Below are 144179 nucleotides of genomic sequence, written 5' to 3' on the forward strand. Positions count from 1 at the left end.
TATATCCATCCTGCCCTGCCTTTCTAAAGTCTTGGAAAGCCAAGTTAATAAACAGATCACTGACCATTTCGAATCCCACCGTACCTTCTCCGCTGTGCAATCCTGTTTCCGAGCTGGTCACGGGTGCACCTCAGCCACGCTCAAGGTACTAAACGATATCATAACCGCCATCGATAAAAGACAGTACTGTGCAGCCGTCTTCATTGACCTGGCCAAGGCTTTCGACTCTGTCAATCACCATATTCTTATTGGCAGACTCAATAGCCTTGGTTTCTCAAATGACTGCCTCGCCTGGTTCACCAACTACTTCGCAGATAGAGTTCAGTGTGTAAAATCGGAGGGCCTGTTGTCTGGACCTCTGGCAGTCTATATGGGGGTACCACAGGGTTCAATTCTCGGGCCGACTCTTTTCTCTGTATATATCAACGATGTCGCTCTTGCTGCGGGTGATTCCCTGATCCACCTCTACGCAGACGACACCATTCTGTATACATCTAGCCCTTCTTTGGAGACTGTGCTAACATACCTCCAAACGAGATTCAATGCCATACAACACTTCTTCTGTGGCCTCCAACTGCTCTTAAACGCTAGCAAAACCAAATGCATGCTCTTCAACTGATTGCTGCCCGCACCCGCCCGCCTGACTAGCATCACTACTCTGGACGATTCTGACCTAGAATACGTGGACAACTACAAATACCTAGGTGTCTGGCTAGACTGTAAACTCTCCTTCCAGACTCATATCAAACATCTCCAATCCAAAATGAAATCTATAATCGGCTTAGGTAGCACGTCCGGTGAACAGGTCAGGGTTCCATAGCCGCAGGCAGATCAGTTCAAAACTGGAGCAGCAGCACGGCCAGGTGGACTGGGGACAGCAAGGAGTCATCAAGCCAGGTAGTCCTGAGGCATGGTCCTAGGGCTCAGGTCCTCCGAGAGAGAGAAAGAAAGAAAGAAAGAAAGAGAGAAAGAAAGAGAGAATTAGAGCAAGCATACTTAAAATCACACAGGACACCGGATAAGACAGGAGAAATACTCCAGATATAACAGACCGACCCTAGCCCCCCAACACATAAACTACTGCAGCATAAATACTGGAGAGAGACAGGAGGGGTCAGGAGACACTACAATATCATTTGTTTTATATTATGAAATGTTTGAAAACTGGCCTCAGGCTATTGAGGGATCTGATTTGGATTAAACCTCATAGCAAGGCAGTTTTATGATATGGAGATTTCATGCTGGTCTCTCTTAAAATAACACTGTCTTTGTCAGGAGGAAAACCAAACATGGAGGAATCAAAGATGTCTAAACCAGCAAGACGACGCCTCTGCTCCCAGATTGGAAAGAGTTTTACCAAGTTAGGAAGCCTGAAAAAACATGAGAGGACACACAAAGAACCGAAGCCACAAAATTGCGCCCAGTGTGGAAAGAGTTTTAGCCACTTAGGAAATTTGAAAGCTCATGAGCGAACACACACAAGGGCGAGGCCTTTCCATTGCTCCCAGTGTGGAAAGAGTTTTAAGCGGTTAGACACCCTCAAAACTCACAAGAAAATACACACAGGGGAGAAGCCATACCATTGCGCCCAGTGTGGAAAGCGTTTTATCCGGTCAGGAAGCCTGAAGGAACACATGAGACTGCACACGGGGGAGAAGCCTTACTACTGCTCACATTGTGGAAAGAGTTTTAACCATTTAGTTAGCATGAAAAGACATGAGAGGATACACACAGGAGCGAAGCCACACCCTTGCTCTCAGTGTGGGAAGAGTTTTAAGCGCTTAGACACCTTCAAAGCTCATCAGCGCATACACACGGGAGACGCCATACCATTGCGCCCAGTGTGGAAATAGTTTTGGCCTTTTAGAAAGCCTGAGAGTTCATGAGCGAATACACACAGGGGAGAAGCCATACCGCTGCTCCCAGTGTTCAAAGTGTTTTACCCATTTAGGAAGCCTGTAAGAACACATGAGACTGCGCACAGAGGAGAAGCCTTAAAAATGTTCAGACTGTGGGAAAACATATTACTCATCACAGTCACTTAAACGTCATGTGAGAATCCACACAGGAGAGAATACTTATCCTACTGTGTGAACTCATATTTCACATCACATTGACTTAAAATTAATTAGAAAACAGTCACAGTGCTCCCATGTCTTATATTGTTGACTGATAATGTATTTACCTGTTTTACCATATGAAATTGAATTGTACAAAGTATACTTAATCATATCTGTATGTTTTTATTAGAAAACATGATTTGAATATGGAGTATGTCAGTTTGCATATAGAGTAGATCAGATTCCATGTGTTTAAATGGTCCTTTTAAAACTCTGACTCTGTGTTTATCTGGGTGTGTCATTCCTCCAGCACTACAGATAATACAGTGATATTTGGATGTGATGCATTTGTTCCATTGTTTACATTTGCATTTTTGGCCCACTGATGATTTAATGAAATGAGAATATTCAGACTGTAATGGGAAATGTTAATTGTATGTGTGTCCACATAACTGAGTATGTGACTAACCTTGTGAAACTGTCCTATTATAATCTCCTGTTCTTGGGACCATCATTATGTGTTGCAAACCAGCTGCACCTGCGTCCTTGTATGAATAACTGTGTAACTCTGTAATGTATTACTTCTACATTTTTATTCTCTCTGAGCTCAGAAATAAAGAATCTTGGTTTGACTTGGACTCCAGCAGATACTTATTTTATAATATCCACCTCAACTCTCCCACGGATTGCTGTTTATTATTGTCTCAATGAAGAGTTCCTCGTTCTGGCAACCTAAATCCAATGACTTACGTCTGTGCCCAGTGGTTTGAATAAGTAGCAGGTGTTGGATCAATATCCACCTTAGTATCTAAGTTTCCGTGCAATTTGCCACAGATTTTCAGACAGACTTATTGCGGATAAAAGGCTTTGGGTGATGACGTGGTGCACAAATAATTAACTGTTGCTTTTAAATTCCCATATACCGAATAAAAAATACAAGTTAAATGTTTCCATCACATTTTCAACTCTACTGATGGTTTTTAAAAGCTGTTGGGTTTTATAGACAACGTGAACATGGCACGTGCACTGTAGCTAGCAGCTCACATATACAGTGCGGGTAGACAACATACATGATGAGACTAATATGGATAAGAGACATATTTTATTCATCAAATAGCAACCAAGCATCAATCATCATGTCACCAGAATAAGCCCCTCAAAATGTATTGAAAAGGAGCATCAAGCTCATCACATGCAGTTTCACCACCCTGTGAAGTTCATAACTTATTTCATCTGTAGCCTAATAAACTGCATGGTTTCCCAAGTCGTAGAGGGAGGACCACACAACATATCATCACGTGACTCCAAGTTAACTAAGATGTGATGGTTATTATATAAATATTTGCTCATAAAGGAGTTTCCACAGCCATTTCTCGCTTAGACATTTTTACTGACACAAAAAGACCCCACCATGTCAAAGAGACTAACAAATTGTCTGTTAGCATTTATCAAATTGTACAGGCATATCCTGTTTCCATCAGCCTGGTCATTACTTTTGAAATGGTTGGATTAATATCCACCTTCATGATATGGATGAAGTCTGATTTGGAATGTCTGAATAGTTCTATCTTGCTTCGTAGTATACCCCTCTGATAATCCTGAAATTTCCATTCCTAACTAGAACATTTTCCGACAAGATAGAACTGCCAAAGGGGGCGGAGTTGCAATCTACTGCAGAGATAGCCTACAGAGTTCTGTCGAACTATCCAGGTCTGTGCCCAAACAGTTCGAGCTTCTACTTTTAAAAATCCACCTTTCCAGAAACAAGTCTCTCACCGTTTCCGCTTGCTATAGACCCCCTTCAGCCGTGCCCTGGACACCATATGGAATTGATTTCCCCCCATCTATATTCAGAGTTAGCACTGTTAGGTGACCTAAACTGGGACCAGCTTAACACCCCAGCCGTCCTACAATCTAAGCTTGATGCCCTCAATCTCACACAAATCATCAAGGAAACCACCAGGTACAACTCTAAATCCGTAGCAATGGGCACCCTCGTAGATATCATCCTCACCAACTTGCCCTCTAAATACGCCTCTGCTGTCTTCAACCAGGATCTCAGCCATCACTGCCTCATTGCCTACGTGTGGTCAAATGACCACCCCTCATCACTGTCAAACTCTCCCTAAAACACATCAGTGAGCAGGCCTTTCTAATCGACCTGGCCCGGGTATCCTGGAAGGATAATGACCTCATCCCGTCAGTAGAGGTGAACTGGTTGCTTTTTTAAAGTAATTTCCTCACCATCTTAAATAAGCATGCCACTTCAAAAATTTTTTTAACTAAGAACAGATATAGCCCTTGGTTCACCCCAGACTTGACTGCCCTTGACCAGCACAAAAACATCCTGTGGCGTTCTGCATTAGCATCAAATAGCCCCCGCGATATGCAACTTTTCAGGAAAGTCAGGAACCAATATACACTGCTCAAAAAAATAAAGGGAACACTTAAACAACACAATGTAACTCCAAGTCAATCACTCTTCTGTGAAATCAAACTGTCCACTTAGGAAGCAACACTGATTGACAATAAATTTCACATGCTGTTGTGCAAATGGAATAGACAAAAGGTGGAAATTATAGGCAATTAGCAAGACACCCCCCAAAACAGGAGTGATTCTGCAGGTGGTGACCACAGACCACTTCTCAGTTCCTATGCTTCCCGGCTGATGTTTTGGTCACTTTTGAATGCTGGCGGTGCTCTCACTCTAGTGGTAGCATGAGACGGAGTCTACAACCCACACAAGTGGCTCAGGTAGTGCAGTTCATCCAGGATGGCACATCAATGCGAACTGTGGCAAAAAGGTTTGCTGTGTCTGTCAGCGTAGTGTCCAGAGCATGCAGGCGCTACCAGGAGACAGGCCAGTACATCAGGAGACGTGGAGGAGGCCGTAGGAGGGCAACAACCCAGCAGCAGGACCGGTACCTCCGCCTTAGTGCAAGGAGGTGCACTGCCAGAGCCCTGCAAAATGACCTCCAGCAGGCCACAAATGTGCATGTGTCTGCTCAAACGGTCAGAAACAGACTCCATGAGGGTGGTATGAGGGCCCGACGTCCACAGGTGGGGGTTGTGCTTACAGCCCAACACCGTGCAGGACGTTTGGCATTTGCCAGAGAACACCAAGATTGGCAAATTCGCCACTGGCGCCCTGTGCTCTTCACAGATGAAAGCAGGTTCACACTGAGCACATGAGCACATGTGACAGACGTGACAGAGTCTGGAGACGCCGTGGAGAACGTTCTGCTGCCTGCAACATCCTCCAGCATGACCGGTTTGGCGATGGGTCAGTCATGGTGTGGGGTGGCATTTCTTTGTGGGGCCGCACAGCCCTCCATGTGCTCGCCAGAGGTAGCCTGACTGCCATTAGGTACCGAGATGAGATCCTCAGACCCCTTGTGAGACCATTTGCTGACATGCACATTTGTGGCCTGCTGGAGGTCATTTTGCAGGGCTCTGGCAGTGCACCTCCTTGCACTAAGGCGGAGGTACCGGTCCTGCTGCTGGGTTGTTGCCCTCCTACGGCCTCCTCCACGTCTCCTGATGTACTGGCCTGTCTCCTGGTAGCGCCTGCATGCTCTGGACACTACGCTGACAGACACAGCAAACCTTTTTGCCACAGTTCGCATTGATGTGCCATCCTGGATGAACTGCACTACCTGAGCCACTTGTGTGGGTTGTAGACTCCGTCTCATGCTACCACTAGAGTGAGAGCACCGCCAGCATTCAAAAGTGACCAAAACATCAGCCGGGAAGCATAGGAACTGAGAAGTGGTCTGTGGTCACCACCTGCAGAATCACTCCTGTTTTGGGGGGTGTCTTGCTAATTGCCTATAATTTCCACCTTGTGTCTATTCCATTTGCTCAACAGCATGTGAAATTTATTGTCGATCAGTGTTGCTTCCTAAGTGGACAGTTTGATTTCACAGAAGTGTGATTGACTTGGAGTTACATTGTGTTGTTTAAGTGTTCCCTTTATTATTTTGAGCAGTGTATATACAGTGGGGCAAAAAGGTATTTAGTCAGCCACCAATTGTGCAAGTTCTCCCACTTAAAAAGATGAGAGAGGCATGTAATTTTCATCATAGGTACACTTCAACTATGACAGACAAAATGAGGGGGAAAAAATCCAGAAAATCACATTGATCTTTAATGAATTTATTTGCAAATTATGGTGGAACATAAGTAAGTTCTACTACACCTGTTGTATTCAACATTTCACGGTCTACTGCACTTGTTGTATTCATGTGACAAATAACATTTGATTTGAACTAAATATGGAGTATGTCAGTTTCAATGTTACTGTCTTTGATTAAATTAGATGTTTCAAACTCAGGCGCTGTGTGTGTGTGTGTGTGTGTGTGTGTGTGTGTGTGTGTGTGTGTGTGTGTGTGTGTGTGTGTGTGTGTGTGTGTGTGTGTGTGTGTGTGTGTGTGTGTGTGTGTGTGTGTGTGTGTGTGTGTGTGTGTGTGTGTGTGTGTTTATCTCCATCCTTCCTTGATCATTCCTTGTGGTCCTGTAGCTCAGTTGGTAAAGTATAGTGCTTGTTATTAAAACCAGGGTAGTGGGTTTGATTCCTGGGACCACCCATATGTAAAGTGTTTGCACACATGACTGCAAATTGCTTTGGATAAAAGTGTCTGTTAAATGGCAGATATACACCTTCCTAATGTGGAGTACACCTTCCCCTTTTTCCCTCAGAACAGACTCAATTCATTGAGTTATGGACTCTTCAAGGTGTCGAAAGCGTTCCACAGGGATGCTGGCCCATGTTGACTCCAATGCTTCCCACAATTGTGTCAAGTTGTCTCGATGTCCTTTGGGTGCAGTGGAGGCTCCTCAGAGGAGGAAGGGGAGCACAATCCTCCTGAGTGATTTTCAGAAAAATAAAAATGGTTAAACATTTTAAAAGTTTTCTTTTTTAGATATAACTCTACTAAATATAATGTAATCACCAGATAATTGATTAAAACATACTACTTTGCATCTTCCTCTGGGTACATTGACTTCAATACAAAACCCAGGAGGCTCATGGTTCTCAAGCCCTTCCATAGACTTACACAGTAATTATGACAACTTCCGGAGAACGTCCTCCAACCTATCAGAGCTCTTGCAACATGAACTGACATGATGTCCAACCAATGAAAGGATCAGAGAATGAATCTAGTACTGAAAGCATAAGCTACAGCTAGCTAGCACTGCAGTGCATAACATGTGGTGAGTAGTTGACTCAAAGAGAGAGAGAGACAATAGTTTAACAGTTTTGAACAAATTAGGAGAAGCGAGAGAAAGAGAGACTTCGTCATTTATTTTCCACTTTCAATTTCACTTACTTAGCTAGCAAATGCAGCGAGCAAGTTTAGCCTACTTAAACACCCTGCTCAAACAGCTAGCTGGCTATGACTTTCCAAAACAACACGGGAACTCTTCCAAGTCAAGGTAAGCTTTTGGTTTTACAAATGTATTGCCACCGGGGTCCACCAATGTAAATACTAAACTGCTTACTGACTCTACACTGTAACGTTACTGCATGATTGTAGCAGGTTTACTAACATGTTAGTTATATTAGCTATGTTGACTATGATGTTACTTTAGCTAATATGGTGGCAATGATGTAGGCTGTGTGTAGCAGTTATGGTATGGTTTGACTTGGAAAGGTTTTTTCACCTGGTCACATACAGCTGATGTGTTGTGCATTGAAGTCCAGAAGCAAAGGGAAAAGGTGAGAGGAGGAGAGAAGGAATACAACGTGGCTGTTATGAAAGTGAACTGTGTTTATGCCTGATCAGGGGTGTATTCATTCCGCCGATTCTGTTGACAAACGTTTCATAAACGGAACAAAACCAAGATAAACATACCTGAATTTGTCCAATAGAATATTTTGTTTGAAACTGTTGGACTACTGATTAAACCCATTTTAGCTAGATGTAGGCAATAGTGTGCAAGGCAGTATTGAATGTGTCAATATATTTTTCCGATTTTTCTCTCGACCTATGTTGTAAACTTTCATTCATAGGCAGGTTGTAGCAACCTCATGATGGTTATAGTGAAAATGTAAGTATCATGTAGTAGCCTAAACCTATCGCTGTTACATTGAACAGGGTGAATGGAATATGAATGACAGTCATCTAATATGCTGTAATAGAAATAAGGCAATGAATAAACAAATCGTCCTGCCTCATCTTAAACGGCACTGTTTGGGTGGTGGACCATTCTTGGTACACATGGGAAACTGTTGAGCTGAAAACCCCAGCAGCGTTGCAGTTCTTGACCCAAACCCAACTACCATCCTAATACCATACTCGTTCAAAGACCCTTATAAAATGTTGTCTTCCCCATTCACTCTCTGAATGGCACGCATACACAATCCGTGTCTCATTTGTCTCAAGGCTTAAAAATCCTTATTTAACCTGTCTCCCCCCCTTTCATCCACACTGATTGAAGTGGATTTAACTAGTGACATCAATAAGGGATCATAGCTTTAGCCTGGATTCACCTGGTCAGTCTATGTCATGGAAGGAGCAGGTGTTCTTAATGTTTTGTAGACTCAGTGTATAGCACTACAGATAATCAAGTGCTATTTGCATGTGATGCATTTGCTCTGTTGTTTACAGGATGGTTTGTATCTTACACTGATTGAAGTGGATAGCATGATCACATCTAGATTAAAACAAATGTAAAAAATTAACAGAGTAAATGTGTATTAACACACTACCTATTCATATAAGTATTTAATCATCATCTGTATATTCATAGTAAGCTTCTACGTCTGTGTACAGAAAATAATTACTTGTAAGAGAAAATATATCAGTTTATTGTTAAATTATTGTTAAATTATTATGACGTTCTTTCCAATACAAAAAGTGTAAAAACTATTGTTTCCAAACTGCGTTACCCACTTAAGTCAGCATATGGCGGATGTACGTCTTTCAGGTGATGCTTCTTGCGTGACGTATAATTTACTGGACGGGACGCTTCTTCAGGAACAACAACACGGCTACTCTTTCAACCACCTCGGTAGCTTGCTAGCCAACATAAAACAGAAAGATTGACGCTTTAGACCATGTTAATGTAAATTTGCTAATCTAAGTGTTTAAAACACATTTCAGTTGACGTATCAACTGGTTAACTTGAACTTAATTTGCTTGTTCAATTTGCATACTTGTTAAATATTGATATTGAGTCTAGCACTAGGCTAGTCGCTAATGCTAGCTAGCTAGCTAACATCCCCGATCATGAGTTCACTAAACTACTCATCCACTGTTAAAGAAGAGGATGCCTGCTGTACGGAGAAAGAAGCTTTGGGACTGAACATTGTCGTGAAAGAAGAAGAAGAGGAGGAGGATATTACAGTGAAAGGAGAGAAAGAACCTTTCAGAATGAAAAAGGAGGAAGAAGAGGCTGTTATAGGAAAAGAAGAGAAAGCACCTTTTAGAGAGGAAGAAGAGGCTATCTCAATAAAGGTGAAGGAGGAAGACGTTTTGGGAGTGAAAGAGGAGGAGACAGAATATCAGATTAACACCAGTGAGTACTGTCTTAAACACAGAGTCACACACTATCCAGTTGTTGAACTAATGTGGGGTTTTTAAGGGGCATTCTACTGAAGTTCTACACTTGAATATGTTGTTCAGTACTGTAGGAATTGTTAAAGGGTCAATCTGCCATTGGTACATATATTTTGGGGTCTTTTAAATGAGATTTATTGAATTCTCCATGTGGTCTATATTAAAGTTCACCTCATCTAATACAACAGACATTTAATATGCAATATTGGAGCATAATTTCTACTTAAAATATCAAAGGGACACAAAATGCACTCATTTCATGGAACAACCCTTTAACGTTTGCGTTTTAGGCCCAGTTTAGAGATATTAATGACTCTTGTAAGACCCTATGATTTTAATAGACAGTCGTAAGTTTACCATCTGTTTGATGTTCTCGTTCACACAGGAGAGAGACATGACTATCCTGGATCCTCTGGGGAGCCTCAACAACATCCTGATGCTGACGAGGCAGAGAAGAGTCTCTCCAGATCAGAACACCAGATGGTACAGCTTGGTCTGGTCTAGCATACAGCTTGCTCTATCGGGGGCTGGGTTTCTGTAAAGCACTTTATGACAACAGTGACATCAGCATCCATAATGATATGTGTTTGTGTCCCCTCTTTATGGTTACCAGGACAACGCTAGCCCTTCCTCCCTCCCGGAGTCCCTGTATCATGCCTCTCCCGGTTGCTCCTTACTGCTGGGTATGAAGAGGTTGTCTGTGCTGCTGGTGGACTGCAGGAAAACATTGGGGCTGAGTGGAACTGTGAGAGGAGGAGAAGAGAAGAAAGGATCAGATTTGACTCATCAAAGTAAGTTTTGTAGTTTAGTTTGAACAAATACAATAGATCTGTCCACTGGTATCTGTTACCAGGACAACCAGCAGAGATCTGTTAGTTTTGGGGCGGCAGGTAGCCTGGTGGTTAGAGCGTTATGCCAGTAACCGAAAGGTTGCTAGATCGAATCCCCGAGCTGACAAGGTAAAAATCTGTCATTCTGCCCCTGAACAAGGCAGTTAACCCACTTTTCCTAGGCCGTCATTGAAAATAAGAATTTGTTCTTAACTGACTCGCCTAGTTAAATAAAGGTTAAATAAAAAGTAACATTGAAAATAGTTGACATGAAGATAGACTGGTGGATATGGATGTTATGAATATCATAACACTGAAAAAGGTTTCTGCCAATGAAAAGAGAGAAACCAATAGACCATATAAAACCTTGATGAAAGTTAGCTTTGGAGAGAAAGTTTCAAGATGATCCGATGTAAGGTGCTTGTTTTACATAAACATTTTCTCAAAACATTATGGATGTTACATTGTCTGTCCGAGTCAACCGCCCCTTTCTTTACAAGACTCTAGAACACACAAACTAAACTCCAGACACTTCAATGTGGTCTGTAATGCTTCATTAACATCTGATCTACACAACTTGTTAAAAATGGCATATTAAACAAATATATTTTTAAACAAGCTCCGTACTCCTTTTCTAAAAGCCACGAAATATGATTGAATGAAAAGCTTTTTTTGTGAGACTCTCTGTAATGGACAAAATTAATTCCATCTCCTACTTTAACAGGTCAAATAAAGCCTGAACTCCAATTTATAGACCTTACAAAACAGGTTTAGTTTGGAAAAGACTAACTTTATTTGTTCATATGTGACTGACGTCAGTGTGCTGCTAACAGTTTAGCTTCTTCCACTGTCCCCATACTTGGCTCAAACTAGTGATCCTCTGCTTCTCAACACATGTGACCGCTCTCCTTGACGATGAACCGATTGAAGATATACAAAAGGTACCAGTTGGATAGCTCCATCTGTGACGTTTCAAGCTCGCTGTGGAGTGAGTTTACGGCACGTTCTCACCTCCGTTACACATGTTCAGGTTGACTTTCCCACGGAGTCGACCATAAATGAACGCTGCCCCACCATCACACAATTACAGTTGTTGTTTACACAACCCAAAAACGGTCAATTACAAATCTGGATCTGGATCAAGTGGGAATAATTATTTTTGCGAACATTTCACTTTGTCATTATATGGGTAGTTTGCTGAGGATTTTTATTTATCACACAATTACTATTGTTGTTTACGCAACCCAAAAAATAAAACCCTTTTGGTCCTAGACTTGGCGCTCCGGTACGCTTGCCGTGCGGTAGCAGAGAGAACAGTCCAGGGTGGCTGGAATCTCTCTTTTTTTTTCAAGACCTTCCTGTTAAGCTGTTAAGAAGCCTTTTGGAACTAGACTTGGCGCTCCGGTACCGCTTGCTGTTCTATCCATGACTAGGGTGGCTGGAGACAATTTTTAGGGCATTCCTCTGACACCGCCTGGTATAGAGGTCCTGGGTGCCAGGAAGCTTGGCCCCAGTGATGTACTGGGCCGTATGCACTATCCTCTGTAATGCCTTGCGGTTGGAGGCCGAGAAGTTGCCAAACCAGGCGGTGATGCAACCCGTCAGGATGCTCTCGATGGTGCAGCTGTTGAACCCTTTTAGGATCTGAGGACCAATGCCAAATCTTTTCAGTCTTCTGACGGGGGAATAGGTTTTGTCGTGCCCTTTTCACAACTGTTTTAGAGTGTCTGGAACACGATAGGTTGTTGGTGATTGTGGACACCAAGGAACTTGAAGCTCTCAACCTGCTCCACTGCAGCCCCCGTCAGTGAGAATGGGGGTCCTCCTTTTCCTGTAGTCTACAATCATCTCCTTTGTCCTGATCACGTTGAGAGGTTGTTGTCCTGGCTCACAGGGCCAGTTCTCTGACCTCCTCCCTATAGGCTGTCTCGTCGTTGTCGGTGATCAGGCCTACCACTGTTGTCATCGGAACACTTGATGATGTTGTTGGAGTCGTTGCTGGCCATGCAGTCATGAGTGAAAAGGGAGTACAGGAGGGGACTGAGCACTTACCCCTGAGGGGCCCCTGTGTTGAGGATCAGCGTGGCTGATGTTGTTACCTACCCTTACCACCTGGGTGCGGCCCGTCAGGAAGTCCAGGATCCAGTTGCAGAGGGAGATGTTTAGTCCCAGGATCCTTAGCTTAGTGATGAGCTTTGAGGGCACTATGGTGTTGAACGGGTAGCTGTAGTCAATGAATAGCATTCTCACATAGGTGTTATTTTTGTCCAGGTGGGAAAGGGGTGTGTGGAGTACAATAGAGATAGCATCTTCTGTGGATCTGTTAGGGCGGTATGTCAATTGGAGTGGGTCTAGGGTTTCTGGGATAATGGTGTTGTGATCCATGACCAGCCTTTCAAAGCACTTTATGGCTACAGACGTGAGTGCTACGGGTCCGTTGTCATTTAGGCAGGTTACCTTAGTGTTCTTGGACACAGGGACTATGGTAGTCTGCTTGAAACATGTTGATATTACAGACTCGGTCAGGGACAGGTTGAAAATGTCAGTGAAGACACTTGCCAGTTGGTCAGTGCATGCTCGGATTACACGTCCTGGTTATCCGTCTTGCCCTGCGTCCTTGAGAATGTTGACCTGTTTAAAGGTCTTACTCACATCAGCTGCGGCGAGCGTGATCACAGTCGTCCGGAACAGCTGATGCTCTCATGCATGCTTCAGTGTTACTTGCCTTGAAGCGAGCATAGAAGTAATCTAGCTCGTCTGGTAGGCTCGTGTCGCTGGGCAGCTCGCGGCTGTGCTTCCCTTTGTAGTCTGTAATAGTTTGCAAGCGTCGGAGCCGGTGTAGTACGATTAGATCTTAGTCCTGTATTGAAGCTTTGCCTGTTTGATGGTTCGTCGGAGGTCATAGCAGCATCTCTTATAAGCTTCCGGGTTAGAATATTGCTCCGTGAATGCAGCAGCTATACCATTTAGCTCAGTGCGGATGTTGCCTGTAATCCATGGCTTCTGGTTGGAGTATGTACGTACCATGACTGTGGGGGACGATGTCATCGATGCACTTATTGATGAAGCCAGTGACTGATGGGGTATACTCCTCAATGCCATCGGAAGAATCCCGTAATATATTCCAGTCTGTGCTGCAAAACAGTCCTGTAGTTTAGCATCTGCTTCATCTGACCACTTTCTTATTAACCGAGTCACTGGTGCTTCCTGCTTTAGTTTTTGCTTGTAAGCAGGAATCAGGAGGATATAATTATGGTCAGATTTGCCTTATGGTGGGCGAAGGAAAGCTTTGTATGCGTCTCTGTGTGTGGAGTATCTATCATGCCGAAAAAGCTTAAAACCCGCCAGCTGTATGTTATTCATGTCGTCGTTCAGCCACGACTCTGTGAAACATAAGATATTACAGTTTTTAATGTCCCGTTGGTAAAACGATCGTAGTTCGTCTATTTAATTATCGATTGATTGTACGTTGGCTAATAGGACCGATTGTAAAGGTAGATTGCCCTCTCGGCGACAGATCCTTATAAGGCACCCGGACCTTCGTCGTCAATACCTCCGTCTCTTTCTCCTACGATGGACGAGAATGAGGGCCTTGTTAGGCATCTGAAATAAATCCTTCCCATCCGACTCATTGAAGAAAAAGTGTTCCTCCAGTAACTCCAGTGTGTAATCGCTGTCCTGATATCTAGAAGCTCTTTTCGGTCATAAGACACGGTGGCAGAAACATTATGTACAAAATAAATTACAAAAAACATACACAATAGCGCAATTGGTTACGGGATCGTAAAACGTCAGCCATTTCCTTCAGCACCATTCTTCATATGATCTATTACATCATAAAGCACTTTTCAACCCATATGATCTATTACATCATAAAACACTACGCAACCCGTATGATCTATTACATCATAAAACACTACTCAACCCGTATGATCTATTACATCATAAAACACTACTCAAACCATATGATCTATTACATCATAAAACACTACTCAACCCATATGATCTATTACATCATAAAACACCACTCAACCCATATGATCTATTACATCATAAAACACTACTCAACCCGTATGATCTATTACATCATAAAACACTACTCAACCCGTATGATCTATTACATCATAAAAGTCTAATGAAACGTATACAAATATGTCATAGTGAATTCATGACGTGAATGAACAAGCCTTTTCATACTTTATAATATGGCTATATATAGACTGAACAAAATATAAACGCAACAATTTCAACGATTTACAGTTCATATAAGGAAATCAATCAATGTCAATGAATTCATTAGACCTTAATTTATGGACTTCACATGTCTGGGCAGGGGGGCAGCTATGGGTGGGCTCTACCCGGTGGGGAGCCAGGCCCAGCCAATTAGAATTAATTTTTCCCGACAAAAGGACTTTATTACAGAGAGACATACTACTCGGTTTCATCAGCTGTCTAGGTTGCTGTTCTCAGTTTCCCTCAAGTGAAGAAGCCTGATGTGGAGGTCCTGGGCGGGCGCGAATATACGTGATCTGCGTGAGGCCGGTTGGAAGTACTGGCAAATGTTCTAAAACGACGTTGGAGGAAGCTTATGGTAGAGGAATTTACAGTACCAGTCAAAGGAGAGAGAGAGAGAGAGACAGAGAGAGAGAGAGAGAGAGAGGGGAGAGACAGAGAGGTAGAGGTAGAGAGGTAGAGGTAGAGAGAGAGAGAGAGAGGTAGAGAGAGAGAGAGAGAGGTAGAGAGATAGAGAGAGGCAGAGAGAGAGGTAGAGGTAGAGAGAGAGAGGTAGAGGTAGAGAGAGAGAGGTAGAGGTAGAGAGAGAGAGGTAGAGGTAGAGAGAGAGAGAGAGAGGTAGAGAGATAGAGAGAGGCAGAGAGAGAGGTAGAGAGAGAGAGAGAGAGAGAGAGAGAGAGGTAGAGAGACAGAGAGGTAGAGATAGAGAGACAGAGAGAGAGACAGAGACAGAAAGAGACAGAGATAGAGAGACAGAGAGGTAGAGAGACAGAGAGGTAGAGAGGTAGAGGTAGAGAGACAGAGAGACAGAGAGAGACAGAGAGACAGAGAGACAGAGAGAGAGACAGAGACAGAGATAGAGAGACAGAGATAGAGAGGTAGAGGAAGAGAGACAGAGAGAGAGACAGAGACAGAGACAGAGATAGAGACAGAGAGAGACAGAGATAGAGAGACAGAGATAGAGAGACATAGATAGAGAGACAGAGATAGAGAGACATAGATAGAGAGACAGAGAGGTAGAGAGACAGAGACAGAGAGAGAGATACAGTACCAGTCAAAGGTTTGGACACACCTACTCATTCCAGGTGTTTTCTTTGTTTTTACTATGTTCTACATGTTATATACTGTAATAATAGTGAAGACATCAACTATGAAATAACACATAAGGAATCATGTAGTGACCAAAAGAGTGTTAAACAAATCAAAGTATATTTTATATTTGAGATTCTTCAAATTAGCCACCCTTTGCCCTGACGACAGCTTTGTACACTCTTGGCATTCTCTCAACCAGCTTCATGAGGTAGTCACCTGGAATGCATTTAAATTGACAGGTGTGCCTTGTTAAAAGTTTGTGGAATTTCCTTTCCTTCGTGCGTTTGAGGCAATCAGTTGTGTTGTGACAAGGTAGGGGGGGTATACAGAAGATGGTCCTATTTGGTAAAAGATCTAGTCCATATTATGGCAAGAACAGCTCAAATAAGCAAAGAGAAACGACAGTCCATCATTACTTGAAGACATGAAGGTCAGTCAATACAGAAAATTTCAAGAACTTTGAAAGTTTCTTCAAGTGCAGTCGCATTAAAACATCAAGTGCTATGATGAAACTGGCTCTCATGAGGACCACCACAGGAATGGAAGACCCAGAGTTACTTCTGCTGCAGAGGATACGTTCATTAGAGTTACCTGCCTCAGAAATTGCAGCCCAAATAAATGCTTCACAGAGTTCAATTAAGAGACACATCTCAACATCAACTGTTCAGCGGAGACTGCATGAATCAGGCCTTCATGGTAAAATTGCTGCAAAGAAAACCACTGCTAAATGACATAAATAAGAACAGACTTGCTTGGGCCAAGAAACAAGAACAATGGACATTAGACCGGTGGATATCTGTCCTTTGGTCTGAAGAGTCCAAATTTGCAATCTTTGGTTTCAAACGCGGAGTAGGTGAATGGATGATCTCCGTATGTGTGATGGTGTGCGGGTGCTTTGCTGTTGACTATGTCAGTGATTGATTTAGAAGGCACACTTAACCAGGTTGGCTACCACAGCATTCTGCAGCGATACGCCATTCCATCTGGTTTGGGCTTAGTGGGTCTTTCATTTGTTTTTCAACAGGACAATGACACAAAATGCCTCCAGGCTGTGTAAGGGCTATTTGACCAAGAAGGAGAGTGATGGAGTGCTGCATCAGATAACCTGGCCTCCACAATCGCCCGACCTCAACCAAATTGAGATGGTTTGGGATGAGTTTGACCGCAGAGTGAAGGAAAAGTAGCCAACAAGTTCTCAGCATATGTGTGAACTCCTTCAAGACTGGTTGGAAAAGCATTCCATGTGAAGCTGGTTGAGAGAATGCCAAGAGTGTGCAAAGCTGTCATCAATGCGAAGGGGGGACGAATCTAATATATGTTTTGATTTGTTAAACACTTTTGGTTACTACATGATTCCTTATGTTTATTCATAGTTATGATGTCTTTACTGTTATTCTACAATGTAAAAATGTTTAAAAGTAATGAAAAACCCTTGAGTAGGTGAGTCCAACATTTTGACTGGTTCTGTACATTAAATTCCATGGCAACAGCTCCAGTGGACATTTGTGTGGGACAAAACTGCACTGTCCCACAAAAATGCCACAGATGTCTCAGAGGGAGCGGGCAATTGGTATGCTGACTGCAGGAATGTCCACTGGAGCTGTTGCCATGGAATTTAATGTACAACACCAGTCAAAATGTTGGACTCACCTACTCAAGGGTTTTTCATTTTTCACTTTTATTGTCCCCTCCACAAGGTGCACTTGTGTAATGATAATGCTGTTTAATCAGCTTCTTGATATGCCACACCTGTCAGGTGGATGGATTATCTTGGCAAAGAATACATGTTCAGTAACAGGGATGTAAAATGTGTGCCCAATTTTGAGAGAAATAAGCTTTTTGTGCTCATGGAAAAATTCTGCAATCTTTTATTTCAGCCCATGAAACATGGGACCAACACTTTACATGTTGCGTTTATATTTTTGTTCAGTGTAATATAATATAGTTAATATCAGTTTTAGAAACATATGATGATGTCATATGGAATTCATGACATGTGAATGAACAAGCCTTTTCAGACTCTATGATATGGCTGTATAGATAGTAACTATATATATATCTATCTATCAGCTTTAGGAACATCTACCCAAAATATTTCACCTTATTTTTTACTTTACCCAAAATATGACATCAGCGATAGTCAAAATGTTGAAAATCTGTGAACGTCTAAATAAGAAATTGGTCCATTTAAACAGCATGTGTCAAACCCTTTCAACAACGGGGAGATGTTACTGATGTGCTTTGTGTCTTCGACGTAAAAACAAGTTTTAGACTTCCACACAAAATTACTTATTTACTTATTTTATGTTTAAGAAAGTGCGTAGGTCGCATTCTGTATCATACAGCTATAAAAGTTATATATTTAGAACCACCTGCTCGATTGGAATCCAGCGATGTCTGTGTTTTGAGTGTCCTAGAACTGTTTAGTTTTTTGTGTTCTGACTTGTAAAACAGAATGAATAAAACAAGTAATGTAAACATATTATCAGTAATTACCAGGAAGCTCTACAACATTTTTTTTTTAAATGACACCAAGATTGTTCAAATTGGCCTCAGAATATTGAGGGATCTGATTAGGATTTACCCTCGTAGCAAGGCCGTTTTGTCATGTGGAGGTTTCGTTCAGGTCTCTCTTTAAATGAACACTCTGTCTTTGGCAGGAGAAAGACCAGACTCAGAGGAACCAGAGCCAGTGAAGTCCAAACCAGCAAGACAACACCTCTGCTCCCAGTGTGGAAAGAGTTTTAACCAGAAAGAGCACCTGAAAAAACATGAGAGAATACACACAGGGGAGAAGCCTTACCACTGCTCCCAGTGTGGAAAGAGTTTTAGCCAGAAAAGCAACCTGAAAAAACATGAGAGCATACACACAGGGGAGAAGCCTTTCCAATGCTCCCAGTGTGGAAAGAGTTCTGCTCACTTATGTAAACTGAAAACACACCAGAGAATACACACAGGGGAGAAGCCTTACCATTGCTCCCATTGTGGAAAGAGTTTTGCCCACTTATGTAACCTGAAAACACATGAGAGATTACACACAGGTGAGAAGCCTTACCCTTGCTCCCAGTGTGGAAAGCGTTTTGCCCACTCATGTAACCTGAAAACACATGAGATATTACACACAGGGGAGAAGCCTTACCCCTGCTCCCAGTGTGGAAAGAGTTTTGCCCACTTATGTAAACTGAAAACACATCAGAGAATACACACAGGCGAGAAGCCTTACCACTGCTCCCAGTGTGGAAGGAGTTTTACCCACTTATGTAACCTGAAAAGACATGAAAGATTACACACATAGTCTAAACAGTAGAACATAGGATATATGTAGTCAGAACAGTAGAACATGGGACAGATGTAGGCTGAACAGAAGGACCTAGGACAGATGTAGGATTTGTTTGACAATATATATTATATCATACCATACATGCTCTCATTTTGAGAGAGAAAAGTCCTTGGTCCTAGGGGGAAGATCAGCTTTAATATTGAACGTACATTGTAGCTTCCATCAATGTAATTGTCTGCATCATTTCCAATCCCCCATATATGTTTTAGTGTATATATATATAATATGTGTGTGTATATGTATGTAAATACTGAACAAAAATATAAACACAAAATGCAACAAAGTCAAAGATTTGACTGAGTCACAGTTCATATAAGCAAAAAAGTCAATGTAAATAAATTCATTGGACCCTAATCTATGGATTTCACATGACTGGGAATACAGATATGCATATGTTGGTCAATGACACCATGAAAAGGTAGGGGCATGATCAGAAAACCAATCAGTATCTGATGTGACAACAATTTGCCTATAGTTGATTGTGGCCTGTGGAATGTTGTCCCACCCCTGGGTAAAATTATCTGTGATAGTCATTAGTAAAGGGCACATCGTTAAAGACCAGAATTATATATTTTTTTGTGTTCTATATCCTGTCAATCATTTATTCCTTCATAAACAGAAAACATGTGTACCTAAACACAATACCTAAACACGTGTGCAAGGGCCCATCTAGGTTCACAACCTCTTGACCATTGTGGTGGAATTATTGTGATCAAAAGGAGAGACCTTTACATTTCTTCATAACAAGTAAACTTTATTATTTAATTACTGCAGTAATGGATCTGGTCGGTCATCACCCCTGGAGGTGATCACTGAGAACTCAACCAGCTGGTCGGTCATCACCCCTGGAGGTGATCACTGAGAACTCAACCTGCTGGTTTGAGCCACAGCATTTTATATCACCCCTGGAGGTGATCACTGAGAAAAACCAGCTGGTCAGAGCCACAGCATTTTATATCACCCCTGGAGGTGATCACTGAGAACAACCTGCTGGTCAGAGCCACAGCATTTTATATCACCCCTGGAGGTGATCACTGAGAACTCAACCAGCTGGTCAGAGCCACAGCATTTTATAGCAAAGTCCATCCTCCTTCAGTCTACATGACAAACACCAGATGTATGGAATGGGTCACAAGGTTAAGACTAGTATGAAAGATATTTATAATTCACAGCAGACAGTATCTATTGTAACAACTGTTCTCATTGTGTAAAAACCAGTGTGTGCCCCCCCCCCCCCCCCCCCCCAACTGTATACTGGATCCATCTCCCCCTGGTACCCAAACTCCATACTGGAGCCATCTCCCCCTGGTACCCCAACTCCATACTGGATCCATCTCCCCCTGGTACCCAAACTCCATACTGGAGCCATCTCCCCCTGGTACCCCAACTCCATACTGGAGCCATCTCCCCCTGGTACCCAAACTCCATACTGGAGCCATCTCCCCCTGGTACCCCAACTCCATACTGGAGCCATCTCCCCCTGTTAACCCAAATCCATACTGGAGCCATCTCCCCTTGGTACCGCAACTCCATACTGGAGTCATCTCCCCCTGGTACCCCAACTCCATTCTGGAGCCATCTCCCCCTCATACCCCAACTCCATACTGCAGCCATCTCCCCCTGGTACCCCAACTGTATACTGGAGCCATCTCCCCCTGGTACCCAAACTCCATACTGGAGCCATCTCCCCCTGGTACCCCAACTCCATACTGGAGCCATCTCCCCCTCGTACCCCAACTCCATACTGGAGCCATCTCCCCCTGGTACCCCAACTGTATACTGGAGCCATCTCCCCCTGGTACCCCAACTCCACACTGGAACGATCTCCCCCTGGTACCCCAACTCCGTACTGGAGCCATCTCCCCTGGTACCCCAACTCCATACTGGAGCCAGCTCCCCCTGGTACCCCAACTCCATACTGGAACCATCTCCCCTGGTACCCCAACTCCACACTGGAGCCAGCTCCCCTGGTACCCCAACTCCATACTGGAGCCATCTCCCCTGGTACTCCATATTGGAGCCACCCCCCCTTGTACCCCAACTCCATACTGGAGCCATCTCCCCTGGTACCCCAACTCCATACTGGAGCCATCTCCCCTGGTACCCCAACTCCATACTGGAGCCATCTCCCCTGGTACCCCAACTCCATACTGGAGCAATCTCCCCTGGTACTCCATATTGGAGCCACCCCCCCCTTGTACCCCAACTCCATACTGGAGCCATCTCCCCTGGTACCCCAACTCCATACTGGAGCCACCCCCCCCTTGTACCCCAACTCCATACTGGAGCCATCTCCCCTGGTACCCCAACTCCATTCTGGAGCCATCTCCCCCTGGTACCCCAAATCCATACTGGAGCCATCTCCCCCTGGTACCCCAACTCCATACTGGAGCCATCTCCCCTGGCCCCCCCCAACTCCATACTGGAGCCATCTCCCCCTGGTACCCCAACTCCATACTGGAGCCATCTCCCCTGGTCCCCCCAACTCCATTCTGGAGCCATCTCCCCTGGTACCCCAACTCCATATTGGAGCCATCTCCCCCTGGTACCCCAACTCCATACTGGAGCCATCTCCCCCTGGTACCCCAACTCCATACTGGAGCCATCTCCCCCTGGTACCCCAACTCCATACTGGAGCCATCTCCCCCTGGTACCCCAACTCCATACTGGAGCCATCTCCCCTGGTACCCAAACTCCATTCTGGAGCCAGCTCCCCCTGGTACCCCAACTCCATACTGGAGGCATCTCCCCCTTGTACCCCAACTCCATTCTGGAGCCATCTCCCCCTGGTACCCCAACTCCATTCTGGAGCCAGCTCCCCCTGGTACCCCAACTCCATTCTGGAGCCATCTCCCCCTGGTACCCCAAATCCATACTGCAGCCATCTCCCCCTGGTACCCCAACTCCGTACTGGAGCCATCTCCCCTGGTACCCCAACTCCATACTGGAGCCAGCTCCCCCTGGTACCCCAACTCCATACTGGAACCATCTCCCCTGGTACCCCAACTCCATACTGGAGCCATCTCCCCCTGGTACCCCAACTCCACACTGGAGCCATCTCCCCCTGGTACCCCAACTCCATACTGGAGCCATCTCCCCCTGGTACCCCAACTCCATACTGGAGCCATCTCCCCCTGGTACCCCAACTCCATACTGGAGCCATCTCCCCCTGGTACCCCAACTCCACACTGGAGCCAGCTCCCCTGGTACCCCAACTCCATACTGGAGCCATCTCCCCTGGTACTCCATATTGGAGCCACCCCCCCCTTGTACCCCAACTCCATACTGGAGCCATCTCCCCTGGTACCCCAACTCCATACTGGAGCCATCTCCCCTGGTACCCCAACTCCATACTGGAGCCATCTCCCCTGGTACCCCAACTCCATACTGGAGCAATCTCCCCTGGTACTCCATATTGGAGCCACCCCCCCCCCCCCCCTTGTACCCCAACTCCATACTGGAGCCATCTCCCCTGGTACCCCAACTCCATACTGGAGCCACCCCCCCCCTTGTACCCCAACTCCATACTGGAGCCATCTCCCCTGGTACCCCAAATCCATACTGGAGCCATCTCCCCCTGGTACCCCAACTCCATACTGGAGCCATCTCCCCTGGCCCCCCCAACTCCATACTGGAGCCATCTCCCCCTGGTACCCCAACTCCATACTGGAGCCATCTCCCCTGGCCCCCCCCAACTCCATACTGGAGCCATCTCCCCTGGCCCCCCCAACTCCATTCTGGAGCCATCTCCCCTGGTACCCCAACTCCATATTGGAGCCATCTCCCCCTGGTACCCCAACTCCATACTGGAGCCATCTCCCCCTGGTACCCCAACTCCATACTGGAGCCATCTCCCCCTGGTACCCCAACTCCATACTGGAGCCATCTCCCCTGGTACCCCAACTCCATACTGGAGCCAGCTCCCCCTGGTACCCCAACTCCATACTGGAGGCATCTCCCCCTTGTACCCCAACTCCATTCTGGAGCCATCTCCCCCTGGTACCCCAACTCCATTCTGGAGCCAGCTCCCCCTGGTACCCCAACTCCATTCTGGAGCCATCTCCCCTGGTACCCCAAATCCATACTGCAGCCATCTCCCCCTGGTACCCCAACTCCGTACTGGAGCCATCTCCCCTGGTACCCCAACTCCATACTGGAGCCAGCTCCCCCTGGTACCCCAACTCCATACTGGAACCATCTCCCCTGGTACCCCAACTCCATACTGGAGCCATCTCCCCCTGGTACCCCAACTCCACACTGGAGCCATCTCCCCCTGGTACCCCAACTCCATACTGGAGCCATCTCCCCCTGGTACCCCAACTCCATACTGGAGCCATCTCCCCCTGGTACCCCAACTCCACACTGGAGCCAGCTCCCCTGGTACCCCAACTCCATACTGGAGCCATCTCCCCTGGTACTCCATATTGGAGCCACCCCCCCTTGTACCCCAACTCCATACTGGAGCCATCTCCCCTGGTACCCCAACTCCATACTGGAGCCATCTCCCCTGGTACCCCAACTCCATACTGGAGCCATCTCCCCTGGTACCCCAACTCCATTCTGGAGCCATCTCCCCCTGGTACCCCAAATCCATACTGGAGCCATCTCCCCCTGGTACCCCAACTCCATACTGGAGCCATCTCCCCTGGTACCCCAACTCCATACTGGAGCCATCTCCCCTGGTACCCCAACTCCATACTGGAGCCATCTCCCCTGGTACCCCAACTCCATACTGGAGCAATCTCCCCTGGTACTCCATATTGGAGCCACCCCCCCCCCTTGTACCCCAACTCCATACTAGAGCCATCTCCCCTGGTACCCCAACTCCATACTGGAGCCACCCCCCCCCTTGTACCCCAACTCCATACTGGAGCCATCTCCCCTGGTACCCCAAATCCATACTGGAGCCATCTCCCCCTGGTACCCCAACTCCATACTGGAGCCATCTCCCCCTGGTACCCCAACTCCATACTGGAGCCATCTCCCCTGGCCCCCCCCAACTCCATACTGGAGCCATCTCCCCCTGGTACCCCAACTCCATACTGGAGCCATCTCCCCTGGCCCCCCCAACTCCATTCTGGAGCCATCTCCCCTGGTACCCCAACTCCATATTGGAGCCATCTCCCCCTGGTACCCCAACTCCATACTGGAGCCATCTCCCCCTGGTACCCCAACTCCATACTGGAGCCATCTCCCCCTGGTACCCCAACTCCATACTGGAGCCATCTCCCCTGGTACCCCAACTCCATACTGGAGCCAGCTCCCCCTGGTACCCCAACTCCATACTGGAGGCATCTCCCCCTTGTACCCCAACTCCATTCTGGAGCCATCTCCCCCTGGTACCCCAACTCCATTCTGGAGCCAACTCCCCCTGGTACCCCAACTCCATTCTGGAGCCATCTCCCCTGGTACCCCAAATCCATACTGCAGCCATCTCCCCCTGGTACCCCAACTCCATACTGGAGCCATCTCCCCCTGGTACCCCAAATCCATACTGCAGCCATCTCCCCCTGGTACCCCAACTCCATACTGGAGCCATCTCCCCTGGTACTCCATATTGGAGCCACCCCCCCCCCCCCCTTGTACCCCAACTCCATACTGGAGCCATCTCCCCTGGTACCCCAACTCCACACTGGAGCCATCTCCCCTGGTACTCCATATTGGAGCCACCCCCCCCTTGTACCCCAACTCCATACTGGAGCCATCTCCCCTGGTACCCCAACTCCATACTGGAGCCATCTCCCCTGGTACCCCAACTCCATACTGGAGCCATCTCCCCTGGTACCCCAACTCCATACTGGAGCAATCTCCCCTGGTACTCCATATTGGAGCCACCCCCCCCCCCCCCCTTGTACCCCAACTCCATACTGGAGCCATCTCCCCTGGTACCCCAACTCCATACTGGAGCCACCCCCCCCCTTGTACCCCAACTCCATACTGGAGCCATCTCCCCTGGTACCCCAAATCCATACTGGAGCCATCTCCCCCTGGTACCCCAACTCCATACTGGAGCCATCTCCCCTGGCCCCCCCAACTCCATACTGGAGCCATCTCCCCCTGGTACCCCAACTCCATACTGGAGCCATCTCCCCTGGCCCCCCCCAACTCCATACTGGAGCCATCTCCCCTGGCCCCCCCAACTCCATTCTGGAGCCATCTCCCCTGGTACCCCAACTCCATATTGGAGCCATCTCCCCCTGGTACCCCAACTCCATACTGGAGCCATCTCCCCCTGGTACCCCAACTCCATACTGGAGCCATCTCCCCCTGGTACCCCAACTCCATACTGGAGCCATCTCCCCTGGTACCCCAACTCCATACTGGAGCCAGCTCCCCCTGGTACCCCAACTCCATACTGGAGGCATCTCCCCCTTGTACCCCAACTCCATTCTGGAGCCATCTCCCCCTGGTACCCCAACTCCATTCTGGAGCCAGCTCCCCCTGGTACCCCAACTCCATTCTGGAGCCATCTCCCCTGGTACCCCAAATCCATACTGCAGCCATCTCCCCCTGGTACCCCAACTCCGTACTGGAGCCATCTCCCCTGGTACCCCAACTCCATACTGGAGCCAGCTCCCCCTGGTACCCCAACTCCATACTGGAACCATCTCCCCTGGTACCCCAACTCCATACTGGAGCCATCTCCCCCTGGTACCCCAACTCCACACTGGAGCCATCTCCCCCTGGTACCCCAACTCCATACTGGAGCCATCTCCCCCTGGTACCCCAACTCCATACTGGAGCCATCTCCCCCTGGTACCCCAACTCCACACTGGAGCCAGCTCCCCTGGTACCCCAACTCCATACTGGAGCCATCTCCCCTGGTACTCCATATTGGAGCCACCCCCCCTTGTACCCCAACTCCATACTGGAGCCATCTCCCCTGGTACCCCAACTCCATACTGGAGCCATCTCCCCTGGTACCCCAACTCCATACTGGAGCCATCTCCCCTGGTACCCCAACTCCATTCTGGAGCCATCTCCCCCTGGTACCCCAAATCCATACTGGAGCCATCTCCCCCTGGTACCCCAACTCCATACTGGAGCCATCTCCCCTGGTACCCCAACTCCATACTGGAGCCATCTCCCCTGGTACCCCAACTCCATACTGGAGCCATCTCCCCTGGTACCCCAACTCCATACTGGAGCAATCTCCCCTGGTACTCCATATTGGAGCCACCCCCCCCCCTTGTACCCCAACTCCATACTAGAGCCATCTCCCCTGGTACCCCAACTCCATACTGGAGCCACCCCCCCCCTTGTACCCCAACTCCATACTGGAGCCATCTCCCCTGGTACCCCAAATCCATACTGGAGCCATCTCCCCCTGGTACCCCAACTCCATACTGGAGCCATCTCCCCCTGGTACCCCAACTCCATACTGGAGCCATCTCCCCTGGCCCCCCCCAACTCCATACTGGAGCCATCTCCCCCTGGTACCCCAACTCCATACTGGAGCCATCTCCCCTGGCCCCCCCAACTCCATTCTGGAGCCATCTCCCCTGGTACCCCAACTCCATATTGGAGCCATCTCCCCCTGGTACCCCAACTCCATACTGGAGCCATCTCCCCCTGGTACCCCAACTCCATACTGGAGCCATCTCCCCCTGGTACCCCAACTCCATACTGGAGCCATCTCCCCTGGTACCCCAACTCCATACTGGAGCCAGCTCCCCCTGGTACCCCAACTCCATACTGGAGGCATCTCCCCCTTGTACCCCAACTCCATTCTGGAGCCATCTCCCCCTGGTACCCCAACTCCATTCTGGAGCCAACTCCCCCTGGTACCCCAACTCCATTCTGGAGCCATCTCCCCTGGTACCCCAAATCCATACTGCAGCCATCTCCCCCTGGTACCCCAACTCCATACTGGAGCCATCTCCCCCTGGTACCCCAAATCCATACTGCAGCCATCTCCCCCTGGTACCCCAACTCCATACTGGAGCCATCTCCCCTGGTACTCCATATTGGAGCCACCCCCCCCCCCCCCCTTGTACCCCAACTCCATACTGGAGCCATCTCCCCTGGTACCCCAACTCCACACTGGAGCCATCTCCCCTGGTACTCCATATTGGAGCCACCCCCCCCTTGTACCCCAACTCCATACTGGAGCCATCTCCCCTGGTACCCCAACTCCATACTGGAGCCATCTCCCCTGGTACCCCAACTCCATACTGGAGCCTTCTCCCCCTCGTACCCCAACTCCATACTGGAGCCATCTCCCCTTGGTACCCCAACTCCATACTGGAGCCATCTCCCCTGGTACCCCAACTCCATACTGGAGCCATCTCCCCTGGTACTCCATATTGGAGCCACCCCCCCCTTGTACCCCAACTCCATACTGGAGCCATCTCCCCTGGTACCCCAACTCCATACTGGAGCCATCTCCCCCTCGTACCCCAACTCCATACTGGAGCCATCTCCCCTGGTACTCCATATTGGAGCCACCCCTCCCCCTTGTACCCCAACTCCATACTGGAGCCATCTCCCCTGGTACCCCAACTCCATACTGGAGCCACCCCCCCCTTGTACCCCAACTCCATACTGGAGCCATCTCCCCTGGTACCCCAACTCCATTCTGGAGCCATCTCCCCCTGGTACCCCAACTCCATACTGGAGCCATCTCCCCTGGTACCCCAACTCCATACTGGAGCCATCTCCCCTGGTACCCCAACTCCATTCTGGAGCCATCTCCCCCTGGTACCCCAACTCCATTCTGGAGCCATCTCCCCCTGGTACCCCAACTCCATACTGGAGCCATCTCCCCCTGGTACCCCAACTCCATACTGGAGCCATCTCCCCCTCGTACCCCAACTCCATACTGGAACCATCTCCCCCTGGTACCCCAACTCCATACTGGAGCCATCTCCCCCTGGTACCCCAACTGTATACTGGAGCCAGCTCCCCCTGGTACCCCAACTCCATACTGGAGCCATCTCCCCCTGGTACCCCAACTCCATACTGGAGCCATCTCCCCCTGGTACCCCAACTCCATACTGGAGCCTTCTCCCCCTGGTACCCCAACTTCATACTGGAGGCATCTCCCCCTTGTACCCCAACTCCATTCTGGAGCCATCTCCCCCTGGTACCCCAACTCCATTCTGGAGCCAGCTCCCCCTGGTACCCCAACTCCATTCTGGAGCCATCTCCCCCTGGTACCCCAAATCCATACTGCAACCATCTCCCCCTCGTACCCCAACTCCGTACTGGAGCCATCTCCCCTGGTACCCCAACTCCATACTGGAGCCAGCTCCCCCTGGTACCCCAACTCCATACTGGAACCATCTCCCCTGGTACCCCAACTCCACACTGGAGCCATCTCCCCCTGGTACCCCAACTCCACACTGGAGCCATCTCCCCCTGGTACCCCAACTCCATACTGGAGCCATCTCCCCCTGGTACCCCAACTCCATACTGGAGCCATCTCCCCCTGGTACCCCAACTCCACACTGGAGCCAGCTCCCCTGGTACCCCAACTCCATACTGGAGCCATCTCCCCTGGTACTCCATATTGGAGCCACCCCCCCCCTTGTACCCCAACTCCATACTGGAGCCATCTCCCCTGGTACCCCAACTCCATACTGGAGCCATCTCCCCTGGTACCCCAACTCCATACTGGAGCCATCTCCCCTGGTACCCCAACTCCATACTGGAGCAATCTCCCCTGGTACTCCATATTGGAGCCCCCCCCCCCCCTTGTACCCCAATTCCATACTGGAGCCATCTCCCCTGGTACCCAAACTCCATACTGGAGCCACCCCCCCCTTGTACCCCAACTCCATACTGGAGCCATCTCCCCTGGTACCCCAAATCCATACTGGAGCCATCTCCCCCTGGTACCCCAACTCCATACTGGAGCCATCTCCCCTGGCCCCCCCCAACTCCATACTGGAGCCATCTCCCCCTGGTACCCCAACTCCATACTGGAGCCATCTCCCCTGGCCCCCCCCAACTCCATACGGGAGCCATCTCCCCCTGGTACCCCAACTCCATACTGGAGCCATCTCCCCTGGCCCCCCCCAACTCCATACTGGAGCCATCTCCCCCTGGTACCCCAACTCCATACTGGAGCCATCTCCCCTGGCCCCCCCAACTCCATACTGGAGCCATCTCCCCTGGTACCCCAACTCCATATTGGAGCCATCTCCCCCTGGTACCCCAACTCCATACTGGAGCCATCTCCCCCTGGTACCCCAACTCCATACTGGAGCCATCTCCCCCTGGTACCCCAACTCCATACTGGAGCCATCTCCCCTGGTACCCCAACTCCATACTGGAGCCATCTCCCCTGGTACCCCAACTCCATACTGGAGCAATCTCCCCTGGTACTCCATATTGGAGCCACCCCCCCCCCCCCTTGTACCCCAACTCCATACTGGAGCCATCTCCCCTGGTACCCCAACTCCATACTGGAGCCACCCCCCCCCTTGTACCCCAACTCCATACTGGAGCCATCTCCCCTGGTACCCCAAATCCATACTGGAGCCATCTCCCCCTGGTACCCCAACTCCATACTGGAGCCATCTCCCCTGGCCCCCCCAACTCCATACTGGAGCCATCTCCCCCTGGTACCCCAACTCCATACTGGAGCCATCTCCCCTGGCCCCCCCCAACTCCATACTGGAGCCATCTCCCCCTGGTACCCCAACTCCATACTGGAGCCATCTCCCCTGGCCCCCCCAACTCCATTCTGGAGCCATCTCCCCTGGTACCCCAACTCCATATTGGAGCCATCTCCCCCTGGTACCCCAACTCCATACTGGAGCCATCTCCCCCTGGTACCCCAACTCCATACTGGAGCCATCTCCCCCTGGTACCCCAACTCCATACTGGAGCCATCTCCCCTGGTACCCCAACTCCATACTGGAGCCAGCTCCCCCTGGTACCCCAACTCCATACTGGAGGCATCTCCCCCTTGTACCCCAACTCCATTCTGGAGCCATCTCCCCCTGGTACCCCAACTCCATTCTGGAGCCAGCTCCCCCTGGTACCCCAACTCCATTCTGGAGCCATCTCCCCTGGTACCCCAAATCCATACTGCAGCCATCTCCCCCTGGTACCCCAACTCCATACTGGAGCCATCTCCCCCTGGTACCCCAAATCCATACTGCAGCCATCTCCCCCTGGTACCCCAACTCCATACTGGAGCCATCTCCCCCTGGTACCCCAAATCCATACTGCAGCCATCTCCCCCTGGTACCCCAACTGTATACTGGAGCCATCTCCCCCTGGTACCCCAACTCCACACTGGAACCATCTCCCCCTGGTACCCCAACTCCGTACTGGAGCCATCTCCCCTGGTACCCCAACTCCATACTGGAGCCAGCTCCCCCTGGTACCCCAACTCCATACTGGAACCATCTCCCCTGGTACCCCAACTCCATACTGGAGCCATCTCCCCCTGGTACCCCAACTCCACACTGGAGCCATCTCCCCCTGGTACCCCAACTCCATACTGGAGCCATCTCCCCCTGGTACCCCAACTCCATACTGGAGCCATCTCCCCCTGGTACCCCAACTCCACACTGGAGCCAGCTCCCCTGGTACCCCAACTCCATACTGGAGCCATCTCACCTGGTACTCCATATTGGAGCCACCCCCCCTTGTACCCCAACTCCATACTGGAGCCATCTCCCCTGGTACCCCAACTCCATACTGGAGCCATCTCCCCTGGTACCCCAACTCCATACTGGAGCCATCTCCCCTGGTACCCCAACTCCATTCTGGAGCCATCTCCCCCTGGTACCCCAAATCCATACTGGAGCCATCTCCCCCTGGTACCCCAACTCCATACTGGAGCCATCTCCCCTGGTACCCCAACTCCATACTGGAGCCATCTCCCCTGGTACCCCAACTCCATACTGGAGCCATCTCCCCTGGTACCCCAACTCCGTACTGGAGCAATCTCCCCTGGTACTCCATATTGGAGCCACCCCCCCCCCCTTGTACCCCAACTCCATACTAGAGCCATCTCCCCTGGTACCCCAACTCCATACTGGAGCCACCCCCCCCTTGTACCCCAACTCCATACTGGAGCCATCTCCCCTGGTACCCCAAATCCATACTGGAGCCATCTCCCCCTGGTACCCCAACTCCATACTGGAGCCATCTCCCCTGGCCCCCCCCAACTCCATACTGGAGCCATCTCCCCCTGGTACCCCAACTCCATACTGGAGCCATCTCCCCTGGCCCCCCCCAACTCCATACTGGAGCCATCTCCCCCTGGTACCCCAACTCCATACTGGAGCCATCTCCCCTGGCCCCCCCAACTCCATTCTGGAGCCATCTCCCCTGGTACCCCAACTCCATATTGGAGCCATCTCCCCCTGGTACCCCAACTCCATACTGGAGCCATCTCCCCCTGGTACCCCAACTCCATACTGGAGCCATCTCCCCCTGGTACCCCAACTCCATACTGGAGCCATCTCCCCTGGTACCCCAACTCCATACTGGAGCCAGCTCCCCCTGGTACCCCAACTCCATACTGGAGGCATCTCCCCCTTGTACCCCAATTCCATTCTGGAGCCATCTCCCCCTGGTACCCCAACTCCATTCTGGAGCCAACTCCCCCTGGTACCCCAACTCCATTCTGGAGCCATCTCCCCTGGTACCCCAAATCCATACTGCAGCCATCTCCCCCTGGTACCCCAACTCCATACTGGAGCCATCTCCCCCTGGTACCCCAAATCCATACTGCAGCCATCTCCCCCTGGTACCCCAACTCCATACTGGAGCCATCTCCCCTGGTACTCCATATTGGAGCCACCCCCCCCCCCCCCCTTGTACCCCAACTCCATACTGGAGCCATCTCCCCTGGTACCCCAACTCCACACTGGAGCCATCTCCCCTGGTACTCCATATTGGAGCCACCCCCCCCTTGTACCCCAACTCCATACTGGAGCCATCTCCCCTGGTACCCCAACTCCATACTGGAGCCATCTCCCCTGGTACCCCAACTCCATACTGGAGCCTTCTCCCCCTCGTACCCCAACTCCATACTGGAGCCATCTCCCCTTGGTACCCCAACTCCATACTGGAGCCATCTCCCCTGGTACCCCAACTCCATACTGGAGCCATCTCCCCTGGTACTCCATATTGGAGCCACCCCCCCCTTGTACCCCAACTCCATACTGGAGCCATCTCCCCTGGTACCCCAACTCCATACTGGAGCCATCTCCCCCTCGTACCCCAACTCCATACTGGAGCCATCTCCCCTGGTACTCCATATTGGAGCCACCCCTCCCCCTTGTACCCCAACTCCATACTGGAGCCATCTCCCCTGGTACCCCAACTCCATACTGGAGCCACCCCCCCCTTGTACCCCAACTCCATACTGGAGCCATCTCCCCTGGTACCCCAACTCCATTCTGGAGCCATCTCCCCCTGGTACCCCAACTCCATACTGGAGCCATCTCCCCTGGTACCCCAACTCCATACTGGAGCCATCTCCCCTGGTACCCCAACTCCACACTGGAGCCATCTCCCCTGGTACCCCAACTCCATTCTGGAGCCATCTCCCCCTGGTACCCCAACTCCATTCTGGAGCCATCTCCCCCTGGTACCCCAACTCCATACTGGAGCCATCTCCCCCTGGTACCCCAACTTCATACTGGAGCCATCTCCCCCTCGTACCCCAACTCCATACTGGAACCATCTCCCCCTGGTACCCCAACTCCATACTGGAGCCATCTCCCCCTGGTACCCCAACTCCATACTGGAGCCAGCTCCCCCTGGTACCCCAACTCCATACTGGAGCCATCTCCCCCTGGTACCCCAACTCCATACTGGAGCCATCTCCCCCTGGTACCCCAACTCCATACTGGAGCCTTCTCCCCCTGGTACCCCAACTTCATACTGGAGGCATCTCCCCCTTGTACCCCAACTCCATTCTGGAGCCATCTCCCCCTGGTACCCCAACTCCATTCTGGAGCCAGCTCCCCCTGGTACCCCAACTCCATTCTGGAGCCATCTCCCCCTGGTACCCCAAATCCATACTGCAACCATCTCCCCCTCGTACCCCAACTCCGTACTGGAGCCATCTCCCCTGGTACCCCAACTCCATACTGGAGCCAGCTCCCCCTGGTACCCCAACTCCATACTTGAACCATCTCCCCTGGTACCCCAACTCCACACTGGAGCCATCTCCCCCTGGTACCCCAACTCCACACTGGAGCCATCTCCCCCTGGTACCCCAACTCCATACTGGAGCCATCTCCCCCTGGTACCCCAACTCCATACTGGAGCCATCTCCCCCTGGTACCCCAACTCCACACTGGAGCCAGCTCCCCTGGTACCCCAACTCCATACTGGAGCCATCTCCCCTGGTACTCCATATTGGAGCCACCCCCCCCCTTGTACCCCAACTCCATACTGGAGCCATCTCCCCTGGTACCCCAACTCCATACTGGAGCCATCTCCCCTGGTACCCCAACTCCATACTGGAGCCATCTCCCCTGGTACCCCAACTCCATACTGGAGCAATCTCCCCTGGTACTCCATATTGGAGCCCCCCCCCCCCTTGTACCCCAATTCCATACTGGAGCCATCTCCCCTGGTACCCCAACTCCATACTGGAGCCATCTCCCCTGGTACCCCAACTCCATTCTGGAGCCATCTCCCCCTGGTACCCCAACTCCATTCTGGAGCCATCTCCCCCTGGTACCCCAACTCCATACTGGAGCCATCTCCCCCTGGTACCCCAACTTCATACTGGAGCCATCTCCCCCTCGTACCCCAACTCCATACTGGAACCATCTCCCCCTGGTACCCCAACTCCATACTGGAGCCATCTCCCCCTGGTACCCCAACTGTATACTGGAGCCAGCTCCCCCTGGTACCCCAACTCCATACTGGAGCCATCTCCCCCTGGTACCCCAACTCCATACTGGAGCCATCTCCCCCTGGTACCCCAACTCCATACTGGAGCCTTCTCCCCCTGGTACCCCAACTTCATACTGGAGGCATCTCCCCCTTGTACCCCAACTCCATTCTGGAGCCATCTCCCCCTGGTACCCCAACTCCATTCTGGAGCCAGCTCCCCCTGGTACCCCAACTCCATTCTGGAGCCATCTCCCCCTGGTACCCCAAATCCATACTGCAACCATCTCCCCCTCGTACCCCAACTCCGTACTGGAGCCATCTCCCCTGGTACCCCAACTCCATACTGGAGCCAGCTCCCCCTGGTACCCCAACTCCATACTTGAACCATCTCCCCTGGTACCCCAACTCCACACTGGAGCCATCTCCCCCTGGTACCCCAACTCCACACTGGAGCCATCTCCCCCTGGTACCCCAACTCCATACTGGAGCCATCTCCCCCTGGTACCCCAACTCCATACTGGAGCCATCTCCCCCTGGTACCCCAACTCCACACTGGAGCCAGCTCCCCTGGTACCCCAACTCCATACTGGAGCCATCTCCCCTGGTACTCCATATTGGAGCCACCCCCCCCCTTGTACCCCAACTCCATACTGGAGCCATCTCCCCTGGTACCCCAACTCCATACTGGAGCCATCTCCCCTGGTACCCCAACTCCATACTGGAGCCATCTCCCCTGGTACCCCAACTCCATACTGGAGCAATCTCCCCTGGTACTCCATATTGGAGCCCCCCCCCCCCTTGTACCCCAATTCCATACTGGAGCCATCTCCCCTGGTACCCCAACTCCATACTGGAGCCACCCCCCCCTTGTACCCCAACTCCATACTGGAGCCATCTCCCCTGGTACCCCAAATCCATACTGGAGCCATCTCCCCCTGGTACCCCAACTCCATACTGGAGCCATCTCCCCTGGCCCCCCCCAACTCCATACGGGAGCCATCTCCCCCTGGTACCCCAACTCCATACTGGAGCCATCTCCCCTGGCCCCCCCCCAACTCCATACTGGAGCCATCTCCCCCTGTTACCCCAACTCCATACTGGAGCCATCTCCCCTGGCCCCCCCAACTCCATACTGGAGCCATCTCCCCTGGTACCCCAACTCCATATTGGAGCCATCTCCCCCTGGTACCCCAACTCCATACTGGAGCCATCTCCCCCTGGTACCCCAACTCCATTCTGGAGCCATCTCCCCCTGGTACCCCAACTCCATACTGGAGCCATCTCCCCTGGTACCCCAACTCCATACTGGAGCCAGCTCCCCCTGGTACCCCAACTCCATACTGGAGGCATCTCCCTCTTGTACCCCAACTCCATTCTGGAGCCATCTCCCCCTGGTACCCCAACTCCATTCTGGAGCCAGCTCCCCCTGGTACCCCAACTCCATTCTGGAGCCATCTCCCCTGGTACCCCAAATCCATACTGCAGCCATCTCCCCCTGGTACCCCAACTCCATACTGGAGCCATCTCCCCCTGGTACCCCAAATCCATACTGCAGCCATCTCCCCCTGGTACCCCAACTCCATACTGGAGCCATCTCCCCTGGTACTCCATATTGGAGCCACCCCCCCCCCCCCCTTGTACCCCAACTCCATACTGGAGCCATCTCCCCTGGTACCCCAACTCCACACTGGAGCCATCTCCCCTGGTACTCCATATTGGAGCCACCCCCCCCTTGTACCCCACCTCCATACTGGAGCCATCTCCCCTGGTACCCCAACTCCATACTGGAGCCATCTCCCCTGGTACCCCAACTCCATACTGGAGCCTTCTCCCCCTCGTACCCCAACTCCATACTGGAGCCATCTCCCCTTGGTACCCCAACTCCATACTGGAGCCATCTCCCCTGGTACCCCAACTCCATACTGGAGCCATCTCCCCCTCGTACCCCAACTCCATACTGGAGCCATCTCCCCTGGTACTCCATATTGGAGCCACCCCCCCTTGTACCCCAACTCCATACTGGAGCCATCTCCCCTGGTACCCCAACTCCATACTGGAGCCATCTCCCCTGGTACCCCAACTCCATACTGGAGCCATCTCCCCTGGTACCCCAACTCCATTCTGGAGCCATCTCCCCCTGGTACCCCAAATCCATACTGGAGCCATCTCCCCCTGGTACCCCAACTCCATACTGGAGCCATCTCCCCTGGTACCCCAACTCCATACTGGAGCCATCTCCCCTGGTACCCCAACTCCATACTGGAGCCATCTCCCCTGGTACCCCAACTCCATACTGGAGCAATCTCCCCTGGTACTCCATATTGGAGCCAGCCCCCCCCTTGTACCCCAACTCCATACTAGAGCCATCTCCCCTGGTACCCCAACTCCATACTGGAGCCACCCCCCCCTTGTACCCCAACTCCATACTGGAGCCATCTCCCCTGGTACCCCCAAATCCATACTGGAGCCATCTCCCCCTGGTACCCCAACTCCATACTGGAGCCATCTCCCCTGGCCCCCCCCAACTCCATACTGGAGCCATCTCCCCCTGGTACCCCAACTCCATACTGGAGCCATCTCCCCTGGCCCCCCCCAACTCCATACTGGAGCCATCTCCCCCTGGTACCCCAACTCCATACTGGAGCCATCTCCCCTGGCCCCCCCAACTCCATTCTGGAGCCATCTCCCCTGGTACCCCAACTCCATATTGGAGCCATCTCCCCCTGGTACCCCAACTCCATACTGGAGCCATCTCCCCCTGGTACCCCAACTCCATACTGGAGCCATCTCCCCCTGGTACCCCAACTCCATACTGGAGCCATCTCCCCTGGTACCCCAACTCCATACTGGAGCCAGCTCCCCCTGGTACCCCAACTCCATACTGGAGGCATCTCCCCCTTGTACCCCAACTCCATTCTGGAGCCATCTCCCCCTGGTACCCCAACTCCATTCTGGAGCCAACTCCCCCTGGTACCCCAACTCCATTCTGGAGCCATCTCCCCTCGTACCCCAAATCCATACTGCAGCCATCTCCCCCTGGTACCCCAACTCCATACTGGAGCCATCTCCCCCTGGTACCCCAAATCCATACTGCAGCCATCTCCCCCTGGTACCCCAACTCCATACTGGAGCCATCTCCCCTGGTACTCCATATTGGAGCCACCCCCCCCCCCCCTTGTACCCCAACTCCATACTGGAGCCATCTCCCCTGGTACCCCAACTCCACACTGGAGCCATCTCCCCTGGTACTCCATATTGGAGCCACCCCCCCCTTGTACCCCAACTCCATACTGGAGCCATCTCCCCTGGTACCCCAACTCCATACTGGAGCCATCTCCCCTGGTACCCCAACTCCATACTGGAGCCTTCTCCCCCTCGTACCCCAACTCCATACTGGAGCCATCTCCCCTTGGTACCCCAACTCCATACTGGAGCCATCTCCCCTGGTACCCCAACTCCATACTGGAGCCATCTCCCCTGGTACTCCATATTGGAGCCACCCCCCCCTTGTACCCCAACTCCATACTGGAGCCATCTCCCCTGGTACCCCAACTCCATACTGGAGCCATCTCCCCCTCATACCCCAACTCCATACTGGAGCCATCTCCCCTGGTACTCCATATTGGAGCCACCCCTCCCCCTTGTACCCCAACTCCATACTGGAGCCATCTCCCCTGGTACCCCAACTCCATACTGGAGCCACCCCCCCCTTGTACCCCAACTCCATACTGGAGCCATCTCCCCTGGTACCCCAACTCCATTCTGGAGCCATCTCCCCCTGGTACCCCAACTCCATACTGGAGCCATCTCCCCTGGTACCCCAACTCCATACTGGAGCCATCTCCCCTGGTACCCCAACTCCATTCTGGAGCCATCTCCCCCTGGTACCCCAACTCCATTCTGGAGCCATCTCCCCCTGGTACCCCAACTCCATACTGGAGCCATCTCCCCCTGGTACCCCAACTCCATACTGGAGCCCTCTCCCCCTCGTACCCCAACTCCATACTGGAACCATCTCCCCCTGGTACCCCAACTCCATACTGGAGCCATCTCCCCCTGGTACCCCAACTGTATACTGGAGCCAGCTCCCCCTGGTACCCCAACTCCATACTGGAGCCATCTCCCCCTGGTACCCCAACTCCATACTGGAGCCATCTCCCCCTGGTACCCCAACTCCATACTGGAGCCTTCTCCCCCTGGTACCCCAACTTCATACTGGAGGCATCTCCCCCTTGTACCCCAACTCCATTCTGGAGCCATCTCCCCCTGGTACCCCAACTCCATTCTGGAGCCAGCTCCCCCTGGTACCCCAACTCCATTCTGGAGCCATCTCCCCCTGGTACCCCAAATCCATACTGCAACCATCTCCCCCTCGTACCCCAACTCCGTACTGGAGCCATCTCCCCTGGTACCCCAACTCCATACTGGAGCCAGCTCCCCCTGGTACCCCAACTCCATACTGGAACCATCTCCCCTGGTACCCCAACTCCACACTGGAGCCATCTCCCCCTGGTACCCCAACTCCACACTGGAGCCATCTCCCCCTGGTACCCCAACTCCATACTGGAGCCATCTCCCCCTGGTACCCCAACTCCATACTGGAGCCATCTCCCCCTGGTACCCCAACTCCACACTGGAGCCAGCTCCCCTGGTACCCCAACTCCATACTGGAGCCATCTCCCCTGGTACTCCATATTGGAGCCACCCCCCCCCCCTTGTACCCCAACTCCATACTGGAGCCATCTCCCCTGGTACCCCAACTCCATACTGGAGCCATCTCCCCTGGTACCCCAACTCCATACTGGAGCCATCTCCCCTGGTACCCCAACTCCATACTGGAGCAATCTCCCCTGGTACTCCATATTGGAGCCCCCCCCCCCCTTGTACCCCAATTCCATACTGGAGCCATCTCCCCTGGTACCCCAACTCCATACTGGAGCCACCCCCCCCTTGTACCCCAACTCCATACTGGAGCCATCTCCCCTGGTACCCCAAATCCATACTGGAGCCATCTCCCCCTGGTACCCCAACTCCATACTGGAGCCATCTCCCCTGGCCCCCCCCAACTCCATACTGGAGCCATCTCCCCCTGGTACCCCAACTCCATACTGGAGCCATCTCCCCTGGCCCCCCCCAACTCCATACGGGAGCCATCTCCCCCTGGTACCCCAACTCCATACTGGAGCCATCTCCCCTGGCCCCCCCCAACTCCATACTGGAGCCATCTCCCCCTGGTACCCCAACTCCATACTGGAGCCATCTCCCCTGGCCCCCCCAACTCCATACTGGAGCCATCTCCCCTGGTACCCCAACTCCATATTGGAGCCATCTCCCCCTGGTACCCCAACTCCATACTGGAGCCATCTCCCCCTGGTACCCCAACTCCATACTGGAGCCATCTCCCCCTGGTACCCCAACTCCATACTGGAGCCATCTCCCCTGGTACCCCAACTCCATACTGGAGCCAGCTCCCCCTGGTACCCCAACTCCATACTGGAGGCATCTCCCTCTTGTACCCCAACTCCATTCTGGAGCCATCTCCCCCTGGTACCCCAACTCCATTCTGGAGCCAGCTCCCCCTGGTACCCCAACTCCATTCTGGAGCCATCTCCCCTGGTACCCCAAATCCATACTGCAGCCATCTCCCCCTGGTACCCCAACTCCATACTGGAGCCATCTCCCCCTGGTACCCCAAATCCATACTGCAGCCATCTCCCCCTGGTACCCCAACTCCATACTGGAGCCATCTCCCCTGGTACTCCATATTGGAGCCACCCCCCCCCCCCCCCCTTGTACCCCAACTCCATACTGGAGCCATCTCCCCTGGTACCCCAACTCCACACTGGAGCCATCTCCCCTGGTACTCCATATTGGAGCCACCCCCCCCTTGTACCCCACCTCCATACTGGAGCCATCTCCCCTGGTACCCCAACTCCATACTGGAGCCTTCTCCCCCTCGTACCCCAACTCCATACTGGAGCCATCTCCCCTTGGTACCCCAACTCCATACTGGAGCCATCTCCCCTGGTACCCCAACTCCATACTGGAGCCATCTCCCCCTCGTACCCCAACTCCATACTGGAGCCATCTCCCCTGGTACTCCATATTGGAGCCACCCCCCCCCCCCCCCCTTGTACCCCAACTCCATACTGGAGCCATCTCCCCTGGTACCCCAACTCCATACTGGAGCCACCCCCCCCTTGTACCCCAACTCCATACTGGAGCCATCTCCCCTGGTACCCCAACTCCATTCTGGAGCCATCTCCCCCTGGTACCCCAACTCCATACTGGAGCCATCTCCCCTGGTACCCCAACTCCATACTGGAGCCATCTCCCCTGGTACCCCAACTCCATTCTGGAGCCATCTCCCCCTGGTACCCCAACTCCATTCTGGAGCCATCTCCCCCTGGTACCCCAACTCCATACTGGAGCCATCTCCCCCTGGTACCCCAACTCCATACTGGAGCCATCTCCCCCTCGTACCCCAACTCCATACTGGAACCATCTCCCCCTGGTACCCCAACTCCATACTGGAGCCATCTCCCCCTGGTACCCCAACTGTATACTGGAGCCAGCTCCCCCTGGTACCCCAACTCCATACTGGAGCCATCTCCCCCTGGTACCCCAACTCCATACTGGAGCCATCTCCCCCTGGTACCCCAACTCCATACTGGAGCCTTCTCCCCCTGGTACCCCAACTCCATACTGGAGCCATCTCCCCCTGGTACCCCAACTCCATACTGGAGCCATCTCCCCCTGGTACCCCAACTCCATACTGGAGCCCTCTCCCCCTGGTACCCCAACTCCATACTGGAGCCATCTCCCCCTGGTACCCCAGTATAGAAACATTAACTAATGCTCTGGAATGCGGTATCCCCAAAGACATTGTAGATCTTCTAGAGGTCCATCAATACAAATTATACCACCACCCAAAAGGACACTTTAGAGACTGGAAGGGTAAAGGGGCATGTGCTCTACACAGGTAGAGTCCTATCTGTCCATGTTCCCTTTTGCAAAGTGGGCACTGCTTCATGTGGCAACACCACCACTCACCTAAATATCCCATATGCCACTGAGTGAGAGAAGTTTTCATTGTTTTGGGGCACCATTATGTAGGGTGTTATTATGTGTTGTTAGAGATGAGCCTTGTTCAATTTAGCTCGGAATATGCCACCATTGTCAATCTGTCACCTAATCCTACCTAATGGGCAGGTCAGCCCTGGAGGAAAGTATTGGCTGTAAGAAGTAAGAGAAAACATAACATCTGGTTGTTTTTAAATTACTTCTTATGACATTGTTTGCCAGAATAAACGTAGAAATGGAGATTCCAATCTGCGTTACCCACTCCAGTCAGCAGAGGGCGAAGTGAGTTTTTCAGGTGATGCTCTTGCGTGACGTATAATCTAGTGGACGGACATGAATCCTCTTCCACAGCGACAAAAGGCTACTGATTTAACCAACGCAGTGGTTTGCTAGCAAACATAAAAGAGAGTCATTGAAGCGTTTTAGACCAATCTTGTGTATGTTACTCTTCGTGTTTTGAACATACTGTACCCAGGGTCGTTACAATACTTTTGTTGACCTATCTACTAGCTCATTTCAACGTAATTTGCTAGTGAAATTAGCGAATGTGTTAAATTGATACAGCGTTAGGCTAATCTCCCGGGAACATGAGCTCACTTAGCAAGACGGAGAAAGAAGCTCTGGTGAAATTAGAGAAAGAAGCTTTCAGAATGAAAAAGGAGGAAGAGGAGGCTGATATCACAGTGAAATGGGAATATGGGAAAGAGGTTGTGGAAGAGGAGGAGGTAGAAGCTTTCAGAATCAAAAAGGAGCACGATGCCATAACATTGAAAGAAGAGGAAGAACCTTTTGGAGTAAAAGAGGAAGAGGAGGCTATCTCAATTAAAGAGGAGGAGGAAGACGTTTTGGGATTAAAAAAGGAGGAGGAGACTGAAGATCTGATTACCACCAGTGAGTACTGTCTTAAAAACAGAGGCACAAAATATGCAATTGTTGATCTGAAGTTCTACACGTGAATATGTTCAGTACTGTAGTAATTGTTTCTGGGTCAATCTGCCATTGGTACATATATTCTGGGAACTTGTAATTAGATGTATTGAATTCTCCATGTGGTCTTTATTAAAGTGCACTTTATCTAATATAACAGGCTTTTAAAATTCAATACTTGTGCATCATTTTTACTTAAAATATCAAACGGTACATAAAAGGAACCATAAACAATATTTTATAAAATCATGATGAAAGTGGTCATTTTAGGCCCTTTTTAGACATTCGTGCCTCTTGTAAGACCCTGTGATTGTAGTAGAAGATCATAAGTTGACTGTCTGTCTGATGTTGTTGTTCACACAGGAGAGAGACATGACTATTGTGGATCCTCTGGGGAGCCTCAACAACATCCTGATGCTGACGAGTCAGAGACGAGTCTCTCCAGATCAGAACACCAGATGGTACAGCTTGGTTTGTTCTAGCATACAGCTTGCTCTATCGGGGTCTGGGTTTCTGTAAAGCACTTTATGACAACAGTGACATCAGCATCCATAATGTTATGTGTCTATGTCCCCTCTTTATGGTTACCAGGACAACGCTAGCCCTTCCTCCCTCCCGGAGTCCCCGTGTCGTGCCTCTCCCGGTAGCACCTTACTGCTGGGTATGAAGAGGTTGTCTGTGCTGCTGGTGGACTGCAGGAAAACAACGGGGCTGAGTGGAACTGTGAGAGGAGGAGAAGAGAAGAAAGGATCAGATTTGACTCATCAAAGTAAGTGCTGTAGTTTAGTTTGAACAAATAAAATAGATCTGCCCACTGGTATCTGTTACCAGGACAACCAGCAGAGTTCTGTTAGTTGACATGAAGCTAGACTGAGAGAAACCCATTGACCATATTAAACCTTGATGAAAGTTCGCTCTAGAGATGTATGTTTTACATAAACTCTTCCTTAAAACATTATGGATGTTACATTGTCTGTCCCAGTCAACCCCCCCTTTCTTTACCAGACTCTAGAACACACAAACTAAACTCCAGACACTTCAATGTGGTCTTTATTGCTTCATTAACATCTGATATACGGAACTTGTTAAGAATGGCAAATATATATTTATAACAAGCTTTGTAAACCATTTCTAAAAGCTATGGAATATGATTAAATGAAAAGCATTTTTTTGTGTGACTTGTTCTTCGTCTCTGTAATGGACAAAATTAATTCAATTCCCTACTTTAACAGGTCAAATGAAGCCTGAACTCCAACATATAGACCGTAAAGAATGTTTTTTTAATTTGGAAATGACTAACTTTATTTGTTAATGTGTAACTGACGTCAGTGTGGTGGCAACAGTTTAGCTTCCTCGAGTGTACCTGTCCCCATACCCTCCACTGTCCCTGGATGTCTCTATCTTCCTCGAGTGTACCTGTCCCCATACCCTCCACTGTCCCTGGATGTCTCTATCTTCCTCGAGTGTACCTGTCCCCATACCCTCCACTGTCCCTGGATGTCTCTATCTTCCTTGAGTGTACCTGTCCCCATACCCTCCACTGTCCCTGGATGTCTCTATCTTCCTCGAGTGTACCTGTCCCCATACCCTCCACTGTCCCTGGATGTCTCTATCTTCCTCGAGTGTACCTGTCCCCATACCCTCCACTGTCCCTGGATGTCTCTATCTTCCTCGAGTGTACCTGTCCCCATACCCTCCACTGTCCCTGGATGTCTCTATCTTCCTCGAGTGTACCTGTCCCCATACCCTCCACTGTCCCTGGATGTCTCTATCTTCCTCGAGTGTACCTGTCCCCATACCCTCCACTGTCCCTGGATGTCTCTATCTTCCTCGAGTGTACCTGTCCCCATACCCTCCACTGTCCCTGGATGTCTCTATCTTCCTCGAGTGTACCTGTCCCCATACCCTCCACTGTCCCTGGATGTCTCTATCTTCCTCGAGTGTACCTGTCCCCATACCCTCCACTGTCCCTGGATGTCTCTATCTTCCTCGAGTGTACCTGTCCCCATACCCTCCACTGTCCCTGGATGTCTCTATCTTCCTCGAGTGTACCTGTCCCCATACCCTCCACTGTCCCTGGATGTCTCTATCTTCCTCGAGTGTACCTGTCCCCATACCCTCCACTGTCCCTGGATGTCTCTATCTTCCTCGAGTGTACCTGTCCCCATACCCTCCACTGTCCCTGGATGTCTCTATCTGTGACGTTTCAAGCCTAACATTCTCTGTTTCACGGAAACATGGCTCACTCGTTAACAGAGTCGGTACAGCCACCTGGTTTCTTCTCGCATCGCGCCGACAGAAACAAACATCTCTCTGGTAAGAAGAAGGGAGGGGGTGTATGCCTTATGATTAACGAGACGTGGTGTGATCATAACAACATACAGGAACTCAAGTCCTTTTGTTCACCTGACCTAGAATTCCTGACAATTAAATGCCAACCGAGAGAATTCTCTTCGATTATAATCACAGTCGTGGCCAAAAGTAGTTAGTGTCTCTATAACAGTAGTTAGTGTCTCTATAACAGTAGTTAGTGTCTCTATAACAGTAGTTAGTGTCTCTATAACAGTAGTTAGTGTCTCTATAACAGTAGTTAGTGTCTATATAACAGTAGTTAGTGTCTATCCATGGGGAGGGGGAAAATATATAAAAAAATTATAATTGACAGTAGTGGCAAAAAGTTTTGAGAATGACACAAATATTAATTTCCACAGTTTGCTGCTTCAGTGTCTTTTAGATATTTTTGTCAGATGTTACTATGGAATACTGAAGTATAATTACAAGCATTTCATAAGTGTCAAAGGCTTTTATTGACAATTACATGAAGTTGATGCAAAGAGTCAATATTTGCAGTGTTTACCCTTCTTTTTCAAGACCTCTGCAATCCGCCCTGGAATGCTGTCAATTAACTTCTGGGCCACATCCTGACTGATGGCAGACCATTCTTGCATAATCAATGCTTGGAGTTTGTCAGAATTTGTGGGTTTTTGTTTGTCCGCCCACCTCTTGAGGATTGACCACAAGTTCTCAATGGGATTAAGGTCTGGGGAGTTTCCTGGCCAACGACCCAAAATATCGATGTTTTATTCCCCGAGCCACTTAGTTTTCACTTTTGCCTTATGGCAAGCTGCTCCATCATGCTGGAAAAGGCATTGTTCGTCACCAAACTGTTCCTGGATGGCTGGGAGAAGTTGCTCTCAGAGGGTGTGTTGGTGCCATTCTTTATTCATGGCTGTGTTCTGAGGAAAAATTGTGAGTGAGCCCACTCCCTTGGCTTAGAAGCAACCCCACACATGAATGGTCTCAGGATGCTTTACTGTTGGCATGACACAGGACTGATGGTAGCGCTCACCTTATCTTCTCCGGACAAGCTTTTTTCCGGATGCCCCAAACAATCGTAAAGGGGATTCATCAGAGAAAATGACTTTACCCCAGTCCTCAGCACTCCAATCCCTGTACCTTTTGCAGAATATCAGTCGGTCCCTGATGTTTTTCCTGGAGAGAAGGGGCTTCTTTGCTGCCCTTCTTGACACCAGGCCATCCTCCAAAAGTCTTTGCCTCACTGTGCGTGCAGATGCACTCACACCTGCCTGCTGCCATTCCTGAGCAAGCTCTGTACTGGTCGTGCCCCGATCCCGCAGCTGAATGAACTTTAGGAGACGTTCCTGGCGCTTGCTGGACTTTCTTGGTCGCCCTGAAGCCTTCTTTACAACAATTGAACCGCTCTCCTTGAAGTTCTTGATGATCCGATAAATGGTTGCTGATCTTACTGGCAACAATATCCTTGCCTGTGAAGCCCTTTTTGTGCAACGCAATGATGACGACACGTGTTTCCTTGCAGGTAACCAGGGTTGACAGAGGAATAACATTGATTCCAAGCACCGCCTTCCTTTTGAAGCTTCCAGCCTGTTATTTGAACTCAATCAGCATGACAGAGGGATCTCCAGCCTTGTCCTCGTCAACACTCACACCTGTGTTAACCTCTCTAGGGTAGGTGGGACGGCCGCCAACCAGTGAAATTGCAGAGCGCGAAATTCAAAAATACTAAATTCAAATATTTAACATTCTTGAAAATATATGTGTTATACATCAAAATAAAGCTTCATTTCTTGTTAATCCAGCCACCGTGTCAAATTTCAAAAAGGCTTTACGGCAAAAGTAAACCATGCGATTTTTTTGAGGACAGCGCCCCGCATACAAACACATGAAAATCATATTTCAACCAGGCAGGTGCACCACAAAAGTCAGAAATAGCTATATAATTAATGCCTTACCTTTGAAGATCTTCTTCTGTTGGCACTCCAAAATGTCCCATAATCATCACAAATGGTCCTTTTGTTCGATAATGTCCTTTATGTCCCAAAAATGTCCATTTATTTGGCGCGTTTGATTCAGAAATACACCGGTTTCAACTCGCCCAACATGCCTACAAAGTATCTAATAAGTTACCTGTAAACTTGGTCCAAACATTTCAAACAACGTTCCTAATCCAACCTCAGGTACCCTAAAAAGTAAATAATCGATCAAATTTAAGACGGAATAAACTGTTTCTAATACCGGATAAAAACACTGTGAAGCGCGTTCCAGTTCACGCGCACCAAAACAGTAGAGTTCATCTGGAGTGACACTTACAATCAATAGCACTACTTCTTCATTTCTCAAAAGAAAAACATCGAACAATTTCTAAAGACTGTTGACATCTAGTGGAAGCCATAGGAACTGCAACCAGGTTCCTAAAGAAAAGGGAGTCTCATAGAAAATCATTGGAAAATCCTATGACCTCAATTTTTCCCCCCTTGATGGTTTGTCCTCTGGGTTTCGCCTGCCAAATCAGTTCTGTTATACTCAGACATTATTTTAACAGTTTTAGAAACTTTAGAGTGTTTTCTATCCAAATCATATTATATGCATATCAAATTATATTATATGCAATCAAATTATATGCATATCCTAGCTTTTGGACATGAGGAACAGGTAGTTTACTTTGGGCACGCTTTTCATCTGGATGTCAAAATACTGCCCCCTACCCAAGAGAGGTTAACGAGAGAATCACTGACATGATGTCAGCTGGTCCTTTTGTGGCAGGGCTGAAATGTAGTGGGAATGTTTTTTGGGGATTCAGTTAATTTGCATGGCAAAGAGGGACTTTGCAATTAATTGCAATTCATCTGATCACTCGTCATAACGTTCTGGAGTATATGCAAATTGCCATCATACAAACTGAGTCAGCAGACTTTGTGAAAATTTGTATTTGTGTCATTGTCAAAAATTTTGGCCACGACTGTATATCCCCCCCCCCAAGCAGACAACTCGACGGCCCTGAAAGAACTTAATTGGACTATGTAAACCACATATCCTGAGGCTGCATTTATTGTATCTGTGGATTTTAACAAGGCTAATCTGAAAACAAGGCTCCCTGGGCTGGCAAAATTCTGGATCATTGTTACTCTAACTTCCGCGACGCATACAGAGCCCTCCTTTCGGCAAATCTGACCACGACTCCATTTTGTTGCTCCCAGCCTATACACAGAAACTAAAACAGGAAATGCCCGTGCTCATGTCTGTTCAACGCCAGTCTGACCTATCTGATTCCATGCTTCAAGATTGCTTCGATCTCGTGGACTGGGATATGTTCCGGATAGCGTCAAACAACAACATTGATGTATATGCTGATTCGGTGAGCGAGTTTATTAGCAAGTGCATCGGTGGTGTTATACCCACGGCGACTATTAAAACCCCAACCAGAAACCGTGGATTGATGGCAGCGTTCTCGCAAAACTGAAAGCGCGAACCACTGCTTTTAAATCAGGGCAAGGAGACCGGAAACATGACCGAATACAAACAGTGTAGCTATTCCCTCCGCAAGGCAATCAAACAAGCTAAGCGTCAGTTTAGAGACAAAGTAGAGTCGCAATTCAAAGGCTGAGACACGAGAGGTATGTGGCAGGGTCTACAGTCAATCACGGACTACAAAAAGAAATCCAGCCCCGTCGCGGGCCCCGATGTCTTGCTCCCAGACAAACGAAACAACTTCTTTGCTCGCTTTGAGGACAATACAGTGCCACCGACAGTGCCCGCTACCAAAACCTGCGGGCTCTCCTTCACCGCAGGCAACGTGAGTAAAACATTTAAACGTGTTAACCCTCGCAAGGCTGCCGGCCCAGACGGCATCCCTATCTGCGTCCTCAGAGCATGCGCAGACCAGCTGGCTGGTGTGTTTACGAACATATTCAATCTCTCCCTATCCCAGTCTGCTGTTCCTACATGCTTCAAGAGGGCCACCATTGCTCCTGTTCCCAAGAAAGCTAAGGTAACTGAGCTAAACTATTATCGCCCCGTAGCACTCACTTCCGTCATCATGAAGTGCTTTGAGAGACTAGTCAAGGATCACCTCCACCCTACCTGACACCCTAGACCCACTCCAATTTGCTTACCGCCCAAATAGGTCCACAGACGACGCAATCGCAATCACACTGCCCTATCCCATCTGGACAAGAGGAGTACCTATGTAAAAATGCTGTTCATCGACTACAGCATTTAACACCATAGTACCCTCCAAACTCGTCAACTGGGTACTGGACTTTCTGACGGGACGCCCCCAAGTGGTGAGGGTAGGAAACAACATCTCCACCCCCGCTGATCTTCAACACTGGGGCCTCACAAGGGTGCGTTCTCCAGCCCTCTCCTGTACTCCCTGTTCACCCATGACTGCGTGGCCATGCACGCCTCCAACTCAAACATCAAATTTGCAGATGACACTACAGTGGTAGGCTTGATTACCAACAACGGTGAGGTCCCTCGGAGTGTGGTGTCAGGAAAATGACCTCACTCAACGTCAACAAAACAAAGGAGATGATCGTGGACTTCAGGAAACAGCAGAGGGAGCACCCCCCTATCCACATCGACGGGACAGTAGTGGAGAAGGTGGAAAGTTTCTCTGCATACACATCACGGACAAACTGAAATGGTCCACCCACACAAACAGCGTGGTGAAGAAGGCGCAGCAGCGCCTCTTCAACCTCAGGAGGCTGAAGAAATTTGGCTTGTCACCAAAAAGATCATCAAGGACAACAACCCCCCGAGCCACATCTCATATGTATATACTGTACTCTATACCATCTACTGCATCTTGCCTATGCCGTTTGGCCATCGCTCATCCATATATTTATATGTACATATTCTTATTCATTCCTTTACACTTGTGTGTAAAAGGTAGTTGTTGTGAAATTGTTAGATATTACTGCATGGTCGGAACTAGAAGCACAAGCATTTCGCTACACTCGCATTAACATCTGCTAACCATGTGTATGTTACCAATTATATTTGATTTGATTTGATAGCTGTGGAGTGCGCTTACGGCACGTTCTCACCTCCGTTACACATGTTCAGGTTGACTTTCCCACGGAATCGACCGCATACACTACCAGTCAAAAGTCAGGACACAACTACTCATTCAAGGGTTTTTATTTATTTTTACTATTTTCTACATTGTTGAATAATAGTGAAGACATCAAATCTATGAAATAACACATATGGAATCAGGTAGTAACCAAAAAAGGGTTAAACAAATCAAAATATATTTTATGTTTGAAATTCTTCAAAGTAGCCACCGTTTGCCTTTCACACGCTTGGCATTCTCTCAACCAGCTTCAAGAGGTAGTCACCTGGAATGCTTTTCAATTAACAGATGTGCCTTATTAAAGTTAATTTGTGGAATTTCTTTCTTAATGTGTTTGAGCTAATCAATTGTGACAAGGAAGGGGGGTATACAGAAGATAGCCCTATTTGGTAAAATACCAAGTCCATTATATGTCAAGAACAGCTTAAATAAGCAAAGAGTAACAATTGTCCATCATTACTTTAAGACACGAAGGTCAGTCAACCCGGAAAATTTCAAGAACTTCAAGTTACTTCAAATGCAGTCGCAAAAACCATCAAGCGCTATGATGGAACTGGCTCTCATGAGGACCTCCACAGGAAAGGAAGACCCAGAGTTACCTCTGCTGCAAAGGATAAGTTCATTAGAGTTACCAGCCTCAGAAATTGCAACCCAAATAAATGCTTCACAAAGTTCAAGTAACAGACACATCTCAACGTTCTCTGTTCAGAGGAGACTGTGTGAATCAGGCCTTCGTGGTTGAATTGCTGGTAAGGAAACCACTACTAAAGGACACCAATAATAATAAGAGACTTGCTTGGGCCAAGAAACACGAGCAATGAACCTTAGACCGGTGGAAATCTGTCTTTTCGCCTGATGAATCCAAATTTTACATTTTTGGTTCCAAACACAGTGTGTTTGCGAGATGCGAGTAGGTGAACGGATGGTCTCCGCAAGTGTGGTTCCCACCGTGAAGTATGGAGGTGCGATGGTGTGGGGGGTGCTTTCCTGGTGACACTGTCAGTGATTTTATTTAGAATTCAATGGACACTTAATCAGGCTACGTTCTGCAGCGATACGCCAATCCTTTCTGGTTGGTGCTTAGTGGGACTATCATTTGTTTTTCAACAGGACAATGACCCAAAACACACCTCCAGGCTGTGTAAAGGCTATTTGACCAAGGAGAGTGATTGACTGCTGCATCAGATGACCTGGCCTCCACAATCACCGGACCTCAACCCAATTGAGATGGTTTGGGATGAGTTGGACTGCGGAGTGAAGGAAAAGCAACCAACAAGTGCTCAGCATATGTGGGAACTACTTCAAGACTGTTGAAAAGCTAATTGACAGAATGCCAAGAGTGTGCAAAGGGTGGCTACTTTGGCAAAGTGTGGCTACTTTGAAGAATCTCAAATATAAAATATATTTACTGAACAGAAATGTAAATGCATCCTTCCGAGTGGCACAGCGTCTAAGGCACTGCATTGTGCATTAATACAGATTCTGGTTTGATACCCAGCTCTGTCAGAGCCGTCCACGACCAGGAGAGCCAATTGGCCCAGTGTCATCCGGGTTGGAGGAGGGTTTGGCCTGTCAGGATGTCCTTGTCCCGTCGCGCTCTAGCGACTCCTATGGCGGACTGGGCACATGCACGCTGACACGGTCACCAGGTGTAAGGTGTTTCCTCCAACACAAAAGTGCGGCTGGCTTATGGGTTAATTGTGCATCGTGTCAAGAAGCTGTGCGGTTGTGTTTCGGAGGACGCATGGCTCTTGACGGTCGCCTCTCCCGAGTCCGTACGGGAGTTGCAGCGATGAGACAAGACTGTAACCATCAATTGATGAAAAAGGGGGTAAAAAATATAAATATAATAATCCTTTTTTTTTTTTTTTTTTTCTGCCCCAAATATTTTCACATTCTTTTTACTTTACCCAAAATATCATGCCATTAGTGATTTAGTCAAATGTAAAAATGTATGAACATCTAAATCAACATTGTGTCGAACCCATGGGGAGATGTTACAGATGTGCTTTGTGTCTGTGTCCAATGTAAAAAAATATATAATAATAATACTTTTTGACAATTACTTATTTACTTATTTTAGGTTTCAGGAAGTGTGTAGGTCACATTCTGTATCATACAGCTATGTATATCTTACAACTATGAAGGTTATATATTTACAACCACCTGCTGATAGGAATACAGCGATGTCTGTGTTTTGAGTGTCCTAGAACTGTCTAGTTTTTTGTTTTCTGACTTATAAAACAGAATAAGTAATGTAACTGTATTACCAGGAAGCTTTACAACATCATTTGTTTAAAAATCACACCAAGATTGTTTAAATTATGAAATGTTTGAAAACTGGCCTCAGGTTGAGGGATCTGATTTGAATTAAACCTCATAGCAAGGCAGTTTTATCATGTGGAGATTTCATTCTGTTCTCGCTTTAAATAAACACTGTCTTTGGCAGGAGGAAAACCAAACTTGGAGGAACCAGAGATGTCCAAACCAGCAAGAAGACACCTCTGCTCTCAGATTGGAAAGAGTTTTGCCAAGTTAGGAAGCCTGAAAAGACACGAGAGAAATCTCACAGGGGAGAAGCCTTACCACTGCTCCCAGTGTGGAAAGAGTTTTATCCAGTTAGCAAGCCTGAAAGCTCATGACCGAATACACACAGGGGAGAAGCCTTACCACTGCTCCCATTGTGGAAAGTGTTTTAGGCAGCAAGGAAGCCTGAAAGTTCATGACCGAATACACACAGGTGAAAAGCCTTACAACTGCTCCCATTGTGGAAAGAGTTTTAACAGATTAGGAGGCCTAATAGCTCATGAGCGAATACACACGGGGGAGAAGCCATACCGTTGCGCCCAGTGTGGAAAGAGTTTTGGCTCATTGGGAAACCTGCAATCTCATGCACGATTACACACAGGGGAGAAGCCATACCATTGCCCCCAGTGTGGAAAGAGTTTTCGAATGTTAGGAAACCTGCAATCTCATGTGCGAATACACACTGGGGAGAAGCCATACCATTGCGCCCAGTGTGGAAAGAGTTTTAGCATGTTAGGAAACATGAAAGCTCATGAGCAAATACACACAGGGGATAAGCCTTACCACTGCTCCCAGTGTGGAACTAGGTTTACCAGGTTAGGAAGCCTGAAAAGACATGTGGACACACACATTTCCATTGCGCCCTGTGTGGAATGAGTTTTAACCATTTAGGAAACCTAATTAGAAATGAGAGAATACACACAGGGGAGAAGCCTTTCTATTGCGCCTAGTGTGGAAAGAGTTTTTGCTCGTTAGGAAACATGTTCTAAATACACCCCTGGGAGAAATGATCTAAATACACCCCTGGGAGAAATGATCTAAATACACCCCTGGGAGAAATGATCTAAATACACCCCTGGGAGAAATGATCTAAATACACCCCTGGGAGAAACAAATGTCACTTAAAAGGGATGTGAGAATCCACAGAAAAATAACTTCTCCTGCTGTGTAAACTGATATTTCACATCACATTGACTTTAAATTCATCAGAGAACTTACACAGTGTTCCCATTGTCTTATATTGTTGACTGAGAATGTGTTTACTTGTTTATACCATATGAAATTGAATTGTACAAAGTATACTAAAACATATATTTGAATGTGTTTATTAGAAAACATGAAGTGAATTTTGGAGTATTTCAGTTTGAATATAGAGTAGATTAGATTCCATGTGTTTAAATGGTCCTTGTTTAAACTCTGACATTGTGTGTGTTTATCTGGGTGTGTCATTCCTCCAGCACTATAGATAATCAGAATAAGACCTTCAAAATGTATTGGAAAGGAGCATCAAGCTCATCACATGCAGTTTCACCACCCTGTGAAGTTCATAACTTATTTCATCTGTAGCCTAATAAACTACATGGGTTCCCAAGTCGTAGAGTGAGGACCACACAACATATCATCATGTGACTCCAAGTTAACTAAGATGTGATGGTTATTATATAAATATTTGTGGATAAAGGAGATTCCACCTCCATTTCTCGCTTAGACATTTTTACTGACACAAAAAGACCCCACCATGTCAAATGAACTAACAAATTGTCTGTCGGCATTTATAAAATTGTGGAATGAAGATCAGACAGTGAAGAGACTCCAGGGACAGTGATGAAGGCTGTAGGAATGAAGATCAGACAGTGAAGAGACTCCAGGGGCGGTGATGAAGGCTGTGGGAATGAAGATCAGACAGTATACAGCCTCCACTCCCCTGTCTGTGGTCAGGTGGGGGAGTGGGCGATCCAGCATGCGGGGAACAGGCTCCTTTCTACTGCCATTCTGGTGTCTGAATACCTACCAACAAAGACTACAACTGCTTCACACAATGGGAGTGGCTACCATTGACCTCCACACTTTCTTTCATAACCAGGAAACCCATGTTTAACCAGCAGTGTTCCCACTATGGAAGAAGGAGCAGGAAGCTGTCATCCAGTCTCTCAGAAAACCATGTTGAGCCATCATTGTTCTTATATTGTCCATGTTGAAGTTATTCAGGTGCATAATACATTGACTCTGTACTGGTACCTCCTGTATATAGCCTCCACATTGACTCTGTACTGGTACCCCCTGTATATAGCCTCCACATTGACTCTGTACTGGTACCTCCTGTATATAGCCTCCACATTGACTCTGTACTGGTACCCCCTGTATATAGCCTCCACATTGACTCTGTACTGGTACCTCCTGTATATAGCCTCCACATTAACTCTGTACCTGTACCCCCTGTATACAGCCTCCACATTGACTCTGTACTGGTAACCCCTGTATATAGCCTCCACATTAACTCTGTACTGGTACCTCCTGTATATAGCCTCCACATTGACTCTGTACTGGTACCCCCTGTATATAGCCTCCACATTGACTCTGTACTGGTACCTCCTGTATATAGCCTCCACATTAACTCTGTACTGGTACCCCCTGTATATAGCCTCCACATTGACTCTGTACTGGTACCCCCTGTATATAGCCTCCACATTGACTCTGTACTGGTACCCCCTGTATATAGCCTCCTTATTGACTCTGTACCGCTACCCCCTGTATATAGCCTCCACATTGACTCTGTACTGGTACACCCTGTATATAGCCTCCACATTGACTCTGTACTGGTACACCCTGTATATAGCCTCCACATTGACTCTGTACCGCTACCCCCTGTATATAGCCTCCACATTGACTCTGTACTGGTACACCCTGTATATAGCCTCCACATTGACTCTGTACTGGTACCCCCTGTATATAGCCTCCACATTGACTCTGTACTGGTACCCCCTGTATATAGCCTCCACATTGACACTGTACTGGTACCTCCTGTATAAAGCCTCCACATTGACTCTGTACCGCTACCCCCTGTATATAGCCTCCACATTGACTCTGTACTGGTACCCCCTGTATATTGCCTCCACATTGACTCTGTACTGGTACCCCATGTATATTGCCTCCACATTGACTCTGTACCGGTACCCCCTGTATATAGCCTCCACATTGACTCTGTACTGGTACCCCCTGTATATAGTCTCCACATTGACTCTGTACCGGTACCCCCTGTATATAGCCTCCACATTGACTCTGTACCGGTACCCCCTGTATATAGCCTCCACATTGACTCTGTACTGGTACCCCCTGCATACAGCCTCCACATTGACTCTGTACTGGTACCCCCTGTATATAGCCTCCACATTGACACTGTACTGGTACCTCCTGTATATAGCCTCCACATTGACTCTGTACAGGTACCCCCTGTATATAGCCTCCACATTGACTCTGTACTGGTACCCCCTGTATATAGCCTCCACATTGACTCTGTACTGGTACCCCCTGTATATAGCCTCCACATTGACTCTGTACCGGTACCCCCTGTATAAAGCCTCCACATTAACTCTGTACTGGTACCCCCTGTATATAGCCTCGTTATTGTTATTTTATTGTTACTGTTTTTTCTTTAGTTTATTTAGTAAATATTTTCTTAACCAACAATGTAGTTAAGAAAATAAGAGTTAAGTGCTTGTCAGTAAACATTTCACTGTCAGGTCACCTATTGTATTCAGCGCATGTGACATAACATTTGATTATGAATATGGAGTATGTCAGTTTCAATGTTACGTCTTTGATTAAATTAGATGTTTCAAACTCAGGCGCTGTGTGTGTGTGTGTGTGTGTGTGTGTGTGTGTGTGTGTGTGTGTGTGTGTGTGTGTGTGTGTGTGTGTTTATCTCCGTCATTCCTTGATCATTCCTTGTGGTCCTGTAGCTCAGTTGGTAAAGTATGGTGCTTGTAAAATCAGGGTTGTGGGTTTGATTCCTGGGACCATCCATATGTAAAGTGTTATCATAACTGCAAATCACTTTGGATAAAAGTGTCTGCTAAATGGCACATATTCTCGTCCGGAACAGCTGATGCCCTCATGCATGCCTCAGTGTTGATTGCTTCGAAGCAGGCATAGAAGTAATCTAGCTCGTCTGGTAGGCTCGTGTCACTGGGCAGCTCGCGGCTGTGCTTCCCTTTGTAGTCTGTAGTAGTTTGCAGGCCCTGCCACATCCGACGGGCTTCGGAGCCGGTGTAGTACGATTAGATCTTAGTCCTGTATTGGCGCTTTTCCTGTTTGATGGTTCGTCTGAGGCCATAGCAGGATATCTTATTAGCTTCCGGGTTATTAAGAGTCCCGCACCTTGAAAGCGGCAGCTCTACCCTTTAGCTCAGTGCGGATGTTGCCTGTAATCCATAGCTTCTGGTTGCGGTGTGTACGTGCAGTCACTGTGGGGGCGACGTCCTCAATGCACTTATTGATAAAGCCAGTGACTGATGTGGTGTACTCCTCAATGCCATCGGAAGAATCCTGGAACATATTCCAGTCTTTGCTAGCAAAAGAGTCCTGGCATTACACATCTGGCTAAAAGACTACTGTAGCTCTGCTGGAGTCACTTTTATTGATAACTTTGACACCTTCTGGAAACAGTGTCACGTTCCTGACCTATTTCTGTTAGTTTGTTATATGTGTTAGTTGGTCAGGACGTGAGTTTGGGTGGGCATTCTATGTTTTCTGTTTCTATGTTGGTTTTTGGGTTGCCTGGTATGGCTCTTAATTAAAGGCAGGTGTTTGGCGTTCCTCTAATTAAGAGTCATATTTAGGTAGGCGTTGTCACAGTGTTCGTTGTGGGTGATTGTCTTCCGTGTCTGTGTCTGTACACCACGCGGGACTGTTTACGGTTTGTTCGGTTTGTGTAGCCTATGTTCCTATTCGTGCGTTTTTCTTGTTTTATGTAAGTACGTCGTCTAGGTCTGTCTACACCGTTTGTTGTTTTTGTTAGTTTAGTCAAGTTCGTGTTTTCGTTAATAAATATGTCATTTCACTACGCTGCGCCTTGGTTCCCTCAATACTCCTCCTCTTCAGATGAAGAGGAGGAGGACTGCCGTTACAGAATCACCCACCAAAAATCCAGAACCAAGCAGCGGAATTTCGAGCAACGGGAGAGTATACAGGACTTGTGGAGTTGGGAGCAAGTATTTAACGGAGAAGGACCATGGGCTAAAGTGAATCACCGTCCATGGGAACAGCTGGAGGCAGTTCGGAGAGCGGAGGAAAAGAGAGAGAGGAACCGGAGTTATGAGGGGACGCGTCTTGCACGGAAGCCCAAAAAGCCCGTGAGTAACACCCAAAAATTTCTTGGGGGGGGGGCTAAGAGGTAGTGGGCCAAGGGCAGGTAGGAGACCTGCGCCCACTTCCCAGGCTTACCGTGGAGAGCGGGAGTACGGGCAGGCGCCGTGTTACGCAGTAGAGCGCACGGTGTCTCCTGTACGAGTGCATAGCCCAGTGCGGGTTATTCCACCTCCCCGCACTGGTAGGGCTAGATTGGGCATTGAGCCAGGTGTCATGAGGCCGGCTCAACGCGTCTGGTCTCCAGTGCGTCTCCTCGGGCCGGCATACATGGCACCTGCCTTACGCATGGTTTCCCCGGTTCGCCTACATAGCCCGGTTCCCTTCTCCGGTTGCCTCTGCTCTCCTCAGTGCCTCCAGTGCCGGTACCACGCACCAGGTATAGAGTAGGCTTTGAGAGTCCAATGTGCCCTGTCCCTGCTCCCCGCACTAGCACGAAGGTGCGTGTCCTTAGCCCGGTGCCTCCAGTTCCGGCACCACGCACCAGGTCTACAGTGCGCCTTATCCGGCCAGAGCCATCCGTCTCCCCAGCGCCATCTGAGCCATCCGTCTCCCCAGCGCCATCTGAGCCATCCGTCTCCCCAGCGCCGTCTGAGCCATCCGTCTGCAATGAGCCTGCAAAGCCGCCCGTCTGCCATGAGCCTGCAAAGCCGCCCGTCTGCCATGAGCCTACAGAGCCGTCCGCCAGACAGAAGCCGCTAGAGCCGCCCGCCAGACAGGAGCCGCTAGAGCCGTCCGTCAGACAGGATCTGCCAGAGCCGCCAACCAGACAGGATCTGCCAGAGCCGCCAACCAGACAGGATCTGCCAGAGCCGCCAACCAGACAGGATCTGCCAGAGCCGCCAGCCAGACAGGATCTGCCAGAGCCACCAGCGAGCCATGAGCAGCCAGAGCCGTCAGAGAGCCATGAGCGTCGAGAGCCGTCAGCCTGCCATGAGCGTCGAGAGCCGTCAGCCAGCCATGAGCGTCGAGAGCCGTCAGCCAGCCATGAGCGTCGAGAGCCGTCAGCCAGCCATGAGCGTCGAGAGCCGTCAGCCAGCCATGAGCGTCGAGAGCCGTCAGCCAGCCATAAGCGTCGAGAGCCGTCAGCCTGCCATGAGCGTCCAGATTCGTCAGTCAGCCATGAGCTGCCCTTCAGCCAGAAACGGCTATATACCCAGAACTGCCCCTCAGTCCAGAGCTGTCTCTCTGTCCGGAGCTGCCCTTCAGTCCGGAGTTGCCCCTCTATCCTGATCTCCCTCTCTATCTTGAGCTACCTCTATTTTCTGATCTATCCCTCTGTCTGGTGCTATCCCTCTGTCTTGATTTATCTCTCTGTCCCGGTGCTGTCCCTGTCATTGATGTTACTAAGAGGATTTTGTGGGGGTAAATTGAGGGTGGACATTTTTAGGGGGAGAGGGAGGCTAGGATTGATTATGGTGGGGTGGGGACCTCGCCCGGAGCCTGAGCCACCCCCGTGGTCAGATGCCCACCCAGACCCTCCCCTAGACTTTGTGCTGGTGCGCCCGGAGTTCGCACCTTATGGGGGGGGTTATGTCACGTTCCTGACCTATTTCTGTTAGTTTGTTATGTGTTAGTTGGTCAGGACGTGAGTTTGGGTGGGCATTCTATGTTTTCTGTTTCTATGTTGGTTTTTGGGTTGCCTGGTATGGCTCTTAATTAGAGGCAGGTGTTTGGCGTTCCTCTAATTAAGAGTCATATTTAGGTAGGCGTTGTCACAGTGTTCGTTGTGGGTGATTGTCTTCCGTGTCTGTGTCTGTTCACCACGCGGGACTGTTAACGGTTTGTTCGGTTTGTGTAGTCTATGTTTCCTATTCGTGCGTTCTTCTTGTTTTATGTAAGTTCGTCGTTTAGGTCTGTCTACACCGTTTGTTGTTTTTGTTAGTTTAGTCAAGTTCGTGTTTTCGTTAATAAATATGTCATTTCACTACGCTGCACCTTGGTTCCCTCAATACTCCTCCTCTTCAGATGAAGAGGAGGAGGACTGCCGTTACAAACAGAAGATACTCTACATGAATGACGGAGTCCATCTAAATCATCTTGGTTCCTGGACTCTGTCCACACATTTCAAGGCTGTGTTGAAACAATGACTGGTAAATGATCCAGGACCAGCTCAGTTAATCCCTTCCATTGTGACAATGACTGGTAAATGATCCAGGACCAGCTCAGTTAATCCCTTCCATTGTGACAATGACTGGTAAATGATCCAAGATCAGCTCAGTTAATCCCTACCATTGTGACAATGACTGGTAACTGATCCAAGATCAGCTCAGGTAATCCCTACCATTGTGATAATGAGTTGTCGTAATGCTGCATCAATTGTACATGATCTTAGGGGCGTTGGCAAACACAATGTAAGTCATTTCATTTATGTACCCCTAATTGCACCGAATAATCTGTTTATCCTACAGCTACTGCATGAGCCTATAACCCAGAGTTACACTGTTGTCAGTGTGCAATAGTAGGAAGACCACTTTATGAAGCTCACCCTGTAGTATCAGCTCCAGTGTAAATAACATGAGTAAGTCTACCTCTGTTAATAAACATTAAAAACCTTTGGTGATACAGTGGTAGCAATACATGGTTATAACATCTACCGAAAAGACAGAAATGCCAACAGAGGCAGTGTCTATATTCAGAACCACATTCCTGTAAAGCTTAGAGACGATCTCATGTTAAATACTGTTGAAGTTATATGGCTACAGGTTCATCTGCCTCACCTGAAGCCCATTCTTGTGGGAAGCTGCTATAGACCACCATGGGCTAACAGTCAGTATCTGGATAATATGTGTGAAATGCTTGATAATGTATGTGATATCAACAGAGAAGTATATTTTCTGGGTGATTTAAATATTGACTGGCTTTCATCAAGCTGACCACTTTCAACCTGGATCAGGTTATCAATCAGGTTATCAATCAGGTTATCAATCAACCTACCAGGGTAGTTACAAACAGCACAGGAATTATATCATCAACATGTATTGATCACATCTTTACTAACGCTGCAGAAATGTGTTTTAAAACAGTATCCAGATCCATCAGATGTAGTGATCACAATATAGTAGCCATGTTTAGGAAAACCACAGTTCCAAAGGCTGGGCCTAATATTGTGTATAAGAGGTTATACAATAAGTTTTGTAGTGATTCATATGTTGCTGATGTAAATAATATTTTTTGGTCCGTGGTGTGTAATGAGAACAACCAGATGCTGCCCTTGATACATTTATGAAACAACTTATTCCAGTTACTAATAAGCATGCAGCCATTAAGAAAATGGCTGTAAAAACTGTTAAATCCCCTTGGATTGATGAGGAATTGAAAAATTGTATGTTTGAGAGGGATGAGGCAAAAGGTTTGGCAATTAAGTCTGGCAGCAACAACTGATTGGCAAACGTACTGCAAATTAAGAAATCATGTGACTAAACTAAAGAAAAAGAAACTACACTAGGAAACAAAGATAAATTATATAAAGAATGATAGTAAAAAGCTTTGGGGCAACTTAAATGACATTTTGGGGATAAAAGCCAACTCGGCTCCTTCATTTCTTGAATCAGATGGCTCATTGAATCAGATGGCTCATTGAATCAGACGGCTCATTGAATCAGATGGGTCATTGATTCAGATGGCTCATTGAATCAGATGGCTCATTGAATCAGACGGCTCATTGAATCAGATGGCTCATTGAATCAGATGGCTCATTGAATCAGATGGCTCATTGAATCAGACGGCTCATTGAATCAGACGGCTCATTGAATCAGACGGCTCATTGAATCAGACGGCTCATTGAATCAGATGGCTCATTGAATCAGACGGCTCATTGAATCAGACGGCTCATTCATCACAAAACCCACTGATATTGCCAACTACTTTAATTATTTTTTCATTGGCAAGATTAGCAAACTTAGGCATGACATGCCAGCAACAAACGCTGACACTACACATCCAAGTATATTGGACCAAATTATGAAAGACAAGCATTGTAATTTTGAATCTGTAAAGTGTGGAAGAGGTGAAACAATTGTTGTCTATCAACAATGACAAGTCACCGGGGTCTGACAACATGGAGGGACCAAATTATGAAAGACAAGCATTGTCATTTAGAATTCCGTAAAGTCAGTGTGGAAGAGGTGAAAAAATTATTGTTGTCTATCAACAATGACAAGCCACCGGGGTCTGACAATCTAGATGGAAAATTACTGAGGATAATAGCGGCCGATATTGCCACTCCTATTTGCCTTTTTCTTTAATTTAAGCCTGCTAGAGAGCGTGTCCCCTCAGGCCCTCAGGCCTGGAGGGAAGCTAAAGTCATTCCACTACCCAAGAATAGTAAAGCCCCCTTTACTGGCTGAAATAGCCCACCAATCAGCCTTGTGTTTGACCAGATACAATGCTATTTTACGGTAAACAAATTGACAACAGAGTTTCAGCACGCATATAGGGAAGGACACTTAACAAGTACAGCACTTACACAAATGACTGATGATTGGCTGAGAGAAATTGATGATGAAACGTTTTTTGGGGCTGTCTTGTTAGACTAGAGTGCAGCTTGACAGTATCGATCATAGTCCGCTGCTGGAAAAAGGTATGAGTTATGGCTTTACACCCTCTGCTATAATGTGGATAAAGAGTTACTTGTCTAACAGAACACAGAGGGTGTTCTAGAATGGAAGCCTATCAAATATAATCAAGTTAGAATCAGGAATTCCTCAGGGTAGCTGTTTAGGCTTTTTTTCAATCGTTACAAACGACATGCCACTGACTTTGGGTAAAGCCAGTGTGTCTATGTATGCGGATGACTCAACACTGTACACATCAGCTACTACAGCAACTGAAATGACTGCAACACTCAACAAAGAGCAGCAGTTAGGTTCAGAATGGGTGGCAAGGAATAAGTTAGCCCTAAATATTTCTAAAACTAAAAGCATTGTATTTGGACAAAACACTCACTAAACCCTAAACCTCAACTAAATTGTGTAATAAATAATGTGGAAATTGAGCAAGTTGAGATGACTAAACTCTTGGAGTAACACTAGATTGTAAACTGTCATGTTCAAAACATATTGATGCAGTAGTAGCTAAGATGGGGAGAAGTCTGTCTATAATAAAGTGATGCTCTGCCTTAACAACACTATCAACAAGGCAGGTCCTACAGGCCTTGTCGCACCTTGACACTGTTCAGTCGTGTGGTCAGGTGCCACAAAAAAGGGCTCAGGAAAATTGCAATTGTCTCAGAACAGGGCAGCACGGCTGGCCCTTAGATGTACACAGAGAGCTAATATTAATAATATGCATGTCAATTTCTCCTGGCTCAAAGTGGAGGAGAGATAGACCTCATCACTACTTGTATTTGTGAAAGGTATTGACATGTTAGAATGCACCGAGCTGTCTGTCTAGCTACTGACACACAGCTTGGACACTCATGCATACCCCACAAGACATGCCACCAGAGGTCTCTTCACAGTCCCCAAGTCCAGAACAGACTATGGGAGGTGCACAGTACTACATAGAGCCATGACTACATGGAACTCTATTCCACATCAAGTAACTGATGCAATCTGTAAAATCAGATGAAACAACTGATTAAGAAAACACCTTATGGAACAGTGGGAACTGTGAAGCAACACAAACATTGGCACAGACACGCACACACACACACACACACACACACACACACACACACACACACACACACACACACACACACACACACACACACACACACACACACACACACACACACACACACACACACACACACACACACACAATAACATACACACTATACACACACATGTATTTAGTACTGTGGTAGTGGTAGGGTAGGGGCGTAGTAGGGGCCTGAGGGCACACAGTAATGTTGTGAAATCTGTGAATGTATTGTAATATTTTTTAAATTGAATAAACTGCCTTAATTTTGCTGGACCCCAGGAAGAGTAGCTTCTGCTTTGGCAGCAACTAATGGGGATCCATAATAAATACAAAGCAAATATACATTGTAAACAGACTGTGTATATTTATATTCCAGACTCTGACATGGGTCGTTCTACTATTTCTATATTTCTAAATCCTTAAAATAAATTGTGGGGATTTGCGTGGATTGTTTTGTGTTGTTAAATATTACTGCACTGTTTCTCCACATTCGCGATAACATCAGAGAAATATGTGTATGTGATCAATAACATTTCATTTGATTTGATCTGGTCAGAGGTGTGCAGACAACAGATGGTGTTTATGGTGCAGAGGACTGTGGACTCAGTGGAGGACATCCCAGCCACTTGGCAGTGTTGACACTCCTACTTCCTATCTGACTGGTAGTAGGACTTCACTGCTACTTCCTATCTGACTGGTAATAGGACTTCACTCCTACTTCCTATCTGACTGGTAATAGGACTTCACTGCTATTTCATAGTTTTGATGTCTTCATCTATTATTCTACAATGTAGAAAATAGTAAAAATAAAGAAAAACCCTTGAATGAGTAGGTGTGTCCAAACTTTTGATTGGTTCTGTATCCTTATGCTACTATCACATAACATAATGTCAGTGTATGTATCCTTAGATGCTGTGGGAATGTGTTATATTGTGTACATGTTCCCCCTGTAGATAATTAAGATACTGAGTTGGTGTTTTATGCTGGGTTTCTGTATAGACATTAAGCTGTATTTTAAAAACATATTGATGAGTTAGTTAATTAAGATGCTGAGGTGGGGTTTTAGGCTGGGTTTCTGTATAGACATTAAGCTGTCTTTTAAAAACATATTGATGAGTTAGTTCATTAAGATGCTGAGGTGGTGTTTTAGGCTGGGTTTCTGTATAGACATTAAGCTGTATTTTAAAAAAACATATTGATGAGTTAGTTAATTAAGATGCTGAGTATGAAAAGGGTCTTCTATAGAAATAGGTCAGGCCTCTTGCTTAATAGTACAAAGCAGATCATTCAATCGATGTTCTTACTGGTCCTAGACTGTGGTGACATCATCTATATGAATGCAGCTGCCACTTCATTAAAGCCATTAGATGCATTTGACCACAATGCACTTTGTTTTATTATGGGTACAGGTTCAGTGCACATCCCTGCATTCTCCATCAGGAAGTAGGCTGACCCTCTTTGTGGTCACGTAGGTCCATTCATTGCTCTCTTTGCATTTATAAAGCTCTTTGACAGTAACTCCCTCTGTAGCTAACATCTACAATAACCATTAGAGGTAAGAGTTGGTGTTATCAGACACAGTCTCAGGGATGGCTAGCTCTGGGAATTCCTTTGGTCTGTACAGAGTTAGGTAAATCAGCTCTTTGCCCCTTACTTGTGGAATAATCTCCAAACTTCTCTAAACATTTGTTTTGGTGACTCTGGGTTAATTCAGACTTCTGAATGAGGACTGGTTACAACTTACTTACAAAACCTTTAAAGGAGTTCATGAAACCATTCAGTCATGGATGTATGTAAACATATTTACCAGGTATTGCTTGTTACAGAAGACTACTGTTGTATATTAAATAGCCATTCATCACTGTTACACCTCCTTGATGTGATGCTTGTCCATGTGTGAATAGTGGTTTCCAAAAAGTTATTACCACCCTAAACCAGAATGATAAATTACCTTTAGAACAGAATAAAACATTAATGTCCATCCAGGATGGAAATGTTTGGCATCACCTGCTTGATCCACGTTTCTGTAAAAGCAGATTAAATTACTTCTCCTAAAGTCCTCTTCAAATGTAGCCCTTGTCCCTAAGTCGTCCAGTTTGTTATTTAATGACAGCACATTTGACAGGGTGACCACCCGGAGCGGGTGAGTTCTTCCCCGCCTCCGTAATTTGTTCCTGATAACACCTCTTGAGCCTCGCTTCTTCTTAGTTAACCTTTTTTTTTTGTAGAACAACCATCAGGCAAGGCAATGCTGTTTTGGAGAGTGTGAGCTTTTATCTCGGAAAGAGAGCAGAAACTCACGGGAGTAGGTGATGGTGGTTGATTTACTCACTGAATCCATACAACTTCCGGTAGTGATTGTAACATTTCTGCATATTACAGCGATTAGGATTAAGGTCATCACACATGCCACGAACAATACACTTTTCAACTTGCGACGGACTTAGATTTAGACTACACGAAACAGAATTGAACATATAACTATAATAATATAATAAGCAAACAAACACTTCACGCAGGTGAGCTCAGGGACTGGCGACAGTGCGACGCCCCCAACACGTTCTTTCTCATTTTCTTTTGTACCACTATTACTTTGGGGTTCTAATCCCCCTCTGTCAACATCCGCACTGTGAACACATCTGTAACATTCATGAACCTTCACTATCTTCATCCCTAAACTAGCAACAATAACTATTGTCTATTGTTACTCTCAATGACCTTCCTGGCCATATGAAAGCCTAGCTAAATACAATGTTGGTGTCAGTTTTCATGTCTTTTATTATGCAAACATTTGTTTATTAGTTTATATTTCTCATTAAGAATAATGTTGTTTTAATTCTATATGGGTCACGCCTGGTTTTGGTCATGTGTTCTCTTATGGATCAATTATTTTAATTAGAATATAGCAATGATGCTCTTTCCTCAATCACTTACAGAGTATTCAGACTTTACAGCCGTATTCTAAAATGTATTAAATGAAACAATTTCCTCAGCAATCTACACACAATAGCCCATAATGACATCACAATACCCCATAATGACAAAGTGAAAACAGGCTTTTTATAAATTTTAGCAAATGTATTAAAAACAAAAAACAGAAATACTTTATTTACATAAGTATTCAGACCCTTTGCTATATGAGACTCGACATTGAGCTCAGGTGCATCCTGTTTCCATTGATCATCCTTGAGCTGTTTCTACAACTAGATTGGAGTCCACCTGTGGTAAATTCAATTGAATGGACATGATTTGGATAGGCACACACCTGTCTATATAAGGTCCCACAGTTGACAGTGCATGTCAGAGCAAAAACCAAGCCATGAGGTCGAAGGAATTGTCCGTAGAGCAAGTTTTTCCTTGGTTTCCAATTTGTCCCTGCTTTTCTATCTCTCAAAATCACACTTTTAGTAGAAAAACAACAAGATTGGATGTTCTAAGTCCACAACAATACTTAAACCTCATCAGGAGACCACTTTTGAAGTCTGAGGAAAATCTGAAAATTGTATTTTGGGATGTAGATACCTCATTCATGTGGCACCAGCAAGAGCCTTGCTTGGTTGGTGGTGTCTCTGTAGCACACATGTGATTGCAGAGTTTGCTGAACAAATCACAACAGGATTTATGCAAATAGTCATGATATCATTCTGCCAGGTAGGCATAGACTACTTTGTAGTTAACGTTTAATTGACAATGTTTTTGGGAAAGTTTTTCCATCAACCAGAAGATGTTTTTTTCAATCTGCGTTACCCACTCCAGTCAATAGATGGCGATGTGAGTTTTTCAGGTGATGCTTCTTGCGTGACGTATAATCTAGTGGCCAGGACATGAGGCCTCTTCAACAGCGACAGAAGGCTACTGATTCAACCAACGTGGTGTTGTGCTAGCAAACATAAAACCGATGCATTGAAGCGTTTTAGACCAATCATTTGTATATTACTCTTAGTGTTTTGAACATACTTCTGTTTACCTATCTACTAGCTCATTTCAACGTAATTTGCTAGTGAGATTAGCGAATGTTTTAAGTTGATACAGCATTAGGCTATTCGCCCGGAACATGAGCTCACTTAGCAAGACGGAGAAAGAAGCTCTGGTGAAATTAGAGGAAGAAACTTTCAGAATGAAAATGGAGAAAGATCCCATACCATTGAAAGAAGATACTGTAGTGAAAAAAGAGGAAGAACATTTTGGAGTGCAAGAGGAAGAGGAGGCTATCTCATTTAAAGAGGAGAAGAAAGACGTTTTGGGAGTGAAAAAGGAGGAGGAGACTGAAGATCCGATTACCACCAGTGAGTACTGTCTTAAAAACAGGGGCACAAACTATGCAGTTGTTGAACTAATGTGGGGTTTTAAAGGGGCATTATACTGAAGTTAAACACTTGAATATGTTGTTCATTACTGTACCAATCTGCCATTGGTACATATATATTTGTGGGACTTTTCAATTAGATGAATTGAATTCTCCACGTGGTCTATATTAAAGTGCACTAAATCTAATATAACAGGCTTTTAAAATATAATATTGGAGCATAATTTCTACATAACATTTTAAAGTCACCCATTTCATTGAACGATCCGTTTACATTCACAACACAAACAATATTTCAGTTTTTATTTATTTATTTCACCTTTATTTAACCAGGTAGGCTAGTTAAGAACAAGTTCTCATTTACAACTGCGACCTGGCCAAGATAAAGCATAGCAGTGTGAACAGTCAACAACAGAGTTACACATGGAGTAAACAATAAACAAGTTGATAACACAGTAGGGGGGGGGGATCATGATTAATGTGGCCATTTTAGGTCCTTTTTAGACATATTCCTGCCTCTTGTAAGACTCTGTGATTGTAGTAGAATATCTTAAGTTTACCATTTGTTTGATGTTCTCATTCACACAGGAGAGAGACATGACTATCCTGGATCCTCTGGGGAGCCTCAACAACATCCTGATGCTGACGAGTCAGAGAAGAGTCTCTCCAGATCAGAACACCAGATGGTACAGCTTGGTCTGGTCTAACATACAGCTTGCTCTATTGGGGTCTGGGCTGGGTTTCTGTAAAGCACTTTATGACAACAGTGGCAGCAGTGTAACGGATGTGAAATGGCTATCTAGTTAGCGGGTACGCGCTAATAGCGTTTCAATCAGTTACGTCACTTGCTCTGAAACCTAGAAATAGTGGTTCCCCTTGCTCTGCAAGGGCCGCGGCTTTTGTGGAGCGATGGGTAACGACGCTTCGTGGGTGACTGTTGTTGATGTGTGCAGAGGGTCCCTGGTTCGCGCCCGGGGCGAGGGGACGGCGTAAAGTTATACTGTTACATCAGCATCCATAATGATATGTGTCTGTTTCCCCTCTTTATGATTACCAGGACAACGCTAGCCCTTCCTCCCTCCTGGAGTCCCCGTGTCGTGCCTCTCCCGGTAGCACCTTACTGCTGGGTATGAAGAGGTTGTCTGTGCTGCTGGTGGACTGCAGGAAAACAATGGGGCTGGGTGGAACTGTGAGAGGAGGAGAAGAGAAGAAAGGATCACATTTGACTCGTCAAAGTAAGTGCTGTAGTTTAGTTGTAACAAATAAAATAGATCTGCCCACTGGTATCTGTTCCCGGTAGGGCTGTCCCTGACTAATACAAATACAGCTTTGCACACTGTTGGCATTCTCTCAACCAGCTTCATCTGGAATGCTTTTCTAACAGTCTTGAAGGAGGTCTTGTTGAGCATGATGATGAGCACTTGTTGGCTGCTTTTCCTTCACTCTGCGGTCCAACTCATCTCAAACCATCTCAATTGGGTTGAGGACGGGTGATGGAGTGCTGGTCTCCAGACCATGTTGTCTGATGCAGCACTCCATCACTCTCCTTTTTGGTCAAATAGCCTTTACACAGCCTGGAGTTGTGTTGGGTCATTGTCCTGTTGAAAAACAAACAATAGTCCCACTAAGTGCAAACCAGATGGGATGGCGTATCACTGCAGAATGCTGCGGTAGCCATGCTGGTTAAGTGTGTCTTGATTTCTAAATAAATCACTGACAGTGTCACCGGGAAAGCACCCACACACCATCACACCACCTCCTCCATGCCTCACGGTGGGATTCACACATGCAGAGATCATCCGTTCACTCTGTATCTCACAAAGACACGGCGGTTAGAACCTAAAATCTGAAATTTGGACTCATCAGACCAAAGGACAAATTTCCGCCGGTCTAATGTCCACTGCTCGTGTTTCTTTCCCCAAGCAAGTCTCTTGTTCTTATTGGTGTCCTTAAGTAGTGGTTTAATTGCAGCAATTCGACCATGAAGGCCTGATTTACGGTCTCCTCTGAACAGTTGATGTTGAGAGATGTGTCTGTTACTTGAACTGTGAAGAATGTATTTTGTGCTGCGATCTGAGGAATAAATATCTCTGGGAAGAAGGGCAGTGCTTGATGATAAACTACTCAGGGTGTGATTGTGATAACATACATTTGATTGTATTCATCGCGCTGCTAAAACACTCGACCACTGCGACTCCAACTTCCTTGTTGCCTACAGGGCTTTCCTCCCTTTGTCAAATCTGATCCCATCTGGACAAGAGGAATACCTATGTAAGAATGCTGTTCTTTTGACTACAGCTCAGCAGTTACCACCATGGTACCCTCAACTCCTCATTAAGCTCAAGGCCCTGGGTCTGAACCTCGCCCTGTGCAACTGGAATTTGGACTTCCTGACGGGCCGCCCCCGGTTGGTTAAGGTAGGAAACAACACCTCCGCTTCGCTGTTCCTCTACGTGGGTTCCCCTCAGGGGTGCGTACTCAGTCCCCTCCTGTACTCACTGTTCACTCATGACTGCACGGCCAGGCATGACTCCAACACCATCATTAAGTTTGCCGATGACACAACAGTGGTAGGCCTGATCACCGACGAGACAGCCTATAGGGAGGAGGTCAGAGACCTGGTCGTGTGTTGCCAGGACAACAACCTCTCCCTCAACGTGATCAAAACAAAGGAGATGATTGTGGACTACAGGAAAAGGACAGCGTGTACCCCCATTCTCATCGACGGGGCTGTAGTGCAGCAGGTTGAGAGCTTCAAGTTCCTTGGCGTCCACATCACCAACAAACTAACATGGTCCAAGCACACCAAGACAGTCGTGAAGAGGGCATGACAAAACCTATTCCCCCTCAGGAGACTGAAAAGATATGGCATGGGTCCCCAGATCCTCAAAATGTTCTACAGCTGCACCATCGAGAGCATCCTGCAACAATTTCAATGATTTACAGTTCATTTAAGGAAATCAGTCAATGTAAATAAATTAATTAGGCCCTAATCTATGGACTTCACATTACTAGGCAGGGGCCCAGCCATCCACCCACTGGGGAGCCAGGCCCAGCCAATGACGCTGTCCGAGTGGCTGGTCTAAGACAATGTGGAGGCCCTGGACTGGCGTGGTTATACGTGGTCAGCGGTTGTGAGGCCAGTTGGATGTACTGCCAAATTCTCAAAAACGACATTATAGGTGGCTTATAGTAGAGATATAAAGATTTAAATTTCTGGTAACAGCTCCAGTGGATATTCCTGCATAGCAATTGCACACTCCTTTGAGACATCTGTGGCAGTGTGTTGTGTATAAAACTGCACATTTTAGTGGCCTTTTATTGTCCCCAGCACAAGGTGCACCTGTGTAATGTTTAATCAGATTCTTGACATGCCACACCTGTCAGGTGGATGGATTATCTTGGCAAAGGGCTATGAAATAAGCCTTTGTGCGAATGGAAAAAGTTAAATGGTATATCTTACAACAATGAAGGCTATATATATTTAGAACCACCTGCTGGATAAGAATCCATCGACGTCTGTGTCACGTGTGTTCTAGAACTGTCTTGTTTGTATTCTGACTTCTAAAACATAATTAATAAGTAAGTAAATGTATTACCAGGAAGCTCTACAACATTTGTTTTAAAATCACCAAGATTGTTTTAAATGATTAAATGTTTGAAAACTGGCCTCAGGTTATTTAGGGATCTGATTTTGGTTTAAACCTCATATCACGTCAGTTTTATCATGTGGAGATTTAATTCTGTTCTCTCTTTAAATAAACACTGTCTTTGGCAGGAGGAAAACCAGACTCAGAGGAACCAGATACATCCAAACTAGCAAGACGACACCTCTGCTCCCAGATTGGAACGAGTTTTACCAAGTTAGGAAGCCTGAAAAGACACGATGGGACACAACCAGGAGATCGGGAAAGTGACACAGAATTACTACAGGACGAAGACGAGTCATTGAGCGAACTTAGCTTTGACTCCCAGACGGAAGATATGTTTTTACACGGCGAGGACATCGTTTTGGACTGGTAAGTTCTTCTCATGATAATGCCGTTGTTTGAAATTAATCATATCAAATATTATCCATTAGAGATTTATTTTATTTGCAATATATATAAAAAATATAATCAGTAATTAAATACTACATTCCGGCCATTGTTGTGGGCCGCCCTCCCCTCACCAGCCTCCAATGGCTATTTATATAACAATGCAATGGAGTGAATGGAACAGCAAACACAATCCCCTCACCACAGTGACCTCACCACAGTGACCGTGTTCCCTCTACTCCACACAGTCACCTCACCACAGTGACCGTGTTCCCTCTACTCCACACAGTCACCTCACCACAGTGACTGTGTTCCCTCTACTCCACACAGTCACCTCACCACAGTGACTGTGTTCCCTCTACTCCACACAGTCACCTCACCACAGTGACCGTGTTCCCTCTACTCCACACAGTCACCTCACCACAGTGACCGTGTTCCCTCTACTCCACACAGTCACCTCACCACAGTGACTGTGTTCCCTCTACTCCACACAGTCACCTCACCACAGTGACTGTGTTCCCTCTACTCCACACAGTCACCTCACCACAGTGACTGTATTCCCTCTACTCCACACAGTCACCTCACCACAGTGACTGTGTTCCCTCTACTCCACACAGTCACCTCACCACAGTTACCATGCTATATTGACTGTGTGGTGTAGAGGGAACACGGTCACTGTGGTGAGGTGACTGTGTGGTGTAGAGGGAACACGGTCACTGTGGTGAGGTGACTGTGGTGAGGGGATTGTGTTTGCTGTTCCATTCACTCCATTCCATTGTTATATAAATAACAGGAGGCTGGTGAGGGGAGGGCGGCCCACAACAATGGCCGGAATGGAGTAGAATGGAACAGCACCAAACAGACCATGTTGCTTGATACCATTCCACTCGCCCCACCCCGGCCACCACTATGAGCCGTTCTCCCCTGACCAGCCTTATTCACCATTGATAAACACACACTTCACCGTCGTGATTATGTTCCCTCTACTCTATATAATAGACATCTGTTTATTTTACGTGTCGATACAGGGCTCATCTGTAGAAGTATTCTTACTGATTGTTTTTTCTTACACAGTGCCGGGGACTCGGATGAACAATGGGAACCCACAATGTCAAGGTGTCCATCCCCCACTAATTCAGATGCTGAAGCTGGTTCATCCAGCAGGACCCCTGCTGTCTCGGGCTCCACACCTTCCCCTGCCCGGCCATCTAGAGGTGTGAAGAGGCCAGCCCAGAAGCGGAGGAGGGCCAGTGAACCAGCGGCAACTACCACCGAGGCAGAGGACCGTTGGCACACTGTGCTAGAAGATGATGTGGAGCCACTTCCACCAACATTTAGACCGAAAAGGCAGCCAGGACCTCAGCTGGACATGACTGCAAATTACAGCCCCCTTCATCTTTTCCAGATGTTTTTCTCCTTGTCAGTTCTTGATTCGCTGGTGTCTAACACCAACAAGTATGGGGCTAAGAAACAAGGAGGCAAGAAAGATGCATGGAAGCCCGTTTCCGTCCAAGACCTGTACTGTTACATCTCACTGGTCATCTACATGGGGCTGGTGAAGTTGAAAACCCTGAAGAGCTACTGGAAAACATCACCTCTCTACCTACTGCCTTTCCCCACCACTGTCATGTCTTGTAAAAGGTTTCTGACTATCTCACGGGCGCTTCATATCAGTGACCCACAAGTTGACGAAGACAATGACAAGAAGAGAGGCACAGCAAGCTTTGATAGGCTCTGCAAAATCAAACCTCTCTACCCCAGCATGGTTGAAGCTTGCAAGGCCCATTTTCAGCCCAACCAGAACGTGTCCATAGATGAGAGGATGGAAGCCTCAAAGGATAGAATTGGCTTCAAGCAACGTATGTATAACACGCTGTGTGGGTACAAACTCTTTGTTCTGGCCGATTCTGTGTGTGCCTACACTTGGAATTTGTTTGTTTATGAGCAGGAAAGCAGTGTTGCGACCGGTAAGGGACTCGGTTATGATTCCGTTATGGAGTTGTTGGATTTTCAACTGCTGGGGACGGGCTACAAACTGTTTGTGGACAAGTTTTACACAAGCCCTACCCTTTTCACAGACCTGGGGAAGCTGAATGTGTGGGCTTGTGGCACCATCTGTACCAAAAGAGTGGGTTTTCCCAAAACAAAAGTAAACGACATGCCAAAGAGGGCTGATAGGGGTACCATGCGATGGATTCGTAAAGATGACCTGCTCTTTGTAAAGTGGATGGATACCAGAGAGGTGGTCATGTGCTCCAGTATCCACAAATCATACAGTGGCAATCACGTCGGCAGGCGTGTGAAGAACGCTAATGGGGCATGGACCACAAAAAATGTCCCCATTCCTGCTGCTGTGAAAGATTACAACAAGAGCATGGGAGGTGTGGACCTGTCAGACGCTCTGATAGGCTACAACAATGTTCTCCACAAGACAATGAAATGGTACAGGACATTGTTCTATCACTTCATCGACATTGCTGTGGTGAATGCATTCGTCCTTCATGAGGAAATGGCTAAGAGCTCTGGACAGACCCCCATGACACAGCTAGCCTTCAGAGAGCTGCTCATCCAGGAGCTTGCTGGCTACAGCAAGTCCACTGCATCACATTCTGTCCCTTCTACTCCTGCCACCTGTAGTGTTCACATGCCCAGATTCCTTTCTGCAGGCATGAATGTGCCTCGGGGCAAAAAGGGCACAGTAGGGAGGCGTCGTTGTGTTCTGTGTCACAGGAAAGGCCCTGTCACCTGCACCACTTGTTCTGTTACCCTCTGCTTTACACCAGAAAGAGACTGCTATGGGCCTTGGCATCAGCAGCACGATATTGTGTAGAGGACTGAGGGTCTTCCAAATACTGGCATTCTAAAGTCTGTAATTAATTATAATTTTTTTCATAATTTTCTCCCCTTTGGTTTTTTTTGGGGGGGGGGGGGGTGTGTTAGCATAGCATTTTTGTATCTTGTATATAGTTATTTGCTTGAAAATGTATCATTTTACCAATTCGGCCACTTGGGTACATTTGGGCAACTTGTGTGGGACACCTGGGTGACTTCATGCCAAATGCCATGTAGCTCGCTCATTCCTGAAGTTATCAGTCTAAAACTTTACACACACACACTGCTGCCATCTAGTGGCCAACATATAAATTGCACCTGGGCTGGAATAATACATGATGGCCTTTCTCTTGCATTTAAAAGATGATGGTACAAAAAAAGTACTTTTTTTCTTTGTATTATCCTTTACCAGATCTAATGTGTTATGTATTCTCCAGCATTCCTTTCTTTGGGTATGGGTATTTGGGTATGTCAATAAAGGTGAAAATGGGAAAAAATGGGTGGATCCAACATTCATGAACCTTCCTGGCCAAATGGAAGCCAAGCTAAATACAATGTTGGCGTCAGTTTTGATGTCTTTGGTTTTGCAAACATTTTTGTTTATTAGATTATATTTCTCATTAAGAATAATGTTGTTTTAATTCTATATAGGTCATGTGTTGTCTTATTGGTCAATTATTTGAATTAGAATATAGCAACTATGCTGTCTCAATCACTTACAGTGCCTTTGGAAAGTGTTCAGACCCATTTGACTTTTTCCACATGTTGTTATGTTACAGCCATATTCTGAAATTGACTAAATAAAACAATGTCTTCAGCAATCTACACATAATACCCCATAATGACATCATAATACCCCATAATGACAAAGCGAAAACAGGCTTTTTTGAATTTTTTTGACATTTATTAAAAACAAATATCACATTTACATAAGTATTCAGACCCTTTGCCATGTGACTCAAATTTGAGCTCAGGTGCATCCTGTTTCCATTGATCATCTTTGAGATGTTTCTACAACTTGATTGGAGTTCACCTGTGGTAAATTCAATTGATTGGACATGATTTGGAAAGACACACACCTGTCTATATAAGGTCCAACAGTTGACAGTGCATGTCAGAGCAAAAACCAAGCTGTGAGGTGGAAGGAATTGTCCGTAGAGCTTCTAGACAGGATTGTGTTGAGGCACAGATCTGGGTAAGGGTAAATTTCTGCAGCATTGAAGGCCCCTGATTTAGCCCCCTGCAGTAAAAGGTTATTCATGGAGTAAAATTATCTGTTTAAGTCATTAGTAAAGGGCACATTGTTAAAGAATACAATTCTATTTTTTTTTTGTGGTCAATATCCTGTCAATCATTTATTCCTTCATAAACAGAAAACGTGTACCTAAACACAACATGTGTGCAAAGGCCCCTCTAGGTTCACAACCTCTTGACCATTAAATCTGAACAGCTGACAGCTATTTTTAAAAGGGTAAAAGTGATCTGTTTAGGTCGTCAGTAAAGGAAGCATAGTTAAAGAGTACAATGAACCTTTCAAAGAGGATGGGGTGAGGCCTCTGGGGATTTTGGGGGGGGGGGGTTGACTGAGACATCCCTCGGACACTCTTTTAAGGGGGATAAAATGTATCTGTTTAGGTCTTGAGTAAAGGGGACATCTTAAATATTACAATGACCCTTTCAAAGACTGAGACATCCCCCGGACATCCATCCTATAACTATTTTTAAAATAGTAAAAATGATATGTTTAGGTCTGTGTAAAACATATGTTTTGAAAGACACTTGGGGGTCCAGGTTGTTAGTTATTTTGTGTACATATAGTTCCCCTGTGTGCAAGAGCCCCCCCCCTAGATTCACAACTTCTTGACGTTTAACATTCCCAGCTAAGGGGAGAGACAGAGGGAGAGAGAGAGATTTAATTCATTGAAGGTAAATTACATTTTCTTTCAAACATTTTCTTTTATTCAAAAACTTCAGTCCAGACATTTAAACATACATATCACAATTATTAAAGTGTATTATGTCATATGAAATACTAAATTGTCGCTGATGTTTTTTTACTAAAGACCTTTAAATAGATGTTATTATTACACGTAGCAACACCACATGACAACAACATGGTAGCAACACAACATGGTACAAACATTATTGGGCACAGACAAGAGCACAAAGGCAAGAAGGTAGAGACAGCAATACATCACACGACGCAGCCACAACTGTCAGTAAGAGTGTCCATGATCGACTGAGTCTATGAATACAGAGATGGAGATAAAACTGTCCAGTTTGAGTGCTTCGTTTGCAGCTCGTTCCAGTCGCTAGCTGCATCGAACTGAAAAGAGGAGCTACTCAGGGATGTGTGTGCTTTGGTGACCTTCAGCAGAATGTGACTGGCAGAACGGCTGTTGTATGTGGAGGATGAGGGCTGCAGTAGATATCTCAGATAGAGGGGAGGGAGGTCTTAGAGGGTTTTATAAATAAGCATCAACCAGTGGGTCTTGCAGCGGGTATACAGAGATGACCAGTTATAGAGTGCAGTGAGGTGTCCTATAAGGAGCATTGGTGGCAAATCTGATGGCCGAATGGTAAAGAACATCTTGCCACTCAATGTATCCTGCCATGACTATATCAAACCCAACTCCATGTGTTGCCACTATCATGTATCCTACCATGACAATATCAACCCAAATCTATTTGTTGCCACTATCATGTATCCTACCATGACAATATTCAACCCAGCTCCATGTGTTGCCACTATCATGTATCCTACCATGACAATATCAAACCCAACTCCATGTGTTGCCACTATCATGTATCCTACCATGACTATATCCAACCCAACTCCATGTGTTGCCACTATCATGTATCCTACCATGACTATATCAAACCCAACTCCATGTGTTGCCACTATCATGTATCCTACCATGACTATATCCAACCCAACTCCATGTGTTGCCACTATCATGTATCCTACCATGACTATATCAAACCCAACTCCATGTGTTGCCACTATCATGTATTCTACCATGACTATATCAAACCCTACTCCATGTGTTGCCTCTATCATGTATCCTACCATGACTATATCCAACCCAACTCCATGTGTTGCCACTATCATGTATCCTACCATGACTATATCCAACCCAACTCCATGTGTTACCACTATCATGTATCCTACCATGACTATATCCAACCCTACTCCATGTGTTGCCACTATCATGTATCCTACCATGACTATATCCAACCCGGGTCCATGTGTTGCCACTATCATGTATCCTACCATGACTATATCCAACCCAACTCCATGTGTTGCCACTATCATGTATCCTACCATGACTATATCCAACCCAACTCCATGTGTTGCCTCTATCATGTATCCTACCATGACTATATCCAACCCAACTCCATGTGTTGCCACTATCATGTATCCTACCATGACTATATCCAACCCAACTCCATGTGTTACCACTATCATGTATCCTACCATGACTATATCCAACCCAACTCCATGTGTTGCCACTATCATGTATCCTACTTGGCTGAAGCTTTGATCCAGTGGAAGAAGTATCGAGGAGCAGGGAGGTTAAAGGTCACTTCAGGATACAGCTGTTACTCTACACAATCCATAAATAATCAAGTAATGATATTATTTTGGGCCTTATCAAATCTGTTTTATTGTTTTACCTAATTCTTTAAAAAAAAAATGTTTTAACCTAATTCTGTTTTCTCCATTTAGTTTTTCCAGGTTTCTGATTTGTCCCGGTTTTTCTGTTTATGGCTCTCAAAATCACACTTTTAGTAGAAAAACAACAACATTGGATGTTCTAAGTCCACAACAATACTTAAACCACATCAGGAGACCACTTTTGAAGTCTGAGGAAAATCTAAAAATTGTATTTCGGAGTGTAGATACCGTTTAATTCAAGTGGTACCAGCAAGAGCCTTGCTTGGTTAGTGGTGTCTCTGTCTCTTGTCCCGTGTGGCTCAGTTGGTAGAGCATGGCGCTTGCAACGCCAGGGTTGTGGGTTCGATTCCCACGGGGGGCCAGTACAAAAAAGTATGAATGTATGTACTTGTAAGTCGCTCTGGATAAGAGCGTCTGCTAAATGACTTAAATGTAAATGTATCTGTAGCACACATGTGATTGCAGAGTCTGCTGAACAAATCACAACTGGATTGATGCAAATAATCATGATATCATTCTGCCAGGTAGGCATAGACTACTTTGTCGTTAAGATTTAATTGACAAGGTTTGTGGGAAAGCTTTTCTATCAACCAGAAGATGCTTGTCACTAGCATCATCGCTAACAGCTACACATAGTGGTAGACAAATGCACTCAGACAGGGAAACAGCCAGGAAATGCCCCTATCAGAAAGTTGAAGGAAAATACAAATCACTGAGGCTAATTTAACGACGACTTGCAGGCAGTAGGTTCAGAATATCTATGAGAAAAATTAATACAGATTATAATTATAATACAGATTATACCACCAGCCAAAAGGACAATTTAGTGACTGGAAGGGTAAAGTGGCATGTGCTCTACACAGGTAGAGTCCTATCTGTCCATGTTTCCTTTTGCAAAGTGGGCACTGCTTCATGTGGCAACACCATCACTCACCTAAATAACCCATATGCCACTGGATGAGAGAAGTTTTCATTGTTTTTGGGCACCATTATGTGAGGTGTTATGTGTTGTTGGTCAATTTAGCTCGGAATATTCCACCCTCATCAATCTGTCACCTAATCCTACCTAATGGGCAGGTCAGCCCTGGAGGAAAGTATTGGCTGTAAGAAGGAAGAGAAAACATAACATCTGGTTGTTTTTAAATGTTCTCATGACATTGCTTGCCAGAATAGTAATGGAGATTTTTCTTCCAATCTGCGTTTCCCATTCTAGTCAGCAGATGACGATGTGATGCTTCTTGCGTGACGTATAATCTAGTGGACGGGGGTTCTTCAACAGACAAAAGGCTACAGATTCAACCAACGTGGTGGTTTGCTAGCGAACATAAAACTGAAATATTGAAGCTCTTTAGACTAATGTTGTATATTACTCGTAGTGTTTAAAACACAACTATGTTTACGTTTCTACTAGTTCATTTAAACGTAATTTGCTTGTTAAATTAGCAAATGTGGTAAATTGATAATGCACTAGGCTAATCGACCGGAGCATGAGCTCACTAAACTAGACGTAGAAAGAAGCTCTTGTGAAATTAGAGAAAGAAGCTTGTAGAATGAAAAAGGAGGAAGAGGAGTCTATCACATTGAAAGAAGAAGAGGATAATATTACAGTGAAAGAGGAAGATGGGAAAGAGGTTGTCAGAGTGGAAGAGGAGGAGGTAGAAGCTTTCAGAATCAAAAAGGAGGAAGATGCCATAACATTGAAAGAAGAGAATGTAGTGAAAGAAGAGGAAGAACCTTTTGGAGTAAAAGAGGAAGAGGAGGCTATCTCAATAAAAGAGGAGGAGAGGGAATTTCCGATTACCACCAGTGAGTATTGTCTTAAAAACAGGGGCACAAACGATGCAGTTGTTGAACTAATGGGGTCTAATTTGTGGAACGTTCCAACAGGAATCTGTTCCAAAATCTTCGTAAAGTACAAGGATGCCAACAAACGCCGCATACAAAGTAGCATGATCAATTCACCGAGCTAACACGCTGCCGAATAGGCATCAACTCACCACGTAGTTTATTCTTAATGTTTGTCCATAGGCTACCAGAGTGGATTAACGTGGTGAGGGAAAAACGTAATGAAATAACCCACTCCCTCCCCGGTATCATATTCCGCCTCTATACAACTTTGTATGCGCTGTTTGTTGGCAACCTTGTTATTTACGAAGTTTTTGGAACATATTCCTGTTGGAACGTTACACAAATTATAAACACCTGAACTAATGTGTGGTTTTAAAGGGGCATTCTACTGAGGTTCTACCCTTGAATATGTTGTTCAGTAAGGTAGTAAATGTTGAAGGGTCAATCTGCCATTGTTACATATATTTTGGGGTCTTTTAAATTCGATTTATTGAATTATCCATGTGGTCTATAATGAAGTGCACTTAATTTGGTATAACAGGCTTTTAAAATGCAATACTGATGCATCATTTCTACTTAAAATATCAAAGGGATGCAAAAGGCCTCTGCATCACAAAAAATATATATAAAAAACATAATTAAGTGGCCAATTTAGGTCCTTTTTAGACATATTAATGGCTCTGGTAAGACCCTATGATTGCAATAGAAGATCATAAGTTGACTGTCTGTTTGATGTTGTCATTCACACAGGAGAGAAACATGACTATCCTGGATCCTCTGGGGAGCATCAACAACATCCTGATGCTGACGAGGCAGAGAAGAGTCTCTCCAGATCAGAACACCAGATGGTACAGCTTGGTCTGGTCTAGCATACAGCTTGCTCTATCTGCGTCTGGGCTGGGTTTCTGTAAAGCACTTCATGACAACAGTGACATCAGCATCCATAATGTTATGTGTCTGTGTCCCCTCTTTATGGTTACCAGGACAACGCTAGCCCTTCCACCCCCCCGGAGTCCCCGTGTCGTGCCTCTCCCGGTTGCTCCTTACTGCTGGGTATGAAGAGGTTGTCTGTGCTGCTGGTGGACTGCAGGAAAACAATGGTGCTGAGTGGAACTGTGAGAGGAGGAGAAGAGAAGGAAGGATCAGATTTGACACATCAAAGTAAGTGCTGTAATTTACTGGTATCTGTTCCAAATAGGTCTGTCCCCGACTAATACAAATACAGCTTTGCACACTCTTGGCATTCTCTCAACCAGCTTCACCTGGAATGCTTTTCTAACAGTCTTGAAGGAGGTCTCACATATGCTGAGCACTTGTTGGCTGCTTTTCCTTCACTCTGCGGTTTGGAATGAGTTTGACCATCTCAATTGGGTTGAGGTCGGGTGATTGTGGAGGCCAGGTCATCTGACGCAGCACTTCATCACTCTCCTTCTTGGTCAAATAGCCCTTATACAGCCTGGAGGTGTGATGGTTCATTGTCTGGTTGAAAAACAAATGATAGTCCCACTAAGCGCAAACCAGATGTGATGGCGTATCGCTGCAGAATAATGTGGTAACCATGCTGGTTTATTGTCCCCAGCACAAGGTGCACCTGTGTAATGACCATGCTGCTTAATCAGCTTCTTGATATGCCACACCTGTCAGGTGGATGGAATATCTTGGCAAAGGGATGTCAACAAATTTGTGCACAAAATTGGACAGAAATAAGCTTCAGTGCGTATCGAAAAAGTCACATTCTGTATCGTACAGCTATGAAGGTTATATATACAACCACCTGCTCGAAAGGAATCAGCGACGTCTGTGTCTTGAGTGTCATAGAACTGTCTAGTTCTTTGTGTTCTGACTTCTAAATCAGAATGAGTAAAATAAGTAATGTAAACATATTATCATTAATTACCAGGAAGCTGTACAACATTTGTTTTACATTTTGACATGTTTGAGAACTTGCCTCTGGTTATTGAGGGATCTGATTTGGATTAAACCTCATAGCAAGGCGTTTTTATCATGTGGAGGTTTCATTCAGGTCTCTCTTTAAATAAACACTCTTTGGCAGGAGAAAAACAAAACTCGGAGGGACCAGAGCCAGAGACGTCCAAACCAGCAAGACGACACCTCTGCTCCCAGATTGGAAAGAGTTTCATCAAGTTAGGAAACCTGAAAGTTCATGAGCGAATGTACACAGGGGAGAAGCCATACCATTGCGCCCACTGTGTTAAGAGTTTTAAACGGTTAGACACCCTAAAATCTCACGAGCGAACACACACAGGGGAGAAGCCTTTCCATTGCTCCCAGTGTGGAAAGAGTTTTAGCCAGGTAGGAAACCTGAAAACTCATGAGTGAATACATACAGGGGAGAAGCCTTTCCATTGCTCCCACTGTGGAAAGAGTTTTAGCCACTTAAGAAATCTGAAATCTCATGAGCGAACACACACAGGGGAGAAGCCTTTCCATTGCACCCAGTGTGGAAAGAGTTTTAGCCAGTTAGTTAACATGAAAAGACATCAGAGGATACACACAGGAGCAAAGCCACACCATTGCTCCCAGTGTGGAAAGAGTTTTAGCCAGCCAGGAAAGCTGAAAGCTCATGAGCGAATACACACAGGGGAGAAGCCGTTCCATTGCTCCCAGTGTGGAAAGAATTTTATGCGGTTAGACACCCTCAAAACTCATGAGCGAATACACACAGGGAAGAAGCCATACCATTGCGCCCAGTGTGGTGAGAGTTTTAGCCAGTCAGGAATCCTGAAAGCTCATGAGCGAACACACACAGGTGAGAAGCCTTTCTATTGCTCTCAGTGTGGAAAGAGTTTTAGCCAGTCAGGAATCCTGAAAGCTCACGAGCGAACACACACAGGGGAGAAGCCTTTCCATTGCTCCCAGTGTGGAAAGAGTTTTAGCCACTTAAGAAATCTGAAAGCTCATGAGCGAATACACTCAGGGGAGAAGCCTTTCCATTGCTCCCAGTGTGCAAAGTGTTTTACCCATTTAGGAAATTTGAAAGAACATGTGAGACTGCACACAGGGGAGAAGCCTTACAAGTGCTCAGATTGTGGGAAGACATATTGCTCATCACAGTCACTAAAACGTCATGTGAGAATCCACACGGGAGAGAATAATTACTTATCCTCGTGTGTAAATTGATATTTCACATCACATTGACTTAAAATTCATCAGAGAACATACACAGTGCTCCCGTTGTCTTATATTGTTGACTGGTAATGTTTTTACCTGTTTATATCATATGAAATGAAAATGGTACAAAGTATACTCAAACATATATGTTTGTTTTTATTAGAAAACATGAATTGAAAATGGAGTCTGTCAGTTTGAATATAGAGTAGATCAGATTCCATGTGTTTAAATGGTCCTTTTTAAAACTCTGACTGTGTGTTTATCTGGGTGTGTCATTCCTCCAGCACTACAGATAATACAGTGATATTTGGATGTGATGCATTTGTTCCATTGTTGACATTTGCATTGTTGGCCCACTGATGATTTAATGAAATGAAAATATTCACAGACTCTGTCATGGAAAATGTTAATTGTATATGTGTCCACATAACTGAGTATGTGACTAACCTTGTGAAGCTGTCCTATTATAATCTCCTGTTCCTGGGAGTATCATCCTGCGTTGCAAACCAGCTGCACCTGCGTCCTTGTATGAATAAAGTCCCTCCCAGGAACAGGAAACTATAAAGATATGTGCTCATCACCCAATGCTTCAGGAATTCAAACTGTCTACACTGCGCTGTGTAACTGTTATTCTCTCTGAGCTCAGAAATAAAGAATCTTGGTTTGACTTGGACTCCAGCAGATGCTTATTTTATAATATCCACCACAACTCTCCCACGGATTGCTGTTTATCATTGTCTCACTGAAGAGTTCCTCGTTCCACTTTCCTGGGGTCATTTACAAGCCTCCCACTGGTTGAATAAACGTTGTTTCCACGTCATTTCAACAAAACAAATCCATGTGATGATGATAGATGTAGAAAACTGATTGGATTTGTAAAAATCCGTCAACATCAGGTATTTTTATTTATTTTTCACCCAACTGGCAACCTAAATCCGACTCAAAGAAATGTAAATAGAAACTAGATGTTGAACTGACGTCTGTGCCCAGTGGGCTGGTTGGAATAAGTAGCAGGTGTTGGATCAATATCCACCGTAGTAGCTAAGTTTCCACCTGCTGTTAAAGTGGCAGTGTTTCTATCAAACACACTTATTGCGGATAAAAGGCTTTTGCTGTTACATTGTATTGTTACATTCTGCATGAAACAACATACGCATTTTAACATTCCCATGTACTGAATAAGAAAAATACAAATTAACAAGTTAAAATACAAGTTAAATGGGTTTCCATCACATTTTCAACTCTACTGATGTTTTTTTTTTAAACTGTTGTGTTTATATAGAAAGCGTGTTCTTGGCACATGCACTGTAGCCAGCAGCTCACAGATACAGTGCTGGTAGGCTACCTACATGATGAGATTATTATGGATAAGAGACATATTATTTTATTTGTCAAATGGCAACTAAGCATCGATCATGTCACCAAAATAAGACCCTCAAAATATATTGGAATGGAGCATCAAGCTCATCCCGTGAAGTTTCACCACCCTGTGAATTTCATAACTTATTTAGTCTGTAGCCTAATAAACTACATGGGTTCCCAAGTTGTAGAGGGAGGACCACACAACATATCATCGCGTGACTCCAAGTTAACTGAGATGTGATGGTTATTATATAAATATTTGCACATGAAGTAGTTTCCACCGCCATTTCTCACTAAAACGTTTTTACTGGCACAAAATGATCCCACCATGTAAAACTAAGTAATAAATTGTCTGTCTGCATTTATAAATTGTTCAGGCATATCCTGTTTCCATCAGCCCAGTCATTACTTTGGAAATGGTTGGATCAATATCCACCTTCATGATATGGATGAAGCCTGATTTGGAATGTCTGAGTAGTTCTATCTGATGTCATAATACATCCCTCTGATAATCAAGTGATATTTGGAATGTCTGAGTAGTTCTATCTGATGTCATAATACACCCCTCTGATAATCATATGATATTTGGAATGTCTGAGTAGTTCTATCTGATGTCATAATACACCCCTCTGATAATCATATGATATTTGGAATGTCTGAGTAGTTCTATCTGATGTCATAATACACCCCTCTGATAATCAAGTGATATTTGGAATGTCTGAGTAGTTCTATCTGATGTCATAATACACCCCTCTGATAGTGATCCATTTGCTTCATTGTTTCCATGTCAGTTGGTTTCCCACTCTGATGATTTATATCTGACAGAGGGGCTTTAAAGGAATAGTATGGTCACATTTACAGGTTGTGGCTCAGTATTCTTAGTATGATGTGAAGAAAGAACAATTACCTATTTTTATAATAATGTATTTTCCTATTCAGCTTCTACATCTGCGGAGAGACAAACAGCATTTTAAAATGTATAAAGTAATAATTATACACTTCTATTTTCACAATTTGAATGATTATTAATCATAAACTCCTATAGCAACAATACACTGCAGCTTTGACATCAAGAAGAGAATGGGCTGATGGGTGTTGGTGCTACTATATAAGTAAGGCTGTCCAATATGAATGGTCAATACACACAATAGGTTGACTGGGGAGATGATTTCCCAATAAGAGTCCTGCAATAAGAGCTAAGATGCTAATATTTGTGTAAACTATATATATTTGTGTTCTGTTGTTGTCACTGAGGTGGCTGATGTCCCACTCCATAGTTAAGGCTGAACAGTGACTATAGGAAGTCTACACCCCCTTGACATTTATTTCACATTTTGATCCCTTAAAATTACATCTAAAAAGGATTAAATTCGATTTTATAGAACATGTTCAACAATTTGTTTTGTTTTATATTATAATTGGATAAGTCCCCCCCCCCGCCCCCCCCCGCCCCCCCACTGAGGTGGGTTTTAATTTTTTACCTGGGCTTTGCTCCTTTCATATTTATTTTGATCCTGACAAACTCCCCAGTCCCTGCCGGTGACAAGCATACCCATAACATGATGCTGCCACCACAATACTTATTGTGTGGTTAATGTGTGGTCTATCTCCAGGTCATCAGACTGTTAAATAGTCACCTCTAGCCGGCCTCCGCCCAGTACCCTGCCCTGAACTTTAGTCACTGTTACAAGCCGTCTACCACCCAGTACTCCACCCTGTATTCTAGTCAAGTCTCATCCTATATAACTACTGCTGTTCACACCTTTCCTATTAAAATACGCTCCAGAATGTCTATACACACAATCATATACATTGTAAACAAACTGTATAATTATATTCCGGACTCTGACATTAATCGTTCTACTATTTCTATAATTCTTCATCCTTAAAATAAATTGTGGGGATTTGCATTTATTGTTTTGTTAGATATTACAGCACTGTTTCGCTACACCCGCGATAACATCCAAGATATATGTGAATGAAGCAATCATCCAGCCTCTCAGAAGCCCATGTTGAGCCAGCAGTGTTTTCACTATGGAAGAGGGAGCAGGCAGCCATCATGGCAGCTGATGACAGGAGTGACAGCCTTGGACACACAGCAAAATTTGACACAGTCAGTGTTGTTGAGCAGAGAATCAACCAGATTGATTCACAGTCAGTGTTGTTGAGCAGAGAATCAACCAGATTGATTCACAGTCAGTGTTGTTGAGCAGAGAATCAACCAGATTGATTCACAGTCAGTGTTGTTGAGCAGAGAATCAACCAGAGAATCAACCAGGTTGTTGAAGTTATTCTGTTGCATAATACATTTTATTTGTTTAATTCTGTTTTATTCAATTAGAAAATGTACTCTGAATGAGAACAAGCACATCTGTGAGCGTTATGCATTATAACATCGATTGACTTACTCACTATCATCTCATATGTATATACTGCGAAATGTATCCTATATTATCTATTCTACACTATCTATTGCATCAGCCGCTCTAACACTGCTCATCCATATATTTATATTTATATATTCTAATCCCATTCCTTTACTAGATTGTGTGTATTAGGTTTTGTTGTGGAATTGTTGGATCTAGAAGCACAAGCATTTCGCTACACTCACAATAACATCTGCTAACCATGTGTATGTGACCAATAACATCTGCTAACCATGTGTATGTGACCAATAACATCTGCTAACCATGTGTATGTGACCAATAACATCTGCTAACCACGTGTATGTGACCAATAACATCTGCTAACCATGTGTATGTGACCAATAACATCTGCTAACCACGTGTATGTGACCAATAACATCTGCTAACCATGTGTATGTGACCAATAACATCTGCTAACCATGTGTATGTGACCAATAACATCTGCTAACCATGTGTATGTGACCAATAACATCTGCTAACCATGTGTATGTGACCGATAACATCTGCTAACCACGTGTATGTGACCAATAACATCTGCTAACCATGTGTATGTGACCAATAACATCTGCTAACCATGTGTATGTGACCAATAACATCTGCTAACCATGTGTATGTGACCGATAACATCTGCTAACCATGTGTATGTGACCAATAACATCTGCTAACCATGTGTATCCGACCAATAACATTTGATTTGACTAATTGATGACGCTGACAGCTTTGTAGTGAAAAACAGGGTTGGAGTCAATTCCATTTCAATTCCAGTCAATTCAGGAAGTAAACCAAATCACAATTCCACATTTTCCTCATTGAAAACCATAGCAGAGAATTGGAATTTTCAGTTTACTTCCTGAATTTACTGGAATTTAAATAGAATTGACCCCAACCCTAATTAAAACTGAATATTCCTTTTTACCTGTCTCCAAACCACAGCACTTTAACACCACATCCAGCCTGTTCCTGTCCCCAAACCACAGCACTTTAACACCACATCCAGCCTGTTCCTGTCTCCAAACCACAGCACTTTAACACCACATCCAGCCTGTTCCTGTCCCCAAACCACAGCACTTTAACACCACATCCAACCTGTTCCTGTCTCCAAACCACAGCACTTTAACACCACATCCAGCCTGTTCCTGTTCCTGTCTCCAACCCACAGCACTTTAAACACCACATCCAGCCTGTTCCTGTCCCCAAACCACAGCACTTTAACACCACATCCAGCCTGTTCCTGTCCCCAAACCACAGCACTTTAACACCACATCCAACCTGTTCCTTTCTCCAAACCACAGCACTTTAACACCACATCCAGCCTGTTCCTGTTCCTGTCTCCAAACCACAGCACTTTAACACCACATCCAGCCTGTTCCTGTTCCTGTCCCCAAACCACAGCACTTTAACACCACATCCAGCCTGTTCCTGTCCCCAAACCACAGCACTTTAACACCACATCCAGCCTGTTCCTGTCTCCAAACCACAGCACTTTAACACCACATCCAGCCTGTTCCTGTTCCTGTCTCCAAACCACAGCACTTTAACACCACATCCATCCTGTTCCTGTCTCCAAACCACAGCACTTTAACACCACATCCAGCCTGTTCCTGTTCCTGTCCCCAAACCACAGCACTTGAACACCACATCCAGCCTGTTCCTGTTCCTGTCTCCAAACCACAGCACTTTAACACCACATCCAGCCTGTTCCTGTTCATGTCTCCAAACCACAGCACTTTAACACCACATCCATCCTGTTCCTGTCCCCAAACCACAGCACTTTAACACCACATCCAGCCTGTTCCTGTTCCTGTCTCCAAACCACAGCACTTTAACACCACATCCAGCCTGTTCCTGTTCCTGTCTCCAAACCACAGCACTTTAACACCACATCCAGCCTGTTCCTGTTCCTATCCCCAAACCACAGCACTTTAACACCACATCCAGCCTGTTCCTGTCTCCAAACCACAGCACTTTAACACCACATCCAGCCTGTTCCTGTTCCTGTCTCCAAACCACAGCACTTTAACACCACATCCAGCCTGTTCCTGTCTCCAAACCACAGCACTTTAACACCAGATCCAGCCTGTTCCTGTTCCCAAACCACAGCACTTTAACACCACATCCAGCCTGTTCCTGTCTCCAAACCACAGCACTTTAACACCACATCCAGCCTGTTCCTGTTCCTGTCTCCAAACCACAGCACTTTAACACCACATCCAGCCTGTTCCTGTTCCTGTCTCCAAACCACAGCACTTTAACACCACATCCAGCCTGTTCCTGTCTCCAAACCACAGCACTTTAACACCACATCCAGCCTGTTCCTGTCTCCAAACCACAGCACTTTAACACCACATCCAGCCTGTTCCTGTCTCCAAACCACAGCACTTTAACACCACATCCAGCCTGTTCCTGTCTCCAAACCACAGCACTTTAACACCACATCCAGCCTGTTCCTGTTCCTATCCCCAAACCACAGCACTTTAACACCACATCCAGCCTGTTCCTGTTCCTGTCTCCAAACCACAGCACTTTAACACCACATCCAGCCTGTTCCTGTCTCCAAACCACAGCACTTTAACACCACATCCAGCCTGTTCCTGTTCCTGTCCCCAAACCACAGCACTTTAACACCACATCCAGCCTGTTCCTGTTCCTGTCTCCAAACCACAGCACTTTAACACCACATCCAGCCTGTTCCTGTTCCTGTCCCCAAACCACAGCACTTTAACACCACATCCAGCCTGTTCCTGTTCCTGTCTCCAAACCACAGCACTTTAACACCACATCCAGCCTGTTCCTGTTCCTGTCTCCAAACCACAGCACTTTAACACCACATCCAGCCTGTTCCTGTCTCCAAACCACAGCACTTTAACACCACATCCAGCCTGTTCCTGTTCCTGTCTCCAAACCACAGCACTTTAACACCACATCCATCCTGTTCCTGTCCCCAAACCACAGCACTTTAACACCACATCCAGCCTGTTCCTGTTCCTATCCCCAAACCACAGCACTTTAACACCACATCCAGCCTGTTCCTGTCTCCAAACCACAGCACTTTAACACCACATCCAGCCTGTTCCTGTTCCTGTCTCCAAACCACAGCACTTTAACACCACATCCAGACTGTTCCTGTTCCTGTCTCCAAACCACAGCACTTTAACACCACATCCAGCCTGTTCCTGTTCCTGTCTCCAAACCACAGCACTTTAACACCACATCCATCCTGTTCCTGTCCCCAAACCACAGCACTTTAACACCACATCCAACCTGTTCCTGTTCCTGTCCCCAAACCACTGCACTTTAACACCACATCCAGCCTGTTCCTGTCCCCAAACCACAGCACTTTAACACCACATCCAGCCTGTTCCTGTCTCCAAACCACAGCACTTTAACACCACATCCAGCCTGTTCCTGTTCCTGTCTCCAAACCACAGCACTTTAACACCACATCCAGCCTGTTCCTGTTCCTGTCTCCAAACCACAGCACTTTAACACCACATCCAGCCTGTTCCTGTCTCCAAACCACAGCACTTTAACACCACATCCATCCTGTTCCTGTCCCCAAACCACAGCACTTTAACACCACATCCAGCCTGTTCCTGTTCCTGTCTCCAAACCACAGCACTTTAACACCACATCCAGCCTGTTCCTGTTCCTGTCTCCAAACCACAGCACTTTAACACCACATCCAGCCTGTTCCTGTCTCCAAACCACAGCACTTTAACACCACATCCAGCCTGTTCCTGTCTCCAAACCACAGCACTTTAACACCACATCCAGCCTGTTCCTGTTCATGTCTCCAAACCACAGCACTTTAACACCACATCCATCCTGTTCCTGTCCCCAAACCACAGCACTTTAACACCACATCCAGCCTGTTCCTGTTCCTATCCCCAAACCACAGCACTTTAACACCACATCCAGCCTGTTCCTGTCTCCAAACCACAGCACTTTAACACCACATCCAGCCTGTTCCTGTTCCTGTCTCCAAACCACAGCACTTTAACACCACATCCAGCCTGTTCCTGTCCCCAAACCACAGCACTTTAACACCACATCCAGCCTGTTCCTGTTCCTGTCTCCAAACCACAGCACTTTAACTTCTTGAGAATACAGGGGGTGCTGTTTCGCATTAGCATAATTGCCTCTACAGATTAAACTGCCTCTTATTCAATTATTGCTGTTACTATATGCATATAACCATATACCATTGGATAGAAAACAAGCTATGGTTTCTAAAACCGTTCCAATTGAGTCTCTGAGTCAAACACAGGTCATTTCACAGCACTTTCCCTGAGCCAGAAGAAGATTGCAAGATGTGTATGCTCGCTTCAACGCTCTGCCTATATATGGTCATGCCACCTATGACCCGAAACACACTTCCTTCTTCTTCCTCTGGGTGTCTGGAAGACGTCAGAGGAGAAATTTTTTGTTTATCTTGTACTGACGTGAAATAAGACCTATTTCTTTAGCGTGACCGACAACTTCCGGTTTCTGAAATGCGCGTTTTCAGAGGTGCCATTGTCTTTTGTTATGCTGACGTTACGGATGAAAACTATCTTCGTCTCGAAGTTTGTTTGATACATGTGACCATATCACCGTAATGTATGTTTTTTCAATATAGTTTAATCAGATTATTAGAATTTTTTCGGGAGTTTTGCCGTGTTCCGTTCTTTGAGTTTTTTAACTTTGGACAGGGACCGTGCCAGTCGACTAGTACCCAGGCTAAATGAAGAGGGGAAGTTGCCATTGTGAATGGATTGAACGACTCATCAGGACTAAGGACACCTTGATCAACATTCTGATGAAAGAACAGCAATAGTAAGACCCAATTTACGATGTTATTTCATATATCTGTCGTGCATGTGAACTGGTCGGGCGCGTCCGCTGGTTCTGGCTGGCCTGGTTATGCTAATTTAGCGCTACATTTTGTTTTCGCTATAAAACATTTAAAAAATCTGAAATATTGTTTGGATTCACCAGATGTTGGGCTTTCAATGTCTGTACGCTGTGTATTTTTTCTGAAATGTTTTAAGACAAGTAATTAGTTATATAACGTTGGTCTCTGTAATTGTTCTAGCTGCATCAGCACTATATCAGATTGCAGCTGCAATGTAGAACTGTGATTTATACCTGAAAAATGCACATTTAAAAAAAAAAAACTATGCTATACCATAAATATGTTATCAGACTGTCATCTTATGAATTTGTTTGTTGGTCAGTGGCTATCAATATCTTAGTTTAGCCGAATTGGTGATAGCACCTGATGGAGTAAGAAACTGTTGGAGTAAGAAAATGGTGTCATTTTGCTAACGTGTTTAGCTAATAGATTTACATATTGTGTCTTCCCTGTAAAACATTTAAAAAATCTGAAATGGTGGTTTTATTCACAAGATCTGTGTCTTTCATTGGGTGTCTTGGACTTGTGATTTAATGATATTTAGATGCTACTATTTAATTGTGACGCTATGCTAGCGATGCTAATCAGTGTGGGGGGTGTGGGGGGTGCTCCCGGATCCGGGTTAGGTACTCTGTAGAGGTTTAACACCACATCCAGCCTGTTCCTGTCCCCAAACCACAGCACTTTAACACCACATCCAGCCTGTTCCTGTCTCCAAACCACAGCACTTTAAACACCACATCCAGCCTGTTCCTGTTCCTGTCTCCAAACCACAGCACTTTAACACCACATCCAGCCTGTTCCTGTTCCTGTCTCCAAACCACAGCACTTTAACACCACATCCAGCCTGTTCCTGTCTCCAAACCACAGCACTTTAACACCACATCCAGCCTGTTCCTGTTTCCAACCCACAGCACTTTAACACCACATCCAGCCTGTTCCTGTCTCCAAACCACAGCACTTTAAACACCACATCCATCCTGTTCCTGTCTCCAAACCACAGCACTTTAACACCACATCCAGCCTGTTCCTGTCCCCAAACCACAGCACTTTAACACCACATCCAGCCTGTTCCTGTCTCCAAACCACAGCACTTTAACACCACATCCAGCCTGTTCCTGTCTCCAAACCACAGCACTTTAACACCACATCCAGCCTGTTCCTGTTCCTGTCTCCAAACCACAGCACTTTAACACCACATCCAGCCTGTTCCTGTCTCCAAACCACAGCACTTTAACACCACATCCAGCCTGTTCCTGTCTCCAAACCACAGCACTTTAACACCACATCCATCCTGTTCCTGTCCCCAAACCACAGCACTTTAACACCACATCCAGCCTGTTCCTGTCTCCAAACCACCGCACTTTAACGCCACATCCAGCCTGTTCCTGTTCCTGTCTCCAAACCACAGCACTTTAACACCACATCCAGCCTGTTCCTGTTCCTGTCTCCAAACCACAGCAGTTTAACACCACATCCAGCCTGTTCCTGTCTCCAAACCACAGCACTTTAACACCACATCCAGCCTGTTCCTGTCTCCAAACCACAGCACTTTAACACCACATCCAGCCTGTTCCTGTTCCTGTCTCCAAACCACAGCACTTTAACACCACATCCAGCCTGTTCCTGTCTCCAAACCACAGCACTTTAACACCACATCCAGCCTGTTCCTGTTCCTGTCTCCAAACCACAGCACTTTAACACCACATCCAGCCTGTTCCTGTTCCTGTCTCCAAACCACAGCACTTTAACACCACATCCAGCCTGTTCCTGTCTCCAACCCACAGCACTTTAACACCACATCCAGCCTGTTCCTGTTCCTGTCTCCAAACCACAGCACTTTAAACACCACATCCAGCCTGTTCCTGTTCCTGTCTCCAAACCACAGCACTTTAACACCACATCCAGCCTGTTCCTGTCTCCAAACCACAGCACTTTAACACCACATCCAGACTGTTCCTGTTCCTGTCTCCAAACCACAGCACTTTAAACACCACATCCAGCCTGTTCCTGTTCCTGTCTCCAAACCACAGCACTTTAACACCACATCCAGCCTGTTCCTGTCTCCAAACCACAGCACTTTAACTCCACATCCAGCCTGTTCCTGTCTCCAAACCACAGCACTTTAAACACCACATCCAGCCTGTTCCTGTTCCTGTCTCCAAACCACAGCACTTTAACACCACATCCAGCCTGTTCCTATCTCCAAACCACAGCACTTTAACACCACATCCATCCTGTTCCTGTTCCTGTCTCCAAACCACAGCACTTTAACACCACATCCAGCCTGTTCCTGTCTCCAAACCACAGCACTTTAACACCACATCCAGCCTGTTCCTGTTCCTGTCTCCAAACCACAGCACTTTAAACACCACATCCAGCCTGTTCCTGTTCCTGTCTCCAAACCACAGCACTTTAACACCACATCCAGCCTGTTCCTGTTCCTGTCTCCAAACCACAGCACTTTAAACACCACATCCAGCCTGTTCCTGTTCCTGTCTCCAAACCACAGCACTTTAAACACCACATCCAGCCTGTTCCTGATATTCTGGTCTACATACACCACCACAATCAATTACATTGCATTCGGGAAGTATTCAGACCCCTTGACGTTTTCCACGTGTTGTTACAATACAACCTTATTATAAAATGTATTCAATTGGGAGATTTCCTCATCAATCTAAACACAACACCCCATTATGACAAAGCAAAAACAGGATTTTAGACATTTTTGCTAATGTATTTTAAAATTTATTCAGACCCTTTACTCAGTACTTTGTTGAAGCACCTTTGGCAGCGATTACACCCTGTTCTTCTTGGGTATGACGCTACCATCTTGGCACACCTGTATTTGGGGAGTTTCTCCCATTCTTCTCTACAGATCCTCTCAAGCTCTGTCAGGTTGGATGGGGTCGCTGCACAGCTATTTTCAGGTCTATTCAGAGTTGGTCTATGGGGTTCAAGTCCAGGCTCTGGCTGGGCCACTCATGGACATTCAGAGACATGTCTCGAAGCCACGTCCACACTGTATTGGCTGTGTGCTTAGGGTCGTTGTCCTGTTGGAAGGTGAACCTTTGCCCCAGTCTGAGGTCCAGAGTGCTCTGGAGCAGGTTTTCATCAAGGATCTCTCTGTACTTTGCTCCGTTCATCTTTCCCTCGATCATGTCTCGCGGTCGCTGCCGCTGAAAAACATCCCCACAGCATGATGCTGCTACCCATGCTCCAACGTAGTGATGGTGCCAGGTTTCCTCCAAACCTGACGCTTGGCATTCAGGCCAAAGAGTTCAATCTTGGTTTCATCAGACCAGAGAATTTTGTTCCTCATGGTCTGAGAGTCCTTAAGGTGCCTTTTGGCAAACTTCAAGATGGCTTTCAGGTGCCTTTTCCTGAGGTGTGGCTTCCGGCTGGCCACTCTACCATAAAGGCCTGATTGGTGGAGTGCTGCAGAGATGGTTATCCTGGAAGGTTCTCCCATCTCCACAGAGAAACTCTGGAGCTCTGTCAGACTGACCATCAGGTTCTTGGTTCCTCCTAAGCTGTACCTCAGTACATTGACTCTGTACCGTTACCCCCTGTATATTGTCTCCACATTCACTCTGTACTGGTACCCCCTGTATATAGCCTCCATATTGACTCTGTACCGGTACCCCCTGTATATAGCCTCCATATTGACTCTGTACTGGTAACCCCTGTATATAGCCTGCACATTGACTCTGTACTGATACCCCCTGTATATAGCCTCCACATTGACTCTGTACTGGTACCCCCTGTATATAGCCTCCACATTGACTCTGTATTGGTACCTCCTGTATATAGCCTCCATATTGACTCTGTACTGGTACCCCCTGTATATAGCCTCCACATTGACTCTGTACCGGTACCCCCTGTATATAGCCTCCACATTGACTCTGTACTGGTACCCCCTGTATATAGCCTCCACATTGACTCTGTACTGGTACCCCCTGTATATAGCCTCCACATTGACTCTGTACCGGTACCCCCTGTATATAGCCTCCATATTGACTCTGTACCGGTACCACCTGTATATAGCCTCCACATTGACTCTGTACTGGTACCCTCTGTATATAGCCTCCACATTGACTCTGTACTGGTACCCCCTGTATATAGCCTCCACATTGACTCTGTACCGGTACCCCCTGTATATAGCCTCCACATTGACTCTGTACCGGTACCCCCTGTATATAGCCTCCACATTAACTCTGTACTGGTACCTCCTGTATATAGCCTCCATATTGACTCTGTACCGGTACCCCCTGTATATAGCCTCCACATTGACTCTGTACTGGTACCCCCTGTATATAGCCTCCACATTGACTCTGTACTGGTACCCTCTGTATATAGCCTCCACATTGACTCTGTACTGGTACCCCCTGTATATAGCCTCCACATTGACTCTGTACTGGTACATTTACATTTAAGTCATTTAGCAGACGCTCTTATCCAGAGCGACTTACAAATTGGTGCATTCACCTTATGATATCCAGTGGAACAGCCACTTTACAATAGTGCATCTAAATCTTTTAAGGGGGGGGGGGGGGTTAGAAGGATTACTTTATGCTATCCTAGGTATTCCTTAAAGAGGTGGGGTTTCAGGTGTCTCCGGAAGGTGGTGATTGACTCCGCTGACCTGGCGTCGTGAGGGAGTTTGTTCCACCATTGGGGTGCCAGAGCAGCGAACAGTTTTGACTTGGCTGAGCGGGAACTGTACTTCCTCAGAGGTAGGGAGGCGAGCAGGCCAGAGGTGGATGAACGCAGTGCCCTTGTTTGGGTGTAGGGCCGGATCAGAGCCTGAAGGTACGGAGGTGCCGTTCCCCTCACAGCTCCGTAGGCAAGCACCATGGTCTTGTAGCGGATGCGAGCTTCAACTGGAAGCCAGTGGAGAGAGCGGAGGAGCGGGGTGACGTGAGAGAACTTGGGAAGGTTGAACACCAGACGGGCTGCGGCGCTCTGGATGAGTTGTAGGGGTTTAATGGCACAGGCAGGGAGCCCAGCCAACAGCGAGTTGCAGTAATCCAGACGGGAGATGACAAGTGTCTGGATTAGGACCTGCGCAGCTTCCTGTGTGAGGCAGGTACCTCATGTATATAGCCTCCACATTAACTCTGTACTGGTACCCCATGTATATAGCCACCACATTGACTCTGTACTGGTACCCCCTGTATATAGCCTCCACATTGACTCTGTACTGGTACCTCCTGTATATAGCCACCACATTGACTCTGTACTGGTACCTCCTGTATATAGCCTCTACATTGACTCTGTACTGGTACCCCATGTATATAGCCTCCACATTGACTCTGTACTGGTACCCCCTGTATATAGCCTCCACATTGACTCTGTACTGGTACCCCATGTATATAGCCTCCACATTGACTCTGTACCGGTACCCCCTGTATATAGCCTCCATATTGACTCTGTACCGGTACCACCTGTATATAGCCTCCACATTGACTCTGTACTGGTACCCTCTGTATATAGCCTCCACATTGACTCTGTACTGGTACCCCCTGTATATAGCCTCCACATTGACTCTGTACCGGTACCCCCTGTATATAGCCTCCACATTGACTCTGTACCGGTACCCCCTGTATATAGCCTCCACATTAACTCTGTACTGGTACCTCCTGTATATAGCCTCCATATTGACTCTGTACCGGTACCCCCTGTATATAGCCTCCACATTGACTCTGTACTGGTACCCCCTGTATATAGCCTCCACATTGACTCTGTACTGGTACCCTCTGTATATAGCCTCCACATTGACTCTGTACTGGTACCCCCTGTATATAGCCTCCACATTGACTCTGTACTGGTACATTTACATTTAAGTCATTTAGCAGACGCTCTTATCCAGAGCGACTTACAAATTGGTGCATTCACCTTATGATATCCAGTGGAACAGCCACTTTACAATAGTGCATCTAACTCTTTTAAGGGGGGGGGGGGGGGGTTAGAAGGATTACTTTATGCTATCCTAGGTATTTCTTAAAGAGGTGGGGTTTCAGGTGTCTCCGGAAGGTGGTGATTGACTCCGCTGACCTGGCGTCGTGAGGGAGTTTGTTCCACCATTGGGGTGCCAGAGCAGCGAACAGTTTTGACTTGGCTGAGCGGGAACTGTACTTCCTCAGAGGTAGGGAGGCGAGCAGGCCAGAGGTGGATGAACGCAGTGCCCTTGTTTGGGTGTAGGGCCGGATCAGAGCCTGAAGGTACGGAGGTGCCGTTCCCCTCACAGCTCCGTAGGCAAGCACCATGGTCTTGTAGCGGATGCGAGCTTCAACTGGAAGCCAGTGGAGAGAGCGGAGGAGCGGGGTGACGTGAGAGAACTTGGGAAGGTTGAACACCAGACGGGCTGCGGCGCTCTGGATGAGTTGTAGGGGTTTAATGGCACAGGCAGGGAGCCCAGCCAACAGCGAGTTGCAGTAATCCAGACGGGAGATGACAAGTGTCTGGATTAGGACCTGCGCAGCTTCCTGTGTGAGGCAGGTACCTCATGTATATAGCCTCCACATTAACTCTGTACTGGTACCCCCTGTATATAGCCACCACATTGACTCTGTACTGGTACCCCCTGTATATAGCCTCCACATTGACTCTGTACTGGTACCTCCTGTATATAGCCACCACATTGACTCTGTACTGGTACCTCCTGTATATAGCCTCTACATTGACTCTGTACTGGTACCCCATGTATATAGCCTCCACATTGACTCTGTACTGGTACCCCCTGTATATAGCCTCCACATTGACTCTGTACTGGTACCCCATGTATATAGCCTCCACATTGACTCTGTACTGGTACCCTCTGTATATAGCCTCCACATTAACTCTGTACTGGTACCCCCTGTATATAGCCTCCACATTGACTCTGTACTGGTACCCCCTGTATATAGCCTCCACATTGACTCTGTACCGGTACCTCCTGTATATAGCCACCACATTGACTCTGTACTGGTACCCCCTGTATATAGCCTCCACATTGACTCTGTACTGGTACCTCCTGTATATAGCCACCACATTGACTCTGTACTGGTACCTCCTGTATATAGCCTCCACATTGACTCTGTACCGGTACCTCCTGTATATAGCCTCCACATTGACTCTGTACCGGTACCTCCTGTATATAGCCTCCACATTGACACTGTAGCCACGGTATAGTTGTTTTATTGTGTAACTTTTTTTATTTTGTTCTTAACTACATTGTCAGTAAGAATTTCACAGTAACACCTACACCTGTTGTAGCTTTGTAGCGTAGCTTTAAGGAAACAGTATGGTCACATCAAGATACAAATTAACAGAGTAAATGTGTATTAACACACTACCTAGGTATTTTTTCATCATCTACATATTCATATTAAGCTTCTACGTCTGTGTACAGGAACGTATTAGTTGTAAGACGTAAGATAAAATATATCAGTTTATTGTTCAATTGTTATGACGTTCTTTCCAATACAAAAGTGTAGTAACAATTGTTTCCAAACTGCGTTACCCACTCCAGACAGCAGATGGCGATGTACGTCTTTCAGGTGATGCATCTTGCAACGTATAACTGACTGGACGAAAAATAGACTGGACGGGATTCTTCTTCAGGAACAACATCGCGGATACTCTTTCATCCATCTCGGTAGCTTGCAAGCCAACATAAAACGGATAGATTGACGTTTTAAGCCATGTTAATGTGCATTAGCTAATCTCAGTGTTCAAAACACATTTCAGTTGACGTTAACTTGAACCTAATCTGCAAATTTGTTAAAGACTGATACTGAGCCAAGCACTAGGCTAGTCGCTAATGCTAACTAGCTAGCTAGCTACCTAGCTAACATACATGACTATGAGCTCATTAAACTACTCATCCCCCCCTAAAGAAGATGAGGTCTGCTGTTTGGAGAAAGAAGCTCTGGCGCTGAACATTGTCGTGAAAGACGAAGAGGAGGATATTACAGTGAAAGGAGAGAAAGAAGCTCTGGCGCTTAACATTGTCGTGAAAGACGAAGAGGAGGATATTACAGTGAAAGGAGAGAAAGAACCTTTCAGAATGAAAAAGGAGGAAGAGGAGGTTGTTATAGGGAAAGAAGAGGAAGCACCATCTTCCTCTCTAAACGGTTCTATCTCAATAAAGGTGAAGAAGGAAGACGTTTTGGGAGTGAAAGAGGAGGAGACAGAATATCAGATTAACACCAGTGAGTACTGTCTTAAACACAGAGTCACACACTATGCCGTTGTTGAACTAATGTGGGGGTTTTAAGGGGCATTGTACTGAAGTTCTACACTTGAATATGTTGTTCAGTACTGTAGGAATTGTTAAAGGGGCCATCTGCCATTGGTACATATATTTTTGGGACTTTTAAATTAAATTAAATTATATAATATAACGGGCTTTTAAAATTCAATATTGGAGCATAATTTATACTTAAAATATCAAAGGGACACAAAAGGCACCCATTTCATTTAGATATATTAATGCCTCCTGTAAGATCCTATGACTGTAATAGACGGTAATAAGTTTACCATCTGTTTGATGTTCTCATTCACACAGGAGAGAGACATGACTATCGTGGATCCTCTGGGGAGCCTCAACAACATCCTGATGCTGATGAGGCAGAGATGAGTTTCTCCACATCAGAACACCAGATGGTACAGCTTGGTCTGGTCTAGCATACAGCTTGCTCTATCGGGGTCTGGGCTGGGTTTCTGTAAAGCACTGACAACAGTGACAACAGTGACAACAGTGACATCAGCGTCCATAATGATATGTGTTTGTGTCCCCTCTTTATGGTTACCAGGACAACGCTAGCCCTTCCTCCCTCCCGGAGTCCCCGTTTCGTGCCTCTCCCGGTAGCGCCTTACTGCTGGGTATGAAGAGGTTGTCTGTGCTGCTGGTGGACTGCAGGAAAACAACGGGGCTGAGTGGAACTGTGAGAGGAGGAGAAGAGAAGAAAGGATCAGATTTGACTCATCAAAGTAAGTGCTGTAGTTTAGTTTGAACAAATAAATAGATCTGCCCACTGGTATCTGTTACCAGTAGGGCTGTCCCTGACTAATACAAATACAGCTTTGCACACTGTTGGCATTCTCTCAACCAGCTTCATCTGGAATGCTTTTCTAACAGTCTTGAAGGAGGTCTCACATATGCTGAGCACTTGTTGGCTGCTTTTCCTTCACTCTGCGGTCCAACTCATTCCAAACCATCTCAATTCGGGTTGAGGTCGGGTGATTGTGGAGGCCAGGTCATCTGATGCAGCCCTCCATCACTCTCCTTCTTGGTCAAATAGCCCTTACACAGCCTAGAGGTGTGTTGGGTCATTGCCCTGTTGAAAAACAAATGATAGTCCCAATAAGCTCAAACCAGATGGGATGGCGTATCGCTGCAGAATGCTTTGGTAGCCATGCTGGTTAAGTGTGCCTTGAATTCTAAATAAATCACAGACAGTGTCACCAGCAAAGCACCATCACTCCATGCTTCACGGTGGGAACCACACATGCGGAGATCATCCGTTCACCTACTCTGCGTCTCACAGACATTTCGGTTGGAACCGAAAATCTCAAATTTGGACTCATCAGACCAAAGGACAGATTTCCACTGGTCTAATGTCCATTGCTCATGTTTCTTGGCCCAAGCAAGTCTCTTCTTCTTGTTGGTGTCCTTCAGTAGTGGTTTCTTTGCAGCAATTCGACCATGAAGGCCTGATTCACACAGTCTCCTCTGAACAGTTGATGTTGAGATGTGTCTCTTACTTGAACTCTGTGAAGCAGTTATTTGGACTGCAATTTCTGACGCTGGTAACTAATGAACTTATCCTCTGCAGCAGAGGTAACTAATGAACTTATCCTCTGCAGCAGAGGTAACTAATGAACTTATCCTCTGCAGCAGAGGTAACTAATGAACTTATCCTCTGCAGCAGAGGTAACTAATGAACTTATCCTCTGCAGCAGAGGTAACTAATGAACTTATCCTCTGCAGCAGAGGTAACTAATGAACTTATCCTCTGCAGCAGAGGTAACTAATGAACTTATCCTCTGCAGCAGAGGTAACTAATGAACTTATCCTCTGCAGCAGAGGTAACTAATGAACTTATCCTCTGCAGCAGAGGTAACTAATGAACTTATCCTCTGCAGCAGAGGTAACTAATGAACTTATCCTCTGCAGCAGAGGTAACTAATGAACTTATCCTCTGCAGCAGAGGTAACTAATGAACTTATCCTCTGCAGCAGAGGTAACTAATGAACTTATCCTCTGCAGCAGAGGTAACTAATGAACTTATCCTCTGCAGCAGAGGTAACTAATGAACTTATCCTCTGCAGCAGAGGTAACTAATGAACTTATCCTCTGCAGCAGAGGTAACTAATGAACTTATCCTCTGCAGCAGAGGTAACTCTGGGTCTTCCTTTCCATTCTGAGGCTGGTAACTAATGAACTTATCTTCTGCAGCAGAGGTAACTATGGGTCTTCCTTTCCATTCTGAGGCTGGTAACTAATGAACTTATCTTCTGCAGCAGAGGTAACTATGGGTCTTCCTTTCCATTCTGAGGCTGGTAACTAATGAACTTATCTTCTGCAGCAGAGGTAACTATGGGTCTTCCTTTCCATTCTGAGGCTGGTAACTAATGAACTTATCCTCTGCAGCAGAGGTAACTCTGGGTCTTTCCTGTGGCGGTCCTCATTAGAGCCAGTTTCATCATATCTCTTTATGTTTTTTGCGACTGTACTTGAAGAAACTTTCAAAGTTCTTGACAATGTTCCTGATTGACTGATCTTTGTGTCTTAAAGTAATGATGGACTGTTGTTTCTCTGCTTATTTGAGCTGTTCTTGCCATAATATGGACTTGGTATTTTACCCAATAGGGCTATCTTCTGTGTACCACTCCTACCTTGACACAACACAACTGATTGGCTCAAACGCACTAAGAAGGAAAAACACAAATTTGTTTTTAACAAGGCACACCTGTTAATTGAAATGGATTCCAGGTGACTACCTCATGAAGCTGGTTGAGAGAATGCCAAGAGTGTGCAAAGCTGTCATCAAGACAAAGTGTGGCTACTTTGGAGAATCTCAAATATAAATATATTTTGATTTGTTAAACACTTTTTTTTGTTTACTACACGATTCCATATGTGTTATTTCATAGTTTTGATGTCCTCACTATTATTCTACAATGTAGAAAATAGTAAAAAAAAGAAAGAAAAACCCTTGATTGAGTAGGTGTGTCCAAACTTTTGACTGGTTCTGTATATTTATATATACTGAACAGACATATCATCGCAACGATTTACATGAGTCATGTAAATACCTTTATTAGGCCCTAATCAGTTACATGACTGGGCAGGGACGCAGCCATTGGTGGGTCTGTGGGAGCGTAAGCCCACCCACTTGGGAGCCAGGCCCAGCAAATCAGAATTAGTTTTCCCCACAAAAGGGCTTTGTTACAGAGATACATACTCCTCAGTTTCATCAGATGTCCGGGTGGCTGATCCTCAGACGATGTGGAGGTCCTTGATCTGCAGTTGTGAGGCCTGTTGGACGGACTTCCAAATACTCTAAAAAGATGTTGGAGGCGGCTGATGGTAGAGAAAGCAACATTCAATTCCCTGGTAACAGCTCCAGTGGATATTCCTGCAGTCCCCAATCCATTTTCACACTCCCTCAAAACTTGAGACATCTGTGGCATTAGAGTGGCTTTTATTGTCCCCAGCACAAGGAACACCTGTGTAATGCTGTTTAATCAGCTTCTTGATATGCTACACCTGTCACGTGGATGGATTATCTTGGCAAAGCAATGTAAATAAATTTACACATAATTGGAGAGTGGAGGTTTCATTCTGGTCTCTTTTTATATAAACACTGTCTTTGGCAGGAGGGACACCAAACTTGGAGGAACCAAAGACCAGCAAGACGACACCAGCAAGACAAACACCAGCAAGACGACACCTCTGCTCCCAGATCAAGTTAGGAAGCCTGAAAAGACCTGAGAGGACACACACAGGAGAGAAGCCGTACCATTGCGCTCAGTGTGGAAATAGTTTTAGCCGGTTAGGAAGCCTGAAAGCTCATGAGCGAATACACACAGGAGAGAAGCCATACCATTGCGGCCAGTGTGGAAAGAGTTTTAGCCTGTTAGGAAGCCTGAAAGCTCATGAGCGAATACACTCAGGAGAGAAGCCATACCATTGCGGCCAGTGTGGAAATAGTTTTAACCAGTTAGGAAACATGAAAAGACATGGGAGGATACACACAGGGGAGAAGCCATACCACTGCTCCCAGTGTGGAAAGAGTTTTACTGCGTTAGTTAAGCTGGAAGCTCATGAGCGAATTCACACAGGGGAGAAGCCTTACTACTGCTCCCATTGTGGAAAGAGTTTTAACCATTTAGTTAACATGAAAAGACATGAGAGGATACACACAGGAGCGAAGCCTCACCATTGCTCCCAGTGTGGAAAGAGTTTTAAGCGGTTAGACACCCTCAAAGATCATTTGCGAATACACACAGGGGAGAAGCCTTTCCGTTGCGCCCAGTGTGGAAAGAGTTTTAGCCGGTCAGGAAGCCTGAAAGAGCATGAGCGAATTCACACAGGGGAGAAACCTTACCACTGATCCCAGAGTGCAATGCGTTTTTACCCAATTAGGACGCCTGAAAGAAGACATGAGACCGCACACGGGGGAGAAGCCTTACAAATGTTCAGACTGTGGGGAAGGCATTTCACTCATCAGTCACTTAAAAAATATGTGAGAATCCACACAGGAGAGAATAATGACTCCTAGTGTGTAAATGTATATTTCACATCACATTGACTTAATTACTTCTCCTTGTGGGTATATTGATATTTCACATCACATTGACTTAAAATTCATCAGAGAACATACACAGTGTTCCCATTGTCTTATAATGTTGACTGATAATGTGTTTACCTGTTTTTACCATATGAAATGATATGGTACAAAGTATACTCAAACATATATTTGTATGTTTTTATTAGAAAATATGAATTGAATGTTGTTGTGTCTTTGCCATCATTAAAAGTGGAGACTTATTTTATCAAATCAATTCTCTGTGATTATTATTTTGTGATTAATCTAATAATGTAAATGTAATTAGCTAGGAAGTCGGGGCACCAAGGAAAATCTTCAGATTACAAAGTTATAATTTTCTGAATATAACTCTTCAGATATTTTAATATCTGATCAATTAGTCATATATTAATTAATTATTCTTTACCTCACGTCAGTCTCATTCCAAACGTCGTAAATTGTTGGTTATCTGCACGAACCCAGACTTTTTTTTATAAATCATCCATACACCAATTTGCTTAATCATTTATTTACTAACTAAATAATCACAGAAATGCGCAAACAAACAGTAGATACTGGTTACTAACGAATGATAGGGATGATTCCCTAGTGGGCCGATATGACGGCAAACAGTAGATACTGGTTACTAACGAATGATAGGGATGATCCCCTAGTGAGCCGATATGACGGCAAACAGTAGATACTGGTTACTAGCGAATGATAGGGAAGATCCCCTAGTGGGCTAAGCTGATATGACGGCAAACAGTAGATACTGGTTACTAACGAATGATAGGGAAGATCCCCTAGTGGGCCGATATGACGGCAAACAGTAGATACTGGTTACTAACGAATGATAGGGAAGATCCCCTAGTGGGCTAAGCTGATATGACGGCAAACAGTAGATACTGGTTACTAACGAATGATAGGGAAGATCCCCTAGTGGGCCGATATGACGGCAAACAGTAGATACTGGTTACTAACGAATGATAGGGAAGGTTCCCTAGTGGGCCGATATGACGGCTAACAGTAGATACTGGTTACTGACGAATGATAGGGAAGGTTCCCTAGTGGGCTAAGCTGTTATGACGGCAAACAGTAGATACTGGTTACTAACGAATGATAGGGAAGATCCCCTAGTGGGCCGATATGACGGCAAACAGTAGATACTGGTTACTAACGAATGATAGGGAAGATCCCCTAGTGGGCCGATATGACGGCAAACAGTAGATACTGGTTACTAACGAATGATAGGGAAGGTTCCCTAGTGGGCTAAGCCGATATGACGGCTAACAGTAGATACTGGTTACTAACGAATGATAGGGAAGGTTCCCTAGTGAGCCGATATGACGGCAAACAGTAGATACTGGTTACTAACGAATGATAGGGATGATTCCCTAGTGGGCTAAGCCGATATGACGGCAAACAGTAGATACTGGTTACTAACGAATGATAGGGAAGATCCCCTAGTGGGCCAAGCTGATATGACGGCAAACAGTAGATACTGGTTACTAACGAATGATAGGGATGATTCCCTAGTGGGCTAAGCCAATATGACGGCTTGGTGGACAAAGGGAAGTGGGCGTGGACTGAGATAGAAGCGGGAAAGACAAAAGGGATCACTACACACAGTTGATAAACTGTGAACAACAGTCCATCATTACTTTAAGGACCACCACAGGAATGACCCAGAGTTACTTTTGATGCAGAGGATAAGTTCATTAGTTACCAGCCTAGCAGAAATAGCAGCCCAAATACAGTTGAAGTCGGAAGTTTACATACATTAGCCAAATACATTTAAACTCAGTTTTTCACAATTCCTGACATGTAATCCTTGTAAAAATTCTCTGTCTTAGGTCAGTTAGGATCACCACTTTTTTTTAAGAATGTGAAATGTCCTGGCTGATGTCTTGAGATGTTGCTTCTATATATCGACATAATTTTCCTACCTCATGATGTCGTCTATTTTGTGAAGTTCACCAGTCCCTCCTGCAGAAAAGCACCCCCACAACATGATGCTGCCACCCCCGTGCTTCATGGTTGGGATGGTGTTCTTCAGCTTGCAAGCCTCCTCCTTTTTCCTCCAAACATAACGATGGTCATTATGGCCAAACAGTTCTATTTTTCTTTTCATCAGACCACAGGACATTTCTCCAAAAAGTTCGATCTTTGTTCCCATGTGCAGTTGCAAACCGTAGTCTGGCTTTTTTATAGCGTTTTTGGAGCAGTGGCTTCTTCCTTGCTGAGCGGCCTTTCAGGTTATGTCGATATAGGACTTGTTTTTCTGTGGATATAGATACTTTTGTACCTGTTTCTTCCAGCATCTTCACAAGGTCCTTTGCTGTTGTTCTGGGATTGATTTGTACTTTTCGCACCAAAGTACGTTCACATCTAGGAGCGAGAATGGGTATCCTTCCTGAGCGGTATGGCGGCTGAGTGGTCCCATGATTTTTATACTTGCGTACTATTGTTTGTACAGATGAACGTGGTACCTTCAGGCGTTTGGAAATTGCTCCCAAGGATGAACCAGACTTGTGGAGGTCTACAATTTTTTTTCTAAGGTCTTGGCTGATTTCTTTGATTTTCCCATGATGTCAAGCAAAGAGGCACAGAGTTTGAAGGTAGGCCTTGAAATACATCCACAAGTACACCTCCAATTGACTCAAATTATGTCAATTAGCATATCAGAAGCTTCTAAAGCCATGACATAATCTTCTGGAATTTTTCAAGCTGTTTAAAGGCACAGTCAACTTAGTGTATGTAAACTTCTGACAACTGGAATTATGATACAGTGAATTATAAGTGAAATAATCTGTCTGTAAACAATTGTTGGAAAAATGACTTGTGTCATGCACAAAGTAGATGTCCTAACCAACTTGCCAAAAGTATAGTTTGTTAACAAGAAACGTGTGGAGTGGTTGAAAAATGAGTTTTAATGACTCCAACCTAAGTGTATGTAAACTTCCAACTTCAACTGTATATTATTCGAAATGCTAATCCTTTGCACACGAACGCTCACTCATTCAGGAATAATTGCAATCAATATATACACTGCTCAAAAAAATAAAGGGAACACTTAAACAACACAATGTAACTCCAAGTCAATCACACTTCTGTGAAATCAAACTGTCCACTTAGGAAGCAACACTGATTGACAATAAATTTCACATGCTGTTGTGCAAATGGAATAGACAAAAGGTGGAAATTATAGGCAATTAGCAAGACACCCCCAAAAAAGGAGTGATTCTGCAGGTGGTGACCACAGACCACTTCTCAGTTCCTATGCTTCCTGGCTGATTTTTTGGTCACTTTTGAATGCTGGCGGTGCTCTCACTCTAGTGGTAGCATGAGACGGAGTCTACAACCCACACAAGTGGCTCAGGTAGTGCAGTTCATCCAGGATGGCACATCAATGCGAGCTGTGGCAAAAAGGTTTGCTGTGTCTGTCAGCGTAGTGTCCAGAGCATGGAGGTGCTACCAGGAGACAGGCCAGTACATCAGGAGACGTGAAGGAGGCCGTAGGAGGGCAACAACCCAGCAGCAGGACCGCTACCTCCGCCTTTGTGCAAGGAGGTGCACTGCCAGAGCCCTGCAAAATGACCTCCAGCAGGCCACAAATGTGCATTCATCTTTCTGTTTCCCTGAAGTTCAAAGTCTTTCTTGGTTAGAATGGATACCTCAGATTACCATTCAGAAATGTTCTCATAGAATAGATGTTTCGGCGGTTGTCGGTATTCGCATCCCAGGTTTACATAATTTCTAGCTGCCCCCACAGACCCACCAATGCTCTTATTCTGTAGGGATTGATAGTCTCAGAGTTGAACCATTTCCAGCCATGTAGCCAATGCTCTTATTCTGTAGGGATTGATAGTCTCAGAGTTGAATCATTTCGAGCCATATAGCCAATGCTCTTATTCTGTAGGGATTGATAGTCTCAGAGTTGAATCATTTCGAGCCATATAGCCAATGCTCTTATTCTGTAGGGATTGATAGTCTCAGAGTTGAACCATTTCCAGCCATGTAGCCAATGCTCTTATTCTGTAGGGATTGATAGTCTCAGAGTTGAACCATTTCCAGCCATGTAGCCAATGCTCCACGTGGGATGGTTTTCTAGTCTTGGCACTCAAACCTGTGCCACCTCAGCTCACACCGAGGTATGCGTTGTCTAAACTATTCGCAATCACAGCTCACGCTGTGGGTTTGCTCAGTCTGAGGATGATTTCTTTTTATGAGGGGCTTTTATTCGTAACAATAGGAAAGGGTGGTTCCATGATCATGTCTGTGCTCACGGGGACGGGCCAATGACTTAGACTTTAACTTTTAAAGGAATACAATTCTCTCCCATTAAAGGTTTAACATCACATAACTGTCCCGTAAGTGTTCACGGACCCTTCCCACACTCTCAAAGGTGGACATATAGTTTAATTTTCCCATTTTGGGGATTTAGGAGTTCGGCCACGTGAAATACTTTGTTCACTCTGTGGTCTCTCTCTGCATGAAAAGGGGGAGAGAGTCTCCGCCAGGAATTTACTACCTGAGATAACAGAACCTGGGTGTAGGAAAGGGGGAAGCCACAATCTATACCCAGAAAAGGCCACGTCATGACAATATGGAGTATGTCAGTTTGAATATAGAGTAGATCAGATTCCATGTGTTTAAATGGTCCTTTTTAAACTATGACTCTGTGTTTATCTGGGTGTGTCATTCCTCCAGTACTACAGATAATACAGTGATATTTGGATGTGATGCATTTGCTCCATTGTTTACATTTATATTGTTGGCCCACTGATGATTTAATGACTTGAAAATGTTCAGACTCTGTAATGGAAAACGTTAATTGTATGTGTCCACATAACTGATTATGTGACTAACCTTGTGAAACTGTCCTATTATAATCTCCTGTCCCTGGGAGTATCATCCTGTGTTGCAAACCAGCTGCACCTGTGTCCTTGTATGAATAAAGTCCCTCCCAGGAACAGGAAACTATAAAGATATGTGCTCATCACCCAATGCTTCAGGAATTCAGACTGTCTACACTGCGCTGTGTAACTGTTATTCTCTCTGAGCTCAGAAATAAAGAATCTTGGTTTGACTTGGACTCCAGCAGATGCTTATTTTATAATATCCACCACAACTCTCCCACGGATTGCTGTTTATTATTGTCTCAATGAAGAGTTCCTCGTTCCACTTTCCTGGGGTCATTTACAAGCCTCCCACTGGGTGAATAAATGTTGTTTCCACGTCATTTCAACAAAACAAATCCATGTGATGATGATGATGATAGATGGAGAAAACTGATTGGATTTGTAAAAAGCCGTCAACATCAGTTATTTTTAGTTATTTTTCATCCAACTGGCAACCTAAATCCAATGACAGGTGACATTTTGTGTTGATTTCATGTTGAATTCACTTTAGTTGACGACTCAAAGAAATGTAAATAGAAACTAGATGTTGAACTGCCGTCTGTGCCCAGTGGGCTGGTTTGAATAAGTAGCAGGTGTTGGATCAATATCCACCTTAGTAGCTAAGTTTCCATGTAATTTGAGACAGATTTTCATGTGAATATTCAGAAATCTGCATAAAACAATATACGCCTTTTCCCACTAGAAATGTTTCTATCAAACATACTCATTGCAGATTAAAGGCTTTGCGTGACAAAACTTAAATATAAATATTTGAGCATAAAGGAGTTTCCACCGCCATTTCTCGCTTAAACATTTTTACTGACACAAAAAGACCCCACCATGTAAAACGAACTAACATATCGTCTGTCGGCTTTTATAAAATTGTAAAGGCATAACCTGTTTCCATCAGCCTGGTCATTACTTTTGAAATGGTTGGATCAATATCCACCTTCATGATATGGATGAAGCCTGATTTGGAATGTCTGAGTAGTTCTATCTGATGTCATAATACAATCCTCTGATAATCAAGTGATATTTAGAATGTCTGAGTAGTTCTATCTGATGTCATAATACACCCCTCTGATAATCAAGTGATATTTGGAATGTCTGAGTAGTTCTATCTGATGTCATAATACACTCTGATAGTGATCCGTTTGCTCCATTGTTTCCATTTCAGTTGGTTTCCCACTCTGATGATTTATATCTGACAGAGGGGCTTTAAAGGAATAGTATGGTGACATCTTAGTGGGGCTTTAAATAAATAGGATTATTAATCATAAACTCCTACAGCAACAATACACTGGAGCTTTGAAATAAAGAAGAGAATGGGCTGATGGGTGGTGGTGCCATTACTGGACATAGTAACATATTAACTTTGTGCTGTTGATGTATTGCCACTAATAATATTATTTCAGAGAGTCTGAAACTCTGCTCCTAACAAGGAGATGAAGTACATCATGTTTCAATCCCAGCATCTGGAACTCTTCAGAACTTGTCTGATGTGCAGCGAAGGTGCCATGGACGGTGATGAAGGCTGTGGGAATGAAAATAGTGTTCTCACTATGGAAGAGGGAGCAGGAAGCAGTCATCCAGTCTCTCAGAAACCCATGTTGAGCCATCAGTGTTGTCACTATGGAAGAGGGAGCAGGCAGCCGTCATCCAGTCTCTCAGAAACCCATGTTTAACCATCAGTGTTGTCACTATGGAAGAGGGAGCAGGCAGCCATCATCCAGTCTCTCAGAAACCCATGCTGAGCCCTCAGTGTTGTCACTATGGAAGATGGAGCAGGAAGCCGTCATCCAGTCTCTCAAGGACAAAGGTGCAGCACTGGTGTTAGTAGTTGATGACAGAAGTGACTGCCTGGACACACAGCAAAGTTTGACACCGTCAGTGTTGTTGAGCAGAGAATCAACCAGATTGATTCACAGTCAGTGTTGTTGAGCAGAGAATCAACCAGATTGTCCATGTTGAAGATACTCAGGTATATAATCATTTTATTTGTTTAATTCTGTTTTTTTCTATTAGAAAATGTATGTAAGAATGATGTGTTCTTTGGGACCTTCAATGCTGCAGAAATGTTTTGGTCCACTTCCCCAGATCTGTGCCGTCACACAATCCTGTCTCGAAAAGAATATATCACATCAAATGTAGGCTACTTAAAGTTCATGAGAGAACAGGCATACTGCTCGTACACTTGTCTCATGTTTTTCTACAAAAATATAATTGTGCTTTTGGTCATTAAGCCTCATTAAATCAAACTGTATAAAGCTGTATGTTTTTTATTTCAACACCTGCTCCTAAGCTGTACCTCAGTATATTGACTCTGTACCGTTACCTCCTGTATATAGCCTCCACATTGACTCTGTACTGGTACCTCCTGTATATAGCCTCCACATTAACTCTGTACTGGTACCTCCTGTATATAGCCTCCACATTAACTCTGTACTGGTACCCCCTGTATATAGCCTCCACATTGACTCGACTCTGTACTGGTACCCCATGTATATAGCCTCCACATTAACTCTGTACTGGTACCTCCTGTATATAGCCTCCACATTAACTCTGTACTGGTACCCCCTGTATATAGCCTCCACATTGACTCTGTACAGGTACCTACTGTATTCTTTATTGTGTTACTTTTTTTATTTCGTTTATTTACTAAATATTTTCTTAACTCTTATTTTTCTTAAATCTGCATTGTTGGTTAAGGGCTTGTAAGTAAGTAATTCACAGTAAGGTTGTATTCAGCATTTCACGGTAAGGTCTACTACACCTGTTGTAATCAGCGCATGTGGGAAATAACAATTTATTTGAACTAAATATGGAGTATGTCAGTTTCAGTTTAGATGTAATTATATTTAGTATACTTTTATCACCAAATAATAATTGAATTAAACATACTACTTTGCATCCTCCTCTGGTTACATTGACTTCAATACAACACCTAGGAGGATCCTCAAGGCTTCCATAGACTTATTATTATTATGACAACTTCCGGAGGACGTCCTCCAACCTATCAGAGCTCTTACAGCATGAACTGATGTCCAACCAATGAAAGGATCAGAGAATGAATCTAGGACTGAAAGCATAAGCTACAGCTAGCTAGCACTGCAGTGCATAACATGTGGTGAGTCGTTGACTCAAAGAGAGAGAAAGACAATAGTTGAACAGTTTTGAACAAATTATTTTATTCCAAAATGAAGGAGAAGCGAGAGAGAGATATTTCATCACTTATTTTCCACTTTCACTTACTTAGCTAGCAAATGCAGCTATCTAGTTTAGCCTACTCAAACACTTGGCTCAAACAAAGGGATGCTATGTTAGCTAGCTGGCTATGACTATCCAACAAAACACTGGAACTCTTCCAAGTCAAGGCAAGCTTTTGGTTTTACTAATTTATTGCCACTGGGACCTGCCAATGTAAGTGCTAAACTGCTTACTGACTGTACACTGTAATGTTACTGCATGATTGTACCAGGTTTACTAACGCGTTAGTTCTATTAACTATGTTGACTATGATATTACTTTAGCTAATATGGTGACAAGGATATAGGCTGTGTGTAGCAGTTATGAAATGGTTTGGCTTGGAAGGGTTTTTTCGCCTGGTCACACACAGCTGATGTGTTGTGCATTGAAGTCCAGAAGCAAAGGGAGAAGGTGAGAGCAGGAGAGAAGGAATACAACGTGGCTGTTATGAAAGTGAACTGTGTTTATGCCTGATCAGGGGTGTATTCATTCCGCCGATTCTGTTGACAAATGTTTCTTAAACGGAACAAAACCAGGATAAACATACCTGAATTTGTCCAGTAATATCTCTATTTCAGCTAGATGCAGGCAAGAGTGTGCAAGGCGATATTGAATGTGTCACTGTCTGTCCATGTGTCACTGTCTGTCACCGCAAAATTCGCTCTCGACCAGTGTGACCTACATTCTAAACTTTCATTCATAGGCTAGGTTGCTACCTCATGGGCCGCGGCTTTTGTGGAGCGATGGGTAACCATGCTTCGTGGGTGACTGTTGTTGATGTGTGCAGAGGGTCCCTGGTTCGCGCCCGGGTATGGGCGATGGGACGGTCTAAAGTTATACTGTTCACCTTCTCTATCTTAGCTAGATGCAGGCGAGAGTGTGCAAGCCGATATTGAATGTGTCTGTCCATGTGTCACTGCAAAGGTTTAGGCTAGGTTGCTACCTCATGATGGGTATAGGGACAATTAGAGTATCATGTAGTAGCCTAAACCTATTGCTGTTACATTGAACAGGGTGAGTGAAATATGAATGACAGTCATCCAATATGCTGTAATAGAATTAAGGCCATGCTCATGAAAAAACCAATCGTCCTGCCTCATCTTAAACGGCACTGACCACCACTGTTTGGGTGGTGGACCATTCTTGGTAAACATGGGAAACTGTTGAGCTGAAAAACCCAGCAGCGTTGCAGTTCTTGACACAAACCGATGCGCTTGGCACCTACTACAATACCCCGTTCAAAGACACTTAAATATTTTGTCTTCCACATTCACTCTCTAAATGGCACACATGCACAATCCATGTATCATGTCTCAAGGCTTAAAAATCCTTATTTAACCTGTTTCCCCCCTTCATCTACACGGATTGAAGTGGATTTAACTAGTGACATCAGTAAGGGATCATAGATTTAGCCTGGATTCACCTGGTCAGTCTAAGTCATGGAAGGAGCAGGTGTTCTTAATGTTTTGTAGACTCAGTGTATAGCACTACAGATAATCAAGTGCTATTTGCATGTGATGCATTTGCTCTGTTGTTTACAGGATGATTTGTATCTTATAGAGCGTGGCTTTAAGGGAATAGTATGGTCACATCTAGATAAAAACGAATGTGAAAAATAAACAGAGAAAATGTGTATTAATAACACACTACCTATTCATATAAGTATTTATTCATCATCTACATATTCATATTGAGCTTCTACGTCTGTGTACAGGAACCTATTATTTGGAAGAGAAAATATATCAGCTTATTGTTAAATTATTATGACGTTCTTTCCAATACAAAAAAGTGTAGAAACTATTGTTTCCAAACTGCGTTACCCACTCCAGCCAGCAGATGGCGATGTGCGTCTTTCAGGTGATGCTTCTTGCGTGACGTGTCATTTTCTGGACCGGACGCTTATTCAGGAACAACAACGCGGATACTCTTTCAACCACCCCGGTAGCTTGCTAGCCAACATAAAACTGAAAGGTTTACGTTTTAGACCATGTTTGTGTACATTAGCTAATCCCAGTGTTTTAAACAAATTTCGGTTGACGTATCAACTGCTTAACTTTAACCTAATTTGCTTGTTCAATTTGCAAACTTGTTAAAGATTGATACTGAGCCTAGCACTAGGCTAGTCGCTAATGCTACCTAGCTAGCTAACATCCCTGACAATGAGCACACCAAACTACTCCTCCCTTGCTAATGAAGAGGGGGTCTGCTGTATGGAGAAAGAATCTTTCAGAATGAAAAAGGAGGAAGAGGAGGCTGTTATAGTGATAGAAGAGAAAGAACCTTTTAGAGAGGAAGAGGATGCTATCTCAGTAAAGGTGAAGGAGGAAGACGTTTTGGGAGTGAAAGAGGAGACAGAAGATCCGATTAACACCAGTGAGTACTTTCTTAAAAGCAGGGGCACAAACTATGCAGTTGTTGAACTGTGGGGGCGTTCTACTGAAGTTATATATTTTAATATGTTGTTCAGTACTGTATAAATTGTTAACGGTTCGATCTGCCATTGGTACATTTTTGTTGGGACTTTTCAATTAGATGTATTGAATTCTCCATGTGGTCTATATTAAAGTTCCCCTCATCTAATATAACAGGCTTTTAAAATTCAATATTGGTGCATATTTTCTACTTAAAATATAAAAGGGATGCAAAAGTCACCCATTTTGTGGAACGACCCTTTTACATTTGCACCACAAAGAACATTTTAGGAAATCATGATGAAAGTGGCCATTTTAGACATATTCATGCCCCTTGTAAGACTCTAAGATTGCAATAGATGGTCATAAGTTTACCATCTGTTTGATGTCCTCGTTCACACAGGAGAGAGACATGACTATCGTGGATCCTCTGGGGAGCCTCAACAACATCCTGATGCTGACGAGTCAGAGAAGAGTCTCTCCAGATCAGAACACCAGATGGTACAGGTTGGTCTGGTCTAGCATACAGCTTGCTCTATCGGGTCTGGGCTGGGCTTCTGTAAAACACTTTGTGACAACAGTGACATCAGCATCCATAATGATATGTGTCTGTGTCCCCTCTTTGTGGTTACCAGGACAACACTAGCCCTTCCTCCCTCCCGGAGTCCCCGTGTCGTGCCTCTCCCGGTAGCACCTTACTGCTGGGTATGAAGAGGTTGTCTGTGCTGCTAGTGGACTGCAGGAAAACAACGGGGCTGAGTGGAACTGTGAGAGGAGGAGGAGAGAAGAAAGGATCAGATTTGACTCATCAAAGTAAGTTCTGTAGTTCAGTTTGAACAAATAAATAGATCTGCCCACTGGTATCTGTTACCAGGACAACCAGCAGAGGTCTGTTAGTCGACAGGATGATAGACTGGTATCTGTTACCAGGACAACCAGCAGAGTTCTGTTAGTTGACAGGAAGATAGACTGGTATCTGTTACCAGGACAACCAGCAGAGTTCTGTTAGTTGACATGAAGATAGACTGGTATCTGTTACCAGGACAACCAGCAGAGTTCTGTTAGTTGACAGGAAGATAGACTGGTATCTGTTACCAGGACAACCAGCAGAGTTCTGTTAGTTGACATGAAGATAGACTGGTATCTGTTACCAGGACAACCAGCAGAGTTCTGTTAGTTGACATGAAGATAGACTGGTATCTGTTAACGGGACAACCAGCAGAGTTCTGTTAGTTGACAGGAAGATAGACTGGTATCTGTTACCAGGACAACCAGCAGAGTTCTGTTAGTTGACAGGAAGATAGACTGGTGGATATGGATGTTATGAATATTATAACACTGAAAAAGGATTGTGCCAATGAAAAGAGAGAAACCAATAGACCATATAAAACCTTGATGAAAGTTAGCTTTGGAGAGAAAGTTTCAATGATCCGTTGTAAGGTGCTTGTTTTACAAAAACTTTATCTTAAAACATTATGGATGTTACATTGCCTGTCCCAGTCAACCCCCCTATCTTTACAAGACTGTAGAACAGGCAAACTTAACTCCAGACACTGTTAATTAATTAACTAATATTGGAGGAAAGCTGTGATCAGGCTGCCCTCTCAAGAGAAAGCTTTGAACTGTAACCAGTGCCTGCAACCTTGATCAGGTTATCAATCAACCTACCAGGGTAGTTACAAACAGTACAGAAATGAAATCATCAACATATTTTGATCATATCTTTACTAATGCTGCAGAAATTTGTTTGAAAGCAGTATCCAGATTCTTTGGATGTAGTGATCACAATATAGTAGCCATATCTAGGAAAACCAAAGTTCCAAAAGGCTGGACCTAATGTGCTATTTAAGAGGTCATACAATTGTTTGTAGTGATTCCTATGTTGTTGATGTTGTTGGGTTATTTTTTTTCACAGTAAATAACTCACGGACACTAGAGAAGCTTTAACCAAGTTTAATTATTCCCAAAGGTTTTGTACAGCTGTAATTCAGACAACCCAACATTTGTTCCATCCAGATATACAGTGGGGCAAAAATGTATTTAGTCAGACACCAATTGTGCAAGTTCTCCCACTTAAAAAGATGAGAGAGGTCTGTAATTTTCATCATAGGTACAATTCAACTATGACAGACAAAATGAGAAAAAAAATCCAGAAAATCACATTGTAGGATTTTTAATGAATTTATTTACAAATTATGGTGGAAAATAAGTATTTGGTCAATAACAAAAGTTTATCTCAATACTTTGTTATATACCCTTTGTTGGCAATGACAGAGGTCAAACGTTTTCTGTAAGTCTTCACAAGGTTCATTGGTGGCTGACTAAATACTTTTTTGCCCCACGTTATATCTCACGTAAGACATTCCTCCTTCTCTCCAATCCTTACATCTTATGGTTCCACAGGAAGAGAGTAAAGAGGGTAACAGGATACCAAACCTTTGTCTCCCTGATGAGAATCTGTCCTGACCTCAACCCCTCCTTCATCTAATCCACAGATGTCCATCTGTCTCCCCTGTTTCACACTTGCTTTCCTCTCGTCCACCCAACACATAGATAATGTGTTACTGGTGTATAGAAGATTAGGATTGGTTAAAACTGCTCTACACTCTCCTAGATAATGTGTTACTGGTGTAGAGAGGAGTAGGATTGGTTAACACTGCTCTACACTCTCCTAGATAATGTGTTACTGGTGTAGAGAGGAGTAGGATTGGTTAACACTGCTCTACACTCTCCTAGATAATGTGTTACTGGTGTAGAGAGGAGTAGGATTGGTTAACACTGCTCTACACTCTCCTAGATAATGTGTTACTGGTGTAGAGAGGAGTAGGATTGGTTAACACTGCTCTACACTCTCCTAGATAATGTGTTACTGGTGTAGAGAGGAGTAGGATTGGTTAACACTGCTCTACACTCTCCTAGATAATGTGTTACTGGTGTAGAGAGGAGTAGGATTGGTTAACACTGCTCTACACTCTCCTAGATAATGTGTTACTGGTGTAGAGAGGAGTAGGATTGGTTAACACTGCTCTACACTATCCTAGATAATGTGTTACTGGTGTAGAGAGGAGTAGGATTGGTTAACACTGCTCTACACTCTCCTAGATAATGTGTTACTGGTGTAGAGAGGAGTAGGATTGGTTAACACTGCTCTACACTCTCCTAGATAATGTGTTACTGTTGGGGGTAGTGGAAGACCAGGATTGGTTAACACTGCTCTACACTCTCCTAGATAATGTGTTACTGTTGGTGGTAGTGGAGGACCAGGATTGGTTAACACTGCTCTACACTCTCCTAGATAATGTGTTACTGTTGGTGGTAGTGGAGGACCAGGATTGGTTAACACTGCTCTACACTATCCTAGATAATGTGTTACTGTTGGTGGTAGTGGAGGACCAGGATTGGTTAACACTGCTCTACACTCTCCTAGATAATGTGTTACTGGTGTAGAGAGGAGTAGGAAGGATGCAGTCTCAGGTTTGGAAAGACTGAATTTATTTCAGCACCAACAGATCAAAGCGGAACAAAACCCAAACGTTGTTGTGCTCAAATTAGATCTTCATTAACATAAAGGCCCAGGTTGAACTATATAAAGTACTCAGGAAATAGTAGGAGAGATTCCTCTCAGGAAAACAAGAAGGCACAGGGTGAACTATATAAAGTACTCAGGAAATAGTAGGAGAGATTCCTCTCAGGAAAACAAGTAACATTTACAATGACCCACAAAAGACAAAATGGCAGAGGGAGTGTATATATAAACAGTGATAGAGGGGCGATTGGAACCAGGTGCGTGTAATGATGACGAGACAAGTCCGGGGGTTGATGAGTGAAGGGCGTTTGACAGCAGTAGTTTGGGCAGCAGCTAGAAGGCCGGGGGTTGATGAGTGAAGGGCGTTTGACAGCAGTAGGTTCGGCAGCAGCTAGAAGGCCGGCAACGCTGAACGCCTAGACTGGACAGGAGGGGGAGCCAAAGCGAAGTCTGGTGTGACATAATGAGAGACAATCAATAGAATATTTAATATATTTTCTCAAATTCCGTTTTCTCCGTTTAGTAATTTTTCAGGTTTCTGATTTGTTTCTGTTTTTCAGTTTTTCGCTCTCAAAATCACATTGTTAATAGAAAAACAACAAAAGGAGACCACTTTTGTCGTCTGAGAAAAATCTAAGACATTTTCCTTTTTGGGTGTAGATATCCTTTAATTCAAGTGGCACCAGCAAGAGCCTTGCTTGGTTAGTGGTGTCTCTGTAGCACACATGTGATTGCAGAGTTTGCTGAACAAATCACAACTGGATTGATGCAAATAATCATGATATCATTCTGCCAGGTAGGCATAGACTACTTTGTAGTTGACATTTAATTGAAAAGGTTTGTGGGAAAACTTGACTTAAATGTAAATGTAAATGTAAAACTTTTCCATCAACCAGAAGATGGTTGTCATTAGCATTATCGCTAAAAACTACACATAGTGGTAGACAAATGGACTCAGACAGGGGCATTTCCTGGCTGTTTCCTCTTCAGAAAGTTGAAGGAAAATACAAATCACTGAGGTGAATTTAAAAACGACTTGCAGGCAGTGGGTTAAAAATAACTATGACAAAAAATGAATACAAATTATACCACCACCCAAAAGGGCACTTTAGAGACAGGAAGGGCAAAGGGGCATGTGCTCTACACAGGTAGAGTCCTATCTGTCCATGTTGCCTTTTGCAAAGTGGGCACTGCTTTATGTGCTAACACTCACCTAAATATCCCATATGCCACTGGGTGAGAAGTTTTCATTGTTTTTGGGCAGAATTATGTGAGGTGTTGTTAGCGATGAGCCTTGGTCAATTTGACGAGGATGGCATATTCCAAGCTAATGTCGCCCTCTTCAATCTGTCACCTAATGGGCAGGTCAGCCCTGGAGGAACGTTTTGGCTCTAAGAAGTAAGTTAACATAACATCTGGTTGTTTTTAAATTACTTTTTTTGACATTGCTTTATTTTTGTTCCAATCTGTGTTACCCACTCCAGTCAGCAGATGGCAATGTGAGTTTTTCAGGTAATGCTTCTTGCGTGACGTATAATTTAATGGACGGGGCGGGAGGCTTCTTCAACAGCGACAAAAGGCCTCTGATTCAACCAACGCGGTGGTTTGCTAGCGAAGATAAAACAGGAGCATTTAAGCTCTTTAGACTAATCCTGTGTATATTATATGGTGTTTAGAACACAATTCTGTTTACGTATCTAATAGTTCATTTTAACGTAATTTGCTTCTTAAATTAGGGAATGTGTTAACTTCATACTGCACTAGGCTAATCGCCCAGAGCATGAGCTCACTAAACTAGACGGAGAAAATAAGTTCTGGTGAAAGGAGAGGAAGAAGCTTCAGAATGAAAATGGAGGAAGATGCCGTAACATTGAAGGAGGAGAATGTAGTGAAAGACGAGGAAGAACCTTTTGGAGTAAAAGAGGAGGCTATCTCAATAAAAGAGGAGGAAGACGTTTTAGGAGTGAAAAGGGAGGAGGAGGAGTCAGAATATCCGATTACCATCAGTGAGTACTGTCTTTAAAAACAGGGGCACAAACAGCAGTTGTTGAACTGTGGGGTTTTAAAGGGGGATTCTACTGAAGTTCTACACATGAATATGTTGTTCTGTACTGTATAAGTTGTTAGTTTCAATGTGCCATTGGTACATCTTTTTTTAGGACCAGGACCTGGTCTATATTAAAGCGCACTTCATCTTGTATAACAGGATTTTACAATCCAATTCTGGTGCATAATTTCTACATAAAATATCAAAGGAATGCAAAAGGCACCCATTTCGTGGTACAACCTTTTACATTTGCATCACAAACCGTTTTTTAAAAAAGCATAATGAAAGTGGCCAATTTAGGCCCTTTTTAGACATATTAATGTCTCTGGTAAGACCCTATGATTGCAATAGAAGATCATAAGTTGACTGTCTGTTTGATGTTGTCATTCACACAGGAGAGAGATGTGACTATCATGGATTCTCTGGGGAGCCTCAACAACATCCTGATGCTGACGAGGCAGAGAAGAGTCTCTCCAGAACAGAACACCAGATGGTACAGCTTGGTCTGGTCTAGCATACAGCTTGCTCTATCGGGGGCTGGGTTTCTGTAAAGCACTTTATGACAACAGTGACATCAGCATCCATAATGATATGTGTCTGTGTCCCCTCTTTATGGTTACCAGGACAACGCTAGCCCTTCCTCCCTCCCGGAGTCCCCGTGTCGTGCCTCTCCCGGTAGCGCCTTACTGCTGGGTATGAAGAGGTTGTCTGTGCTGCTGGTGGACTGCAGGAAAACAACAGGGCTGAGTGGAACTGTGAGAGGAGGAGAAGAGAAGAAAGGATCAGATTTGACACATCAAAGTAAGTGCTGTAATTTAGTTTGGACAAATACAATAGATCTGCCCACTGGTATCTGTTACCTGGACAACCAGCAGAGTTCTGTTAGTTGACATGAAGATAGACTGGTATCTGTTACCAGGACAACCAGCAGAGTTCTGTTAGTTGACATGAAGATAGACTGGTATCTGTTACGAGGACAACCAGCAGAGTTCTGTTAGTTGACAGGAAGATAGACTGGTATCTGTTACCAGGACAACCAGCAGAGTTCTGTTAGTTGACATGAAGATAGACTGGTATCTGTTACCAGGACAACCAGCAGAGTTCTGTTAGTTGACATGAAGATAGACTGGTATCTGTTACCAGGACAACCAGCAGAGTTCTGTTAGTTGACATGAAGATAGACTGGTGGATATGGATGTTATGAATATCTTAACACTGAAAAAGGATTCTGCCAATGAAAAGAGAGAAACCAATAGACCATATAAAACCTTGATGAAAGTTAGTTTTGGAGAGAAAGTTTCAATGATCTGTTGTAAGGTTTTACAAAAACTTTTCCTTAAAACATTATGGATGTTACATTGCCTGTCCCAGTCAACTCCCCTATCTTTACAAGACTGTAGAACAGGCAAACTAAACTCAAGACACTGTTAACTTCTTATGGCTGCATCACGCTACCGGGATCGATATGACAACAGCCAGTGAAAGTGCAGAGCGCCAAATTCAAAAACAACAGAAATCTCATAATTAAAATTAATCTTGTTGTTAATCCCACGAAAGTGTCCGATTTCAAATATGCTTTTCAGCGAAAGCACTACAAATTATTATGTTTAAGTCACACCAAACCACAATAAGCACAGCCATTTTTCCAGCGAAAGATAGCTTTCACAAATAGCAGAAATATAGATAAATGAATCACTAACCTTTGATTATCTTCATCAGATGATTCTCATAGGACTTCATGTTACACAATACATGCATGTTTTGTTTGATAAAGTTCATATTTATAACAAAAAATCTGAGTTTACATTGGCGCGTTACATTCACTAGTTCCAAAAACATCAAGTGATTTTGCATAGCCACATTGTTTCAACAGAAATACTCATCATTAATGTAGATGATAATACAAGTTATACACATGGAATTATAGATATACCTCTCCTTAATGCAAACGCTGTGTCAGATTTCAAAAAAACTTTACGGAAAAAGCAAATCATGCAATAATCTTAGACGGAGCTCAGAACAATAGCCAAATTAGCCGCCATGTTGGGGTCAACAGAAACCAGAAAATACATGATAAATGTTTCCTTTCCTTTGATGAACTTTATCAGAATGCAGTCCTAGGAATCCCAGGTCCACAATAAATGCTTGATTTGTTCAATAATGTCCGTTATTTATGTCCAATTAGCTACTTTGGTTAGTGCCTTTGGTAAACAATTCCAAAGTCACAAAGCGCCTCCACTATAACGTGACGAAATGTCCAAAAGTTCCGTAACAGTCAGTAGAAACATGTCAAACGATGTACTGAATCAATCTTTAGAATGTTGTTAACATACATCTTGAATAACGTTCCAACCGGAGAATTAGATTGACTTCAGATGAGCGGTGGAACGGAGGTCCTCCTCATGTGAACGCGCATGTGAAAGCATGGTCAGCTCGTGGCAGTGATTACTCATTCCTGTCTCCTTCGGCCCCCCTTCACATTAGAGTCATCAGACAAAGTTCTATTGACTGTTGACATCTAGTGGAAGCCGTAGGAAGTGAAAACTCACCAATATCTCGCTGTAATTTCAATGAGAGCTTGGTTGAAAATCTGCCCCCTCAGAAAAAAATCAAACAGGAAGTGGAACTACTCAGGTTTTTGCCTGTCATATGAGTTCTGTTATACTCACAGACATAATTCAAACGGTTTTAGAAACTTCAGAGTGTTTTCTATCCAATATGAATAATAATATGCATAATTAGCAACTGGGAATGAGGAGCAGGCAGTTTACTATGGGCACCTCTGTGCACCTTTCATCCAAGCTACTCAATACTGCCCCTGCAGCCATAAGAAGTTATTTAATTAACTAATATTGGAGGAAAGCTGTGATCAGGCTGCCCACTCAAGAGAAAGCTTCAAACTGTAACCAGTGCCGTCAACCTGGTTCAGGTTATCAATCAACCTACCAGGGTAGTTACAAACAGTACAGAAATGAAATCATCAACATATTTTGATCATATCTTTACTAATGCTGCAGAAATTTGTTTGAAAGCAGTATCCAGATTCATCGGATGTAGTGATCACAATATAGTAGCCATATCTAGGAAAACCACAGTTCCAAAAGGCTTGGCCTACTGTTCTATATAAGAGGTCATACAATTGTTTGTAGTGATTCCTATGGTGTTGATGTTGTTAGGTTCTTATTTTTCAGAGTAAATAACTCACGGACACTAGAGAAGCTTTAACCAAGTTTAATTATTCCCAAAGGTTCTGTACATCTGTAATTCAGACAACCCAACATTTGTTCCATCCAGATATACAGTGGGGCAAAAATGTATTTAGTCAGCCACCAATTGTGCAAGTTCTCCCACTTAAAAAGATGAGAGAGGTCTGTAATTTTCATCATAGGTACACTTCAACTATGACAGACAAAATGAGAAAAAAAATCCAGAAAATCACATTGTAGGATTTTTAATGAATTATTTGCAAATTATGGTGGAAAATAAGTATTTGGTCAATAACAAAAGTTTATCTCAATACTTTGTTATATACCCTTTGTTGGCAATGACAGAGGTCAAACGTTTTCTGTAAGTCTTCACAAGGTTCATTGGTGGCTGACTAAATACTTTTTTGCCCCACGTTATATCTCACGTAAGACACTCCTCCTTCTCTCCAATCCTTACATCTTATGGTTCCACAGGAAGAGAGTAAAGAGGGTAACAGGATACCAAACCTTTGTCTCCCTGATGAGAATCTGTCCTGACCTCAACCCCTCCTTCATCTAATCCACAGATGTCCATCTGTCTCCCCTGTTTCACACTTTGCTTTCCTCTCGTCCACCCAACACATTCCGAAGCCATCTGTCTTTCTTCAGAGAACCATTAACTTCTGACATAACACCCAGTCTCTTTCACTTCCTATCACTTCTTTAATGTCTCCATGTTCAAAGTTTAGCCGATTCCATCAATGGAAACAATATATGTTGGTCCGTGGTGTGTAATGACGAGCCACCAGACGCTGCCCTTGACACGTTTATGAAATTGCTTATCCCAGTTACTAATAAGCATGCACCCATTAAGAAAATGACTGTAAAAACCGTTAAATCCACGTGGATTGATAAGGAATTTAAAAATGGTATGATGAAGAGGGAGGCAAAAGAGATGGCAAATAGGTCTGGCTGTAGAACTGATTGGCAAACCTATTGCAAATTGAGAAATAATGTGACTAAACTGAATAAAAAGAAGAAACTACACAATGAAACAAAGATAAATGACATGAAGAATGATTGTAAAAAGCTTTGGAGCATCTTCAATGACATTTTGGGCAATAAAATCAACAATGACATGTCACTGGTGTCTGACAACGTGGATGGAAAATGATTGAGGATAATAGCGGCCGATATTTCCACTTCTATCTGCATTATCTTCAATTTAAGCCTACTAGAAAGTGTGTTCCCTCAGGCTTGGAGGGAAGCTAAAGTCATTCCACCATCCAAGAATAGTAAAGCTCCCTTTACTGGCTTAAATAGCCGACCAATCAACCTGTTACCAACCCTTACTTTTAGAAATAAAAAATGGTGTTTGGCCAGATACAATGCTATTTTACAGTAAACAAATATAGACTTTCAGCTTATAGGGAAGTTCATTCAACAACAGCACAGCACTTACAAATGACTGATTGGCTAAGAGAAATTGATGATAAAAATATTGTTGGGGCTGTTAGACTTCAGTGCGGCTTTTGACAGTATCGATCATAGTCTGCTGCTGAAAAAAACGTATGGCTTTACACCCCCTGATATATTGTGGATAAAGATAATTAAAAAAAAAATTAAACTAGGTATTTAACTAGGCAAGTCAGTTAAGAACAAATTCTTTTTTTCAATGACGGCCTAGGACTGCCTTGTTCAGGGGCAGAACGACAGAGTTTTACCTTGTCAGCTCGGGGATTCGATCCAGCAATGTTTCGGTTACTGGCCTACCGCTTTAACCACTAGGCTACCTGCCGCCCCAGAGCTACCTGTCTAACAGAACACAGTGTTCTTTAATGGAAGCCTGTATAACAAAATCAAGGTAGAATCAGGAATTCCCCAGGGCAGCTGTTTAGCACCTTCTTTTTTCAATCTTTACCAACAACATGCCAATGACATTTATGTATGCGGATGACTCAACACTGTACACGTCAGCTACTACAGCGACTGAAATGACTGCAACACTTAACATAGAGCTGCAGTTAGTTTCAGAATGGGTGGCAAGGAATAAGTTAGTCCTAAATATTTCAGATTACCTTAAATTACATGGCCTACTATGCTAATTCTGTAGCGGTATTGTAAGAGGGGGGTAAAGATAAAGATTTTGTTGGTGCGCCAGGCAGGTATTAACTCTAGTTATTAAAGTTAGTTATTATCTAGTATAACATTATTATTATTATTAAATATTATTAAAACCAAAAGGATGAGAGTAGAATAGATAGAGTAGCGCTTCCAGACACATTCTAAACATGATGGAGTCTTAAAGGAGGACTGTAGCATCTAATGATGAAACATTATGGAGTCTTAAAGGAGGACTGTAGCATGGAGTCTTAAAGGAGGACTGTAGCATGGAGTCTTAACTTCTTATGGCTGCAGGGGCAGTATTGAGTAGCTTGGATGAATGGTGCCCATTTCAAACGGCCTCGTACTCAATTCTTGCTCGTACAATATGCATATTATTATTGGATAGAAAACTATTGGATAGAAAACACTCAAGTTTCTAAAACCGTTTGAATTATATCTGTGAGTAAAACAGAACTCATTTTGCAGCAAACTTCCTGTCAGAAAGTGAAAAATCTGAAATCGAGGCTCTGTTCCAGGGCCTCCCTATTCATTTGCTTGAAATCTATTAGTATACATGCACTTCATACGCCTTCCACTAGATGTCAATAGGCAGTGAGAGAAGAAATGGAGTGTATAGCTTGATCTGAGGTCAAAAGAGAGATCTTGGAATGACATGACCCCAATTTCCTTTGTTCAGGAAGGCGCGGGTAGGACATCAGCATTGGCTTCTGAAAAGCTTTCCTTATAGACGGCTAATTTCTCCGGCTTTGATTTTATTTGATAAATGTGACAATATCATCGTAAAGTATGTTTTTTCAATATAGTTTTATCAGATTATTGAACGTTTTTCGGGAGTTTTGGCGTGTTCCGTTCTCTGCGTTTGGTGGTGATGGACAGCTTCGCGCCACTTGGCTAGCTTTGGTTGCTATTCGACAGGAGAGAAGGACATTCTAAAACCAAACAACGATTTGTTCTGGACCTAGGACTCCTTGTACAATATTCTGATGGAAGCCCAGCAAAAGTAAGAACAATTTATGATGTTATTTCGTATTTTTGTGTGAAATGTTTAGTCCTTTTCTCCGCCCTTTTAGCGGGCGCTGTCTCGCAATAACGCAAGCTGTATGTCGTACTAAAGTTATTTTTAAAAATCTAACACAGCGGTTGCATTAAGAACCAGTGTATCTTTAATTTGCTGTACAACATGTATTTTTTAGTAAAGTTTATGATGAGTTCTTTGATTAGATTAGGCGACTGTCCAAAATATCTCCGGACAATTTTGTGCATTTTGGCTACGTATTCACAATGTAAAACCAAGATTTGTACCTCTAAATATGCACATTTTTGAACAAAACATATATGTATTGTGTAACATGATGTTATAAGACTGTCATCTGATGAAGGTCAAGGTTAGTGATTAATTTTATATATTTTGCTGGTTTTTGCGAATGCTATCTTTGCGGTGAATGAATGAATAAAATAATGTCTGTGGGTATAACAGAACTTATTTGGCAGGTGAAACTTTTGTTTTTGAGGTGACTCTGTTTTCAAATGGCTTTGTGTGGCACTTTTCTGTGGCACTTGGTTGCAGTTCCTATTGCTTCCACTAGATGTCAACAGTCTTTAGAAATTGGTTGATGTTTTTCTTTAGAGAAATGAAGAAGTACGGCTATTCAGAACGAGGGTCCAGCCTTGTGCTCTCTAATGTTTTGATGCTCCAGGTCACGCGCTTCACGTTGTTTTTATCCGGTATTGAACACAGTTTATCCCGTCTTAAACTTTCTCGATTATTTACATTTTAAAATACCTAAAGTTGGATTAGGAAAGTTGTTTGAAATGTTTGGACAGCGTTTACAGGTAACTTAACTTATTAGATATTTGTAGTCATGCTGGGTGAGTTGGAACCGGTGTTTTTTTTTATCAAACGCGCCAAATAAATGGACATTTTGGAGATATAACGACGGAATTAATTGAACAAAAGGACCATTTGTGATGTTTATGGGACATATTGGAGTCCCAACAGAAGAAGCTCTTCAAACTTAAGGCACAAATTATATAGTTATTTCTGAGTTTTGTATCGCACCTGGCGGGTTGAAATATGATTGTCATGTGTTTGTTTGATGGGGTGCTGTCCTCAGATAATCGCATGGTTTGCTTTTGCCGTAAAGCCTTTTTGAAATCTGACACGGTGGCTAGATTAACAAGAAGTTAAGCTTTAATTTGGTGTATTGCACTTGTGAATGCATGAAAGTTAAATATTTCTAATTTAAAAAATATATATTTTGCGCTCTGCAATTTCACCGGATGTTGTCGAAACGTTCCGCTAGCGGAACCCCTAGCCATAACAGGTTTTAATGTGTTTGAGCCAATCAGTTGTGTTGTGACAAGGTAGGGGTGGTATACAGAAGATAGCCCTATTGGGTAAAAGACGAAGTTCATATTATGTCAAGAACAGCTCAAATAAGCAAAGAGAAACAACAGTCCATCATTACTTTAAGGACCACCACAGGAATGGGAGACCCAGAGTTACTTCTGATGCATAAGTTCATTAGAGTTACCAGCCTTAGAAATTGCAGCCCAAATAAACGCTTCACAAAGTTCAAGTGCTTTGTATCTTGTGCTTTGTATTTTCAACGTAAAAACAGCTTCACAAAGTTCAAGTGCTTTGTATCTTGTGCTTTGTATCTTCGACGTAAAAACAAGTTTTGGACTGCCACACAAAATTACTTCTTTAGTTATTTTATGTTTAAGGAAGTGTGTAGGTCACATTCTGTATCATACAGCTATGAAAGTTATATATTTAGAACCACCTGCTTGATTGGAATCTAGCGACGTCTGTGTCTTCAGTTTCCTAGAACTGTCTAGTTTGTGTTCTGACTTGTAAAACAGGATGAATAAAATAAGTAATGTAAACGTAGCAGTAATTGCCAGGAAGCTCTACATTTGTTTTAAAATCACACTATAATTGTTAAAACTGGCCTCAGGTTATTGAGAGATCTGATTTAGGATTTACCCTCGTCGCAAGGTTGTTTTATCATGTGGAGGTTTCATTCGGGTCTCTAATTTAAAAATAACACAGTGTCTTTGGCAGGAGAAAGACCAGACTCAGAGGAACCAGAGCCAGGGACGTCCGAACCAGCAAGACGACACCAGTGCTCCCACTTTAGAAAGGGTTGTAACCGGTTATGGAACCTGAAACAACACGAGAAAATACACACAAAGGAGAAGCCTTACCACTGCTCCCAGTGTGGAAAGAGTTTTAAGCTTTTAGGAACCCTTAAAGCCCACGAGAGAATACACACAGGGGAGAAGCCTTACCACTGCTCCCAGTGTGGAAAGAGTTTCAAACGGCCTTGTCATCTGAAACAACATGACAGAATACACACAGGGGAGAAGCCTTACCACTGCTCCCAGTGTGGACAGTGTTTCAAGCGGTCAGGGGAGCTGAAACAACATGACAGAATACACACAGGGGAGAAGCCTTACCACTGCTTCCAGTGTGGAAAGTGTTTCAGCAGTTCAGGGGAGCTGAAACGACATGAGAGAATACACACTGGGGAGAAGCCTTACCACTGCTCCCAGTGTGGACAGTGTTTCAGCCAGAAAGGAAAGCTGAACCAACACGAGAGAATACACACAGGGGAGAAGCCTTACCACTGCTCCCAGTGTGGACAGTGTTTCAGGCGGTCAGGGGAGCTGAAACAACATGACAGAATACACACAGGGGAGAAGCCTTACCACTGCTTCCAGTGTGGAAAGTGTTTCAGCAGTTCAGGGGAGCTGAAACGACATGAGAGAATACACACTGGGGAGAAGCCTTACCACTGCTCCCAGTGTGGACAGTGTTTCAGCCAGAAAGGAAAGCTGAACCAACACGAGAGAATACACACAGGGGAGAAGCCTTACCACTGCTCCCAATGTGGAAAGAGTTTTAAGGTGTTAGAAACCCTTAAAGCTCACGGAAATATACACACCGGGGAGAAGCCTTACCACTGCTCCCAGTGTGGAAAGTGTTTCAGCAGATCAGGGGAGCTGAAACGACATGAGAGAATACACACAGGGGAGAAGCCTTACCACTGCTCCCAGTGTGGACAGTGTTTCAGCCGGAAAGGAAACCTGAACCAACACGAGAGAATACACACAGAGGAGAAGCCTTACCACTGCTCCCAGTGTGGAAAGAGTTTCAAACGGCCTTGTCATCTGAAACAACATGAGAGAATACACACAGGGGAGAAGCCTTACCACTGCTCCCAGTGTGGAAAGTGTTTCAGCCGTTCAGGGGAGCTGAAACGACATGAGAGAATACACACAGGGGAGAAGCCTTACCACTGCTCCCAGTGTGGAAATACTTTTAACCAGAAAGCACACCTGAAACAACATGAGAGAATACACACAGGGGAGAAGCCTTACCACTGCTCCCAGTGTGGAAAGAGTTTTACGGTGTTAGGAACCCTTGAAGCTCATGAGAGAATACACACAGGGGAGAAGCCTTACCACTGCTCCCAGTGTGGAAAGTGTTTCCGCCGTTCAGGGGAGCTGAAACAACATGAGAGAATACACACCGGGGAGAAGCCTTACCACTGCTCCCAGTGTGGAAAGAGTTTTGTGCTTTTAGGAACCCTTAAAGCTCACGAGAGAATTCACACAGGAGAGAAGTATTACCACTGCTGCATTTGTGGAAAGAGTTTTAATCAGAAAAGCAACCTGAACCAACACGAGAAAATACACAGAGGGGAGAAGCCTTACCACTCCTCCCAGGGTGCAAAGTTTTTGCCCATTTAGGAAGCCTGAAAGAACGCATGAGACTACACACAGAGGAGAAGGCTTAGAAATTGCTCAGACTGGGAAAACATATTACTCATCACAGTCACTTAAACGTCATGAGAGAATCCACACAGAAGAGAAGAATTACTTGTATATTGATATTTCACATCACATTGACTTAAAATTCATCAGAGAACATACACAGTGCTCCCATTGTCTTATATTGTTGACTGATAATGTGTTTACTTGTTTTTACCATATGAAATTAAATGGTACAAGGTATACTCAAACATATATTTGTTTGTTTTTATTAGAAAACATGAATTTAATATGGAGTATGTCAGTTTGAATATAAAGTAGATCAGATTCCATGTGTTTAAATGGTCCTTTTTAAAACTCTTTGTGTGTGTTTATCTGGGTGTGTCATTCCTCCAGCACTACAGATAATACAGTGATATTTGGATGTGATGCATTTGTTCCATTGTTTACATTTGCATTGTTGGCCCAGTGATGATTTAATGAAATTCAAATATTCAGACTGTAACGGAAAATGTTAATTGTATGTGTGTCCACATAACTGATTATGTGACTAACCTTGTGAAACTGTCCTATTATAATCTCCTGTTCTTGGGAGTATCTTCCTGTGTTGCAAACCAGCTGCACCTGCGTCCTTGAATGAATAAAGTCCCTCCCAGGAACAGGAAACTATAAAGATATGTGCTCATCACCCAATGCTTCAGGAATTCAGACTGTCTACACTGCGCTGTGTAACTGTTATTCTCTCTGAGCTCAGAAATAAAGAATCTTGGTTTGACTTGGACTCCAGCAGATGCTTATTTTATAATATCCACCTCAACTCTCCCACGGATTGCTGTTTATCATTGTCTCAATGAAGAGTTCCTCGTTCCACTTTCCTGGGGGCATTTACAAGCCTCCCACTGGTTGAATAAATGTTGTTTCCACGTCATTTCAACAAAACAAATCCACGTGATGATGATAGCTGTAGAAAACTGATTGGATTTGTAAAAAGCCATCAACATCAGTTATTTTAGTTGTTTTTCATCCAACTGGCAACCTAAATCCAATGACAGGTGACATTTTGTGTTGATTTCATGTTGAATTCACTTTAGTTGACGACTCAAAGAAATGTAAATAGAAACTAGATGTTGAACTGACGTCTGTGCCCAGTGGGCTGGTTTGAATAAGCAGCAGGTGTTGGATCAATATCCACCTTAGTAGCTAAGTTTCCATGCAGTTTGCGACAGATTTTCATGTGAATATTCTAAAATCTGCATAAAACAATATACGCATTTTCCCACCAGAAATGTTTCTATCAAACAGACTCATTGCAGATAAAAGGCTTTGCGTGACAAAACTTAAATATAAATATTTGAGCATAAAGGAGTTTCCACCGCCATTTCTCGCTTAAACATTTTTACTGACACAAAAAGACCCCACCATGTAAAACGAACTAACATATCGTCTGTCGGCTTTTATAAAATTGTAAAGGCATATCCTGTTTCCATCAGCCTGGTCATTACTTTTGAAATGGTTGGATCAATATCCACCTTCATGATATGGATGATCCTCTGATAATCAAGTGATATTTAGAATCTCTGAGTAGTTCTATATGATGTCATAATACACCCCTCTGATAATAGGTTGACTGGGGAGGTGATGTACCACAGTCAAAGTCCTGCAATAAGAGCTAAGAGACTAATATTTGTGTAAACTATATAAACTGTTTACAATTTGGCTCATACATCCTCCCTTCTCTCCCCTGTAATGATTCCCCAGGTTGTTGCTGTAAATGACAATGTGTTCTCAGTTGACTTACCTTGTTAAATAAATAAATAATAACCATGTTTCCAGCCAAAGTTTATTCATTAGGATATATACAAATATGATGATGTCATAGTGATTTCATGACATGTGAATGAACAAGCCTTTTCATACTTTATAACATGGCTATATACAATGCCTTCAGAAAGTATTCAGACCTCTTGACTTTTTTCCACATTTTGTTACGTTACAGCCTTATTCTAAAATGTATTAAATCATTTTTTCTCCTCATCAATCTACACACAATATTCCATAATGACATCACAATATCCCATAATGACATCACAATATCCCATAATGACATCACAATATCCCATAATGACAAAACAAAAACAGGTCTTTAGATATTGTTGCTCTTTTTTTTTTTTTTTTTTACAACTGAAAAATAACATTTTCATAAGTATTACGTATGACGCTACAAGCTTGGCACACCTGTATTTGGGGAGTTTCTCCCATTCTTCGACGCAGACTCTCTCAAGCTCTGTCAGGTTGGTTGGGGAGCGTCGCTGCACAGCTATTTTCAGGTCTCTCCAGAGATGTTAGACCGGGTTCAAGTCCGGGTTCTGGCTCGGCCACTCAAGGACATTCAGAAACCAGAGACTTGACCCGAAGCCACTACTGCATTGTCTTGGCTGTGTGCTTTGGGTTGTTGTCCTGTTGGAAGGTGAACCTTCGCCCCCAGTCTGAGGTCCTGAGTGCTCTGGAGCAGGTTTTCATCAAGGATCTCTCTGTACTTTGCTCGGTTCATCTTTCCCTTGATCCTGACTAATCTCCTAGTCCCTGCTGCTGAAAAACATCCCCACAGCATGATGCTGCCACCACCATGCTTCACCCTAGGGATGGTGCCAGGTTTCCTCCAGACGTGACGCTTGGCATTCAGGCCAAAGCGTCAGGCCAAAACCAGATAATCTGGTTTCTCATGGTCTGAAAGTCCTTTTGGTGCCTTTTGGCAAACTCCAAGTGGGCTGTCATGTGCATTTTACTGAGGGGGGGCTTCCGTCAGGCCACTCTACCATAAAGGCTTGATTGGTGGAGAGGTGGAGAGATGGTTGTCCTTCTGGAAGGTTCTCCCATTTCCACAGAGGAACTCTAGAGCTCTGTCAGAGTGACCATCGGGTTCTTGGTCACCTCCCTGACCAAGGCCCTTCTCCCCCTATTGCTCAGTGTGGCTGAGCCGCCAGCACTAGGAAGGGTCTTGGTGGTTCCAAACTTCTTCCATTTTAGAATGATGGAGGCCACTGTGTTCTTGTGGACCTTCAATGCTGCAGAAATGTGTTGGACCCTTCCCAAGATCTGTGCCTCGACCTAATCCTGTCTCGGAGCTCTACAGACAATTCCTTCTACCTCATGGCTTGGTTTTTACTCTGACAGTCTCATAATAAAGGGTCTGAATACTTACTGTTATGTAAAGAAGGTATATTTTTTATCTTTAATAAATGTTTCTAAAAACCTGTTTTTGCTTTGTAATTAGATGTGTTATATTTAACTAGTCAAGTCAGTTAAGAACAATTTCTTATTTACAATGACGGCCTACCGCTGAACACTGCCTTGTTCAGGGTCAGAACAACAGAGTTTTACCTTGTCAGCTCAGGGATTCGATCCATCAACCTTATGGTTACTAGCCCAATGCTCTAACCAATAGGCTACCTGCCACCCCAAATGATGGGCTATTGTGTGTAGATTGCTGAATATATATATATATTTTTAAAATCCATTTTCAAATAAGGCTGTAACATAACAAAATGTGGAAAAAGTAAAGGGGTCTGAATACTTTCCGAATGCGCTGAACAAACATCACATTGAATATTCACCTCACTTTTGAAAAGCTCCATGAGGAAGAAAGAATTCCCAGATGATCTTTTAGATGTTCTGTCTTCAGGATGTTCTGGGTTGATGGCTGTTGGAGAGGGGAGGGGCAGTTGAGTGAGCTGGGGGCCTTTTATGGCCCTGCCTCTGGGAGCCTCTCAGCTTGTGACAAGTTGAGAGAGAGTGAGAGAGGGCCTACCCTTCCTCTGGGAGCCTCTCAGCTTGTGACATGATGAGCGAGAGTGAGAGAGGACCTACCTGTAAGATATGTGTTATAAACATACTTCTATTTGAAGAGCTTTTTGACCATTCAGGGACCTAATCTCAAACACTCATGAAAACATGAAAAAAATATTGTCCACACGAAAGACTGAATTTGGTAATATAAATGATTTTTGACAAGTTATATGCATGAAAATAAAGATTGACATTGACATTTTGGAGAGTTTTTTGCAGACTATATGAGAGGCCTAAGCCTTGTTGTGGATACATGTCTATAAAGATAGACTGGTATTAGATATCTGATCCATTTTTGGGGCACATGTTGACAAGATGTTGGGGAATCACTGGAGGGGAATGTTGACCAACTGAGCATCTCAGTGTACAGCTCAATAAACACAATAGTAGTTTTGTTACATTTCAGTCTTCTGTGATGAAGTGTCATATTGGGATGTAAACTCAAATATGAATACATTTAAATTGTATCTGACATGGTACTGGTGTCTTATTTTTTAAGCCCATAACCATGTGTGTGAAGTGTAAACAACAAAGGGCACCCCCCCATAAAAAGATCCTGCAACAGAAAGCTGCACAATATGTTGAGTAAATTATTTTGTTAACCATGACTATATCAAACCCTACTCCATGTGTTGCCTCTATCATGTATCCTACTATGACTATATCCAACCCTACTCCATGTGTTTCCTCTATCATGTATCCTACCATGACTATATCAAACCCTACTCCATGTGTTGCCTCTCTCATGTATCCTACCATGACTATATCCAACCCAACTCCATGTGTTGCCTCTATCATGTATCCTACCATGACTATATCAAACCCTACTCCACATGTTACCACTATCATGTATCATACCATTACTATATCCAACCCTACTTTACATGTTACCACTATCATGTATCCTACCATGACTATACCAAACCCAACTCCATGTGTTGCCACTATCATGTATCCTACCATGACTATATCCAACCCAACTCAATGTGTTGCCACTATCATGTATCCTACCATGACTATATCAAACCCTACTCCATGTGTTGCCTCTGTCATGTATCCTACCATGACTATATCCAACCCAACTCCATGTGTTGCCACTATCATGTATCCTACCATAACTATATCAAACCCTACTCCATGTGTTGCCTCTATCATGTATCCTACCATGACTATATCCAACCCTACTCCATGTGTTGTCTCTATCAAACCCTACTCCATGTGTTGCCACTATCATGTATCCTACCATGACTATATCCAACCCAGCTCCATGTGTTGCCACTATCATGTATCCTACCATGACTATATCCAACCCTACTACATGTGTTGCCACTATCATGTATCCTACCATGACTATATCCAACCCTACTCCATGTGTTTCCACTATCATGTATCCTACCATGACTATATCCAACCCAACTCCATGTGTTGCCACTATCATGTATCCTACCATGACTATATCAAACCCTACTCCATGTGTTGCCTCTGTCATGTATCCTACCATGACTATATCCAACCCAACTCCATGTGTTGCCACTATCATGTATCCTACCATAACTATATCAAACCCTACTCCATGTGTTGCCTCTATCATGTATCCTACCATGACTATATCCAACCCTACTCCATGTGTTGTCTCTATCAAACCCTACTCCATGTGTTGCCACTATCATGTATCCTACCATGACTATATCCAACCCAGCTCCATGTGTTGCCACTATCATGTATCCTACCATGACTATATCCAACCCTACTACATGTGTTGCCACTATCATGTATCCTACCATGACTATATCCAACCCTACTCCATGTGTTTCCACTATCATGTATCCTACCATGACTATATCCAACCCTACTCCATGTGTTGCCACTATCATGTATCCTACTTGGCTGAAGCTTTGATCTAATGGAATAAGTATTAAGGAGCAGGGAGGTTAAAGGTCACTTCAGGATACAGCTGTTACTCTACAACAGTAAAAATGTGTACTGATGGGGGTACTGGAGGACCAGCATTGGGAAACACTGCTTTACACTCTCCTAGATAATGTGTTACTGTTGGTGGTAGTGGAGGATCAGGATTGGTTAACACTGCTCTACACTCTCCTAGAAAATGTGTTACTGTTGTAGAGAGGAGTAGGATTGGTTAACACTGCTCTACACTCTCCTAGATAATGTGTTACTGGTGTAGAGAGGAGTAGGATTGGTTAACACTGCTCTACACTCTCCTAGATAATGTGTTACTGTTGGTGGTAGTGGAGGACCAGGATTGGTTAACACTGCTCTACACTCTCCTAGATAATGTGTTACTGTTGGTGGTAGTGGAGGATCAGGATTGGTTAACACTGCTCTACACTCTCCTAGATAATGTGTTACTGTTGGTGGTAGTGGAGGACCAGGATTGGTTAACACTGCTCTACACTCTCCTAGATAATGTGTTACTGTTGGTGGTAGTGGAGGATCAAGATTGGTTAACACTGCTCTACACTCTCCAAGATAATGTGTTACTGTTGTAGAGAGGACCAGGATTGGTTAACACTGCTCTACACTATCCTAGATAATGTGTTACTGTTGGGGGTAGTTGAGGACCAGGATTGGTTAACACTGCTCTACACTCTCCTAGATAATGTGTTACTGGTGTAGAGAGGAGTAGGATTGGTTAACACTGCTCTACACTCTCTTAGATAATGTGTTACTGGTGTAGAGAGGAGTAGGATTGGTTAACACTGCTCTACACTCTCCTAGATAATGTGTTACTGTTGGTGGTAGTGGAGGACCAGGATTGGTTAACACTGCTCTACACTATCCTAGATAATGTGTTACTGTTTTAGAGAGGAGTAGGATTGGTTAACACTGCTCTACACTCTCCTAGATAATGATTTACTGGTGTAGAGAGGAGTAGGATTGGTTAACACTGCTCTACACTCTCCTAGATAATGTGTTACTGGTGTAGAGAGGAGTAGGAAGGATGCAGTCTCAGGTTTGGAACGACTGAATTTATTTCAGCACCAACAGATCAAAGCGGAACAAAACCCAAACGTTGTTGTGCTCAAATTATATCTTCATTAACATAAAGGCCCAGGGTGAACTATATAAAGTACTCAGGAAATAGTAGGAGAGATTCCTCTCAGGAAAACCAGTAACATTTACAATGACCTACAAAAGACAAAATGTCAGAGGGAGTGTATATATACAGTGATAGAGGGGCGATTGGAACCAGGTGTGTGTAATGATGACGAGACAAGTCCGGGGGTTGATGAGTGAAGGGCGTTTGACAGCAGTAGTTTGGGCAGCAGCTAGAAGGCCGGGGGTTGATGAGTGAAGGGCGTTTGACAGCAGTAGGTTCGGCAGCAGCTAGAAGGCCGGGGGTTGATGATTGAAGGGCGTTTGACAGCAGTAGGTTCGGCAGCAGCTAGAAGGCCGGCAACGCTGAACGCCTAGACTGGACAGGAGGGGGAGCCAAAGCGAAGTCTGGTGTGACATAATGAGAGAAAATCAATAGAATATTTAATATATTTTCTTAAATTCCGTTTTCTCCGTTTAGTAATTTTCCAGGTTTCTGATTTGTTTCTGTTTTTCAGTTTTTCGCTCTCAAAATCACATTGTTAATAGATAAACAACAAAAGGAGACCACTTTTGTAGTCTGAGAAAAATCTAAGACATTTTCATTTTTGTGTGTAGATACCCTTTAATTCAAGTGGCACCAGCAAGAGCCTTGCTTGGTTAGTGGTGTCTCTGTAGCACACATGTGATTGCAGAGTTTGCTGAACAAATCACAACTGGATTGATGCAAATAATCATGATATCATTCTGCCAGGTAGGCATAGACTACTTTGTAGTTAACATTTAATTGACAAGGTTTTGGGGAAAGCTTTTCTATCAACCAGAAGATGGTTGTCATTAGCATTATCGCTAACAACTACACATAGTGGTAGACAAATGCACTTAGACAGGGGCATTTCCTGGCTGTTTCCTCTTCAGAAAGTTGAAGGAAAATACAAATCACTTAGGTGAATTTAAAAACGACTTGCAGGCAGTGGGTTAAAAATAACTATGACAAAAAAATGAATACAAATTATACCACCACCCAAAAGGGCACTTTAGAGACAGGAAGGGTAAAGGGGCATGTGCTCTACACAGGTAGAGTCCTATCTGTCCATGTTTCCTTTTGCAAAGTGGGCACTGCTTCATGTGGCAACACCAACACTCACCTAAATATCCCATATGCCACTGGGTGGGAGAAGTTTTCATTGTTTTTGGGCAGAATTATGTAAGGTGTTGTTAGCGATGAGCCTTGGTCAATTTGACGAGGATGGCATATTCCAAGCTAATGTCGCCCTCTTCAATCTGTCACCTAATCCTCTTCAATCTGTCACCTAATGGGCAGGTCAGCCCTGGAGGAACGTTTTGGCTCTAAGAAGTAAGTTAACATAACATCTGGTTATTTTTAAATTACTTTTTTTGACATTGCTTTATTTTTGTTCCAATCTGTGTTACCCACTCCAGTCAGCAGATGGCAATGTGAGTATTTCAGGTAATGCTTCTTGCGTGACGTATAATTTAATGGACGGGGCGGGAGGCTTCTTCAACAGCGACAAAAGGCCTCTGATTCATCCAACGCGGTGGTTTGCTAGCGAAGATAAAACAGGAGCATTTAAGCTCTTTAGACTAATCCTGTGTATATTATATTATATGGTGTTTAGAACACAATTCTGTTTACGTATCTACTAGTTCATTTTTACGTAATTTGCTTCTTAAATTAGCGAATGTGTTAACTTCATACTGCACTAGGCTAATCGCCCGGAGCATACACTCACTAAACTAGACGGAGAAAATAAGTTCTGGTGATAGGAGAGGAAGAAGCTTTCAGAATGAACGAGGAAGATTCCGTAACATTGAAGGAGGAGAATGTAGTGAAAGAAGAGGAAGAACCTTTTGGAGTAAAAGAGGAAGAGGAGGCTATCTGTGGGGGGTGTGCTTTGGCAGAGTGGGTGGGGTTATATCCTTCCTGTTTGGCCCTGTCCGGGGGTTTCTTCGGATGGGGCCACAGTGTCTCCTGACCGCTCCTGTCTCAGCCTCCAGTATTTATGCTGCAGTAGTTTATGTGTCGGGGGGCTAGGGTCAGTTGGTTATACCTGGAATACTTCTCCTGTCTTATCCAGTGTCCTGTGTGAATTTAAGATTGCTCTCTCTAATTCTCTCGTTCTCTCTTTCTCTCTGAGAACCTGAGCCCTAGGACCATACGTCAGGACTACCGGGCATGCTGACACCTTGCTGTCCCCAGTCCGCCCGGCCTTGCTGCTATTCCAGTTTCAACTGTTTCTGCCTGCGGTTACGAAACCCCTACCTGTCCCAGACCTGCTGTTTTCAACTCTTAATGATCGGCTATGAAAAGCCAACTGAGATTTATTCCTGATTATTATTTGACCATGCTTGTCATTTATGAACATTTTGAAAATCTTGGCTCTCTCTAATTTTCTCCTTCTCTCTTTCTCTCGGAGGACCTGAGCCCTAGGACCATACGTCGGGACTACCGGCCGTGGTGACTCCTTGCTGCCCCCAGTCCGCCTGGCCTTGCTGCTATTCCAGTTTCAACTCTTCTGCCTGCGGTTATGGAACCCCTACCTGTCCCAGACCTGCTGTTTTCAACTCTTAATGATCGGCTATGAAAAGCCAACTGAGATTTATTCCTGATTATTATTTGACCATGCTTGTCATTTATGAACATTTTGAAAATCTTGGCTCTCTCTAATTTTCTCCTTCTCTCTTTCTTTCTCTCGGAGGACCTGGGCCCTAGGACCATGCGTCGGGACTGCCGCCCGTGGTGACTCCTTGCTGTCCCCAGTCCGCCTGGCCTTGCTGCTATTCCAGTTTCAGCTGTTCTGCCTGTGGTTATGGAACCGCCACCTGTCCCAGACCTGTTGTGTTTCAACTCTTAATGATCAGCTATGAAAAGCCAACTGAAAATTATTCATGATTATTATTTGACCATGCTTGTCACTTATGAACATTTTTGAACATCTTGGCATAGTTCTGTTATAATCTCCACCCGGCACAGCCAGAAGAGGACTGGCCACCCCTCATAGCCTGGTTCCTCTCTAGGTTTCTTCCTAGGTTTTGGCCTTTCTAGGGAGTTTTTCCTAGCCACCGTGCTTCTACACCTGCATTCTAGCTGTTTGGGGTTTTAGGCTGGGTTTCTGTACAGCACTTCGAGATATTATCTGATGTACGAAGGGCTATATAAAATAAAATTGATTGATTGATTGATTCTACGTCTGTGTACAGGACGGTATTATTTGTAAGACGTAAGAGAAAATATATCAGCCTATTGTTCAATTATTATGACGTTCTTTCCAATACAAAAAGTGTAATAACTATTGTTTCCAAACTGCGTTACCCACTCCAGCCAGCAGACGGCAGATTTGCAATCTTTCAGACGATGTTTCTCGCCTGACGTATAATTTACTGGACGGGACGCTTCTTCAGGAACAACAACGCGGCTACTCTTTCAACCACCTCGGTAGCTTGCTAGCCGACATAAAACTGAAAGATTGACGCTTTAGACCATGTTAATGTACATTAGCTAATCTCACTGTTGTAAACACAATTCTGTAGACGTATTAACTGGTTAACTTTAACCTAATTTGCTTGTTCAATTTGCAAATTTGTTAAAGATTGATGCTGAGCCTAGCACTAGGCTAGTCGCTAATGCTAACTAGCTAGCTAACATCCCCGACCATGAGCTCGCTAAACTACTCATCCCCTGCTAAAGAAGAGGAGGTCTGCTGTACGGAGAAAGAAGCTCTGGCGCTGAACAATGTTGTGGAAGAAAAAGAGGAGGGTATTACAGTGAAAGAAGAGAAAGAACCTTTCATAATGAAAAAGGAGGAAGAGGAGGTTGTTATAGTGAAGGAAGAAGAGGCTGTTATAGTGAAGGAAGAAGAGGCTGTTATAGTGAAGGAAGAAGAGGCTGTTATAGTGAAGGAAGAAGAGGTTGTTATAGTGAAGGAAGAAGAGGCTGTTATAGTGAAGGAAGAAGAGGCTGTTATAGTGAAGGAAGAAGAGGTTGTTATAGTGAAGGAAGAAGAGAAAGAAACTTTCAGGATGAAAAAGGAGGAAGAGGATGCTATCTCAATAAAGGTGAAGATGGAAGACGTTTTTGGAGTGAAAGAGGAGGAGACAGAATATCAGATTATCAACAGTGAGTACTGTCTTAAAAGCAGGGGCACAAACTCTGCAGTTGTTGAACTGTGGGGCATTCTACTGAAGTTCTACACTTGAATATGTTTTGAGCAAGGATGCCAACAAACACCGCATACACAGTTGTATAGCGGCAGAACAGGATACCGGGTAGGGAGTGGGCTATTTCATTAGGTTTTTCACTCACCACGTTTATTCTGAAAAATGTCTGTCCTCACTCACTTATTAAGAATAAGCTACATGGTGAGTTGATGCCCTTTTGGCAGCTAGTTAGCTAGGTGAATTGATCATGCTACTTTGTATGCGTTGTTTGTTGGCATCCTTGTACATTACGACGTTTTTGGAATAGATTCGTGTTTGAACGTTCCACAAATTATACCTACCCGTTTCGTACTGTATACATTCTTAAAGGTTCAATCTGCCATTGGTACATTTATTTTGGGGACTTTTAAATTAGATGTATTGAATTCTCCATGTGGTCTATATTAAAGTTCCCCTCATCTAATATAACAGGCTTTTAAAATTCAATATTGTTTCATAATTTCTACTTAAAATATCAAAGGGAAACAAAAGGCACCCATTTAGTAGAACGACCCTTTTACATTTGTATCACAAATAATATTTTATAGGCCCTTTTTAGACACATTCATGCCTATTGTAAGACCCAATGAATCACAGTGGTGGAAAAAGTACCCAATTGTCATACTTGAATATAAGTAAAGATACCTTAATAGAAAATGACTCAAGTATACGTGAAAGTCACCCTTTCACATTTGCATCACAAACAATATATTTAAAAATCATGATGAAAGTGGCCATTTTATTTGGTCTCTTGTAAGACCCTATGATTGTAATATATTGTCATACGTTTACCATCTGTTTGATGTCCTCGTTCACACAGGAGAGAGACATGACTATTGTGGATCCTCTGGGGAGCCTCAACAACATCCTGATGCTGACGAATCAGAGAAGAGTCTCTCCAGATCAGAACACCAGATGGTACAGCTTGGTCTGGTCTAGTATACAGCTTGCTCTATCGGGGTCTGGGCTGGTTTTCTGTAAAGCACTTTATGTCAACAGTGACATCAGCATCCATAAGGATATGTGTCTGTGTCCCCTCTTTATGGTTACCAGGACAACGCTAGCCCTTCCTCCCTCCCGGAGTCCCCGTGTCGTGCCTCTCCCGGTAGCACCTTACTGCTGGGTATGAAGAGGTTGTCTGTGCTGCTGGTGGACTGCAGGAAAATAACGGGGCTGAGTGGAACTGTGAGAGGAGGAGGAGAGAAGAAAGGATCAGATTTGACTCATCAAAGTAAGTGTTGTAGTTTAGTTTGAACAAATACAATAGATCTGCCCACTGGTATCTGTTACCAGGACAACCAGCAGAGTTCTGTTAGTTGACAGGAAGATAGACTGGTATCTGTTACCAGGACAACCAGCAGAGTTCTGTTAGTTGACAGGAAGATAGACTGGTATCTGTTATCAGGACAACCAGCAGAGTTCTGTTAGTTGACAGGAAGATAGACTGGTATCTGTTACCAGGACAACCAGCAGAGTTCTGTTAGTTGACAGGAAGAAAGACTGGTATCTGTTACCAGGACAACCAGCAGAGTTCTGTTAGTTGACAGGAAGATAGACTGGTATCTGTTACCAGGACAACCAGCAGAGTTCTGTTAGTTGACAGGAAGATATACTGGTATCTGTTACCAGGACAACCAGCAGAGTTCTGTTAGTTGACAGAAAGATATACTGGTATCTGTTACCAGGACAACCAGCAGAGTTCTGTTAGTTGACAGGAAGATATACTGGTGGATATGAATGTTATGAATATCATAACACTGAAAAAGGATTCTGCCAATGAAAAGAGAGAAACCAATAGACCATATAAAACCTTGATGAAAGTTAGCTTTGGAGAGAAAGTTTCAATGATCCGTTGTAAGGTGCAAATTTTACAAAAACTTTTCCTTAAAACTTCCTTATGGATGTTACATTGCCTGTCCCAGTCAACCCCCCTATCTTTACAAGACTGTAGAACAGGCAAACTAAACTCAAGACACTGTTAATTAATTAACTAATACTGGAGGAAAGCTGTGATCAGGCTGCCCACTCAAGAGAAAGCTTCAAACTGTAACCAGTGCCGGCAACCTTGTTCAGGTTATCAATCAACCTACCAGGGTAGTTACAAACAGTAGAGGAATGAAATCATCAACATATTTTGATCATATCTTTACTAATGCTGCAGAAATTTGTTTGAAAGCAGTATCCAAATTCATTGGATGTAGTGATCACAATATAGTAGCCATATCTAGGAAAACCACAGTTCCAAAAGGCTGGGCCTAATGTTCTATATAAGAGGTCATACAATTGTTTGTAGTGATTCCTATGTTGTTGATGTTGTTTGGTTATTTTCTTTCACAGTAAATAACTCACGGACACTAGAGAAGCTTTAACCAAGTTGAATTATTCCCAAAGGTTATGTACATCTGTAATTCAGACATCCCAACATTTGTTCCATCCAGATATATATCTCACTTAAGACACTCCTCCTTCTCTCCAATCCTTACATCTTATGGTTCCACAGGAAGAGAGTAAAGAGGGTAACAGGATACCAAACCTTTATCTCCCTGATGAGAATCTGTCCTGACCTCAACCCCTCCTTCATCTAATCCACAGATGGCTGTAAAAACTGTTAAATCCACGTGGATTGATGAGGAATTTAAAAATGGTATGATGAAGAGGGAGGCAAAAGAGATGGCAAATAGGTCTGGCTGTATAACTGATTGGCAAACGTATTGCAAATTGAGAAATCATGTGACTAAACTGAATAAAAAGAAGAAACTACACTATGAAACAAAGATAAATGACATGAAGAATGATTTTAAAAAGCTTTGGAGCACCTTAAATTCAATTTTGGGCAAAAAAATCAACAATGACA

General features: G+C 45.0%; 5 protein-coding genes across 7 annotated transcripts in view; all 5 read left to right on the plus strand.

The window, feature by feature from the left end:
* Positions 1-9004: 9004 nt before the first annotated feature.
* On the plus strand, positions 9005-19869 carry LOC129845944 (zinc finger protein 160-like). The gene is made up of 4 exons (XM_055913924.1): positions 9005-9581; positions 10008-10105; positions 10236-10413; positions 18438-19869. The coding sequence occupies exons 1-4, from the start codon at positions 9293-9295 to the stop codon at positions 19070-19072; spliced, it is 1200 nt and encodes a 399-aa protein (XP_055769899.1). The 5' UTR covers positions 9005-9292; the 3' UTR covers positions 19073-19869.
* Positions 19870-41286: 21417 nt separating this feature from the next.
* Positions 41287-75379, plus strand: LOC129845942 (piggyBac transposable element-derived protein 4-like). Of its 2 annotated transcripts, none has more exons than XM_055913920.1 (5): positions 41287-41911; positions 67558-67655; positions 68027-68204; positions 70748-70988; positions 72081-75379. In XM_055913920.1, the coding sequence occupies exons 1-5, from the start codon at positions 41608-41610 to the stop codon at positions 73834-73836; spliced, it is 2577 nt and encodes an 858-aa protein (XP_055769895.1). In that variant the 5' UTR covers positions 41287-41607; the 3' UTR covers positions 73837-75379. The 2 variants fall into 2 exon arrangements, with proteins under 2 accessions (XP_055769895.1, XP_055769896.1); XM_055913921.1 differs by lacking the exon at positions 41287-41911 and adding an exon at positions 66445-66949.
* Positions 75380-78785: 3406 nt separating this feature from the next.
* LOC129845945 (zinc finger protein 568-like) lies at positions 78786-83164 on the plus strand. The gene is made up of 4 exons (XM_055913925.1): positions 78786-79323; positions 80116-80213; positions 80349-80526; positions 81419-83164. The coding sequence occupies exons 1-4, from the start codon at positions 79068-79070 to the stop codon at positions 81703-81705; spliced, it is 819 nt and encodes a 272-aa protein (XP_055769900.1). The 5' UTR covers positions 78786-79067; the 3' UTR covers positions 81706-83164.
* A 15570-nt stretch (positions 83165-98734) lies between these two features.
* On the plus strand, positions 98735-104234 carry LOC129845943 (zinc finger protein with KRAB and SCAN domains 7-like). 2 transcript variants are annotated; one of them, XM_055913922.1, is made up of 4 exons: positions 98735-99377; positions 99734-99831; positions 99981-100158; positions 103051-104234. In XM_055913922.1, the coding sequence occupies exons 1-4, from the start codon at positions 99023-99025 to the stop codon at positions 103785-103787; spliced, it is 1368 nt and encodes a 455-aa protein (XP_055769897.1). In that variant the 5' UTR covers positions 98735-99022; the 3' UTR covers positions 103788-104234. The 2 variants fall into 2 exon arrangements, with proteins under 2 accessions (XP_055769897.1, XP_055769898.1); XM_055913923.1 differs by lacking the exon at positions 103051-104234 and adding an exon at positions 102643-103043.
* A 9765-nt stretch (positions 104235-113999) lies between these two features.
* The window catches only part of LOC129845946 (zinc finger protein 850-like), a 35138-nt gene continuing 4958 nt past the window's right edge, over positions 114000-144179 (plus strand). The window contains exons 1-9 of the mRNA XM_055913927.1: positions 114000-114502; positions 114944-115047; positions 115176-115353; positions 120509-120606; positions 120737-120914; positions 128481-130180; positions 140768-141245; positions 142146-142243; positions 142379-142556. Of these exons, the coding sequence (XP_055769902.1) occupies positions 114289-114502; positions 114944-115047; positions 115176-115353; positions 120509-120606; positions 120737-120914; positions 128481-130180; positions 140768-141245; positions 142146-142243; positions 142379-142556 (3226 nt within the window). The 5' untranslated portion in view covers positions 114000-114288. The remainder of the gene's footprint in view (positions 114503-114943; positions 115048-115175; positions 115354-120508; positions 120607-120736; positions 120915-128480; positions 130181-140767; positions 141246-142145; positions 142244-142378; positions 142557-144179) is intronic.

Source organism: Salvelinus fontinalis, unplaced genomic scaffold, assembly GCF_029448725.1.
Source record: "Salvelinus fontinalis isolate EN_2023a unplaced genomic scaffold, ASM2944872v1 scaffold_0409, whole genome shotgun sequence".
Lineage (NCBI taxonomy): Eukaryota > Metazoa > Chordata > Actinopteri > Salmoniformes > Salmonidae > Salvelinus > Salvelinus fontinalis.

Excerpts from the sequence above, each read along its gene's own strand:
- LOC129845944 (XM_055913924.1), top strand. The coding sequence starts at position 9,293 with ATGAGTTCACTAAACTACTCATCCACTGTTAAAGAAGAGGATGCCTGC. Across the intron at positions 9,582-10,007 it reads AGAATATCAGATTAACACCA|GAGAGAGACATGACTATCCT; the intron begins GTGAGTACTGTC and ends TCGTTCACACAG. Across the intron at positions 10,106-10,235 it reads CCAGATCAGAACACCAGATG|GACAACGCTAGCCCTTCCTC; the intron begins GTACAGCTTGGT and ends TATGGTTACCAG.
- LOC129845942 (XM_055913920.1), top strand. The coding sequence starts at position 41,608 with ATGAGCTCACTTAGCAAGACGGAGAAAGAAGCTCTGGTGAAATTAGAG. Across the intron at positions 67,656-68,026 it reads CCAGATCAGAACACCAGATG|GACAACGCTAGCCCTTCCTC; the intron begins GTACAGCTTGGT and ends TATGATTACCAG. Across the intron at positions 70,989-72,080 it reads GAGGACATCGTTTTGGACTG|TGCCGGGGACTCGGATGAAC; the intron begins GTAAGTTCTTCT and ends TTTCTTACACAG.
- LOC129845945 (XM_055913925.1), top strand. The coding sequence starts at position 79,068 with ATGAAAAAGGAGGAAGAGGAGTCTATCACATTGAAAGAAGAAGAGGAT. Across the intron at positions 79,324-80,115 it reads GGAATTTCCGATTACCACCA|GAGAGAAACATGACTATCCT; the intron begins GTGAGTATTGTC and ends TCATTCACACAG. Across the intron at positions 80,214-80,348 it reads CCAGATCAGAACACCAGATG|GACAACGCTAGCCCTTCCAC; the intron begins GTACAGCTTGGT and ends TATGGTTACCAG.
- LOC129845943 (XM_055913922.1), top strand. The coding sequence starts at position 99,023 with ATGACTATGAGCTCATTAAACTACTCATCCCCCCCTAAAGAAGATGAG. Across the intron at positions 99,378-99,733 it reads AGAATATCAGATTAACACCA|GAGAGAGACATGACTATCGT; the intron begins GTGAGTACTGTC and ends TCATTCACACAG. Across the intron at positions 99,832-99,980 it reads CCACATCAGAACACCAGATG|GACAACGCTAGCCCTTCCTC; the intron begins GTACAGCTTGGT and ends TATGGTTACCAG.